The sequence below is a fragment of the Phyllostomus discolor genome, chromosome 10 (genome assembly GCF_004126475.2).
Source record: "Phyllostomus discolor isolate MPI-MPIP mPhyDis1 chromosome 10, mPhyDis1.pri.v3, whole genome shotgun sequence".
Lineage (NCBI taxonomy): Eukaryota > Metazoa > Chordata > Mammalia > Chiroptera > Phyllostomidae > Phyllostomus > Phyllostomus discolor.
Window position 1 is genome coordinate 53,138,249 of NC_040912.2, and position 144,179 is coordinate 53,282,427.

Here is a 144,179-nt window from a genome sequence, read left to right on the forward strand (position 1 = left end):
GGCTGGTTACAAATAATTGAAGAGTAACTTGGAAATGACAGTGAAGAGATGGCAAGCATAGAAAGTTCTCTCAAAAATTTTCTTTAATGAAAGGAAGGAAATCTGAGGTAGAAACTAGATGGAGGAAGAATATGTATGAGGAAGATGTTTTAAACGAATGAGCACGGTAATGGAAAAGAACCAGTACTATGAGAGACTGAAGACACAACAGATAGAGAAAAAATTAATGTAGCAAGGTTCTCAAGTAGATAGGAAGAATTAAGAACGAAAATATAGACTGAATGATGGCCTTGTCTTGTGAAAAGAATGGATAGGTATGGTTCAAAAGTTGTAGGTTTGATCATAATAACATGCACTACCTCATATAATTTTTAATTCTTATAATAAAATATATGGTATAATATTTTAAAAGTCAGAGAGTTACACAATTTGTGCAAGTGTCCTGCTTAATAATACTATTTCCTGTGGCTCCCAAGAATTAAACCCCCTAGATTTATGGAATCTAGTCAGACATTCCTTATTTTGTAAGGTGCCTGGTACAAAGCCTGAAATCTGGTAAATATCCAATATTAATTTAATTCCTTTTCTTAGTTGACTCTGGACTCAAATAGCTGCTTCACCGATGAGGGCATCTAATTCTTCCTTCTGGTCTAACCCACTCTACTTAACCAGATTCCTCCTGACTTTATAAATACCTTCTGTCTGATCTATCCCTAAGTCTACCCTTGATACAATGATAGAATTATTCATTTTAATGAAGTATTTTAAAGACTAAATTAGTATTCAGCATGAAGATATGAAGGTATTCAGTGTGTGTGTACACCCACAGAGAAGAATACAAAAGTCACTAGAAATTGATGCTGGGTATATGAAAAAAATAATGCAACCTATACAATTGAACAAAAATTAAAATGGGTATCAATTTTCATAGTGACAGATACTGACCAAAGACATATTTTCAGACTTTGTCAAAATATACTAAAGAGCCCTTAAAAATATTGAACTGGGCTCTTCCTTTACCAATGATGAAAATACATAATTTTATTCATAGTTAGCAAGAATAAAAACTTGTTCAAGGTTGAAAGACTATAAAGAAACTTGTACAAGTAGGAAAATTAAATAGAATCAAACATATCTACTACCTCATTCAAGAGGCATATTTAATTTGGAAGATAAATACAAATGGCTTCTAAAACATACTTGATTACATAAACAGTAAGAATCAATTTTGGAGCTAGTGCAGTGACAAAATAATGTAAAATACATCATCCCATGCATATAAACTATAATTACATCCTAAAGGATATAAAAATACTACACTGTAAATCCAAACAGCTGCAAATCCAAAAATTTATTCAATAAGTATATTATCAACATTTCTCTTAATATATCAAAAAAGATTAAAAGAAACAATATAGAAATATTTTCAGCTATACAAATTCAGGGATTCCATGACTAAAAATGGTAGAGGATTCCACCATTATTTACATACAATTTTTTCTACATAGAAAATGTTTATATCTAATACAACTTTACCTAATTTAACTCCAGGCAAAGTGAATGCTGTAATTAGACAATGAAGGCTTTACTGGTTCACACTTATATGTAGTTGCCATGTGCCAGATACTGTTCTAAGCACTCTACAGATGTTAACTCACTTTATCTTAAAACCATGTAATAGAATATGGTTTTAAAATAGTAATAAAAAATAATCCTGACTGGTGTGGCTCAGTGGGTTGGGTGTCCTCCCGCAAACCAAAAGGTCACCAGTTAGATTCCTGTTCGATGCACATGCCTGGGTTGCAGTACAGGTTTCCAGTTGGGGACTTGCAATAGGTAACCAGTCATCGTTTTCTCTCCCTCTCTTTCTCCCTCTCTTCCCCTCTCTCTAAAACTACATAAATAAAATCTTAAAAATAAAATTGTTATTTTCCTCTCCACCTTCCCATCCCACCCATCATAGGTAGTCAGGTAAAGAACAGCAAACATCCAGTGAAAGAGCTCTAACTTTGACTCATAAGATTTCAGTTAATTTCTGGCTCTATTTAGAGTTCTCCATAACCTTGGACAAGTTACTGAAACCAAACTTGAATTCAAAGGAGGGTGTTATAAGTACAGATGCCTTAGGCTTCACCCAAGACATCTAACTGAAAGTTTAGAATAGGACTTGAGAATCTGAATTTCCTTGAGAGCTATACAGGTGATTCTAAAAAGAAGCAACACTTGGGAACCATTATTTTAGTAGTCTCATCTTCTAATCACCTGACAGAATTATAGAAATATGTGGTCCACAAGAGTAGACATGAAGGGGAGCATTATAGACATAAATGGTCAAATCTCCACTTTTCTCTCAGTTTCATGTAATCTTACATTCCAAAAAATTTTAATGTATAAAAGAAACTGTATTAATTCTCATTCTCCAGAGCATTTGAGATCTTGCTGCCCATCAACTGTTGTCAGTTTAGCTCAAATAAAATCTTCTTTTCAATCAAATAAAATTTTTCTACATGTCTGGATGTTTCTTACATAGATAAGATATTAGGCTAAACCACACAAGACTACATGTTTTATATTGTATATCTGATTAAACAATGATGAGAATACAGAAGTTTAACAGGAATGTTCACTTTCATGTTTCAGATAACTTCTCATTATTCATAAAAGAGACATGAGTAATGCTTTTAACATAAAATTTCAGTTTGAGAACTGTAATAAACTAATTGTGAGTTCTAAAATATGATTGTAAAAGCATACCTACCTTATACTTCTCCCAAAAGCATATATTACCTCTAAATAGCAGTGAACATAAGAATTGTAGTTACTAAAATTTTACTTTTTATTCAATCTATCTTTTTTAATACATAAGGTTTGTTCATAAATAAAAATTAAACTCACAAGTCAAGAAATCTAAGCATATTTTAAAACAGGACTCTTTGTTTCATTATCTTTGAGTTGCCCAGGTAACAAATTTAGGAATGCTCATTAGTTCTACTGGAAATTGGTGCTAAATATTAATATGTACTTACAATTATGCCTATTCATCCAAGCACCTAGAAAGAGCTTTTAAAGCATTAATTTGTTATTTCTTACAATGTCTCTGAGAGGCAGGCTGGTAGAAAGTTATTCTCTATCTTAGTAACAAAGAAACTAGGTCAGAGAGGTTAAGTGGCTTTGCTAGAGTTATACAATGAACAAAACAAAAAAGGAACTCACAATCCTTGTTCTCATTTCTATTTCAGTACATTATCCATTAAATGGTTAATATACCTAAATGTATTTTTACTCTAGGAAAATTGAGAATGCACTTGAATAATCTATGAACTAAAAGTGAGAGTCCCCTTTTTTGTGTGTTCAAAATGCTGCTCTATAAGAATAAAGAATAAGAACTAGTAATTTTTTTACACTGTAGCTATTATTTGCAGGGTTTTTACTATTTGTGGTTTCTGAAGCCTCTGTTCAAAGTGATCCATTCTATTTCTGACTGCTTTAAGCCAGGTTAGCACAGCTGTGACAACCAAGACACAACCGAAACAGGCTAATGAATTTCAAGTTGTCTTTCATTGTGTTCCCATTGCTCATTCTTGAAGTCATCCTCCTTCTAGTTCTTCATTCAGCAGTTATTTGCACAACTTGCCATTCTGAATCCTTTATCTGTGGCCAGCTTTACTAAGCTAATGTCAATGAGCAAACTTAAAAAACTTTTTATTAAAATAACATATCATTTTATGAGTTTATGCTGCTATCCTAGTTAACATTGCCATATTCAGTTCCCTGTAAGCCTAATCTTTATGATCCTTAGACCATTAAGCATTTGAGTATTATTAGTCTATGGATGGGCATAAATCACCACATGGGGATTTTTTTTCAATGGTTACAATTTTAGCAATTTTTCCAAGAAAATGTAGGGAGAAAGGAGAAGTGATTCTGAAACTGTGCTCAATAGAGACTGCCCTTTGCCTGGATGTGGTACTACAAAACTGGGGTTTTCCTAAATTCAGCCTAGATTCTCTCAGAGCTCTAGATCCATGTAGCAACTGCAGTGTGACCACACCGCTGGTACTCAAACTCACCAGGTCCAAATTGGCACTCATTTACTGCACCCCATCTCCCATCCCATCCCCACTGTTTGTTGTCTCATTTGGTACAACCTACCTTTATCCTTCCCAAAAAGCTAAATGGCATCATTTCCAGTCTCCTCTCACCCAGCACCTGACCCCCCGCAATCAATTATCAAAATCAGTCGATTTAGCCTCCTGAATATTTTAGGAATTCATCTTTGCATGATTACTGTCACTTACATAATGGTCTTTTCATCTTTTATTCCTGTAATGGCCTCCTATCTACAAGCACTCCTCCCAAATAACCTGTCCCCCCACCCATAGCTTGTACAAGTATAGAGGGTGATTACAGCCTGTACGAATCGAGGGTCATTACTCTATTCGTTGCCTTACTGTGGAAGAGTTCTCATGATTTGCCTTCTACTTTTCCAGCCTCAATGTTTTTAGAAACTCAGGCTTGAACATTTAAGTCCTGTAATTACCACTCTTGATTTCCTAACACATTATTTATCCCTGTGCTGCATGACCTGTTAGGATCGTATTTGCTATCCATTGCTTATTTGTGTGCAGGGAAACCCCTATTTACCTTTAAAATCTAACACACAGTAAAGTTATGTGTTCTTGCTCCGTATACTTCCAATTAAAATTTTGTTTTCATGTCTGTCTACCCACTGAATGGGTAATACCAAGCACGGAGTTGGTACTCAAATGTGGGGCAGGGTGTAGTCAAGAGCTAAGGCTCTGTAGCTGCTAACAAATGTTAGGCAAATGATCTATTGCGAACCTGTGTAATGATTTAAACAAAGCAACTGATTTTGTGGAACTACTTCTAACTCAGGCTACCAAATCACGGGATAGGGCCGCAGGATGAACTCGGGGCCACACTACACCTGCAGTGTCTTAAGAGGCTCCAGTCCCTTCATAATAGGCTCTGGACCTTCCAAGGAGGCGACTAGTCACAGCAGTTCGATGTGAGGTCCGAGGCAACCACCGAGACCCTCTAGCCTGAGCAGGCGACTGACCCATCTCCTAGAATTCTGCCAGCGACGAGGCACGCCGAAGGCTCCACTCCAGAAAACCGCGGCCGCAGAAGGCAGCAGCCTCCACCTTAGGTCGCCCCCAGGAGAAGGAGCTGCTCCCTAGAAGCAAGATGGCGTCCTTGGGTCTCCCTCCTTTCCCCAAGAACCCCGTTTTAGTCCCCAGAAGAGAGACAAGGACGTTGCGGCGCCGACGACGAGGTCTGGGGAAACTCCACGAGGCCGTAGTCACTACCGGGTTCCTGGGACGTGATTTCCTCTAAGATTGGGACCTAACGTTAGGACCGCCCGAACAAAAAACAGAGACAGCCAGCAACCTACAAAAGGTAGACGCTGGATAGCCCCACCCTCCCTACCTTTGTTCTTCAGCTGGGGTCCCCCAGACTCAGAGCTACGCCCCAAAACAGGAAGTCCCTCCCCCGCCGGCCTGCCCCGCTCTCCAGCGCCCCGGAAGTGCTCTACGGTTGCTGCTGCAGAGCAGCCCCGAGGAGGGTGGAACTCCTGTGAGCGGGGCGTACCGAGTTCGCCTCCTCCCCATCTTCCTCCTCCTCCCCTTCCCAGGCTCCGCCGCAACCCGTCGGATTCCTCTCTGTATCTCCCGGCGAGGAGCCTTCCGGTCAGGGGCTGTGGACTCATCGCTCAAGCCAGCTAGCGCGGGTTTCCGGTGCCCGCGGGGCGGTGGACTCGTGTGCGGTGCAGGTGAGCGATGGAGGGCTGGGGTGGGGGGCCGCTCGAGGCCCACCTGCTGGGCTTGCTAGGGGGATTTCACGCCCCACGTTCTGCCCGGGGACGAGCCTGGGATGGAATCCGGGCGCCGTGCTCGCTGCTGGGAGGGCGAATGCATCTCCGAGGGCAGGCGACTGAGGCGAGGTTCCCCGCACCCGGCACTCCTTCCAAGTTGGCCCCGTCGGCTAGTCACCCCATCTCTGGCCCTACTCTCGGGAGACCCCTCCTGGGCGGTGCCCGCGACCCCGCTGCCGAAGTCCCAGCGCCTCATTCCGCCCCTTTCCCCTCCTTCCTTCTCTTTCGACTATTTGGCTGTTGTACAGCAGTTGCTTTTCAGAGGCATCTCCATCAGGGTTTTGTGTCAGTTAAAGGAATAGCTTTTTCAGACTGAAGTCGTTAGATTTTCCGCACTGAACTGGGCTTCTTGCACAAGTTTGACACATATTCGGGTAATCCAGCCCCTAAAACCAGCTCCCGAAGAGGAGAATATAGGTATTTTGACTGAGGGGCGTTTTCTCTGTAGTCCGTTCCTAAAGGTTTTCCAGAAGTGGAAGGTGTGATTTGTATGCATTAGTCTGGTATATGTGTGTAAGTGGGCGGCGGCGATCTCGCAGTATTGTTTTAAGGTTTAAGGAGAATTAAGGAGTTAACTGGCCTTTGCTTTGGAAACCAGAATGTCCAGGCTTGTGGGAGCTCATCCAGGTATCATGGAAGTTGTGTGAGAACTCCAGTGCCACGCCCTACGTGTCGCGCCGAAAAACACCTAATTTACAAAGTGTGTTTGGTGGTGGTGGCGGGGAACCTTTATAAAATAGGTGTTATAAGTTAATTCCTGTTCTGAAAGTAAATCACAACTTTAATCATGTTCCAAAAATTGGGTAACAAATTTCTTTAGTGAACTCACAGAAGGCATTCATTCATTTTAGCTTAGGTTTATTCATCTATTTAATCTTATTAGTTTATGTTTTTCTATCTTTATTAATACTGTTACTGTAAAATAACTCTGACTCTAAAACATTATTTTTAGACTTTGAATTTCTTCAGTGCAGAAGCCATGTCTTACTCATCTGTGTTTTGAGGTAATGTGGCCTAGAACATAGAAGTTATTCATTACTTTCTTTTTTAAAAAAAATTATTTGTTGCTTTTTAGAGAGAGAAAGGTGAGGGGAGAGAAACATCGGTTTGTTGTTCCACTTTTTTATGGATTCATTGATTGCTTCTTGTATGTGCCCTGACCAAAGATGGACCCCGTGACCTTCCTGTATTGGGATGACCCTCTTAACCAACTGAGCTACTGGGGCTAGGGCCATTCATTCATTTCTTCATTGAATGAGTGAAAGTGTAGGTGAGCTCACAGTTGCCTTCCAGGAGTCATTTTATTGGGCTAGAGTTTTTTTGTTTGTATTTTTATTCCAGTTTCCTGACACATGCAGACTTTGTTTTTTAGCATGGTCAAAGAACATTTTAAGAAGAATTCTTTGCTGTCCTTGCAAAACTCTCATTCCCTGAGAGGTTAAAATTATATTTGGGGCATTGTGTCTGCGTATTATAATAATTTGTATAGTGTTAAAGGTTTACTACTTGAACATGTTTGTTCAAGGTTATCAAGTAGTGATTTAACTGGTGATAGTAGGTTTAAGTTTGGGTTGAGTTACCACTGTTTAGAAAATGAGGTGAATCACCAAAGTGCTTGTGGTGGCTCATTTTCCCCATGGATACGTGAAATCCTATGGCATCCGATATGACCTTGGCGTAATTTACCAATAGCTATGTTCATATTTCTTTTCAGAGACCCAGATGCTGTTCTCTAGAGTGTCTGCTGAGTGTGCAGTCATCTGTATTGTCTATTTTGAAGCAATTCTTCATACAACACTTTCTTCACAGGACCTTCAGGGGAAAAGGGCTAATTATAGGAAAATCTTGTCTACCATTTGTTGGGGAGGACAATTTTTATCTATAGATAGTTGGGTTATTTTCACTTCAGGGAGATCCAGATAGAGAAGTGCTGATACCTTCTTTCCTTTACAAATATTTGGTGGTGGTCTGCGCTGGTTTTCCAAGCTTAGCTTCTACAGAAGGTAAATAAATGTACCAGAATCATTTCTTGTGTATGTATATTCAGTGTAATATGTACTGGTAGTCTTTACTAGTGAGGTGGCAAGGAAAACCACTTTAAAAATACTAGAAAAAGAGGCTGTTAATGAGAAAAATGATTGATTTTACAGAAGTAAAATATGGTTTCCACTCTTTTACAAAATGTTTTAATTCTTAGACATCTAAGGAGAGGAAAGCCTGCAATTTCTTACCTCATTGACATTACCACTATAGAGAGGTCAGATTTCTCTTTTTGAATTCATCAACCCTCCTGATAACAACAGTCTTTATACATTGCCTGCCTAGCCCTTTGATAAAAGCTTTGCTTATATTATTTCTAATCTCAATAATGCCTCTGTAAGAGAGGTATTCCTACACTTTACAAAGTGAAATTATTTGCAGGTGTCTAGGCAGCTAGTGTGGAACAGAGTCTGGATTTGAAAGTAAAGATTCTGAGTTTGTTATTACAGTTAATCCTAAAAGGCTGAGGAAAATGAGATTCTGATCTCAGCACTTGGTCCTGTGGGGGCTGGGGTTGCTAGTAACTTTAGCCAGGTGGTGGCCCAAGGCAGCAGCCACTTTTCTGTTTATCTCCATTGTGCCTATAAACACAACTTTCTATGTGTGTGGTGATGAAAAAAGTGGTTGGGCATTGTTCGTATAAATATTGTGGGAAAAGAGTATTAGGAACTCAACTCCGGTGTTTGATCACTGCTTTTTACCTCTGAAGTATCAGTATTTGAGATTTGACAGGACTTTTGAAAACCTACTTGTAGTAACCTTTCCTGAAGGGGTATTGGTTTATCTGTCACTAACTGAGATGGGAGAGAGGTTATGGGGAATTGGGAAGAACGATAAAAGAAGCTAAGGTGTACTGGGTCTGTTTTTACCATTTCATACCATATATCATTTTCTCTTTGGGTTTAATATGGAGGCTGAAAGAGTAAGATTCTTGTAAGGTCTAATTGCTATTTGGTGCTGGAAAAATTCTCTTCACTCTTTCTAAACCTGTGCAGTTTTTGATTGATTTGATTTATTGATTTTAGAGAGAGACGAAGAAAGAGAGAGAAACATCAATTATTGTTCTACTTATGTATTCATTGCTTGTTTCTTGTATGTGCCCTGTCTGGGAATCAAACCCTCAGCCTTGATGTATCAAAAAACACTTTTGAATGGGCTTAGTTCAGACAGATGTGTTCTACTCTTGTTCTTTTCCTTTAACTACATAGCTCTATGTAAAAAACAACTCATTATCAAGCCCTCAGTAGTAACAGTTATCCTGTGTTTTCTTTTTAGCTCTAAGACACTTTATTGCACTCATTAGGATTTCTTTGTAATATAGAAAAAAAGTGAAATTAAAGCTCTGAGTTTTTAAAAGACTTGAGAGTAAATTTTACAAGAGAATTTGTACTTTTGATTTAAATGTACATGGAGGTGAGGACTTAATTCTTCAATGTCCAGAAGGTAGTCTGTATAAGCCAAAAAAGCAAATTTCCATAAAATACTATAATACTATTCTTTAAAAATTTTTTATTGTATTTTTTATTTATTCCCATTATGACCTCTTTGACCTCTACCCTTCCCCCACAATCACCACACTGTTGTATATGTCTATATTCCTGCACCTCCCAACCTGACCCCCCAGAGCTATATCAGTCTGCTATCTATGAGTCTCTATTTTGCTTGTTCAGTTTGTTCATTAGATTCCACATATGAATGAAGTCGTATGATATTTGTCTTTCTGACTGGCTTATTTCACTTAGCATAATGTTCTCCTGGTCTGTCTACACTGTGGCAAAAGGAAAAATTTTCTTTTCTTTTTTTTTTGTGACTGAGTAGTAGTCCATTGTGTAATTTACCATAGTTATATCCACTTATCTACTAGCAGACACTTGGACTGCTTCCAAATCTTGGCTATTGTAGTAACACTGCACTGAACACAGGGGTGCTTATATACTTTAGAATTAGTGTTTCAGGTTTCTTTGAATAAATTCCCAGAAGTGGAGTCACTGTGTCATAAAGCAGTTCCATTTTTAATTTTTTGAGGTAACTCCATACTACTTTCTACAGTGTCTGCACCAATTTGTATTCCCACCAACAGTGCAAAAGGGTTCCATTTTCTCCACATCCTCCCCAGCACTTGCTGTTTATTGATAATAGCCATTCTGACAGGTGTGAGGTGATATTTAATTGTGGTTTTCATTTGCATTTCTCTGAGGATTAGTGACATTGAGCATATTTTCATATGTCTATTAACTATCTGTATGTCCTCTTCGCAGAGTGTCCATTCAGGTCCTTTGCCCATTTTTAATTGGATTTTTGTGTGTGTGTGTGTGTGTGTTGAGTTTTATAAGTTTTTTTATAAATTTTGAATATTAACCCCTTACAGATATATCAGTGAATATGTTCTCCCATTCAGTGGGTTGTCTTTGATTTTGTTGATGGTTTCCTTTGCTGTGCAAAACCTTTTTAGTTTGATGTAGTCTCTTTTATTTTTTCTTTTGTTAACCTTGTCTGAGGTGGTAAATCAGAAAAAAAATATTGCTATGAGCAGTGTCCAAGATTTTGCTGCCTATGTTTTCTTCTAGGATATTTATGGTTTCAAGTCTAATATTTCAGTTTATTCATTTTGAATTTCTTTTGTGTGATGTCTAAGGTCATTTTTCTGGACTTAGATAATTTTCCCAATACTGTCTTTAACCCATTGTATGTATTTGCTTCCTCTGTCAAATATTAAAATTGACTGTAAAGGTGTGGGTTTATTTCTGCGCTCTCTATTCTGTTCCATTGATCTTTGTGTCTGTTTTTATATAATACTATTCTCAAAGGCTTTCACAGCTAGAGTCCTATATGAGATACAGTAGGTATAACCCTCGACACACATAATCTCTTTGAAATGTGGGACCTAGTTTCATTGCTAAATTCACTTACTGAAGCCAAATATCAGGGTTTGACAGTATCACCTTGAAGAATAAAACAGCAAGATTATGAAATGATTTCTCCCAACTGCATTGTGAAGGTGAGGCAAAGATCCCAGATTTTCACAAAAACCATGATTGTGGTTATCTAAACCACAAGGTCTCTTGCTTCTCTGTTCTTAAGCAGTTGAGTAGCTAGCACAGTAATGCATTGAAATAGAGCTTTCCACACCACGGAGTGATTGCAAATGCTTTGGTTCAGCTGCTCTGTCTAGATCTACACGGGATTACTGCAGCAACCTTTTAGCCTCTGTTTGCTCCCTGCTACCATCTCCTCCCCTTCTATTCTCCACACTTGGTTAGAGCGGTCATCATACTGCCCTGCTTAAAACCTTTTGCAGCTCCTTCTTGCCCATTAATAAAATAAAATCCAAACTCCTTTTATCTTTACTTACTTACCTTTTTTTTCTTTAAGTTCTCCAGCATTTATTTTTGGGGGAAAGGAATGGATTTTGAGGAGGAAGTACATGGAGCAAGTACATGGAGCAGAGAGGTACGGAATAGAAAACAAATACAAATGTAAGCTGTTTTGCTAATTGTTTTATAACCACAACAAATGAGTACAGAGAATGCCCTGTACAAATTAACGCAATGAAGGTTCAAGATCAAGGTGTTCCTTTAGGCAAGACTGAAGATTTCAGTCTCTGGTATTTGGAATTTAGGCTGCAATCCTTGTTTTTGGGTGGATCACTGAGGGTGTGGTACCGCCCACTTTCAAACCAGATTTGAACAGAAGAATGACCACTTGACCCAGGTAGAAGTAGATGAAGTGTTTGGATTCATGTCACGTAACTGCCGAAGTTCCTCCCCACAATTCAGTGCCAGGTGGGTTTATACTTCTTGTCAAACTCCTTATTAATATGGGCCACAATATCCTTCTCTATGTTGTATTTCTCCAATATAACATAGGAGAAGCTTTCTCCTAAGTAGCACATTCCACGGAGTCCTGTTGCATTTCCTCCAGCATATCGACATTTTTATTCACCACCTTTAGGTCGCACATGGTTTCGGTCACACACGGTTACAGTGCAGCAGATGCTGGCCGACTGCAACAGTTTTCTGGGGGAGGGGCTGGTGAAGTTCACACCTAGAGGGAGAAGCCATTGCTACTAAAGCTGTGGCACATCTCTATCCTTACTTTCATATAGAGAACCTTCAAAACCTGTTCCTTCCTTAACCTCATAGCCTCATCTTTTTTTCTCCTTCCAGGATATTAGTTCCCATAATACCAAGCTTCTGGAATCTACTATTTTTCTCAGTCCCCCATTTCCTCTTCCTGTAATTATAGCCACTTCTTCCCCTAGTCTAGTATACTCTTACTGGTACTTCAGAACACAAGTTAAGTTATATGTCTCCAAAAAGTGTATCTTGATTATATTCTTTCTCTTAACATTCTTCTGCAGAAAGAAACAAAACAAATGAAAAGCAACTCTCAAGACTGGGCTAGTTGCTCTTCTTATGTGCTACCATAAAGTATATTACAGCTCTTAGTATATTATGGACAGTGTCTTCATGTGCCTATTGTAAATTTTGTTAACCACAATCCACTGTAACCTTATAACTACATACACATACACTCTTAAAAAAATCTTCACAGGCCTTTATCAAAACTCAGACTTTCTCAGTTTGTGGCAGCCTTGTTATGTCAGCTGTTTTTTCACAGCATCCCTAGGTCAAAAGAAACACATAACAGTTTAATTTCTTAAGTAGTTAGGTCCAAACAACTTAATATGTATTTATGCCCTAATAATTTTGAAGCTACTTGAAAAAACTGATAAATTAAATAACTTTCATTTAAACTGCAGAGTACTCCATTGTATGTATTGTGGTTTATTCAACCATTCTTCTATGCTTGGACATTTAAGTATTTTTCTATATTTTTCTATTACAGATGATGTTATAATGAATAACTTTGCATACCATGTGTGTTTTTGTATTGTTGGAGATATATCTTCAAGATAAATGCATGTATGAGATTTATTAGACATTGCCAAATTCCTCTCCATATGCAGTTACTTGTACTATTTTGAATTCTAGCAGTAGGGTATAGGAGTGTCACAGTCTTGGTGCTCTCCTTCCCAGGAGCACGCCCCACCTTTCCTTTCCCTTCCCACACTTTGGCCTTCCTCTCTCCTATGCTCCAGGGGCCGTTCTTTGCCTCTGTGATTTGTTTCCTTAGCCCATTTCTTCTGTGGCTCACTTTTACTACCTCTGTAACTTTCTAAATAAACTTACTTATAATTTGAGTTCCTGGCTTTGAATTTTTGTTTGTTTTTTGTTTGTTTTTTGCCAAACTCAAGAACTGAGGTCCATAATACATCATCTGCATATTGTATTGTGCTCATCACCCACGTTTTCTCCTTCCAGCACCATTTATCCCCCCATACCCTATATTTTTTGTATTATAGAAGAACAAAAAAGGAAAAAAATAAAAAGAAAATAAGAAAGCAAAGGGGGGGGAAGTGCCACAGTCTGACCAACAGAGTATGTTGCCATGCTCTTATTTCTGCCACTCTCATGAGTGAGAAATGGTGTCCTGGTGTAGTTGAAATTTGTATTCCTCTTGGTACCAGTGAATTGAACTTTTTGTGTGTGTTTAAGGACCATTTCTTAACATTTTAAAATTGTGTGTTTCATATTGTCTATTTTCTAAATAATTTTTGGTCTTTATTTCCTCATATTTTTTAAGTTCTTTATATTTAAGAATATTAGCCATCTAATTTTGACATATGTTGCAAATATTTTGCCCACTCGTCCTTTGGCATTGCTTACAGTGGATTGTTTTTGTTTTTGCTATGCAAAAGTTTGTTTTTAAGTAGCCAAATATATTCATGTTAAATTTATCACATCTGGATTTTTAGTTATAATTAGAAAGCCTTTCCCTACCAGGTTATAGAGGAATTCATCTATGCTTTCTTCTAGTGCTAATAGAGTTTCATTTTTTTCACAGTTCTCTGATCCATTTGGAGTATATTTTGGTATGTGGTGTGAGAATGCATCTAATTTTATCTTTTTTCATATGATTATCCAGTTGTCCAATGCCATTTCTTTAAAAAACAAAAAAACCCTTTCCCCCTTAGTCATATAAAAGATTTCTATATGTAGTTCAGTGTATTTTATTCTGTTGGATTGTCTGGCTATTCATGTACCAGTTACCACACTCTTAATCATAGAGGCTTTATAGTATGATTTACTATCTGGTAGGACTAATCTGCCATTTTAGCTCCTTTTCTTCAGTGTTTTTACTGCTAATCTTGCATATTTTATCTTTTCATATGAACTTTAGCATCAGTTTGTCTAAGTCTGTTAAAAAGCTCATTTTTATTGGAACCACATCAAACTTATGATTTAACTTAGAACTGATATATGGATGGTGTTGAGACAACTTAGAGTAAGTGATGTCTTTTCATTTTCTTAAATCTTCATATAAGTTTTGAACACTTAGGTTTATTCATAAGAATTTTATTATTTGTTGTACTATTACAGAGTTTTCTAACCATTCTATCTTTTAACTGGTTATTATTCATATATATCAATATTAGCTAATTTCTGGAGATTTACTGCTACCTTGCTGAATCCTTATTCTTTGAGTTACTTAAATCATTGCTTCTCTTAGATCTAGATATACTGTAAGGTCACCTGTAGATAGAAATTTTATCCTTTTCTTTTCCAATACTTATGACTCTCATTGTTTATCTTATCTAATTGCATTGATTAATATCTCCAGAACAATGCGAAATAGCAGTATTACATGTTTTCAATAGATATGTTGATTGCTTTATTATATTTTCTCTGTGGATATACAAAGATGTATAATTGTATGTTAATTTAGCTAGGGATGTGCCTTTCTTAGACTGCAGTCCTTCATTATCTATATTAAGAGATGCTTAATGAGATGGATGTGGTAAGAGGCAGGAAAGGCTTAGTTCTTTGGTGGGCAGCAACAAAGTACAAGCAAGGTTAGAACTGCTCCATGGTTTCCCAGTTTATGCAGCCAGTCCTGAATTTTGTTCCTGTTTCTCCACACATCTTTTTTATTATAACAGTCCCAGTGGTAATGATTTCTGTTTTTTATCTGCTGGTGTACTGTGTCTAAGCTGTACTATGTGTTTGAAGTAATGCTTCATCTTAGCATATCCTGGGTTTTTCTTAGACATTTTAGTTCAAGGTTCACTTCTAAGAATTCTTTCTTTCTTTGTTTCATAAATACACTTTACTAATTATTCGCATGTTTAAGTTCTCACACTACATTTTTTTCAAGCTGGTGGACACTGACAAATTGTTTCTCCCACAGAACTATAACCACACATTCCCAGTTGAACTAACATTAATAAATATCACCATTTTATCAATTATATAATAAAACAAATTATCAAGTATACAAATCTTAAGTTACACAGCTTAAAAGGCATATAAAATACTAGATTTCTGCTCAGTTCATTGGCAGAACCCTCCTCCTCCTCCATCTTCTTCCTTCTTTCCTCCTCTCCTCTTTCCTTTTTTGGAAGAGAAGGTGAGAAGGGAAATAAAACCACACTTGAAAACAAAAATAAGTTGGTAAACAATTCAGAGTGTATGAAAAGAAATATAGGAATTTCAGAATTTTTATGATTAAGAATTGTTTTAGCTACAACAAAGCATCTCTACCTTTACCTTTAAAAAATATTTACTAAAGAGCATACTCTGGTGTTCCACACAAGACAAAGGCAGCATTTTACTAAAAGTACTTAATAGCCCCCTCATTCTTTCCTCAGGCTCTCTCTAAAGAATGTATTTTTTATTTTGAAAATTATGAATGTTTCTTTATATTTGAACTTCCAAGTGAACCTTTCTTTTGAATCTGACGATTTCTGTTTACACTGGTTTGTCTGATGAGTTTCAAGCTGTTAAAACTTTAAATTGTTAAAAGCATGTATTACATATTGTGGCATAGCAAGTAGTAAGACAAAACACCTGTTCGCCTGTTAGTGTAAGTGAAGGGAAATTATAATGAACACTGACAATGTTTTGAAGAATTGTTAGTGCGTTATTGACTACAAAATGAGGAACTCCAATTATGGATGGACAAGAGTAACCAAAATGATGCTAGGTTCAATACAGTGTTTCTATTCTTACTCTTACCAGCAAGGTATAAGAAACGAAATTTTAAAAAATTGAAACCTAGCACTTTTGTGTACATGATGTCAGTTGTTCTTTATATCAGCCAAGAGACATAAGTGGGATGAGTGCTCTTTATTGACCGTCATATCCATACCTATACCCATACCCATACCTATATCCATATCCATACCCATAACTTAAGATTTCAGCACCTTCATCTTGAACATGCCCATAACTTAAGATTTCAGCACAAACTCATAACTATGTTGCTTTGTCTTAAATTATTTCAAAAAGTATTTGTTAGCAATAGCGTTTTCACAAAACTTCAGTTTGCTAAGTTTCTGCATAATTATTTTTAGTTCCTATTTGTTCCCTCTGTTATTTTCTCTATGTTATCATATAGACCAGCGATTAAGGTCTTCAAACATCAATTATGTACCTTTTTCTGAAATGCACAGAGAATTGCTTTGGTTGTTCCTTTTCCATTTGGTTATGTTTTAAAATAAGAGTTCACTCCCTACCCCCAACACTGAATTTTGAAACATTTCAATCCTACAAAAAACTTTGAGTTGTATATTAAATGCCTTTATTCACCAATTACCAATAATTGTTTTGCCACATTTGCTTTGTCTAAGTATAAATGCTGTATTTTCCTAAGTTATTTGAAAGAAGGTTGGAGACATGAGAATTTATCTTTGTGTAATTCAGCTTGCATCTTCAAAAATTAATGGCATACTCCTGTATAACCATAATACTATTATAACACCTAAGAAAATGCCTAGGAGTGGATTGCTTCATTGGGTGGTTTGTTTGTATATTCTTTAAAATTTTTTATTTTATTTTATTTTTTCTTTTTCAATTTTTTGTTTTGTTTCTTTAATTTTTTGCCTTTTAATTTATTTTTAATTGCTTATTTATTTGGATGGTATATTTATGTTTAACCTTTTAAGAAAGTGCCAGACTGAACTGGAGAGCATTATGCTAAGTGAAATGAGCCAGGCAATGAAAGACAAATACCATATGATCTCACCTATAAGTGGAACCTAATCAACAAAACAAACAAGCAAGCAAAAATACAACCAGAGATGTTGAAATAAAGAACAAACTGACAGTAACCAGCGGGGAGCCGGCGGGGATAATGGGGGAAAGAAGAGGAAGGATCTTCAAGGAACATGTATGAAGGACCTGTGGACAAAGCCAAGGGGGGATAGGATTGAGGGTAGGAGGTGGAGTTCAATGGAGTGGGGGAGAGTGATGGGGGGGGAATGGAGACAACTGTACTTGAACAACAATAAAAAAAAGAAAGTGCCAAACTGTTTTCCAAAGTGCACATTTTGGATTCCCAGCAGTGATGTTTGAAGGTTCCAGTTTCTCTGCATCTCTACCAACAGTTGTATCATCATTGTCATCGTCATTGTAATTCTGGTGAGTATAAAATGGTATCTCATTGTGGTTTTAATTTTCATTACCTTAATGACTGATGGTGTTTGAGCATCTTTTCATGTGCTTATTAGCCATTCACATATTTTCTTTAGCAAAATGTCTACTTAAATCTTTTGCCTATTTTTTAAAAACTGGGTTTTCTCCTCATTATTGAGTCAAAAGAGTTCTTTGTGTGTTCTGGATACAAGTTCTTTGCAGAGTGCTATGCATTTTATTATGATGATGTTAACCATGAACCATGCTTAATTTTTCTAATTTGCCATGGTTCTTTTTGTGGGGTTTGGAATAATAGCTAAATTTCTGTTCTTAATTCTTCCAAATGCCTAGCACTGAAGCAGACTCAATAGTTTATGGCAGTGGTAGTCACCTTCCTCTTTATTCTGCAATTAAGCAGTGAGAAACTATTCCTTTCTCAACCACAAGAAGCAAATAGAAATATATTGTAGGTATTAGGACCCTTTAACAGTTGCAAAAGCCAGAAATCCAATTTTGCCTACCTTAAGCAAAACAAAATTTTGCTATTTTTTCTTTCCCTTCCTCGGCTCTGCTACTTTCTTCTGACAGATTCTTCATGTAGTAGTCATCTTCGTCTCCAGATTTCAGTTCTTCTCCAAACAGCAGGAAGAGCCAGCCAATCTTCTTCATTAGCCCTACCAGAAGAGCCCAAGAAATGGAGTATTCTGGGTGCTCTGAGTCTCTTGCTCTGCTTTTGAGTAAGGTGGAACAACTTGATTTATAGTCCTGTTATAATGCAGTATGGAGCCCGGCTAGTGTGGCTCAGTTGGTGGGCGTCATCCTGCAAACAGAAGGGTCACTGGTTCGATTCCTGGTCAGGGCACCTGGCTGGGTTGCAGGTCAGTTTCAGTTCCCAACTGGGACATGTACACAAGGCAGCTAATCGATGGTTCTCTCTCATATCCATGTTTCTCTCCATTTTTTTCTCCCTTGCTTCTCCTCTTTCTAAAATAAATAATAATAATAAAGAGAGGAGGTTCCCTATAGAGGAAGAGGTACTATCCAGACAGATACTATGTCCACTTCTTTAGGAATATTGTGCTAGGGGTGTTGTGTCTTTTTTTGTCCACTTTTATGAGAGTAAACCAAAAGTAATTAATAGAAGGTTAATATAGGGTGGAGCAAAAGTAGGTTTACAGTTGTTTATATGGAAAAGAATGCCATAACAAAAAATAATACAAGAATAAACTGTTTTTGCATACTTACAACTGTAAACCTACTCTTGGAAAAATCATGTTTGTTACCTGATAATTTGTTACATAATTATCAAATTATCATTGTTAATGTAGTTTGTCAGCCCTTTACCTCTATGGGAGGTGGGAAGAGGTATATAGAATGCTTTAGGTTAAACCAAAGATCACATGAGTTTGCTTAAATAAGAAAAAGTGCTACTAGTAAAGGCTAATTTTCATTTCTCTTGAACATTCCTTTATTTCTCTGAATGGGGGTATACCAACTGTCTTGACTTCCTACATTCCTGCAGATTGCTGAAATCAATTTTTTTTTATAATTAGTTTCCTTCCTCTCTTCTTTCATTTACTTGGACTTTTAAACTCTGTCAGTGTCCATATTTTATATGATTCATCTTTGAAATGATTTTTTAAAGTAAGGATAGTTCCCAGTTCGTTTTTATAACGTTGGGTATATGATGTGTATGCTGATGGTAATGACACTGTTGCTGTAATTGTAATTTTCCTGCTCAAAAGAGCAATAATTTTTATAACCTGAAGTGTTCCTTATCCAAACTCTTAATAGACAGATATAGCTGATATATAAATATTGTCATGAAATTGAACCAGTAACTTTGGATACCTTGTGGCATTTGAGTTGCTTCCATACTCTTTCAGTACTCTTAAGCATTTATTTTCAGTGAGAAAATTATATGTGAAAATAAAAATTCTGGTTTTGGATTATGTATATAAAATGCATCATCTCTCATGTAGTTAGAATGGTCCTTAAAAGGTCATCTAGTATATTCTTCCACCCTTTACAAAAATCTCAAAATTACCCAACCACTAGCCATTGCTTAAACACTTGTAATGATTTTATGTAAATTTGCATCGTTTTTTTTGATATCTTAATTTAAAAGTCTATCCTTGTTTTAAACTGAAGTCTCTTGTCCTTTGACTTCTCTTTGTTCCCAATTTGCTCTCTGGAGAAACACTTAGTATATGAACATATTTTTGAGTATTTGTCAAATGATGCATTCACTGACAAAATTTAGAGTAGTCATTTTATCTACATCTTTTTTCTTTTTTTAATTTTATTTTAATCATTGTTCAAATACAGTTTTCTCCCTTTTACCCCCAATCCAGCCCCCCTCCCAAAACTCCCACTTCCCTCCCATTAACACCCTCCCCCTAGTTTTTGTCCATGAGTCCTTTAAGTTTTTTCCCATGAACCCTTCCCAATGTCCCCTGAAATTCCCTCCACTCTTCCCTGTGGTCACTGTCAGCCTGTCCTCTATTTCAGTGTCTTTGGTTATGTTTTGCTTGTTTCTTTGTTTTATTATTTAGGTTCCTGTTAAAGGTGAGATCATATGGTATTTGTCATTCACTGCCTGACTTGTTTCCCTTAGCATGATGTTTTCCAGCTCCATCCACGCTGTTGCAAAGGGTAGGAGCTCCTTCTTTCTTTCTCCTGCGTAGAATTCCATTGTGTAAATGTACCATAGTTTTTTGATCCATTCATTTACTGATGGGCATCTTGGTTGCTTCCAGCATCTAGCTATTGTAAATTGTGCTGCTATGAACATTGTGATGCATAGGTTTTTTTGGATTGGTGTTTTAGTATTCTTAGGATAGAGTCCCAGCAGTGGAATCTCAGGGCCAAAAGGCAGATCCATTTTTAGTTTTCTGAGGAAGTTCCATACTGCTTTCCATAGTGGTTGTACCAGTCTGCAGTCCCACCAACATTGCACTAGGGAACCCTTTTCTCCACAGCCTCTCCAACACATGTTGTTTGTTGCATTGTTTATGATGGCCATTCTGACTGGTGTGAAGTGGTATCTCATTGTGATTTTAATTTACATCTCTCTGATAGCTAGCGATATTGAACATCATTTCATGTGTCTTTGGATTTTCTGTATGTCCTCCTTGGAGAAGTGTCTGTTCAAGTCCTTTGCCCATTTTTTAACTGGGTTACTTGTCTTCTTAGAGTGTAGTCATGTAAATTCTTTATATATTTTGGAGATTAAACCCTTCTATGAGGTATCATTGGCAAATATGTTTTCCCATATTTTTTCTTTACTGTTTTCTTTAGCTGTGCAGAAGCTTTTAATTTTAATGAGGTCCCGTTTGTTTATTCTTTCCTTTATGTCCCTTGCTCTAGGAGACAAGTCAGTAAAAAAGTTTCTGTGTGAAATATCTGAGATTTTCCTACCTACGTTCTCCTCTAGGACTTTAATGGTGTCACGTTTTATATTTAAGTCTTTATCCACCTTGAATTTATTTTTGTATGTGGTGTAAGTTGGTGTTCAAGTTTCATTTTTTTGCACGTGGCTGTCCAGTTCTCCCAACACCATTTGTTGAAGAGGCTATTTTTACCCCATTTTATGTTGCTGCCTCCTTTGTAAAGTATTAATTGACCATAGAGACTTGGGTTTATTTCTGGGCTCTCTATTCTGTTCCATTGGTTCCATCTGTTCCATGTGCCTGTTTTTATGCCAGTACCAGGCTGTTTTGATTACAGTGGCCTTGTAGTATAGTTTAGTGTCGGGTATTGTGATCCCTCCTACTTTACTCTTCTTTCTCAAAATTGCAGCAGCTATTCGGGGTCGTTTATGATTCCATATAAATTTTTGAAGTGTTTGTTTTGTGTCTGTGAAATATGCCGTTGGTACTCTAATAGGTATTGCATTGAATGTGTAAATTGCTTTGGGTAGTGTGGACATTTTGATGATATTAATTCTGTCAATCCATGAACACGGTGTATGTTTCCATTTGTTTGTGTCTTCCTTGATTTCTTTCCTGAGTGTTATGTAGTTTTCTAAATACAGGTCTTTTACCTCTTTGGTTAGGTTTATTCCTAGATATTTTATTTTTCTTCTTGCTATTTCAAATGGGATTTTTTCTTTGATCTCTGCTTCTGCTGTTTCATTGTTGGACTACAGAAATGCCTTTGATTTCTGGATATTGACTTTGTATCCAGTTGTACTGCTGAATTCATTTATTAGGTCAAGCAGTTTTTTGGTGGAGTCTATAGGATCTTCTATGTGTACTATCATGTCATCTGCAAACAGTGACAGTTTTGTTTCCTCCTTTCTGATTTGGATGCCTTTTACTTGTTTTTCTTGTCTGATCGCTGTGGCTAAAACTTTCAGTACTATATTGAATAGAAGTGGTGAAAGTGGACAGCCTTGTCTTGTTCCTGATCTTAGTGGAAAAGATTTTAATTTTTGCCCATTGAGAATGATGTTGGCTGGAGGTCTCTCATATATGGCCTTTATTATGTTGAGGAATGCTCCCTCTATTCCCACTTTGCTGAGTGTTTTTATCATGAATGGGTCTGTACCTTATCAAATGCTTTTTCTGCATCAATTGATATAATCATGTGGTTTTTGTCTTTGCTTTTGTTTATGTGATGATTTACATTTACTGATTTGCGAATATTGAACCATCCTTGCATCCCTGGGATAAATCCCACTTGGTCATGGTGTATGATCTTTTTAATATATTGTTGGACGAGGTTTGCCAGTATTTTGTCCAGGATTTTAGTGTCAATGTTCATCAGTGATATTGGCCTGTAGTTTTCTTTCTTTGTTGTGTCTTTATCTGGTTTTGGAATTAGGATGATGTTGGCCTCATAAAAAGAGTTTGGGAGACTCCCATCTTTTTGGATGTTTTGGAATAGTCTGTGAAGGATAGGGGTTAGCCCTTCCTTAAATACTTTGTAGGATTCTCCTGTGAAACCATCCGGACCTGGGCTTTTGTGTGTTGGGAGCTTTTTGATTACTGCTTCAATTTCTTTTGCAGTTACTGGTCTGTTCAGGCTTTCTGTTTCTTTTTCATTGAGTTTTGGAAGATTATATCTTTCTAGAAATTTGTCCATTTCACCTAGGTTTTCAAATTTCTTGGCATACAGCTCTTTGTAGTAATTTCTTACAATCCTTTGTATTTCTGTGGTATCTGTTGTAATCTCGCCTCTTTCATTTCTGATTGTGTTTGTTTGGGTCTTCTCTCTTTTTTTCTTGATGAGTCTGCTTAAAGGCCTGTTGATTTTGTTTATCTTTTCAAAGAACCAGCTCTTGGATTCATTGATCCTTAGAATTGTGCTTTTAGTCTCTATGTCATTTAATTCTGCTCTGATCTTGGTTATTTTCTTCCTTCTGCTTGCATTGGGCTGTCTTTGTTTTTGTTCCTCGAGTTCTTGTAGACGTAGGGTTAGGTTGTTTGTTTGGAATGTTTCTAACTTTTCTAGGTGGGCCTGTATTGCTATGAACTTCCCTCTCAGGACTGCCTTGGCTGTGTCCCATAAGTTTTGGGTTGTTGTGAGTTCGTTTTCATTTGTTTCCAGAAACCTTTTGATTTCTTCCCTAATTTCATTCTTGACCCATTCATTGTTTAATAGCATGCTATTTAATCTCCATGATTTTGAGCCTTTTGGGTTTTTTTCCTTGGGGTTGGTTTCTAACTTCAGTCCCTTGCGGTCCGAGAAAATGCTTGGTATGATTTCAGTTTTCTTGAAATTCTTGAGGCTTGTTTGGTGTCCTATCATGTGGTCTTTCTTTGAAAATGTTCCATGTACATTTGAAAAGAATGTATATTTAGCTTCTTTTGGATGGAGGGCTCTGTATATATCAGTAAAGTCCATTTCATCAAGGGTATTGTTCAATGCCACAATATCTTTGTTGATATTTTTGTTTGGAAGATCTGTCCATTTTTGATAGAGGGGTGTTAAAATCCCCCACTATAATTGTGTTCCTGTCCATATCTTTCTTGAAGTCCTCTAAGATTTTCTTGATGTATTTGGGTGCTCCTATGTTGGGTGCATATATATTTACAATATTTATATCTTCCTGGTGGATTCTTCCCTTGAGTATTATGAAGTGACCTTCTGGGCCTCTCTTTATGGACCTTTTTTGGAAGTCTATTTTGTCTGATATGAGTATTGCTACCCCGGCTTTTTTTTCCTGTCCATTTGCTTGGAAGATTTGTTTCCAGCCCTTCCTTTCAGCCTGTGGAGGTCTTCTAACCGGAGGTGGGTCTCTTGTAGGCAGCATGCCTGTGGGTCATTTTTTCTTATCCTTTTAGCTATTCTATGTCTTTTGATTGGAGCATTTAATCCATTTATGTTTAAGTTTATTATTGATAGGTACTTATTCATTGCCTTTATGTACGTGTGTTCCTCTCTCTTCCTCTCTTTTCCTTCCCTTCCTTAAAGCACTCCCTATAGAATCTCTTGCAGAGCTGGTTTGGTGGAGGTGTATTCTTTTAGACTTCGTTTGTCTGGGAAGCTTCTTATTTGGCCTTCTATCTTGATTGAGAGCCTTGCTGGATAAAGTAGCCTTGGTTGCAGACCTCTGGTTCTGATTACTTGGAGTATTTCTTGCTGTTCTCTTCTGGCTTGGAGTGTTTCCATTAAGAAGTCAGCTGTTAGCCTTATTGGGGCTCCCTTGTATGTTACTACCTGTTTTTCCCTTGCTGCCTTTAAGATTCTCTCTTTGTCTTGAAATTTTGCCATTTTAATTATGATGTGCCTTGGGGTGGGCCTCTGTGGGTTCCTCTTGATTGGGACTCTCTGTGTTTCCTGGATTTGTGTGACTTGTTCTCTCATCAAATTAGGGAAGTTTTCCTTCATAAGTTTTTCAACTAGGTTTTCGATCCCTTGCTCTTCTTCTTCTCCTTCTGGTATCCCTGTTGTACGGATATTATTATGTTTCATATTGTCTTGCATTTCTCTTAATCCCTCTTTATTCTTTCTGAGCCTCTTTTCCTTTTCTTGCTCTTTCTGGATGTTGTTTTCTGCTTTGTCCTCTAGCTCGCTAATCCGATCTTCTGCTTCATTGATCCTGCTTTTCATTCCTTCTACTGTGTTCTTCAGTTTAGAAATTGTATTCTTCATTTCCTCTTCGCCTTTGTTGAGAGTTTCTATTTCCTTTTTCATGTTTATATAGTTTGCAGTGAGATTGTTGTTGCTTCCCTCTAATTTCTGATAGCTCATTGTGAGTTCATTGAACTTCCTGATAATCATTGTTTTGAACTCACTATCTGATAGTTGAGTTGCCTCTATTCCATTTAGCTATTTTCCTGAGGCTTCCTCTTTTCCCTTCAGTTGGGGATTTTTCCTTTGTTTTCTCATTGTTCATTGGTTTCTTGTTAGCCTCTGTGTCTTAAATTGATCTGTTCTGGTTCCCTGCAATTATGGTGTGAACTTCTGTGGTAGAGTACTTGTGAGATTTAGTGGTGCAATCTCCTTTGTGTAACCTGGTGTTCACAGCTTCTCCCTACTCTTTTTTTGTGATCCTTTGGAGGAGTAAGTCGAAATGGTTTAAGACAGCAAGACAGTGTACTATGATATTTACATTAGCAGCCAGTGGAGAAGAGATGGGTTATCCTTTGGCTCCTTATAGTGTTAACCGTGATCCTTCACCCCACTATCCACATTTTAGAAAGGATGGAAAGAAGGTAAGACTGTTATTGGGGAGGAGAGGATTGTTAGTTGGATCTAGAAAGCTGTGAGGTTGTGGGAGGTCAGATTCTAAGGTAGGGTTGGATTAAAGATTAGTATACAGAGTAGTGTGTAAAAGAATAGAGAGAACCCCCACAATAGTATAGTTCAGGAAATTGCAAAGTGGGCTGAGATCCGGTAGGGCTATTGAGTAGTATTTACAATTGTATGGACTAGGTCTTATTAACAGTAATAGTAAAGTGAGAGTCTTGTGGCAGAATCGATGAGATCTAGATAACAAGAATAAAGAGTATATAACCTTGAGAGGTGTATTAATGGAACACAGATGAAGGATAGTAAATTATCAACACACTGTGACTGAGATACCAGGGGGAACCTATCAAATGACAGTATAACCAGCCAAGCAAAGAAGATTATACAAAAAGAAAAAGAATACCAAAATATTATTAAAATAAAAAATGTCAGAAAGGTGAGAAAAAGATAATACAAATTTACAGTAACTTCCAAGATTTAAAAAAAAAAAAGAAAGAAAAGCAGAAGATGGAGTGCAGGAGAGATAAATTTGGAGTGGAAAGAATATTAGGGTGAATGGAAGAGAAACATAAAGGATTGAGAGATATAAAAATAATAAAAATTGAAAAGTAAAATGTCACTTAAAACACAAGATAAAATCAGTCACCCAACAACAGCCACAAAAACCAAACCAAACCAAACAAAACCAAACAAAACAAAATAAAAAAACCTCTTGTTGGTTTCTAACTGGCCAGACCAGTTTTTGTGATCTTGCTGGCTTCAGCTGGCTGAAGGACCTTTGAAATGCTTCTCTCTCTTCCCAGCCAGATCTCAGCAAGTCTCTTAGGTACCCTGGGTGCTCCCGAGCACACTCGCTCTCCCGAGCTCACTGCCACATTTCTTCCAGACTCTGGGGTCCCTGCAGGGATCCAGCTCTATGATCTCAGGAGGCACCCACGACATTTTGAGATTCACTGTGTCCTCCTTGGGAGTCGTAGAAGGGCGTGCCACTCCACCAAACTTTAGAGTTTCAGTCTCTAGGAACGCCCTAAGCGCCGCGACCCTTCCAGGTTCACAGCACAAGAGTCAGGATTCCCAATGGGGCGCGCACTTCCCCAGTTCATCACTGCATGCTCCGGAAACCTGGGAACGCCCGCTCCCTTTCCTGGATTGGGGTTACGATGTCTAGGTTTTCAGCCGATCCACACTCCCACCAGACTAGGGGTGCGGGCGCATTTTCTGGCTGCCCCTTGTCGGCTGGCTGGAAATTTTTGAGTTTCATGCTGTAGGAATGCGCTGCGTCCCTTCCGGGATCACAGAGCGAGAATCAGGCTTCCCAATGGGGTGTGCGCTTCCACAGTTCAGAACTGCAGGCTCCAGAAACCTGAGAACGCTGCACCCTTTCCCGGCTCTGAGTTTTCCACCGATTCACACGCCCACTGGGCTAGGGGTGCGGGCGCTCTTCCAGGCCGCCTCTGGTCATGCTGGCTGGAGGCCCTCACTTCTCCTGGGACTCTGGGTGGGTGTTCACAGTCCCTGGGTGATTTTTTTCCTGGTCCAACTGGGCTCTCTGTGTCTTCAAGCAACAAGTTCTCCCCTGGAGTTGCCCCCGTATTCGGGGGAGGGAACAGGGACTCCCCTCTCCCGGGAGCCCTGAGGCAGACCCGGGAGCACCAGGCCTTGGGACTGCACACCCCTGGTCCCCATGCTGATCCCTGGGTCCCTTTTGTCCTGAAGCAGTCTCCTTACCGTCTGGTTTTTCAATGATCGCAATAAGTTTTGATGTCCTGCGTTCAAAAGTGATTCGGTAATCTAGTTCACTTGCTCTGTTTCTCCACCGATCCACGAGTTTTCCTTCCTCTTCACAGAAGTCAAGAAACATGCAGCCTAGAGTAAAGCCTCCATCTTGGAGTCTCTACATGTTTTTTCAAGTAATTGAAGATGACAGATAACTTCCTTGATGGCTTCCCAAAATGTCTGCCTGTTAGTTATTTCCTTACCATCCTGATTACAGCCTTTTAAATTAATACAGTAACATTCACTTCTTTGTAGGTCAAATTTTACAATTTAAAATATGAAACAAATGTAGAGAAGAGGAAATTACTAGAATCTGTAGATTTTCTTCTGTGGCCAGGTGTTAAACTAAGCAATTTCAGACTCATCATTTCTATTTAATCATTCAAACACAACCTTATGAGGTAAATTAGGAAAGTTGAGGCTACAGCATTAAGAATTACGAAGTAAGATTTTAAAACATACAAAGAAGGAAAAACAACATACTGTATTTTGCCATGTCTAATGTGTACTTTTTTGCCCAAGCTTTTGAGGGAAAAATAAGTGTGCATATTATCTGAAATATATCTGTCTGTTTTTATATTTTGTAATTATTTGTCACATAAAATTTCTTGTACCATAATATATTAAAAAATAAATGCTAAAATTTCTTTATAATACAAAACCAAGTATCTAAATATAACTAAATAATTGAAATTAAAAACTAAAACAAAAGTTTTTTATTTCCCCTGAAAGTTTGCGCCAAAAATGTGGGTACATGACGTGGATCCCAGCTCCTGGGGTCCCCAGCATTATGGATGAGATGTGACAAATTCACATGGACTACGAGACCTGTGGAGGAAAAGGGATGGCAAGGCTTCTCTCAAGAGGAGAAAAGCCTTCAAGCGCCTCAAGCCTTGCCTTGACAGGCTTTTATTGGGTTTGCACAGGAATACAGGGTATATGTAAAGCTCATCAGTCATTGTCAGGCAGAAATAATTAAACAATAGATAAAATTTAGAGAACTCTGAGGGCTTATTCTGAGTCAAGGTCAGATACTTAAAGGGCCGTAAAACTTTGGGGAAAAAACTTCCCACTTGGACACTTATCATTTAAATTGAGGGTATTAGCAAAGTAGGTTTCATGAGATTTTATGCATTCTTTCTTAGGCCTGATAGCCTTAGGGAACCTGCCCTTTCCAGCACAGGGCCTCACTCACCTCCAGCATTGTTTCAAGCTTAACGCATTGTTTCAGGCTTAAATCAGGCAGGGGAAATAAGGCAGCCAAGAGATTGGAGACTTCTTGCAGACAGAATGAGGACTCCGGCTATGTCAAAGCCAAGAGGCGAAGGTCCATCAACCACTTTTTCTATAGTTCCCCAAGTCCTTCCTTGAGGGCCCCTTCATGACCGTGCCTGTCTTAGGTCATCCCTCTTTTGAGGAATCTTACCTGTTATTGGCTAAGTCATCTGCCTCTGGGCCAAGCAGGGTGAAGAGAAAGGGGGCAAAGGTGGTGCCCATACAAGAAAGATAAGCTTTGTCTCCTAAGTGGCGTATGGTCCCAAGGTCCTTTACTTAGCCTTAGCCATGGGGGAGTACAGCTTCTGAAACCAGGCAGGGTAGTTCCCAACAGGTACATATTATACTTGGCAAAACATGGGACCTTGAAGCATCTGAAGTAGAAAGACAAGGTCCTAGCACTAAAAGCTACTATGCATCCCATGCTCAAGAAAATAATTAGGCCATCATTCAGAACCTACTTAACTTTTATATCTATTACAATATGCCTTTTAGCTTGCTTCCAAACAATTTTTAGGGGTAAAGGGGTGATGCTCCTGAAGGCAGCACATAGGTAGCTGTAATCAGTGACAGACAACTATGAAAGGAAGGGAAGAGGCAGAAAGACTATAAAATGACAATAGGAGAACTAAGAGTTCCATATTCTGGGGCTATTGAATCCAAGAAAACTGCCGTGAACTCATAATATCCTCTAGGAATAGATTAATTATTGATCATTATAATTCTGGTTTATCAAATTTTTAAAAAATTATTTAGTAAAGTTGAGGAATTTGTGAGACATAAAATTTTGAACTCAAAATCTTTGTGTAATACAATTCAAAAATTAAAACATGGTCTTACCCAAATGTTGTTTCTGATGGCTCAGTTGCTTGTTTTTCCTTGAGTATTGTCTCTTTGGAATATTATTAAGATTATTTTTTAGTGTGTGTATGTTAAGTATTAAGTATAATAAGATACCTGTTGAATAGTGGGTACTCATTCACTGATTATTGATTTGGAAAGGTAATCTATGAATTTATCATCTATAATTTCTTGTAACCATGGCTAAATTTTCAAGGCTTTCCCATCTTGGATGTATTAAGGTTTATCACAATTTGACTTTCCTTTTATGTCTTAGCACATTCTGGTCCATTCTCTCTGTTGTGAATTGATTAGTATTTAGAGAAAATATTAGGCTAAGTAAGACATAGTTTATATTTTCCTGCAATAATGTATGTGAGTAATTTTTAAATTTCCTAGTTAACAGTTGCTTTCTTTTAGGAAGTAGAAAACTAAGACTGTATTATTCCAGAAATAATTTGTTTCATCATCTCATTTTCTTCCAAATCCCCGCAGTAAATTTCGTAGCTCCTTTGCTGTAAGTAGTCAAGTAGATATGGTCCTTAATTCTTATAAGTTTAAACTGTATGTAATTTTATTGTGTATTTAAATCGTTGATACAAATACTTAGTTTTTTGTTTTTTTGTGGGTTTTTTTTATTCAATTAAAAAAATTAAAATGTGCAGTGTCAGAATATTTATGGGGTCTTCTTTTTATTGTTCATAACCTTGAAGAAATCCTTGAGAGCATTGCCACCATTAAGGACTGTAGGATAGTAAGCTGTCTGTATTTTTAGTGAAATTCTAGTAACTTCATATAAAAAACAGTTTCAGTGTTCAGTGTACAATGTGTGTCACCATTTGACAGATTTGTGCAAAAGGTTAAAAACCCAGTTTCTGCTTATAAGTTACTTTGTGCTGTTTCCTGACATTGATAGATTAAGAAATATGATACAGGAAGAATTTTCAATAACATTCTGAAACCCTAAAAAGTTAGGTTCTCTTTGGTTCCATATATTGAGACTATAATTGTAACATTGTTTGAGTTTAGAATTCAAGGCTCATTTTTTCAACTTAATGTCAGTATAACATTGTTAAATACATGAAAATGCTTAGGCACATTTTCCTTGTGTAGTTTATTTTTATAGTATTAGTCAATAAATGTATGTTTTAAGTGTGTGTCACAGTATGGAGGTTCCATAGCTGCGCTCAGAAAAAAATTTTTTCTGTTAAAGGCAGCCATATGAAAGTAATTTTGAGATCAGACTTTTTACTAATGTGTTTTCTCCATCCCCAAAGTGGAGCATAATGGCAGTAGTGGTTTTGTAAATGAAACGAGAAAGGAAAAAATAATGGTAATTGAGGTATTCTTTTAAAGATTTTATTTATTTTTAGAGGGGGGGAATAGAAGGACAAAGAGAGGGAGAGATATATCAATGTGTGGTTACCTCTGATGCACCCTCTACTGGGGACCTGGCCTGCAACCTAGGCATGTGCCCTGAGTGGGAATCGAACTGGTGACCATTGGGTTCATAGCCCGTGCTTGATCAGCTGAGCTACACGGGCATGGGCTATTGAGGTATTTTTTAACCTTTAGAAATTATATGGCTTGTCAGGACTTCCAGCCAAGATGGAGGCATAAGTAGACACACTGTGCCTCCTTGCACAACCAAAAGAAGGACAACAACAATTTCAAAACAAAAAACAACCAGAACTGACAGAAAATCTAACTGTATGGAAGTCCAGCAACCAAGGAGCTAAAGAAGACACATTCATCCAGACCAGTAGGAGGGGCGGAGTTGGACAGCAGGGGCGGAGAGGACGCACTGCAAGACAGCAGCTTTCAGACCCAGCCAGGCAGCAGATTGTGTAAGGGGGCGTGGGGCACAAGGTGGCTGGATGACCAGGTGGTCCCACATTCTCGAGCAAATAAACTGGGTAGCAGGACACAACGTACAACCCAAAGTTGCAGTGTAGGTAAATAAAGCGTCAAATCACTGATTGAAAACACCTGTGGGGGTCCAGGAGCCAGGGAAAAACTCCCAGCATCACAGGAGAGTTCATTGGAGAGACCCACAGGATCTCAGGATGTACATAAACCCAGCCACACAGGAATCAGCACCAGAAGGACCCAGTTTGCTTGCGGGAAGCATGGGGCGGGGCACGGTGACTGAAATCTGGCAAAGAGTGGAGCAAGCACCATTGTTCCCTCTCAGACCTCTCCCCCACATACAGCACCACAAACCAGTGACATGGGTTACCCCGCCCCAGAGAACACCTGAGGCTCTGCCCCTCATACATAACGGGCGCATCAAGACAAAAAAAAAAAAAGGCCCAAATGAAAGAACAGATCAAAGCTCCAGAAAAAATACAACTAAGTGACGAAGAGGTTGCCAACCTCTCAGATGCACAGTTCAAAGCACTGCTGATCAGGATGCTCACAGAATTGGTTGAATTTGGTCACAAATTAGATGAAAAAATGAAGGCTACGCTAAGTGAAATGAAGGAAAACGTACAGGGAACCAATAGCGATGGGAAGGACACTGGGACTCAAGTCAATGCAGTGGACCAGAAGGAGGAAAGAAACAGCCAACCAGAAAAGAATGAAGAAATAAGAATTCAAAAAAATGAGGAGAGGCTTAGGAACCTCCAGGACAACTTGAAATGTTCCAACATCCGAATTATAGGGGTACCAGAAGGAGAAGAGGAAGAGCAACAAGTGGAAAAGTTATCTGAACAAGTAATAAAGGAGAACTTCCCCATTCTGGCAAAGAAATAGACTTCCGGGAAGTCTAGGAAGCTCAGAGTCTCCCAAAGAAATTGGACCCAAGGAGGAACACACCAAGGCACATCATACTTACATTACCCAAGATTAAAATGAAGGAGAGAATCCTAGCAGCAGCAAGAGAAAAGGAGACAGTTACCTACAAAGGAGTTCCCATCAGACTGTCAGCTGACTTCTCAAAAGAGACCTTGCAGGCAAGAAGGGGCTGGAAAGAAGTATTCCAAGTCATGAAAGGCAAGGACATACATCCAAGATTGCTCTATCCAGCAAAGCTTTCATTTAGAATGGAAGGGCAGATAAAGTGCTTCTCAGATAAGGCCAAGTTAAAGGAGTTCATCATCACCCAGCCCTTATTATATGAAATGTTAAAGGGACATATCTAAGAAAAAGAAGATAAAAAACATGTAAAATGACAGCAAACTCAAGTATTAACAACCACACCTAAAACAAAAACAAAAGCAAACTAAGCAAACAACTAGAACAGGAACAGAACCACAGAAATGGAGATCACATGGAGGGTTAGCAACAGGGGAGTGGGAGGAGGAAAGGGGGAAAAGCTACACAGAGTAAGTAGCATAGATGGTAGGGAGAAAATAGACAGGGGAAGGGCAAGAATAGTATAGGAAATGTAGAAGCCAAAGAACTTATATTTGACACATGGACATGAATTGAAGGGGGGAATGTGGGTGGGAGGGGAATGGAGGTGGGAGGAATGGGACAACTGTAATAGAATAATCAATAAAATATAATTTAAAAGACAAAAAGTAAAAATAAATAAAACCTCTTAAAAAAAAAGTCTGCTGACTCCTACTCTATTGACTATCAGGATGTTATAAAGCCTCAGTTGCTCTGGCCAACATGGGTCAGCTGGTCAGAGTATCATCCCGTAAACCAAAATGTCACAGGTTCAATTCTCAGTAAGGGCACATACCAGAGGCAAACCATTTGATGCCTCTCTCTCACATGATATTTATCTCCTTCCTCTCTCTCTCTAAAAGCAATGTAAAAAATGTCCTCAGGTGGGGATTAAAAAAAGAAAAAAGACATTATAAAGCTACAATAATTTAGGCAGTGTGGTATTAGTCAACGGGAAAGACCATTCACTAATGGAGTTGGCAGGCTTTTACTATTATACATGTAAATGTGTAAAATGCGCCCACTTTGAAAGATAATCTTGCCAAAACACCAACTTGAAAATTACTTTCGAACCTGTTTAAATCTACTGTGTGACTGGATTTTCAAAACATTTTATTAAAAGCACACTCATAAAAAAGGAACACTTTTTGATGAATCTGAAAAAAAGACTGACAGGGAAAATGAAAAGAAGTAAGATAAATTTCATTTAAAAATCTGTCCTAATTGTTAGATAAAATTGAAACTGAGCACTGTCACTAAAGCATAACCAGTAGCTAATTCTCCCATTTTGATCTATATATCTTTATGAGACATCTATTTCAACTATGACTGTTTTCAACTAAAACAGATGGAACCTAAAACCAAGGCCTTTGAATCTGTATCACAAAGGAGTTAACCTCCACTACAATGAACACTCTATATAAGCAGGAATTTTTGTATATTTTACAGTGTACTATATCCCTAGCTTCTGGAACAAGACGTAGGTAATTGTTACATTTATTTTTAATTTTCCCAACCTTACTGAGATATAACTGACAGAAATTGTATATATTTAATGTGCACAACATGATGATTTAGCACACTAATTATCTGTTGTATGAATGAGCCAAGACTTTCAAAAGTTAGAATAAAGTACATTTAATTACACTGTTCATTAGTTAGTACAAACAAAATATTTTTACACTATTAATAATAAAATTTTATAATTTTATTTACTTTAATCCCCAGTGAAGGATATGGTTATTGATTTTAGAGAGAGAGAAAAGGGAAGAGGGAGAGGAGGGAGAGAGAAACATCAACTGTTTATCTCCCTTGTGTACCCCAACTGGGGATTGAACCTGCAACTTAGCTATGTGTCCTCACTGGGAATTAAACCTGCAACCTTTTGGTACATGGGATGACGCTCCAACCAATTGAGCCACTTGGCCAGGGCAAAATTTTAAAATAGCTTATAAACCCCCTCATTATTTTCTAATTTATATTCTGTGGTTTATACTGTATACATGTGTATGATTTAAAATTCAATACACTCATGGCAGTTTCTAGAATCCTGAACTGATGGGCACATGATTAAAAACAGTTAACTCCTCTGCAGCAAAGGTACTTAAAGTGTATGAAGTTCATGAGAAAGAAAAAACAAATTTGATAGTATATATTGAAATGAAAAGAGAAATGTGACAATAATTTTGTTTAATTTCTAAATGGGCTTGTTTTCTGCCTTTTTAAAATTCCATTTTCCTAGTAATTCGTTTTTACTATATTTTACAGAAGCATCAGGTGCTAAGTATAGACATTTTTAAAAACAGTCCTTCACCAGAGATAATTTCACAAGCACTGATATAAAGAACAGTCAAAAGGCAACAGTGATCAGAATGCTTCCTAATTTTTTTCAATAGCTCACTGAGGGCCTGAGTAAGGGACTTTATGATGTGCCTACAGCTCTCCCTACCCTGAAAAGAGTCTTATCAGGCTCTTTTCTCTCTCCTCCATACCCTTCAGGAATGTCACTATAATCACTGCATGAATTTTAGTCCTGGTCCAGAATACTCAACATCCAGCTCAACCGTATCCATCTCATTAACCCATGGGTGTCAAACTTATTTTCACTGGGGGCCACATCAGTCTTGCGGTTGCCTTCAAAGACCCCAATATAATTTTAGGACTGTATAAATGTAACTATTCCTTAACTAGGGGCAAGGAGCTCGGTGCTGCCAGGGTAGAAATAAGGTGATGGGCCAGATAAAACAAAGTGGAGGGCTGGATCCAAGCCTTGTGTTTCCCATCTGTGCTTTAACCAAACTCCTATTTGTTTTCCTTGTGTTCACTTCCTAGAAAGCTTTCTCTGTTCTTTAAGCCTAAGTTATGTCCTGTTGCCCATATGTATCTAGCACAGTGAATGCCTGGCACACAGTATGTGCTTATTCATTCAACGAACAATTTATTAAGCAAGAGTTATACTCATCTCACCACATCATATAGTCCCCCCAAACTGTTATAACCTCCTATTCAAAACTTTATACTCTACTAATAAATGGATGTCCATCAGCTTCAAAATTAAAGAGCAAGCAAAACAAGCTATAATTTCCTTTTTATATACCATTTTCTTTTTCAAATATATTTATTGACTATGCTATTACAGTTGTCCCATTTCCCCTTCACTCCCCTCCACCCTGCACACCCGCTGCCACCCACATTCCCCCCTTCAATTCATGTCCATGTGTCAAATATAAGTTCTTTGGCTTCTACATTTCCTATACTATTCTTGCCCTTCCCCTGTCTATTTTCTCCCTACCATCTATGCTACTTACTCTGTGTAGCTTTTCCCCCTTTCCTCCTCCCACTCCCCTGTTGCTAACCCTCCATGTGATCTCCATTTCTGTGGTTCTGTTCCTGTTCTAGTTGTTTGCTTAGTTTGCTTTTGTTTTTGTTTTAGGTGTGGTTGTTAATACTTGAGTTTGCTGTCATTTTACATGTTTTTTATCTTCTTTTTCTTAGATATGTCCCTTTAACATTTCATATAATAAGGGCTGGGTGATGATGAACTCCTTTAACTTGGCCTTATCTGAGAAGCACTTTATCTGCCCTTCCATTCTAAATGAAAGCTTTGCTGGATAGAGCAATCTTGGATGTATGTCCTTGCCTTTCATGACTTGGAATACTTCTTTCCAGCCCCTTCTTGCCTGCAAGGTCTCTTTTGAGAAGTCAGCTGACAGTCTGATGGGAACTCCTTTGTAGGTAACTGTCTCCTTTTCTCTTGCTGCTGCTAGGATTCTCTCCTTCATTTTAATCTTGGGTAATGTAAGTATGATGTGCCTTGGTGTGTTCCTCCTTGGGTCCAATTTCTTTGGGAGACTCTGAGCTTCCTAGACTTCCCGGAAGTCTATTTCTTTGCCAGAATGGGGAAGTTCTCCTTTATTACTTGTTCAGATAACTTTTCCACTTGTTGCTCTTCCTCTTCTCCTTCTGGTACCCCTATAATTCGGATGTTGGAACATTTCAAGTTGTCCTGGAGGTTCCTAAGCCTCTCCTCATTTTTTTGAATTCTTATTTCTTCATTCTTTTCTGGTTGGCTGTTTCTTTCCTCCTTCTGGTCCACTGCATTGACTTGAGTCCCAGTGTCCTTCCCATCGCTATTGGTTCCCTGTACGTTTTCCTTCATTTCACTTAGCGTAGCCTTCATTTTTTCATCTAATTTGTGACCAAATTCAACCAATTCTGTGAGCATCCTGATCAGCAGTGCTTTGAACTGTGCATCTGAGAGGTTGGCAACCTCTTCGTCACTTAGTTGTATTTTTTCTGGAGCTTTGATCTGTTCTTTCATTTGGGCCTTTTTTTTTTTTTTTTTTTTGTCTTGATGCGCCCGTTATGTATGAGGGGCAGAGCCTCAGGTGTTCTCTGGAGCGGGGTAACCCATGTCACTGGTTTGTGGTGCTGTATGTGGGGGAGAGGTCTGAGAGGGAACAATGGTGCTTGCTCCACTCTTTGCCAGATTTCAGTCACCGTGCCCCCCCCATGCTTCCCGCAAGCAAACTGGGTCCTTCTGGTGCTGATTCCTGTGTGGCTGGGTTTATGTACATCCTGAGATCCTGTGGGTCTCTCCAATGAACTCTCCTGTGAGGCTGGTAGTCTCTCTTGGCACCTCAGTCCCCACAGGTGTCTTCAATTGGTAGTTTGAGGCTTTATGTCCCCTCTCTGGAGCACTGGTTTGTGTGGTCTGTCTCGTTCCCCAGTTTTGCCTGGTTTATATGCACACAAACGTGGGACCGCCTGGTCCTGTAGCTGCCTTGAACGCTGCACCCCCCACAGTCCACCACCTTGCTGGGTCTGCATGGTGGCACCTCGTGTCCGTGGTCTGCCGGCCATCACCTGAGTGCCCAGGTCTGTCAGATGCTGCCTTGCGCGTGCCTGGTGTCTGCAAACCACCACTTTTTTGCTGCAATCCCTCTCCTCCCTGCCGCCGACTCCACCTCTCGTACCTCTCTGTATTAATGTGTCTATTTTAACTCCTTGGTTGTCGGACTTCCATACTGTTCAATTTTCTGTCAGGTCTGGTTGTTATTTTGTTCCTAAATGGTTGTCCTTATTTTGATTGTGCGAGGAGGCACAGTGTGTCTGCCTATGCCTCCGTCTTGGCCGGAAGTCTTATTTATTCATTTTTAGAGAGAGGGGAAGGAAGGGAGAGAAACAGTGATGTGCAGAGAAACATCCCTCTGGTGGTTGCCTTTCAGACATGCCCGCAGGAATTGAACTGCTAGGCCTTCAGTTCACAGATTAGGGCTCAACCCATTGAGTCTTACCAGCCAGGGCAGCAAACTTTTTTTTTTTAAGGGCCAAATATTGGATATTAAATGTTGTAGGTTTTGCAAGGCAGATGCTCTCTGTTATAACTAAGTATTCACCTCAGCTGTTTTAAATAGAAAGCAGCTGTAGACAACACATAATCAGATGGAGTGGTTATGTCCCAATAAAACTTTATTCACAGAATGAGGAATTTTGCTATGAACATAAAACTGTTCTAAAAAAATAAAGTATTAAAAAAGAAATGTAGACAGAAGGAACAGCATAACTTTGTATTGTTCCTGCCAAATATTCATAATCTGAATATAATCATCAGACAAAAATCCTTTGAAGAGACAGTCTACAAAATAATTAACTGGTAATTTTTCAGAATTGTCACATTTTTGAAAGTCAAAGTATGGGGCATTCTTCCAGACTGAGTAAGATAAAAAGATGCTATAACTAAGTACAACACATTTTTCTAACCCAGTGTAGAATCTTGGATAAGCTCTGAGGATTCTGTGGTAGGAATGTATTAATGTTTATTTCCTAATGATGATAGCAGTAGATTGTCTGTTTGTTGAAAATAAACACAAAATTGTTCAGGTGAGATGGAGCATCATATCAGTAATGTACTCCCAAATGTCTAAGGGAAGAAAGGTTTTTGTATTATACTGGTAATTTTTCTGTAAACTTGAGAGTTTTTCAACAATTTTTTTAAATGTGTATTATAAAAAATTAAATCAACTTAAAGGAAAAAAAACAGGCAACCTAGTTTGCAATCCTCTGCAGTACTTTGATGCTGTTCTTCAGAATCATTTTGGATGTTCTTGGCATTAGCATTTTTGTACAAATTTTTAAATTAGCTTCTTAATTTTTATTTAAAAAATGCTGGGATTTTTATTGTAACTGCGTTGAATCTATAGGTAAAGTCAATAGGGAGGATTAACGTTGGAGTTAATGGTGTTCCAACCCATAACCATGACCTATAGTATTGTTTAAGTAGTCTTTAAAATTTCTCTGCATTATTTTACAGTTTTTTATGTAAAATCACCATCCTCCAAAATGCCCATCAACGATTCACTCCCTGCGTTGGCTTCCTTACACATTGAATAGGGCCAACCAAATGATATTGTATGACTTCTAAGACTAAGTCTTCCAGAAGGAAGGAAAAAAACAACCAAGCAGGAAAGAAGGAAGAAATAAGAATTCAAAAAAAGGAGAAGCTTAGGAACCTCCAGGACATCTTTAAACGTTCCAGCATCCGAATTATAGGGGTACCAGAAGGAGAAGAGGAAAAGCAACAGATTGAGCACGTATTTGAACAAATAATAAAGGAGAACTTCCCCATTCTGGCAAAGGAAATAGACTTCCAGGAAATCCAGGAAGCTCAGAGAGTCCCAAAGAAGTTGGACCCAAGAAGAAACACACCAAGGCACATCATAATTACATTAGCCAAGGTAAAAATGAAAGGAGAATCCTAGAAGCAGCAAGAGAAAAGGAGACAGTTACCTACAAAGGAGTTCCCATCAGACTGTCAGCTGACTTCTCAAAAGAGACCTTACAGGCAAGAAGTGGCTGGAAAGAAATATACCAAGTCATAAAAGACAAGGACCTATATCCCAGATTGCTCTATCCAGCAAAGTTCTCATTTAGAATGGAAGGGAAGATAAAGTGCTTCTCAGATAAGGTCAATTTAAAGGAGTTCATCATCACCAAGCCCTTATTTTATGAAATGTTAAAAGGACTTACCTAAGAAAAAAAGATAAAGAAGAAGCATGTATAGTAAAAGGACAGCAGACTCACAATTATTAACAACCACACCTAAAGCAAAACCAGAAGAAACTAAGCAAACAACTAGAACAGGAACAGAACCACAGAAATGGAGATCACATGGAGGGTTAGCAACAGGGGAGTGGGAGGAGGAGAGAGGGGTGGAAAGGTACAGAGAATAAGTAGCATAGAATGTAAGTTGAAAATAGATAGGGGGAAAGTAAGAATAGTATGGGAAATGTAGAAGCTAAAGAACTTATAAGTATGACACATGGACATGACTAAAGGGGGGCATATGGGTGGGAGAGGGTGTACAGGGTGGGGGTAGTGAAGAGGGGAAAATGGGACAACTGTAATAGCATAATCAATAAAATATATTTTAAAAAATAAACTATGTATTGCTGTTCAGAAAAATGATTAAGGTAGTAAATATGTATATTTTACCACAAAAGGGTGGAACCAAAAAATTACATAAAATTTAAAAAATATATTAAAAAATATGTACATGACTGTATTCATTATCGACTGCTGCATAACCAATTACCCTAAAACTTAGTGGTTTAAAAATAACATTTATTTTAATTTGAGGAGGTTAGCCAGAAGGCTCTAATTCAGGGACTCTCATGAGGGTTCAGCCAAGAGAAGCTGACATGCCATGGCTGGTGGGGCTCAGTGGACTGAGTGCTGGTGTGTGAACCAAAGGGTTGCCAGTTCGATTCCCAGTCAGGGCACATGCCTGGGTTGCAGGGCATGCAAGAGGAAAGCACACATTGATGTTTTTTTACACACTGGTGGCAGACTGCAGCTATCTGAAGGCATAAACAGAATTGGAGGATCTGCTTCCAAGATGGCTCACTAACAATGGCTATTGTGGCAGGAGGCCTCCAATGACAGCTAGCTTCCTCCAGAGTGTGCCGCAACCCACGCCTGCTCCTCCTCTCTGCCCCTCCTACTGGTCTGGATGAACGGGTCTACTTCAACTTCTTGGCTGTCCGACTTCTATTCAGATAAATTCTCTATCAGTTCTGGGTGTTATTCTGCCTCGAAATTGTTGTTGTTCTAATCTTGGTTGTGTGTGGAGGTCTTGCTGCAAGTCTCCCCATAGTTTATTTTTCATAGTGGACTTTTTTAAAGTATTTTTTAAAATTTTTAATGTATTTTTAATCATTGTTTTATTGTTGTTCGAATACAGTTGTCTCCATTTTCCTGCCACCACTTTCCCCCGTGCAACCCACACCCACTTCCCACCTTCAGTCCTACCCCTCTTTGGCTTTGTCCATGGGTCCATTATACATGTTCTTTGACAGTATTTCCCCTTCTTTCCCCATTATCTCCCTTCCCCTCCCCTCTGGTTATGGTTACTGTCAGTTTGTTCTTTCTTTTCTTTTAAAATTTTTTTTTATGGTTGTTCAAGTACAGTTGTCTCCATTTTCCCCTCACCACTCCCTCCCACCCTAGCCATCTTTGAGTGTACAATTTAGTAGGATTAAATAAATTCACATTTTTGTGCAACCATCACCACTGCTCATCCCTATAACTCTTCATCGTAAAACTGAAACTTTATATTTATTAAATAATAACTCCCCAGTTTCCCCTCACCTTAGTCCCTGGTAAGCGCTATTCTACTTTGTCTTTGTAATTTCATCCACTCTTAAGTATTTCAAATAAATGGAATCATATAATATAGTGTGTGTGTGTGTGTGTGTGTGTGTGACTGGTTTATTTCACTCAACATAATGGCCTCAAGGTCCATCTGTGTTGTAGCATATTGCATAATTTCCTTGTTTTTAAAGCTGAATAATATTTCATTATATGTATATACCAGTTTTGCTTATCCATTCACCTGTCTACAGACACTTTGGTTGCTTCTGTGCTTTAACTATTGTGAATAATGTTGCTAAGAACATGGATATACAAGTATCTCTTCAAGACCCTGCTTTTAATTCTTTTAGATATGTACCTAGCAATAGAATTGCTAGATTATATGGTAATTCTTTTTTAATTTTTTGAGGAACCACCATACTGCCTCCCACAGTGGGTGTACCATTTTACATTTCTACCAAGAGTGCACAAGTGTTCCAATATCTCTGCATCCTCACCTATACTTTTCCATTTTCTGTTTTTGATTTTTGATAGTGGGCATCCAAACAGATGTCAGGTGGTATCTCATAGTTTTGATTTGCATTTCCCTAATTAGTAACCTTAAATATCTTTTCATGTGCTCATTGACTATTCATTCATTTCTTTTCTTTGAAGAAATGTTTATTCAAGTCCTTTGCCCATTTTAAATCATGTTTGTCTTTTTGTTGATTCTTAGGCGTGTTCTCTGTATATTCTGGGTATTATTACCTTATATATTATTTGTAAATATTTTCTCCCATTATGTGTTTCATTTTTACACTGTTGGTAGCCTCTTTTGATGCGCAACATTTTCTAATTTTCATTAAGTTCAATTTCTCCATTTTTTCTTTTCTTACCTGTGTCTTCAGTGTCAGATCCAAGAAATCATTGACAAATCCAATGTCATGAAACTTTTGTCCTATGTTTTCTTTTAAGAGTTTTATTCTTTTAGGTCTCACATTTAGGTTCTTGATCTACTAATTACCTTTTATTTTAAAAATATAAGTTAGGACCTTATTTCCAGCAATTTTGCTAAGTTTACTTGTTACTACTGATTATTTGGTTCTTTTAGAATGTTGCCCATGAATAATCTGTTTCATCTTTTCTTATCCCATCTTTTGCCTTTTATTTCTTGCTCTTGCACATTGCACCAACTGGAATCTCCATGACATTATTAACTGGAAATGATGGTAGTGAACAATCTTGTCCTATCCCTTACTTCATGGGGAAAGTATTTACTATTTTACCTGTAAAGATTTTGTAAATATTATTTATCAGTTTAAAGAGGTTTCCTCAATTTCTAGTTTGCTAAGAATTTTCAGTGAGTGAATATTGAATTCTATCAGATGCATTTTGTTTTGCATCAGTTGAGATGACGTTTCTCCCTTTTTGTGAATTATATTGATTTGTGAATGTGTAAACCAACCTAGTATTCTTGAATAAATCGAGGTGGTTCACAGTGTGTTAACTTTTTCATGTCATTTGGGTTTGGTCTGGTGATATTTTAATGTTTTTACATCTGCATTCATGAGAAGTTGGCTTGTACTCTTTATTCTTGTTCTTTTCAGGTTTTCATGCCAAGATGGTATTGGTGTCATAAAATGAGTAGGGATATGATTCCTTCTCTTTTCTGTATTTTAAAGGTCTTATTTTTATAAATTGAACCATATTAATGACATTTTGAACCATATTATAACATTTTGTGCATTTCCAGTTTCATTTTTGTTACGAAAGCTGTGAATTTTGCAGAGGATATATTTCATATGTGGCACTGCCTCTACATCCTTATCCTAGAAACCTTCTTTTCTTCATTAGACTATCCCCATTAGTGATATATTTACATAGTTTTTCCATGTACTGCATTGTTTTTATAAAAGAAATAATTTACTTTTGAAGAGTATCTTCTCTGGTGCCTCTTTCTTTTTCATAAATAAAAAGTAGTTTTTGTATATAATATTATTGTAGAATCCAGAACATATTTTAGCTGACACATTATAAACATTTGTACTTTTATCTACGTGTATAAGAACCTATTCTTGTTACCTAAAACCTTGTGGTTTTTAGCAGTATTTGTTGATAACGTAATGCATTTTAATATATCTTTTATTTTCTACATGTTATGTTAGCCATTTTTTAACAATTTTATTCTTTTTTTAAAGATTTTATTTATTTTTTTTTAGAGAGAGAAGGGAGGGAGATAGAGAGAAACATCAATGTGCGGTTGCTAAGGGTTATAGCCTGCAACCCACGCATGTACCCTGGCTGGGAATCGAACCTGCGTCACTTTGGTTCGCAGCCCGAGCTCAATCCACTGAGCTACGCCAGCCAGGGCTCTATTTTAGCCATTTTTAACATAGCAAGAAGAATAAGTATTAATGGAGCGTGATGTGTATCTCATTATTAAGAGTCCTTAATGGATGCTTGCAAGCACTTATTAAGTTCAGACAAATACAAACTTTTGATTCAGTATTGTATTACTTTAAAGATGACTAAGCCCTGGCCAGGTAGCTCAGTTGGTTAGAGTGTCATCCTACCATGCCAGTGTTGCAAGTTCAATATCTGGTCAGGGCACGCACAAGAAGCGACCAATGAATGCATAAAGATGTGGAACAAATCGATGTTTCTCTGTCTCTGTCCCCCTCTGTCCTTTTTTTCTCTCTAAAATCAATAAATAAAAAAAAATAAAGATAACTAAAAAATGTGGAGGTTTTCTTGTTCTGGATACTTAGTTTTAATACCATAAAAATTCTGATTATTTCCTACTACAGTTCCATAGTCCTTTATCTAAAACCTTCCAGGTCTGATGTGTCTTAGGATTCAGAATTCTTAGAATTTAAGAAAGATAATTTCATGCTTATACTAAATATTACATAATTCGGTGCAGTACCCTTTAACAAAATACCATTTCTGTGATAAAAATGTGTGACTATACTATATGGGATAACTAAATAATACAAATACAAGGTCTGTCCAGAAAGTATTCAGCCATGTAATATGAAAAAAAATACATTTATTGAATAAGATAAAATAAACATTGTACATAGGACAATGACTCCTCAGTCCCCTTCAAAGTAGGCACCTTGGGGTCTCACACAGTTCTCCCAGTGTCATTAGCAACTGCAGTATGATGTTTCTTCTGCTCTGGTAGCAGAAGCCACAGAACAGATTTTGCCATGAAACGTGTCATGCCAAGATCCTGCATCAGAATCTTGGACACAGTAATTTTTGGAATCCCCAGATCAGCTTCTAGTTCTCACACTGTCAGTCACTGATCTTTGTTGATCGCAGCCAATGCATGTTCAACATTCTCAGGTGTTCTACTTGTTACAGGCCTTCTAGAACATCAGTCACTTTGAACAGATTCTTGACCATCTTTGAAGTGTTTGTGCCACACTTTTATTTGCACGACACTCATTGCATCATCCTTGAAGGATTTCCGAATCATCTGACTAGTTTCTGTGGAGGAATGTTCAAGCTGAGGGCAAAATTTGATGCAGATTCATTGCTCTACTCGCTCAATCCTTTTGAATAAAATGGCCACACAGTTCACATGCTCACTCAAATAGCATCTACTGCCCCCACTGACTAGTACAGTGAAGTCATCATTGCTAATGCATGAGCATTACAGCTCACTCTCCCTGACTGCCAGGTTATATCGATGTTACTCAAACCATTCTTCTTACATTAATAATGGCTGGACTTTTTCTGGACAGCCCTCATAGTCTTTCATCTATTCAGGTCAGGTTTGCCTTAAATTGGTTTGCACCAGGCCAATTTGGAAAAAAACTTCAATTTTCAGATCTATTTATATTTTAATATTGTAGTTAACTATTGGGTAACACATTAAGGAACAACAATGAGGTTTATCATTTACAATATAGGTTAGTATGGCTGGTCTCAATGTCCCTCTTCTTTTATAAAAGAATTCCCAAGTGTTGGCAGGACATGCATGCAACTGCTGCCTAGAATAAAGACTACATATCCCAATTTTTCTTACAGGTAACTGTGCCAGGTGACTAATTTCTGGCCAGTGAAATCAAGTAGTAATGATGTGTAAAACTTTCAGGGAGGGCTCTTAAAGTAAAAGTACGGTTGCATGCCTTAAACTTACTTTGTAATGGTTGTTGAAGTTCATATTGTATTGCTTTGTAATGACTATTGAAATTCATATTGTACCATGTGGACAGATAACCACTGAAAAACTGGAAGGATGCTGGTTGCTAGATAATTTTGGAGCCACAATATTAGCTCTGGATTGCCTATCTCCATACACTTATATTATCGCAGAAATTAATTTCTGTATTTTAGCTGTTACTTTTGGGTTTTCTGTCATTAGCAGCCAGACCTAAACCTAACAAATACAGAATTACTCATAGATCCGTAAAGCCGTATTACAAGTAGTCTTCCATTTCAGCTTGGCCTACTTTGCAGATCTGATTACTTTGTGATTGTTTTCTTCAATGACACTGATGAAAAACTTATACTAGGAGTGAAATAAGTTAAAGCTCTGCCATTGTCTTCTTGCTTACCTGCCCTTGATTTAATCTGTTCAGTTTGTGATTTCTTAAATTCTCCATTTTGTAAAGGTGTTTTGGGTGAAACTTAGGTAATTATTTATAAATCACCTACCTAGATATTGTAAATGAAAATACACTAATATCCTGAAAGTAGATGAACAATTAGTGGAGCACTTTTTCCACCCCTCGTAACGCTCACTGTCTTCCCTCTTGAACTCCACATTTGACAGACACCCAGTGAGGATGTCAGTCTCGATCCATACATTGCCTTTTAATAAAGCTTAATTTATTTCATTGTTTAAGATTAGAAACATGTAAATACAAGTTCTAATATTTTCCCGTATCGGTGGCTTATTTTATATTCATCCTGGGGTGCATATATAAGCCTGCTCTCAAGATCCCTGTTACAGGAAATGTATCGGAAGTAGTCAAGTTTTTAGGCTGGGATCATATGACTGTTGGAATAATTCAGGCTGATATGATGATGTCCTAAATTGAGTTGGGGTTTGAGAAAGAAGCTAGATTTTAAATACTAAGGAGGTGGGATATATAGGATGTTAAGTGATGAATTGTACAAGAAAAGTTAAGGAAGAGGCATCAGGAATAACCAAAGTTTTCAGCCTGTGTACTTGAGCCTCAGTGGGTGATGATGCCATTCATGGAAATGGGGAATGTAGAAGGAACATGCTGTTCAAATCATTTTGAGTTTGAGTATCTTGTGAATATCCAAGATACAATCAGTAGTAGTTGGAAAGAGATGGACTCTATTCACATCTCCACTCAACTGATAATTAATATTGAAAATACATTATCCCTTGTATAGTCTTATGAGCTTGCGTTTTTATCTATCTGATACCTGTCTTATAGGGTCATTTAGAACATGGTAAGCATTCATCTATAAATTTTAGCTTCCTTTAAAAATAATCAGTAATATATTTTCATTTATATTATGAAATGTAACTGAGTTTATGAACAGGTTCTTTCTAGTAGGACATCTGCACAGCCTCTGCCATCATGGGGCTTATTCTGTGAATTCTGTAACTGTCCTTCATATTGATGAGTGATTCAGCTATGAAGATGATTTTTGGAAATACACTAGAGGTAAAGCCCAGCTAGTTGCCTCTCTGATCAGAAGATCACTTTGGTATCTGTGGCTATCCCAGATATGTTGTGTCCTTGTAACCAAAACTTTTGGTGTATGGTACATTGGAAATGATGTAGGATGTAGGTTTGGAGTTTCATAGACCTGTATTTCAGTTCTAGCTCAGCCATTTACTTATTAGCTATGTGATCTTGGACATGTTTAACTGTGTGATCTTGGACACATTATATAACTTTGGGGGGCTCATTTACATGGTCTATTACAAAAATGTAAACAAAGAATGGAAATTCCTACCTACCTTCCAGTGTTATTGTTGAATACTGGAAGTAACTTTTTAAATATCTAACATAAAGCCTTGAACATTTTAAGCCCTTATATCAGTGTTTGTTTCACTTCTGTGTCACCAAATCATCAGCTGGTATGACCTATAAAACAGGACATTTTTTCCAGGAAGTCAGACTTGTACTTTCCTGTCACCATAATCTTTTTAAAGACTGTGGTCAGATTCCTCTGTGTTTGGGGAGCATCTATCATCTCATAAGCTTCTAAAGTCATATGCAAAATTTTGGAAGTTCGTAGATTTTATAGGGTTCCAAGTTTCTTGGTTCAGTTCTTATTTTACAGATGTGAAAATCATGCTCATTAAAGGTTAGTAAGTCAGAAAAACTAAAGTCTTTAGAGGCTAGTATGTGGTAGAATCTAGGACTACTTACATTCTAGTCTTCTTTCTGCTATAAGTCAGGGAAGTTGATTATGTTTAAAAAACACTGTGAAATGGGAAATGAAAAAAGTTAATATACAGTTTGTTTTGCCAATAAGTTTCCCATCAACTTAGAAAATACTTTTTTTGTTCTTTTTCACTGTTAACTCATTCATTCAACAAATATTTCTTAAGGACTCACTATGAGACAGGCACTATCTAAGATATAAGAGATATAACAGTAAACAGAAAAATTTCTCCCCTTGTATCATATTATGGATACTGGTTTTTTTTTTTTTCTTTCTTTTGTTCTTTCTTCTTTTCTTGGAATATAGCAGTAATACTGTTGCTGAAATGAATGACTTTCTTTTTCTGAAATGTAATCATTGATGCTTGAATGATAAAATTTTAGTACTATAAATAAGCTTTAGTAATTAATGTGAGATTTAACAGAAATAGAGTGGACTATTAAGTGTGCCTAAATAGAATTTTGCAGTAACTGGATTTTTGGTTTTGCCCTACTTAATGCACATTAATTCAGAACTTGTATTCTGTTATGCATTTAATAGTCTTTTGGAGTGACCAACAATTTTGATGTTTGCACTAAGATTTTATCTGGTATGCAAGGGAGATAAAAAGAGGTTCATTAGTACACATATAACTAATTTATTTGAAATATATCTTAAAGAGATATTCTAGTTTTTTCAAATGTCTTAATATATTTTATTGATTATACTATTAAAGTTGTCCCATTTCCCCCCTTCATTCCCCTCCCCCTGCATACTACCTCCCACCCACATTCCCCCAGTTTAGTTCATGTCCATGTGTCATAAGTTCTTTAGTTTCTACATTTCCTATACTATTCTTGCCCTCCCCGTCTATTTTCTCCCTACCATCTATGCTACTTACTCTCTGTAGCTTTTCCCCCCTCTTTCCTCCTCCCACTCCCCTATTGCTAACCCTCTATGTGATCTCCATTTCTGTGGTTCTGTTCCTGTTCTAGTTGTTTGCTTAGTTTCTTTTGGTTTTGCTTTAGGTGTGGTTGTTAATAATTGTGAGTTTGCTGTCCTTTTACTGTTCATATTTTTTATCTTCTTTTTCTTAGATAAGTCCCTTTAACATTTCATATAATAAGGGCTTGGTGATGATGAACTCCTTTAACTTGACCTTATCTGGGAAGCACTTTGTCTGCCCTTCCACTCTAAATGAAAGCTTTGCTGGATAGAGCAGTCTTGGATGTATGTCCTTGTCTTTCATGACTTGGAATACTTCTTTCCAGCCCCTTCTTGCCTGTAAGGTCTCTTTTGAGAAGTCAGCTGACAGTCTGATGGGAACTCCCTTGTAGGTAACTGTCTCCTTTTCTCTTGCTGCCGCCAGGATTCTCTCCTTCATTTTAATCTTGGGTAATATAAGTATATATGCCTTGGTGTGTTCCTCCTTGGATCCAACTTCTTTGGGACTCTCTGAGCTTCCTGGGCTTCCTGGAAGTCTATTTCCTTTGCCAGATTGGGAAAGTTCTCTTTTATTATTTGTTCAAATAACTTTCCACTTGTTGCTCTTCCTCTTCTCCTTCTGGTACCCCTATAATTCAGATGTTGGAACGTTTAAAGTTGTCCTGGAAGTTCCTAAGCCTCTCCTCATTTTTTTGAATTCTTATTTCTTCATTCTTTTCTGGTTGGTTGTTTCTTCCTTCTGGTCCACTCCATTGATTTGAGACCTATTTTTCTTTCCATCACTATTGGTTCCCTGCACATTTTTCTTCCTTTCACTTAGTGTAGCCTTTATTTTTTCCTTTAATTTGCCACCAAAATCAACGAGTTCTGTGAGCATCCTGATCAGCAGTGCTTTGAACTGTGCATCTGATAGGTTGGCTATCTCATGGTTGCTTAAAAGTATTGGCTTTGGGGCTTTGATTTGTTCTTCCGTTTGAGCTTTTTTGGCGGGGGGTGGGGGGGTGGTGTCTGGTCGTACCTTTTACGTATGATGGGCAGAGCCTTAGGTGTTCACCAGGGCAGGGCAACCCAGTCTTGGGTTGTGACGCTCTATGTGGGGCCGGGTCAGAGAGGGAACAATGGTGCTTGCTCTGCTCTCTGTCAGATTTCAGTCCCCTCCGCCACTTCCCACAAGCAAATTGGGCCCTTCTGGTGCTGGTTCCCGGGTGGTGGGCTTGTATACATTCTAGGACCCTGTGGTTCTCTCCAATAAACTCTCCTGTGAGGCTGGGAGTCTCTCCCAGCACCTCAACCTACACAAGTGTTTTCAATCAGTGCTTGTTAGGCTTTATTTCCTGGCACTGGGGCCCTGGGTTGCATGGTCTGTCTGGCTACCCGTTTTCACCTGGTTTATCTGCATATGAATGTGTAACTACAGACAGCCAGCTGCCTTGCATGCCTTACTGGGTCTGTTTGTTGCCTCCCCGAGCCCACACCCTGCACCCGGGGTCTGCCACTGGGGTCTGCTAGCCGCCACCTGTGCCCTACGCCCCCTGGTCTGCCAGCTACAGTTTTTTCCTGCCCCGACCCTCCTCCGCAGGCCACTGACTCTGCCCCTCTTACCGGTCTGGATGAATGGTTGTCAGGACTTACATACAGTTCAAATTTCTGTCTGTTCTGGTTGTTATTTTTGTTGTCCTTAATTTTGGTGGTGCGAAGAGGTACAGTGTGTCCACCAATGGCTCCATCTTGGCCGGAAGTCTTCAAATGCCTTTTTAAAACTAATCACAGATGATTAGCAAAAATGCAGAGTATCATACCTTTCCTCTTGGGTGTCATCTACATAAACAGTTTTGTACAATGAGAAACACTAATTTGTACCCTCCTACGAAGGCATGTCTGTGGTTCCCTGTCTTTGGACAGGTAAGAATTGGAAGCAAAGAAATGTGGATGTGGAGAAGTCTAGGGTCAGCTTGTTCGCCAAAGGCTCAAGATCAACCATCCCGCATAGAGGAAAAAAAAAAAAAGAAATACTAATTTGTTTAACATTCCATGTTAATATACTATCATGTCCAGCTTCATTGCATGTAATGTAAACCTGATGGATTAATCAGGTCATGTATCTGTAGAGTGTTTTTTATTCAGTAAAGTTTTATTCAATAAAGGCATGTTTTAATTTAGTGTTAAAAAAAAAAGCAATTTCTGCCCTGATGAATCTTACATTTTACAGAGAGGAGTACTAAAGGAGGTGAGGGAGTGAGCCTTATTTTAATCTTCTAGTAGAAGGAGTGAGAAATAATTTAGGACTTTAGATCATTGTAAGGCTTTTATTCCCAGTAATATGGGAAGTCTTCTGTATATTTTGAGGGTAGAGCTTACAAATTTGCCAACAGATCAGATGTTGTCTGCGAGAGAGTAGTCAAGAATGACTCCAGGGTTTTGTCCTGGGCAACTTGAAGAATGGATTTGCCGTTTACTGATAAAGGGAAAGCTGAGGGTCAGGTTGAGGTAAGGTGAAATTTGGAGTTGAGTTTTGGGCAATTTACATTTTAGTCAGCTAAGTTTGAAGTACTTGTTAGACCAGTTGAAGTTGAATAGGCTGAGTATGAGGCTGGTGTTCAGGAGAAAGATGAAATCTGGGCGTATTAATTTTGGTGTCATCCCATGTAGAAGTGTACTGAGAGAGATATAAAGGGAATGAATATAGATAGAAAAAAGAGGTCCAAGCAAAATCCTGAAGGATACCAACATTTAGAATGAGAGAAAGATGGAAAAGAAGCAGCCATAGAGATTTGAGAAAAACCAAGTTATTGTGGTATTCTGGAAATCAAATGAAGTATTTTAAGAAAGAGGGAGGGGTTGTCTTGGTCAGCTGCTGATAACTGAAGTAAAATGAAGATTGAGAATTGATTACTGGATTTAGCAGTGTGGGATCATTGAGGACCTTAACAAAAAGCCTGGTAAGAGTATGCTTAGAAGAGAACAGAAGCAAAATTAGACACTGTAAGTTCCAGAAATGGAAGCACAGTTCAAAATATTTGTTTTGTTTTTTAAGATAGAAGAAATAACAAGTTTGTATTTAGTAGAGATGATGGTGCGTGGGGGATTTCCAGAGCAGTATCTTTTGAATCAGCTAGAGGGAATGGGATCTACTCTGTTGGTGGAAGCATTGCTCTTACTAGATCTTGATCAGTTTCATTTATAGCAATGGCTGGCAAACCACATTTCCAGATCCCAATTCAACCTACTGCCTGTTTTTGGAACACTACCACTCATATTTATTTAGATATTGTCTGTGGCTGCTTTCAAACTACAGCAACAGAAATGAGTAGTTGCCTTCAACTCTGAGAGAAGCCTAAAATATTAACTCTCTCTTTACAGAGGGAGTTTGCCAATTCTTGATTTACAGTAACTAAAAGAGGAAATGGGGTGACATATGAGTAGGAGATGGGGGAAGAAGTAAAAGGCAAATCTAGGGAACTGAACATTTTGAAAAGGTATTCAGATACCATTTGTGGTTTGGGTCAGATAAAGAAAACTGAACCTGGTATTTAGAGTGAAATGAGTTACAGCCTAGGTGCTTTTTCCAAAGGTAGATTCTTCAAAAAGTCCTAATCTCCAAAGCTGTAGACTAACCACATAGTCAGTTGTTGATATGTTACATAGTACCCCAATTTTAGCAGCTTAGAACAACAAACATTTGTTGTTACAGTTTCTGTGGATCAAGAATTGCAAGCAGCTTAGCTGTATGGTGTCCACTTAGTCTCCTATGAAGCTGCAGTCATCTGATTGCACCTGACTGCCATCATCTGAGACTTGGCTAGAAGGATCGGCTTCCTATCTTCCATGTTTCTTGGCAGGAGCCCTCAATTTCTTGCCACATGGGCTTCTATCATAGGACCAACTACTCACATTGTTTCCCTTGTAGAGACTGAGAGTGAGAGTGCCCAGCACAGGAGCTTCAGTCTTTTGTAACCTCGTCCTGGAAGTGACATGCCTCTATTTCTCCTGTGTTATTAATACATTGGTCACACAGATCAAAGCTGGTACAGTACAGGAAGAGACTACAGAAGGGTGTGGATACGAGAAAGGTTGGGCTTTTGGGGAACCATCTTGGAGGCTGGCTACTATAGACCTGCTACAAAATTCTGTGTATTACCTTGTGTACTTTCAGCTTTGCCATCTGACCAATATTTTCATAATTGGCCGACAGCAGCCATTTGTGACAGTCTGATTTTATTAAAGCCCAACCACAACCGCTGTTTTAAGTATTTTTTTCCTGGTTACATAATTAATATTCATGGTAGAAAACTGGAATACCTATAAGCAAAAAGCCCTAGAAATTAAACATTTTTATGTTCCTCTTTAGATTATTTACTCTTACTGAAATTTTATTTTGCTGTCTCATGTTTTTCCTGTTTGTACTAATGCATATCTGTTTGAGAAGTTCATACATAAATACTGTTTGTAAACTGCTTTCACATATTTTCTGTGCATTTTTCACTGCCATTGAGTACTTGATGTATTTTTTTTAAGATTTTATTTATTTATTTTTAGAGAGGGGGTAATAGAGGGAGAAAGAGGGGGAAGGAAACATCAATGTGTGGTTGCCTCTCCTGCAACCCCCCACAGGGGACCTGGCCTGCAACCCAGGCTTATGCCCTGACTGGGAATTGAACCGGTTGGTGACCCTTTGGTTCACAGGCCAGCACTCAATCCTCTGAGCCACACCAGCCAGGGGATGCATTTTTAAATAACTGTTTTATAATTCCATTGTATGGCCATCTGTAATTTAATCCTTTTTTATTATGAATAATGTTATCAGAAATATTTTCTGGTGTTAATATTGATATTGATATTGATGTTAATATTGATATTAATTCTTTATGCAGAACCATAATTGTGTTAGCCTTTAAAAAATATTATTTCTTACTAATAACTCACATACAGGTTCAGCAAAAGCAGTAACTGGTAAATATAAGCTTTGTAACATTTATATTTGTTTTCAACTAAGACTGTGTTGAGGGTTCATAGACTTTATTAGGTTCTCAAAGGAGACTGGGATATTCATGTCCTCAGTTAATTTGCAAATATAGTTCAGCTACTTATAAACATATCTTACATAAATGTACTGTGTTGGATAGAAGAACATAGCACATCCAATGTACTTGAAACTCTTAAGCCTCAAAATACACATATAAGAACCAAAAAAAAAGTTTTGCAGAGATTTGCCACTCACAATAGTGATTTTAGTAAATGACCTTATTACCAGAAGATCGAGCTTCTAGTCAAATGTTATATAACATTGACATAGTTGTATTTGCTGAGAAAATTGTGTGAAGTATTAAATATTAACTTAACTTAGCAGAATTCTCTGACAATTCTATTTAATTTTTTCAGGAGCTTTTTAAAAACATTAGTCTCATAAAAGCAAACTTAGCTTCTGAGACCAGTGTGTTCAGTTTGTCCATAATACATAATACATTGTAATTCCAGGTAATACAACATAGCATTATCAGATGTGAGAGCAGCCTGTTTCATTTGCTGGCTCTACTTTCCCTGCCCATCTCCTCAATCAACAGTTCTTAACTGTGATTCTTATTCTTCCTGGGGGAGTGTCTCAGAATTCTACCCAGACTGATTACCTGTTTCCAAAGTTATTTTCTAGAGATGAATTTTTTTTTCAAATGCATGTCTATACTAGTTATTTGCTAGATACTATGCTATGTGCTGGGTTACAGAACTGAAAAAAGTTCTTTGCTGTTGAACAGCTCCCAATAATTAGCATAGTGAGAAATACTGATAGATGTTTTACTAGAATGCCCTGGAACCACCAAGGAGTTGGCCACTCAGACCTGGAATGTAGTTAGAAGGCTGAAAATGCTACACAGAAGAGGTTCTGTTTAAATAGTTTTCTAATCCTTATGTATACATACATTCACATCACCAAAAGTGAATTGAAAATGCTTTGATCAAATTGTGTGGATCAAGAACTTCTTTCACCATGGATTTAAAATGATACTAAGTATGCATTAAACTTCTAATCTTAGAAATAGCTATAATGTATAATTATAGAGTAAGAATAAATGTAAATTTAATCAGCTCAGTCTGTTTGAGTTTTTTGATGGGAGCTTACAGACAGGTCATTCCATTTTTTACCATAATAAGTAATCAGAAAGAATCTGCCAGAAAGAACCTTTCTAATCAGAAAGATTTCAGCCCAAATCCATCTCTTTCTCTTTTTCTCCAGTTATTTTAGTTTTAAATTCTAAAAATTTTCTCCCAGTCTATGACATGCCAGTCCCTACATGGGCCATTAATCTTTCTTGATACTGTTGTTCAGCTACCTACAAATCCACGCTACTTTTTATCATTTAAGCCAGTCTTCCTTAAATTGTCCACGGGTATTTCATCATTAGAAATTCAAAAATGCATTGGGATCAAGGTATATAATGTTTCAGGGGAGAAGAACAAAAAAGGAAATGAGAGTGTTACAGAACACACAACAAGGGGGGCCTGGGATGATATGCTATTATTGAAAGAAGGCCCCGGGTCCGTTATGTCCGCCGCCAGAGGAAAGACGTCTCTCAATGCCAGAGATTTGTGAAAAGGAAAGGAAAGGTTTATTTAATGCTATATACAAACTTAAAGTAGTGACCTAATGTCTTCACCAAAATCCCAAAGTCCCTTAAAACACCCACAAACACACAGTCCTTCCTTCCTTCCCCCTTTGCCTAGTCCAGAGTACCGTATCTCAGGGAAGGAAATAGAAGTCCATGGCTTAGGTAGTCCTCTGGTTCTTCTCAGTTAGTACTCCCTCTCGACTGGGAGACCTCCCTGGGTTCCCGGCACCCTCGGCTGAGTCACCGGGATCTCTGCCAAAACCAGGTGGTGGTTCCCCCTTCTAAAGCTGTGGGGGCCCCACTCTGCCAGGCCGCGTGGTTCTCTCCTCAGGGCTGCAGGAGTCTACACTCCGTCAAGTCCGCGTGCTTCTCCTTCTCCTCTCAGGGCCAAGGGAGTCTTCACTCTGCCAAAGCTGTGGGGTTCTCTCTTGCAGGGCTACGCATGGCTGTCCCCCTCCAATGGCTGCTGTGTCTCGGTTTAAATCCCGGCGCCAATCTTCCTCTGAAGCCCCATTTCCGGCCCCTCTCACAATTGGCTACAGCTGCCAGATTCTGGGCAGGTATGGCCCTGTGGTGTGGAGCCAATCATCTCCAGGCTCTTCTGGATCTTATTACAGATCCCTATTTGAGGCTCCCCTCTTGGCTGCACCCTGTTACACTCTCACAATTGGCTACAGCTGCCAGATTCCAGGCAGGTGTGGCCCTGTGGCGTGGAGCCAATTATCTCCAGGCTCTTCTGGATCTTATTACAGATCCCTATTTGAGGCTACCCTCTTGGCTGCACCCTGTTACAAGAGGAAGACAGTATTAAGGAATTCAAATTTTAACCTGAGCTCAATACAGAGTCTTTAAAGAATTTTAAATAAGCCATGTCAAAGAAATTTTACTTCTTATTGTAATTTTACTTCTTATTTACTTCGTATTGCAATAGGTTACACTTACATAAATGACAGCAACATTAATAATGGGCTTTGTGTAAGTTCCCTTGGTATTTTAGTTAGTATATAGTTTTGGGGAGTATCAAGGTCAAAACCCCTATTCTGATATCTTAAATTTGTTCACATGCTTTGTACATTATATTTGCATCCTGTCAACTGAAATGTAACTAGCAATTCAAAGTTCAGAACTACCTGAATTTTCTTGCTTTTATTTCTTGGGTTTATGAGAATGACAATTCTATTTAGGCCCAGGAATTTAGTTTCCTGGAATTAAATACAGGCCTTATCTATTCATGCTTTCTGTTTCTTAATACGAAATTTTGTACAATAGCATATAAGAGCTTTAATATTTTATCTTCTCTTCAATCTTTTAAAGTCAAGGTGCACTAATTTGGGATCAGATGATTCTCAGTGAGGCCACTACTGATCCTTGAGGACAGGAAGAACCCAAAAAGGAAGAAAGGTGACTTATGAGAAAGCCAACTATCTGGCAACCATGCTTTGTTATTAAAGAGAGTCTATTGCAACAAGTCCTCTTTGTTGTCATAAAGTGCTTGTCACTGTGAAACTAAGACTGTGTTTGTGTGTGTGTGTGTTTAATATTTTATTTATTAGTTTTTAGAGAGGGAAGGGAGGGAGATAGAGAGAGAAACATCAATGTGCGGTTGCTGGGGGTCATGGCCTGCAACCCAGGCATGTACCCTGACTGGGAATCGAACCTGCGACACTGGTTCGCAGCCTGCGCTCAATCCACTGAGCTATGCCAGCCAGGGCTAAGACTGTGTTTTTGAATTCCTGGCATAACATGACAGTACTAGATCTCATTTGAGGCCAGTCCCTCAGAAGGTTAGTTAAACTCAGTCCTCCAGTGTGATGTATTGGTGAATGTGAAATCCTATTAAGTGGTACCAGTTACTAAGTAAAACAGACATGCTCAGCCCATCCCTTGAACTTAACCCCAGACTTAGGGGTAGAGTGAAAGAATGACGTGACAGTAAGGGATATTGGCTTCAAAAGTCATTTGCAAAAGTCATTTGCAAGTACACAGTTGTGTCGCATCTAATCCAACTATACTGTCACAGATGCACAGAATCTGCTGGACATACCATCTTGGGTCAGTTCCAGTTTTAACTCTCACAACTTTCTGTGGAATTTCTTGCAAGTGACTTAACTCTTCTCAACCCCTCCTTACTTATTCATACAAAAATGCAAGAATTGTATTAAGACTACCTTCTGTGGTTTTTTAGTTGCATCATATTTACTTGACTTAAAAAAATACCTTTCTGTGGAACTTCTAATTAAAAATGAAAGTAGCTTGTTAAAATCGTAAATTACATGTAAAATTGGAAGGAATAGACTAGTATACTTAAGGCTATTGTATTAGATGAGGTCCCCAGGAAAATCACACATTCCATAGTGTCACAGGTGGGCACAGATAATCAGGTTCTTAGTGATCGAGGACAAAGAATTGAACCAAACACACAAAGTTTATAGCATAAAAAAAGAGGGAAGATTTATTAAATGATAGTACACTCCACAGGACATGGGAGTGGGCCAACTCTGAGCAGAGAAGGAACACATGGGCTGGAGGGATTCTATTCTTATAGGGCAGAAGCTCCCTGGCTAGTCTTTGGGGGGCTCTTCCTGCTCAGGCACAAGGAGTTGGATTTCAGAGTTACTGCACATGTGTGGTTTCCCGTGATCTCACTCGATTGGCTACTGGAGAGAGGAGTCCCACAATGGGGTAGTGCGCAGGGGTAGTACACAGGCACATTCCATGATTCAGAGTTATCCCAGAAAACAGAAACAAGCGGTCTTAGGGAATCTTTGTCATATATGGATGTTCTTTACCTCAGCCCTGCGGGGCCTCTGGAGTTTCCTTCCTGACTATCTCCTGCCTCAATAGGGCCTGGACCTTACAAATACCAATATTATCTCTTTGTGAAATTGTCCTCTATATTAGTAGAAGTCTATATAAGCCTCAAATGATAATGAGATGCTATAACTTTGCTTCTGACCACTAGTTGAATTTAGGTGCACATGTTTAATGTTTTAATTTTAAATGTTGGAAAACGTTGGAGGTTTGTGCATGGGCCTGCTGCCCAGCCTATGATACTTGACCATTCTTGATGAGCCATGACTGTACCAAATAAGCAAGCCGCTGGAAAGGCAGAGCACTTTCTTGCTCACCCTCTCCCACTCCCCCTCACCCCCACCTCCTCCTCCCTTCTCTGACTTAGAGTAGTAGGACATACATTCTAGTCCATATTTTTAGCTGTAGTCATGTTGGAAATAACTGAGGAGGGGTGTCCCTTCCTTGACCTTATAGAAACTTGCTGTATGTGGGATTGTTTTAAATTAATGTTCTCCGGTGTTTCCTCCTGCCGTAGTCAATCCATCTATAACCCCAGTGGTCTTCATCTCATACATAACAATATTTTGATCTATGGTACCATCCCTGACTCAGCTCCTCCCCTTTCTCAACTTCCCTGTCTATCCCCCTCACCTCCCTATACAAAGTCCAGGGTATTTTTGCCTAGTGCTATCAAACTTTGATCAGCAGGTATAAAGAATTTAATGCCTGATACAAAGTAGTACATTCAGTAAATGTTAGTTGTTTTTAATTCTTGGCCACTTTCTATTAGATGAACCATACGAAATTGCTGTTTTTTACATATTTAAAAAAAACCCTCATGTTGTCAACTTCATATGGTTCAACTTTATGGATATAGAATGATGGTTCTTAACAAGGATGCAAATTAGAATTATGTAGGCAGCTTTTTACAAAGTATATGCATACACTCATCCTAGCCTGGTGAATCAGGATCTTCATGAATGGGCCCTGGGTAAGTACATTTTATAAAGGCTCCCCAGATGATTCTAATTCATACTCCTGCTTAGGAACACCTGTGAGGAAAGTGTCCCTTCCAGTTTCTTTCAATGTAAAAGTTCTTTTCCAGAAACAAGTGTGTTCTTGATACAGTCAGTAGGCAGTTCATAAACTGAAACTTCAGTTTTATGACTCCACAAATTACTATCATTTTTAACTTTAAAACATGCTCAAATCTCAAGATTTATCATTACTTCATTCAGAACAGGGAAATCTAGACTACTACAAGATATTTTCATGATTTTAAGAGAATTTTAAAGTCATTTTTCTTCTAGTTTGTAACTTAACATTATCTCATATAACTAAAACTTAGGATTTTATACTTTAAATACACTTTGCTTTTTCATGAAAAAGAGATAGTAGTAAGCAGACCACAGTTCAGGATTAATTTAACATTAACTTACAATGCAGATTACGTACATGATTTATAATTTTAATGTAGCCAAGAAAAAATGGAGGGAGTTTCTTTTAACAGTAGCTGTCTCCCTTCCCTGATGGTAATTTGTGTGTTATGCTCTTATTATTAACTAGTTTTGAAATCTGGGTAAGTGGGCTGTAGATAAGCTCATAATTATGCACAAAATTTTTCTCTTAGTTCCATGGCAACTGTAAACAAGAATATTAAAACCCAGAAAAGAACCCTTGGCTGGTGTGGCTCAGTGGATTGAGTGCCAGCCTGTGAACCAAAGGATCGCTGGGTTGGATTTCTAGTCAGGGCATATTCCTGGGATGCGGGCCAGGTCCCCGGTAGGGGGCGCACAAAAGGCAACCACACATTGATGTTTCTCTTCCCTCTTTCCTCATTCCCCTTTCTCTAAAAATAAATAAATAAATCTTTTTTAAAAATCCAGAAAAGAGAATTCTGAATTTTTTTCTATCTCCCACTATTATGTTTACTCTAATTTGAATTTTCTTTTTTTTAGCTTTTAAATCTAATTTGCATTACTTAAAAATGAAGGTATGTATACTTTTTTAAAATACAGAGAATGTTAGTGTACAAAAATGATTCAAATTTGTGAAGCAATACATGGATGCACTAACAGTGGGCAGCCTTGGGTGTTTCACTCAGAAAAATATTTTATCAGCAAGGAATATTGAATTTTATCTGTCAACTGATGGTCATTGATGCCAATTCAGTGCTAATGGGAATCCCCAATTTGGAATGCAATGAAGAAGGAACCTTTTTCAGTGTAAAATGGCTCAATTGTGATACAGCATAGCCTTGCAAATAACAAGACTGTGGGCAGCTCAGCAGTTACACAGCAGAGTAATGAGGTGGCCTAGGGACTAGGCAGCTCAGCTCCGCTCTGGTCTGCTCCAGCAGACAACTTTAGTGTTCCAGCCCCAGCCAGGGAAACAGTCTTCAATTTTTTGTTGAAAGGGAAAATTCACTCCCAGAGCCAGTCAGGAGCTGACTTAAATGACAGAAGTCCTTGTTCCTGGCCCCTGATTGGTCCATCCTTATGCAAATGAGAACTCCAAATCCTTGAAGTTTGGTTGGTCCAAAGGCACAGTTCTGATTGGTCAGAATGGAACTGCTCTAATTGGTTAGTAAAGATGTTTATTGTTTCGATTCCCAGCCAGGGCACATGCTTGGGTTGCAGGCCATAACCCCCAGCAACCACACATTGATGTTTCTCTCTTTCTCTCTATCTCCCTCCCTAAAAATAAATAAATAAAATCTTTAAAAAAAGAAAAAAGATGTTTGTTGTGGAGGGAATATAAATGTTCTTCTCCAGTTAGAGAGGAAGGCCTTGGTCCTCTTAGTTGAAACAGCATTCCAGAAACTCCTCTATAAAGACTGGCACAGATGGCAGAAACACAGTGCAGGAAGATAGTACAGGCTTCTTCCCGAAGTGCAGGAAGAAGTCCCTGTTTAGAAATGGCTGTTAGGCTCTTTTTTTTCTTTTTATTTTTAACCTAGTTAAGCCACCAGGATTCCTTCTTAGTAGGTATCTTCCTTCTCAGAGCCCACATGTCAAATGCTGCCTTTTGTGTTGATTACATGGCTTTTGTCATTGGGGCTATGTATGTGATTATATTATTACATTCTTAAGCTATTATTTCTGAGATAAAACACATAACTAATGGGTTACTTCTGTTACTAAGATAAAATTCAGTTGTTTATGTTTTATGAAATTACTATGTGAATAAATGCAATTGTAATATGGCCTTTTGGTGGGTATGATTATTGCTCTTTTGGTACCACTGACTTTTGCCCAAATAAAATGATTGGGCTAGCTATTCTGTGCTACCCATGAGAATGACCTTTTTATGTTTTAAAAAAAATTGCCTCAGCAGAGGGATTGAGCAAAAAGGAAAAAGGACCCATGGACATGGTCAACAGGGTGGTGATTGCTGGAAGGAGGATGGTATAAGAGGACTAAATGATAATGGGAAAAAATACAATAGAGATTAAATTTTAAAAAATAGTAAAATTGCCTCTAAAACTGTGTGTCCCCAAGCTTTGTAGAAGGGTCATTCTTATCAGTTTTTCCCATAATGATAGTAAAGTTTACATGGTGAATACTTAGGATCTAGATTTTTTTGAAATCCTGGCTCCAGACCAACAATATGATTCGGAGCATTTTTTTTAAAAGCTCTGTATGGCTCAATTTTCTCATCTCTAAAATGTGGATCGTAGTTATACGTGTAAAGTCCTTTGAGGGTCTTGTGAGATAAACAAGTAGTTGAAAAAATGTGTGACAGAGCAAACACTCAATAAATGAAAGCATTATTTTTCTCCAGTATTACTGTCCTGTGTCCAGGTATTGTGATTTTCTTAATCTCTTTTTTCCTTTTTTCTGCTTTTCTTGGAATTTTTCCTGCAGCTTCTTGAACCATTTGATTGGTTGAATGTCTTGTGTAAGATAGTAAAAGATAAAAATTCAAAATAATAACACTGAGTGATAGGGACATGGGGTGACTTTTTCTCCTCTTTACTCTACAAATTAGTCATATATATGATGAGTACATGGTACTTCTATAATCATGAAAAATCATTGTGGGAAGGAAGGACTTGAATCCCATGCCTGTGTGAATTGTATGTGGTGGGGGGAAGGGGCTGAGAACAGTATCAAAGATGGTAAGATTAGGAGTTCTCAGTGGCATTCAAGATAGCCCTTGGAAATGAACCTGTGGTATACAAACTTGCAGTGAATTTAATTGATAATGTTCAAGTTGTATAATTATATATATTCTTACGTTATTAGAGGAAGCTTTTAATTTAAAAAGTGATGTTTCTACCCTGGCCAGGTTGCTTAGTTGGTTGGAGCATCATTCTGTACCCCCAAAAGTTTGCAGGTTTGATACCTGGTCAGGGCATAGACCTAGGTTGTGGACTTAATTAATCCCCAAGCAGGTGTATATAGGAGGCAACTGATCAATGTTTGTCTCTCACATCGATGTTTCTCTCTCTCCCTTCCTCTCTCTAAAATCAATAAACATATCCTTGGGTGAGTATTAAAAAATTTTTTTACATGATGTTTTTTATATATTTTGTTGTGCCATACTTACAATAAGCATCTTTTTATAACGCATATTGAGTCGGGAAACTGATTTATTCTTAAAACTGGTACTGAACAATTGTATTCTTTAAAACTCAGGCTAATTTTAATTAGACATCTTTATTTGAGATTCTCATAGTTTACAAATTTGAAATATTTGGGGATTCCAAATCAGTTCAACTTAGGATTTTAACTCTTTTATAGTGAAAGCTAATAGTCTAAATTCATGTATCAAACTCATCTGTGCATCCAACTGCCTGTGAAATGACAAAGGGAAGAAATTTACAGACAGAAATTTGTAAATCCATAACAGCAGTGAGAATGAGAGCAGATGGAGTGGCCACCAGCAAAAGGAGAGACTTTACAGACTCCAAAAGACAAAACAGACGGCTTTGATGGATGGACGGGGGAGGGGGAAACCACTGCCGAACATACCCAAGAGGGAAGGCAGCAAGTGGAATGTGTTCTTCCCTATCAAGTCCTGAAGCTCAAGTCATTACAAACAGCAGAATAAATAATTAAAATAGGATATAGTAAGATATAGCTGGATAGCCTACCCACACACCCAACCCATAACGAAGATTGCAACATTGGTTCCCTTGTTAATTTTGGAAATCTGCTTTCAAAAAACTCTTCTTAAGCTCTCAACCTGAGAACTACAATGAAAGAGTTAGTGGCCCCCAGGGTACACTCTCGTTGTTTTGGTAATTGGAGAAAGATTTAACCTATCAACCTATTCTTTGCCCATGAACCCTGAAGTGAACATGTCTCTTAACATGCCAATGAACACAATCTGTTGCCTCTCCTGATCTGGTATAGGAAGCAGATCTACCCAACAACAGAGGAAACCTGCTACAAGTGGACTGGGAAAATGTGCTTGGAGAGGAAAGGCTGACCAGTCTCTCAGAGGAGAAGGGTGTTTTAGCCTCTCTCAATGGGCTTTTATTGAGTTTAGCTTGCATAGGTATGCATATCAAAGAAAGGAGATAATGGTTTATATATAATATTTCTGGGATCATGGAGGTCCTTTCAAGTCAAGGTCAGGTAGACGGGGTGATGCCAACCAGCTGTAAAACTTTGGGAAACAAACTTATTTTTGTGCTTGGACCCTTAACATTTAAATCAAGGACATTCTTAGCAAAGCAGGTTGCACAGGACTTTATGCATTCTTTCTTAGGCCTGATCGCCCCCATCCGTGAACTGCCAGTTCTGGCACAGGGCTGCACCCCACTTTGGCATTGTTTTAGGCCTGAATCAGAAGGGGAGAGCTAGGCAGCCAGGAGATTAGGGGACTTTTTTAGATAGAAGGAGGACTCAGGCTATAATAAAGCCGAGGGGTGAGGAGTTTTTGTTCCTTCTCCTCAATCCCTTAAATCTTTCCATGATGGCCCCTTTGCGACTGTGCCTGTCTTACTTTGTTCCTTTCTTAAAGAATCTTACCCATCACTGACTACCCAGTCATTCTCCAAGGGCCAAGCAGGGTGAAGTAAAGAGGGCGGAGGCTGCACTGTTGCCGGGAGGATAAGTTTTGTCTCCTTAGTGGCATATGGTCCCAAGATCCCCTAGCCATGCAGCCTTTTTGCCTGTTGGTGGGGTAACAGCTTCTGAAACCAGGCAGAACAGTTCCCAACAGGAAAGCAAGAGGAAAGAAAGCCTAGCCGATGGTGACCTGAAATTATACAACATACTGTTGCCAAATTAGTGTTGTAAATGTTTTGAATTAACAGTTCACAAAATAAATAAATGCATGGAAAAAAGTTTATCCTCTTCAGGTAATCAAATAAAAAATTGTATTTTTAAAAAAGAATACCCATTGCTAATTGGAGTACTGTGAGCAGTTGTATGGTACTTTTAAAAAGCAGTTGGACAGTGTACCTAATAAACCTTAAACAATTCATTCATTTTTATTTCTTGGAATCTACCTAACGGAAATAGGAAGTCATCCATTATAATATTGAATAATTACAAACAGCTCTACTTTCTACATCCATTATAATATTGAATAATTCTAAACAGTTACTTTCTTACAGGATTGGGTAAATAATTTAACTTATGTATGGGCTGAAATATTAGCCATTTAAAAGTACAGTGATGAAGTCAACAACATAGAAAAGCAATTATCACTTAAATATGACTCAACTGAGTCTACAAGTACCATGATGCTACTTGCAGATCCCTGCAGTTAAATATATGACCTTGTTCAGTTGAAGGACATGCAGAAGGACTTTTTTTTTGATAGCCCAGGAATCAGGAGCTGCTCTGGTTGTACTCTTGTGTGAACTGGCTTAAAGACTATGAGTGGGGTCATAGTTAATTGTTTCTTGGTATATTTTTTTCTTGGTTCTCTCCACTGGTTAAGTAAGAAATTTTGTAAATGAATTTCTTTTGGTTCTTCCGATTGTCTTTATCTCTGATTAACTTTTAAAAAGTATTTGAAATTATTTGCCACTTCAGGTTTTTTTTCAGGTGTATAATCTCTATGCCATGTCTTGTGTAAAATGACGTATGCTTCTTTCTTTAAACATTTTCTAATTTATAATTATAATCAACATACAATACTGTATTAGTTTCAGGTATACAATACAGTGATCAGATATCTATTTAATGTATGAAGTGATCACTAAGGCAAGTCTAGCACCTATCTGACACCACATATAGCCATTACAAGGTTATTAACTATATTCCCTGTGCTATATGCCCCACATACCCATAATTTTTGTAACTGCCAATTTGTACTTTTTAATCCCTTCCACTTTTTTACCCAGCTCCCCAACCCCATTGCTATCTGACAACCATCAAAATGTTCTCTGTATCTTTGAGTTTGTTTCTGTTTTGCTTGTTCAATTATTTTGTTCTTTAGGTCCCATATATATGTGAAATCATATGATTTAAAAAAAAAGAAAAGGAGAGCAATTATCACTTAAATGGAAAAGAATGCAGAAGGCAAACTTGTGTATTAAAACTTTAATAACCCTCTTCTTCCCACATCTCTGTACTTGATTGTAAGATCCTTGATGTCAGTGATCCTGAGTTGTTCATCCACGTACCCACCCACCACACCCTCCCAATGCCTAGCACACTATCTGACTTTCAGTGAATACATGTTGACTCAGAAAATGGGCATAGGAAAAAGAGACACAGAGAAAATCCAAAAGCAAACCAAAAGATTAGAGAAACTACTATACAAAGAGAGGGCTAACTTACTAACGATACAGTGATCCCTCACCTATCGTGGGAGTTACATTCCAGAGAACCCCCTCAATAGGTGAAAATCTACGAAGTAGTGGTGTTATATTTATTTTATTATTTATATCTATTTTAAGGCTTTATAAACCCTTCCTACACTCCTATAAACCTTTCCTACTCTCTTATTAACCTTTCCCACACTCTTATAAATACTTCATATACTCTTAAACACCTTCTACACTCTTAAACCTACGTAATTTTAACAACATATAAAATTCTATATGGGTACTCACCAGTGAAGTATACTACAACTTGAATGATGAAGATCATGAATTATGTAGCTGTGCAGTACTGATGGTGATGAAAGTGATGACTATGAGATGAATGTACTGCACAGCCAAGAAGAGCATTACAGGCCTTATGAAAGCACCACTTCATCAGGAATTTCATCAAGTGGTGCAGTATCTTCACCCTGGGCCATAACTTCTTAGGTGTAACTGATCTCTTGTCTGAGTCATGAACATAGTTATGGGGAGTTGCTGGCACTGCTTTTTATCCACAGAGGCAGTTTCTCCATTCAGAGCAATGCTCTTGAGTCCAAAGCATCTCTGAAATTTCTCAAACCAGCCCTTGCTGGCACTGAATGGGTTTGGTCTGGTGGGAGAAGCACTTGATCATCCTGTTTCTGCATCATTGTCCTCGTCTTCATCCTCATCACCATTGTGAATGTCAGTGCTTTCCACAAAACTATCATAAAGTTTCTTGGCCTTCGTCCGGATGGTGTTGGTATCCAACAAGGTGTTCTTCCTGTAGTCATTTATGCACAGGGCCAATGCAGACTCCATCCTCACAACGGTCTTAATGCAGGGAGTGACCACTCTCTTTGCAGTCTTGTTAAAAGTCATTGTTGCCGTAGACCTGATATTCTTCTTGTCTTTCTTTATGTAGTGAACAGTAGATTCATTGATCCCATAAGGGCGGCCTACAGCCATGTAACTTTTACCTTCCTTTAACATTTTGAGAAGTTCTACCTTTTCTTTGATGGTAAGCATATTCCTCTGGGGCTTGGGTTCACTGCCAGAAGCATTAAAAGGCGCAGACCATTTGGGTGGCATTGTAGGGCTTGAAATGAATTCAGACTTTTATGAAAATTTCACAAAAACACAACACCACATGGCAACACTACATGCAGCGATCAGACATCAATGTGAAGTGGGCAAGGAGAGATGCTGAAATGTATGGACACAGTTCGGGAGAGGAAACAGACCAGTGTTACAGTCACTGAGCAGGTCAGCACCCAGGATCCAGAACACAGTGCCATGGTTGGTTGCCTTCCATTACATCAGCCAATAGTGTGCCGTGTACAGTCTCACGTTGGCAAACTTGCACAAGCAGTAGTGGCGTGCTTCATTTCCATTGTGTACAGTATGGTATTCATCCACTGATGAAATATTGTATTTTATTTCAATTTAATATTCTTTTAATATGTTTGAATTAACATTTTTTATATTTTAAATGTTTAGGCAAAAATAATTAAAATCATAAATATTATATAAATACCTATATACCACAAAATCCCACAATAGAGCAAAAACTCTGATACAGAATTAGATATATATTTTTTAAAACCCTCAATACAGTGAAGCCGCAATAAGTGAACCGCGATATAGCAAGGGTTGACTGTACATGCATTGAAAAGTGGGATTTAACAGATTCCTTCATGTATACATAGATCTTTTTAAAAATTTCATTTGCTAATGACTTTATTGTTAAATTTTTTGTCAATATTTTAATATATGGGTTAAGCTTTATTCAGTTGAATAATTTCTAAGCTGGATTATTCAAGCATGGTTAATTAAATTTTTTGGTTGCATTTTTTAAATTAGCAAAGGTTTCACAGATTATCAAGTTCATAAATATTAATAGGAAAAACTAACAGTGTATATATGCATTATTTATAGCTCATATGCCGTAGAACCAAAAGCAAAATATAAATTATACTTTTTTATTAGATATATTAAGCATCCAGGCTTTGAGTATTTCTTTACCCAATTTTGTAGCTGGTAAATTCAGTAAATGGCTGTTTATGTATTTAATTTCCAGATAGGTAATACATTCACATGGTTTAAAATTCAAGATACTGCTATGTCTCCTTCCAGGGTTAGCTTAGGAATAGAGGAAGCAAAATGTATATCCTTTACAATTAAGAATTATTAAATATTTTTCTAAACTATATAATCTTATTTTAAAAGCACATTTAGGGGTTCAAAGACAAATGTTAAAATAGCTGTAAATAATAGTTTATTGTTCATTTCCATCTTTCAGGTTCTGTCCTGTTACTGTATATTTCTCAACATTGCTGGAATTAAGTCATAATGTGGTACCAAAACCACTGGGGCTGGGGCTAAGAAAGCTGCTTATGTTCAGGCTATATTGTACTCAAATTTTTAAAAAACATTTTGGTTTATTAAAAGATCAGTATTCATTTCCATCATTTCCTTGCACCAGTTCTTTTCACTACCCACATCCCCTAATACAAGCTGCTTCATCCTCTCCTTTTCCTTTCCTTTCCAAAGAAAGTTGGGTAATTTGCTTGAATTTTCTCTTTCCTTCCTTCACACCTCACATCTATCTTCAGGTTTGGTTGACTATTTTTCCATACCATTTCTTGACTTCGTCCATATCTTCTCCTTAATCCAAACTCAAGTCATAGTTGCCCTGGAGCCTTCTGATTGTTCTCCCTGCCATCTGAGTCATAGTCTCTCATTTAAAAATTGGAGGTTCTCCATTCTTCTGAGGATAAAAATCTAAATTCCTTGCATGTAAATTTCTGTTTCTGGCCCTTTTTGCTTCTTAGCTTTATCTCTCACCATTATCCCAGGTTCACCTGGTCTGCTTATATTTTATCTTTCAAGTCTCAGCCATCACGTCCTCCAGTGTTCTAGAAAATTTTTGTTTTAACTGTGTTGAGGGCTTTACCTTTCTGATGTTGGTAATAATTTTGCACTGACTGGAGGCTGAATATATTGCACAAAAAGATAGGGCATTCTAAAAAGATGCCTGAATGTTTATATTACCCATACTTACTATGTGTATTTGAACATCTTACATCTGCTATTTTATTGATTTTAACATTATGTTTACAAACATACTGAGACGCAAGCAGATAAAGTAATTTGAGCCTTTGTGATTTTATGAGTCCATGCTTTGATGTCTGACAGCATGTCTGGCAAGTCTTATAAATTTTATTATGCAGATAAGGCAAATGTTAAGGCACCAGTAAACTACTGTACCTTGAACACAGAATATTACCTTCCTTAGTTCATCCTTCATTATAATTTTGTGTCCTCCTTATTCAGTGTGGTTCAGATAATTAGAAAATACTAAGTTGTTCCATTTCAAAAGTGAAACATTGCCTTGGGGACTTTCTAACTTTTGAGTGTTGTTCCTATAGAGCTGATTGCATACTTTATTTTTTTGGGGGGGGGGGTGTAAGTATACTTTATTGGTTATGTTATTACAGTTTTAGCAATTTTTTTCCTTTATCCCCCCTGCCCTACACCCCTCCAACCCTCCAGTATTTCCCCCACTTAGTGCATGTCCATGGTTTGTACATATAACTTCTTTTTTTTAATATATTTTATTGATTATGCTATTACAGTTGTCCCATTTCCCCCTTCACTCCCCTCCACCCTGTACCCCCTCTCCCACCCACATTCCCTCCCCTTTAGTTCATGTCCATGTGTCATACTTACGAGTTCTTTAGCTTCTACATTTCCCATACTATTCTTGCCCTCCCCCTATCTATTTTCAACCTACATTCTATGCTACTTATTCTCTATACCTTTTCCCCCTCTCTCCTCCTCCCACCCCCCTACTGCTAGCCCTCCATTTCTGTGGTTCTGTTCCTGTTCTAGTTGTTTACTTAGTTTCTTTTCGTTTTGCTTTAGGTGTGGTTGTTAATAATTGTAAGTTTGCTGTCCTTTTACTATACGTCTTTTCTTTATCTTCTTTTCTTAGATAAGTCCCTTTAGCATTTCATAAAATAAGGGCTTGGTGCTGATGAACTCCTTTAACTTGACCTTATCTGAGAAGCACTTTATCTGCCCTTCCATTCTAAATGAGAGCTTTGCTGGATAGAGCAATCTGGGATGTAGGTCCTTATCTTTCATGACTTGGAATATTTCTTTCCAGCCCCTTCTTGCCTGTAAGGTCTCTTTTGAGAAATCAGCTGACAGTCTCATGGGAACTCCTTTGTAGGTTACTGTCCCCTTATCTCTTGCTGCTTCTAGGATTCTCTCCTTCGTTTTTACCTTGGCTAATGTAATTATGATGTGCCTTGGTGTGTTTCTTCTTGGGTCCAACTTCTTTGGGGCTCTCTGAGCTTCTTGGATTTCTTGGAAGACTGTTCCCTTTGCCAGATTGGGGAAGTTCTCCTTTATTATTTGTTCAAATAACTTTTCCACTTGTTGGTCCTCCCCTTCTGGTACCCCTATAATTTGGATATTGGAACGTTTAAAGGTGTCCTCGATGGTCTTAAGCTTTTCTTCGATTTTTTGAATTCTTATTTCATCATGCTTTCCTGCTTGGTTGATTCTATCTTCCTTCTGGTCCACTGTATTGTTTTGAGACTCAGATTCCTTCCTTTCACTATTGGCTCTCCTCCGCGTATCTTCCTGCATCTCTTTTATGGTAACCTGCATCCTTTTATCTAAATTGCGCCCAAAGTCAACCAATTCCATGAGCTTTCTGATCACCAGTGTTTTGAACTGCACATTTGATAGATTGGCTATTTCTTAGTCGCTCAAAAGGATGAGTCCTGGGGGACTGATCTGTTCTGCTGGAAACATGTCTTATGTCTTTCCCTGTCTCTCCTATTAGTATTTTTTTTTTTTCCTTTTCCGGTCTGGTCGCTCTTGTGATGGTGGGGGGTGGAGCCTTAGGTGTTCACCAGGGCTGGGCACCCCAGTCGCCAGATTGTGACGTTATATGTGGGGGCAGCAGCAGGGATGAGAGGGAACGATGGCGGCAGTTCTGTTCTCCTGGTCTCAGATACTTCCTTGCTTGGGATCCTGGGCCGCGAGCTCTGCCCTGGTCCACAATCACTGCCCCACTGGTTCCCCCAGCCTCAGCTTGCATACTTAGGGATCACTGCTGCGTTCTTACACCCCAGATGGCTGTCACGCCGATTTTGCGCCAAATTTCCCCCCGACCTCCACACGCCGCCTACCCTCGCCAGCCCTGTGCCCTCCCAGCTTGTCTGTCCCCTACCAGCCTGGATGTACGGGTCTACTTCAACTTCTTGGCTGTCCAACTTCCATTCAGATGAACCCTCTGACAGTTCTGAGTGAAATTATGCCTGTAAATTATTGTTTTTCTATTCTTGGTTGTGTGAGGAGGTACGGTGCGTCCACCTATTCCTCCATCTTGCCGGAAGTCTGATTGCATACTTTAAAATGGTGGAAAGTGCTCAATATCTTGATTGTGGTAGTGATTACATGACTGTGTACATTTATCCAAATTCATGAAAAGGATGCTTTCATTGTATGTAGATGAACCTGCCTTTAAAGAAAAAGTCAAAGCCAGTTTTCAACATCAGAAATTCTTTTTTTTTATTTTATTTTAATTATTGTTCAAGTGCAGTTTTCTGCCCTCCACTCACACTCCAGCCCGCCCACCCATCCCTCCCCAAGAAATTCTCTTAATAAGTATTAAAGGTAAAGGAGACTCAGGTGATAGAACAGATGACTTCTAGGTCTTTTAACTGTTTTATTATTATTGTGAAGAAAGTTTTGTATACAATAATTAATATTATTTATATTGTTATCAGAGTTTTGTGCCTTTGCCAGCATACAGTCTTGTCCCAAGGGCTGGATATATCTTTATTTATTTGAATCACTCTTAATGTTACCTAATGTCATTATCTTCATGTATATCAAGTAGTTTGTGTTAATTTTATGTTCAGTTATGTACTCTTTATTATATTTACTTTATATATTGACTATATTTCATATATAACATATTGATTGTAATGTATTATATTGATTAACCTTTGAAATCTCTTGCTTATAGCAATTTTCCAGTTGATTCCTTTGGCCTAAGTATTAAGTTATATTATCAGATTATAATGCTCATTTACCACTTTTTTCTAATGTCATCAGATACTACTTCTAGCACAATGCTAAGTAAGAGTGATGACAGTGGGCATTCTTATCTTATCCCTGACATTAATGGAAATGCTTTTATTTTATTATTAAGTATGATGATATTTTTATGGTTTTGGTTTTAAGATAGTCAGTTTCTGTATGTATTAAGTGAATGTCAATAAATTTCTACCTTTCTGAAGGTTTTTATAAGCAGTGGACTTTGAATTTTATCAAATACCATTCCAGATCCTGTAGAAATAATCATGATTTCCCTATTAAAACAGAATTATATTGACTTCCTAAAATATAAAGCCACTCCTGTATATCTAATTCAATGTAGCTGGTCACTTTGGTTTTATTTAGAATTTTTTGCACCATATTCACATGATAGGTCAATCAGCTTACTTTTCTTTAGTCTCTCTTTGTTAGAACTTCTAGCTCTCTGAAGAGAATTTGGAAGCTTTCTCTATGCTCTGGAACATTAAGTAGTATTGATAATACCAGTTCTGTAAATGTCTGGACAAATATATCAGTGATATTACGTGTGCCTGGTAATAAACCTAAATAGTTCTAAATCCTTTTCAAAACAGAGTTGTATACAGTATACAAAACAGTATATCATTTTCTTAGTAAAGTATATTTTAGCTCTTCTAAAATTATTCATTTTATACTTGATTCTTGAAGTACTCAGAATTTACTCAGCCATAAATTCTTGGTGTTTTTAAATTGAGAAGATATTCTTAATACAGATAAGGAGTATCATGTGTGAGTTGTTTATATGAAGTACTTTACATTTTGAAAGTGAGTCACCAGTTTGGCCTCTACCTACTTGTGAGTAGTAATAGTTTGTAATGATTTGATAGGGACTAAACTTATAGTTAGCATAAACCTTTAATGAACTGCTCAAATTGGATGGTAGGGAATTTCTTTATTTAATCTTTTTATTAGCAAGAAATCTGTCAGTAAGAACTTTCACCAGCTAATATTTTTCTTAGACTAAAAGCTTAAAAGTGTCTTTTTTAAAAAATTTTATTTATTTATTTTTAGAGAAAGGGGAAGCGAGAGAAACATCAATGTGTGGTTGCCTCTCACGTGGCCCCCACCGGGGACATGGCCTGCAACCCAGGCATGTGCTCTGACTAGGAATCAAACCAGTAACCCTTTGTTTTGCAGCCTACACTCAATCCACTGAGCTACACCAGCCAGGGCTAAAAGTAAGTGTCTTTATTATGAAAGTCTAAAACAGATAATGAACTCTGGAAATACAAAGGTCGTTCGGTTTTTTGTTTTTGGTGGGCAAGGGAATATTTGATATCATCCTTGGTAGGTATTTATCAAGTATTAGAGAACTAGATTGATCATTTGTTAGAAATATTTTTTTTAAGATTTTATTTATTAATTTTTTAGAGAGGGAGAGAAACATCAACATGCGGTTGCCTCTCGCAAACCCCCTACCAGGAACTTGGCCTGCAACCCAGGCTTGTGCCCCAGACCAGGAATCGAACTGGCGACCTTTGATTTGTAGGCCAGCACTCAACCACTGAACCACGCCAGCCAGGGCTGTTAGAAAATTTCTTAAAGTTTCAAATAGAGAGCTTAGTGTCTGCATTGAAAATTTGTGGTCTGAAGTGCCTTGACTCACTTTCTATTTCTGGTGGGCTGAATAATGGCCTAACAGGACACCCACGTCTGAATCCCCAGAATCTGTAAATGTTACCTTCTTTGGTATAAGGGACTTTGCAGATGTGATTGAGATGAGATGATTATTTTGTATTATCTGTGTGGGCCTTAAATGTAATCACAAATGGCCTTAAAAGGAGATAGAAGAGAAGACTATATGACCACAGAGTCAGAGATTGTAGCAATACAGCCAAGGGCTAAGGAAAGTCAGCCTGTAGAGGTAGAAAAGGCAAAGAACAGATTCTCCCACAGAGCTTCTAGAAGGAACTCGTCCTACTGACACCTTGAGTTAGCCCCTTAAGATTCATTTTGGACCTCTAGCACCCAGAACTATAAGACAATACACTTGTTTTCTTTTAAACCACTACAAGTTTGTGGTAACTTTTTACACCAACCACAGGAAACTAATACATTATGGATACCCATTAACTAAACATATGAGAGCAGGGACCTAGGTCTGTAGAATTCAGCTCCACATCTGCAACAACACTGCCTTACATAGTAAGGTAGGTACTCAGTATATTTGTTGATGAAGGAAGGAAGGAGGGAGAAAGGAAAAATCAGGTAATTCAAAATCTAAATGAACATTGTGAGCATGGTGTAGGTGTTCAGTTTCTGGATGAAGCAGAGAAAAACAGTAAGTTTAAAAAGTTGAAGCTCACCCATAACCAAATAAATTCTGTAGTAGTATTCTAGGATACCACTTTTAAAAATTGGACAGTAAAATGTAAAAAATAATCATTGAGGAACCAAATAAACCAAATACTTTGAAATTCAAGAACACCTATGTCATTACTTGAAGCAGTAAAATACAAATGCATGCACAAATGGAGAAGTCATATTTTAATTAAAATTCAGGTTCAGTCCCTCAGGAGAGTTGTGGCCAAGGTAGAGGCATAGGTAGAAACCCTTCGCTTCCTCACACAACCAAGAGGAGGATAACAACCAATCTAAAATTAATAAACAACCAGAAGTGCCAGAAAATCAAGCTGCATGGAACTCCAACAACCAAGGAATTAAAGAAACAGTCAACCAGAACAACCAGACTAATAAGAACCTGAGGCGAGGCAGCAGACCAAGCAGGCAGGGCCAAATGAGAGAAACCGCAACGAGATGGTGGACCTGGCGAGTGGGGCTGGATGAACTGGAAAAGAGACTCAGAGCTGACTATGGACTACAGTGGTGGGAGAAACTCCCAGTCTCATATAAGAATTCACTAGAAAGTAGGTTAGAGCCAAGCAGGCAAGCTGCATTGTTCCCTCTCTGGGCCCTTCCCCACAGGCAGTGCCCACAGCACAGCAAGGAGGGTTGCTCTGCCCTGGTGAATACCTAAGGCCCTCCCCCCTTACAACTTAATAGGTGCACTGAGACAAAGAAATATGGCCCAAAAGAAAGAACAGAGCAAAACCTCAGAAAGAGAACTAAGTGATGAGGAGATAGCCAACCTATCTGATAGAGAATTGAAAGCCCTGGTAATCAAAATGCTTGTGGAACTAATTGAGCTTGGTTGAAAAATGAAAAAGCAAATGAAAGATACCCAAAATGAAATAAAGCAAAATATTCAGGGAGCCAACAGTGACAGGAAGGAAACCAGGACTCAAATCAACAATTTGGAACAAAAGGAAGAAATAAATATCCAACCAGAACAGAATGAAGAAACAAGAACTCAGAAAAGTGAAAGTCTTACAGATCTCTGGGACAACCTGAAACATTCCAATATCCGAATTATAGGGGAACAACAAAAGGAGAACAACAACAAGAAATTGAAAACTTATTTGAACAAATAATGAAGGAAAATTTCCCAAATCTGCTGAGGGAAATAGACTTCTAGGAAGTCTAGGAAGCTCAGAGAGTCCCAAAGAAGCTGGACCCAAGGAGGAACACACCAAGGCATATTATACTTACATTACCCAAGATTAAGGATAAGGAGAAGATCTTAAAAGCAGCAAGAGAAAAGGAGACAATTACCTACAAAGGAGTTCCCATAAGACTAGCAGCTGATTTCTCAAAAGAACCCTGGCAGGCAAGAAAGGGCTGCAAAGTATTCAAAATCCTGAAAGGTAAGGACCTACATCCAAGGTTACTCTATCCAGCAAAACTTTCATTTAGAATGGAAGGGTAGCTAAAGTGCTTCCCAGATAAGGTCAAGTTAAAGGAGTTCATCATCACCAAGCCCTTATTATATGAAATGTTAAAGAGACTTATCTAAGAAAAGGGAGGATCAAAACTATGAACAGTAAAATGACAACAAATGCACAACTATCAGCAAATGAACTCAATAGAAAAGAAAAACAGTAAAAACAAAAACTAAGGAAACACCTAGAACAGGAACAGAATCCGAGAAATGGACATCATATGGAAGGATTTCAGTGGGGAGGGTGAAGGTAGGAATGGGGGGAAAAGGTACAAGGAAGAAAAAGCATAATTGGTAGGCAGAAAATAGATGGGGAGAGTTTAAGAATGGTATAGGAAACAAAGGACTCAAAGAACTTATATTTGCAACCCATGGATATGAACTAAGAGGGTGGGATGCTGAAGGGTTGAGTGGTACAGGGTGGAGGGCAGATAAAAGGGGGGAGATTGGGGAAACTGTAATAGCATAATCAATACAATACACTTAAAAAGTAAAACTAAAATAAAATTCAGGTACAATACTTTAATTTATAGTTTATATATGGTACCCAAGAAGGTAGTTAATTGCACTTTTTGTCAAGTGAATGCAAGAAATAAATAGGCTTGCATTATTGGTTTGTTTTATGACTAATTTTATCTTTAAAGTGAATTATATGTTCATGTGATACAAAAATCAAAATGTTATAAAGCAAAAAGCCTCTTCCATACCTATTTAACAGTGACTTATATTCTGTCCTCACAGGAACCTTGTGTTAACATTTTTTTATATTCTTTCAGATATATAAACAAGTAAATTCTTCTTTTTGAAAATAATTTTAGAGCATGGGGGAGAGAGAAACATTGATTTGTTGTTGCACTTATTTATGCATTCATTGGTTGTTTCTTATATGTGCCCTGACCAGGGAACAAAGCCACAACCCTGGCATATTAGAACGACACTCTATCCAACTGAGCTACCCAGCCAGGGCCAACAAGTAAATTCTTAAGTAACCCTTTTTTCTCATCTTTGTGTGTAATTCATAACATACAAGGTACATTGTTCAATATCTCAGGGTTTTGGGTTTGTTTTTTTTTCCTACTTTAAACTGCCTCCAAATATGTTTGAGCTGCCTCCAAATAAGTGCATAAAGGTTGTCCTGCCATGTATCTACCTTGCACTTCTACTGCAATGAATGAATGTACCTGTTTTTCTACACCAGGTATTGACAAACTTTTTCTGTAAACGTTTAGATTTGTGATCCCCTACATTCTGTTTCACATTCTTTTTGGTTTTGTTTACAACCCTTGAAAAGCATAAAACCATTCTAAAAAAGCCTGCCAAGGGGACTGTAGCTTGCTGAACCTTACAAACATTATCAATATGAGGGATAGAATAGTGGTGTCATGATATAATTTTATTTGTATTTCTCTTATCAGCAAGGCTGAGCATATTTGAAGCCATTTGTATTTCCTCTTCTGTACCTATTCATATTTTTTGCACATTTCCTTGTAATTGGTGATCTTCTTTACAGTAAATTTTTGTGTAGGAAAATTACCTCTTACCTTTGAAGTGAATTGGAAGTATTTCCTTCAGCTTTAACTTTTTACTTTGCTAATTAAAGATTTTGCTAAGTAAAAATTTTTTGAGTTGTAAAATTTATCAAAGTTACATGATTTTTTTATTTTACATTTTTTATGTAACTTCTATGCCTTTCCATTCTTTTGTATTGGTGTGAGGAGACTAGATATTTTAGGTGATTGTCATATAAACATCTCTTAATAACAATTTAAAAAGCAACCAAACAAAAAACCTTGTCTATCCATGGCACCATTCATCTTCAGAGTTAAAGTCCATTTTTATGCCTCCTGTTTTCCCTTCAACCCACCCCATTCAGGCTATAGTTCCTACCTCATGGGTGAAATGACTCTTCTCAAGGTTGCTAACAGTCTCCATCTTGCCAAATCTAGTAATTATTTCTCTGTTCATCCCTTATCTCATCATAGTTCATCTCATTCTCAGCAGGATTTGACAGTTAACTTCTATGACTATATAATCAATAGATTTCCTCCTTCATGGCCACTACTCCTCCTGGACCAGACTGTTGGGTTGTCTCTGGTATCTGTCCTCTGCTGCCTTCTCTTACCCATCTTCAACATATCCTCAAGGACCTCATTCAGTTTTTGTGACTTTAAATACCATCTGTAAACTGACATTCAAATTTTTGTCTCCATCTCTTCCTTGACCCTTATACTCCAGACTGGAACATTCATTTTCCTGTGCAGTAACTCCAACTGGGTATCTAATATACAAGTAGAACTTAGGATTTCTTTCCCTCATCTTTCTCCATCTTAGGAAATAGTACCACCACACATTGAGATATTTTTAGAAGTTACTCTTGTTTTTCCCCATCTAGCCAGTCAGGTCCTGCCTACTGTTGTCTCCAAAAGTATCCCAAACATCATAGTGGTTAGGAGAGCCAGGCTGCCGCAGTTTGAAACCTGGCTCAGCCTTGAGCAAGTCATCTTCTGTGACCCAGATTCCTCATCTTTTAAATAAAGTTGAAATAGTACACATCTCATAGGCTTGTTCACACATGAAAGGTGGTGCCCAACTATATTAATATGCATAGGGTGCTCAGAACAGTGCCTAACAATTAATGAAGACTTAGTAAAAGTTTGCTGTGGCCATCCCAAAATAGGCAGTATTGGTACTTATACCAGTACTTGTTAGTAGTGCCATTTCTGCTGCTGCTGATGCTTCTGCTTCTGCTGCTTCTGCCACTGGTGCCACCGCCCCTGCCCAAGCGTGTGTCTTGCGTGGACTATGGGATAGCCTTCTGTGCTTTCAATTCTTGCAGTTCTAGCATCCATCCATATACCAACTATGGCAATCATTTTAAAATATAAATGAAATTATGTCACGATTCTGCTTAAAAACTCTCCAGAGGCTTTTCATTATAATGGTAATAAAACTATAACATCTTTCCACAGCCTTCAAGGCTTTTTATGATTTGGCGCCTCCTATCTCTCAGTCTCACCTCCTTTTATTCCCAAGGCTCCATCTACTCTGGCCTTCTGGTCCCTAGAACATGTCAAATCCTCTGCCATATTAGTTCTTTGCATTTGTTAGTCCCTGTGTCTGGAATGTTTTTTCTCTCAGAATTGATTTCTTCATAAAACTCAGACCTTAGCTTGATACTGTCTCCCCAAAGGGGTAATCCTTGATCTTCCTAGTTATCCTCCCCCCACTTTTTATCCTAGTGCCTCCTTACTTGTTTTGTTGCACTTAGCATGAAAAATGGAATTTTCTTATTTTTGCATTTGTCTGAAGTTCCACGTAGGTAGGGCTTTGGCTTGTTTACCATCAAAGCAACATCTAGAGTAGGGGTTGGGAGCTAAACTGCAGAATGCCAAGTTTTTAAAATGAGAGGAGTATATTTTTAGAAGGAGCTTCTTTTTCTGAATAGCCTGTTGGAAATAAGGGATGTGCAACTCATAATTATTAGGGAATAGTTACACTTTGGAAAAATGTCTTTGGGACCCTCTGCCTTTTCTAAGTCACAGACTATATTTTAAATTGTTCTGTAAAGAAAGGTGTTTCAACCCAGTTTGTGTAACTGCTATGTTTTGCTTTAAAAATGTGCACACACACAACTTTAGCGTATTAACTGATGTGGTAACACCCTGAGCTCATGTAGTTCTCACTTTTAAAAATATAACTAGTTGTTTAGCCATGAAATGATTACAGCTTCCAAGTAAGCATCATGATAGTGAGAGAGAAGTCATTTCCTGATTTATGTAGGCTCACCAGCAACAGCATGCTCCATAAACATGCTTAGGCTTGGTATTTTTCAGACATTTAATTATCTGAAGTATACTATTTTTACTGTATCTAAGCAGTTATATCATTCTGAATATATTGATCATGTCTTTGATATCCAGGGAAAAGAGGGGTTCAATTCCTGGTTTTTTTTAGTTGAATTGAACTTCTAGCTTCCAATTGTGAATCCTTTACCATACAGTTCACAGTTCAAGATGCTTCTGCTAAAATGATTATGGTATAATGATAAGAACAGTATAAAAATTGCATGTCTAGTGTGATCTCAGTTATGCTCTATATGTGTTAAAAGCAGCCTCTAAGGATGTTAACATATTCATGTTGTTAAATGAATAGCAAGATTGTTTAGGTCTATTTTATTAATACTTTTCTGTATTGGGCAGTTAGGCATATGAAAATGATTTCTAGGTGCAGCCTGAAGGAGTGCCCAGGTCTTAATGTCCTGTGCAGACAGTGTAGAGACACAGACCCCAGGCAGACTGTCCTTGCTCAGACTTGTGATTGAATCTTTGGTAGCAAGAGCTACTTTGCATCAGTACAGCCTAAAGCACTCCCCAAGGTTAAATCAGACTTCCAACATCTGTGTATTTGTTCATTCAACACATGAACTGCATGGCTGATTCTGCTGAGCCGTGTTAGTTAAACTGTAAAATGTAAAGTGTAAAATGAGTCAAAAATACATGGCTTCTGCCCTCTGGTTACTTCTAGTATATTGGAGAAGAAGACCCACATTAAAACAACTAATGACTGAAGCAGTTTCAACTTGATGGTTATGGAAAACTATCAGACGCAATAAGGAGAGCAAAGGGCAGGGGAGAGCCTAACTTAGGTGGAGTTTTGGATAAGGCTGAGACCCCAAAACTGAGAGGAGTTAGAATAAGAATTTGCCAACTGGAAGAAACTGCATAACAAGGCCTAGAGATGGAGAAGAGCATATGAAGAACTAAGGGAGACCAGCGTGTGTCTGATGCAGCCAAGCTGGGAGAGATTGGCACAAGATAGGGAGGTAGGCAGGATGGAGTGTTGTCCTGTGAGCTGCAACTTGGAAAAGCTATATCTGTGGCCAAAATAAGTCAAAAGAGATAGATACTGAGAAGAAAGGTACAGTCTTCTGGATCTTCTAATAACAAAAGATCTCTTTGCTTGGGCTTCCACAGATTCAGTGTTTGTTGTGATTTCATGGCCTCCATTTCTAAGGCCTAGCACCATTGCCAGTGGTAACTGGGTGCCATTAATGTACCTCACCACTATAGCTTCTGGAAGAACCTGGCCTTTCAACACTGAGCACATACATGTAGTAAACAAATGATGCATGTTCCAAGGAAAGGGAGGGTACATGAGATCCAGGACATTTGTTTATTGGCCATTCACCCCAAAGTATATGGATGTTCCAGAGATAGGATATTTGAGAATTGAGATGGTGTGGGATTCTATTGATAATTCTACCACCAAGTTGTTGGAATGCAGTTTCTTCTTTTCCAAACTGGAAGTAAGTAAGCCCTTCAATTGACCATCTTTTTGTTGTTGTTCAGTTTCTTACTGGAATTAGAAACATCTCTATATTGCCAATAGAGGTTAATATGAAAACAAAGTGATCAAAATTTAACCAGTTTTCATAATCTGTGTGATTATATTCTCATATAGCTCTATTATCATCAATGTGGTTGTATTGGGAAATTTCCACTTTTGGTCACAGCTTGTTGTTGAAAACTATTATAAGAGAAATGCTTTTGAATTACATGTTTGCTTTATTGCCATGGTGTTCTCTAATGTGATTCTCCCCTTAAATGAGCATACTTCATTTGCCATGTTTAAAATCACCACAGGATGAAAACTAGTATCTTGAAGCATATGAACATCATAAATGTACCAAGCATTACTTATTCTCTCATTTCTTTTAGATTCTTCTTAATCGTTTGGTGAGAACTCTGTGATATAAGATGGCCGCAAATAAGCCCAAGGGTCAGAATTCTTTGGCCTTACACAAAGTCATCATGGTGGGCAGTGGTGGTGTTGGCAAGTCTGCTCTAACTCTACAGTTCATGTATGATGAGGTATGTGCTGATTTTATAATGGATATCAAAATTTTGGGCTTTCAGAGAGTATTTCTCTACCTTAGTTTTGATGTTATTTTGGATAAATTCCTTGAATGGTTGAAAGCTATTAATCATTTTTTATTTTTAAATTTAGAGCCACATTTACACACAACTTGATATAACCTGTAACTCAAGGTCTATAAAAACCTAATACTTCAAAAACAAAATGAAACTGGAAACACTACCTATTTTTTAGCAATCTAACCTTGGCTTATTTGTTTTTAGTGTTTCCATGGCAATTCTCACCTTGAATTAATAGAACTAGTGGATATAGAACCTAATTGAAACTTGAGGTTAACAACATACATACAGTGTCCTTTAATAACTTAAGTGGAACTGTTCTTTATTGTGTATTTGGCATGGCACTACATTCACCATTAAACAGGTAAAGGCTTTATCTCTAAAATCTAATTGCTAGACAGGTTAACAGATGTGTGTGCATGCATTTATTTATATCCAACCTTATCAACCCAGATTCTTTTCCTTGAAGACTCTTATCAAGTCCAAATGATTTAAGAGTTGGTAATCTAATGTAAGCATTTATCCTTAATTCTTCCTCACAGTAGAAGCAAGGTTTTGCCATTACTCTTTCTTACCTCATCCTCGTAATAGTCCTCTATGATAGGTAGTGGTGTCCCCCTTTTACAGATGAGGAAACAAACCCTCAGAAAGCTTATCCAGCCTGTTTAAACCTGGTCTCTTGAAAAAAATCTTGGAGATTTTTACCACCCAGTGTTTCCTTTTGTTGCTTCCTTCTATAACATTTTTTTCATACACACAGAATTCTCAAATCCATGAGTTGTCTCACTTGGTGACTATAATAAAAAATGTGGACAGAGGGAAAAATGAAATAGTGCTTTAAATGAAATTACTAATATATCTGTTCAGTTCTGTTGTCCATACTATTCATTTACATATTGTAGCTACCCTTTCATTGTTTTAAATCAAAGTGTACAAACTATTTACTTTTGTCAAATGGTTAGAATGGTGGTTTCTTTTTTAAAAATTAAGGATTATAGGACATTTTTCCACAAAGTACTTTTTGTAGCATCTTAGCTAACAGTATCTTTTCCTTTTTAAAATTATTGCCATCTTTTTAAAAATGTATAGTTTATTTTTCCATTATAGTTGATACACAATATTATATTAGTTTCACATGTACACCATAGTGATTAGACATTTAAATAACTTATAGAGTGATCACCCTGGTAAGTCTGGTACCCATTTGACACCATACATAGTTGTTAAAATATTATTGACTATATTCCCTATGCTGTACTTTGTCTCCGTGTGACTATTTCTATAACTGGCAATTTGTACTTCTTAATCCCTTTTATATTTGTACCCATTCCACAAACCCCCCTCCAATCTAGAGACCATCAGTTTGTTCTCTGTATATCTGTGAGTTTGTATCTGTGTTGTTTGTTCATTTATTTTGTTTTTTAGATTCCACATATAAGTAAACTCATATGGTATTTGTCTTTCCCTGACTTATTTCACTTAGCATACTACCCTCTAGGTCTATCCATATTGTCCCAAATGGCAGAATTTCATTCTCTTTTATGGCTGAGTCATATTCCTTTGTATATATGTACCATATCTTTATCCATTCATCTATCAGTAGACATCTAGGTTGCTTCCATATCTTGGCTGTTGTAAATAATGCTGCAGTGAACATAGGGTACATATGTTTATTGCAATTTGTGGTTAATATTTCTTCAGATAAATACCCAGAAGTGGAATTGCTGGAATATATGGTAGTTCTATTTTTAATTTTTTGAGGTACCACCTCCTTACTGTTTTCCACAGTGGCTGCCCCAATTTAGAATCCTACCAGTAGTGCCTGAGAGTTCTCTTTTCTGTACATTCTTGTCAACCCTTGTTCATTGATTTATTGATTCATTCTAACAGGTGTGAGGTGATATTTCCTTGTGGTTTTAATTTGCATTTCTTGATGATTGGTAACACTGAACATGTTTTCTTATGTGTATTGGCCTTCTCTCTGTATGTCCTCTTTGGAGAAATGTCTATTTAGGTCCCCTGCCCATTTTTAAATTGGATGTTTGGGGTTTTTTGGTGTTAAGTTTTATGTGTTTTTTATGAATTTTGGGTGTTAACCGATTATTGGGTATATCATTGGCAAATATCTTCTCCCATTCGCCAAGTTGTCTTTGCATTTTGTTGGTTTCTTGCACTGTGCAAAAACTCTAGTTTGACACAATTGCAGTTGTTTTTGTTTCCCTTGCTTGAGGAGACATGCCCCCCCCCAAAAAATATTGCTAAGACTGGTGTCAAAGAGTTTACTGTATATGTTTTCTTCTAAGAATGTTATGATTTCAGGTTTCATATTTCAGTGTTTAATTCACCTGAGGGTTTTTTGTATGTGGTTTTAAAAAGTGGTATAGTTTCAGGTTTTTGCATGCATTTGTCCAGTTTTCCCAACACCATTTATTGAATACACTCTTTACTACATGAAATAATCTTGCCTGTTTTCTCATCTATTAGCTGACCATAGAGGCATGGGCTTATTTCTAGACTCTGTTCTGTTCCATTGATCTATGTGTCTGTTTTTATGTCAGTACCATGTTGTTTTGATTACTATAGCCTTATAGTATAGTCTGATAACAGGTAGTGTGATACCTCCAACTTTGTTCTTCTTTCTCTATTTCTTTGGCTATACAGGCTCTTTGGAGAATACTTACAAATTTTAGGATTATTCTAGTTCTGTGAAAAAATGCCATTGATATTTTGATAGCATTTACTATAGCATATGTACATTGCTTTAGATAGTATGGATACTCTAACAATGTTAACTCTCTCCCTATCCATGAGTGTGGTATATCCTTTCATTAGTATTCTACTATTTTACTGAATTTATTTATCAGTCCAGTAGTTTTTTTGGTTGACTCACATTCTTTTTTTTTTTTAAGATTTTATTTATTTATTTTTAGAGAGGGAAAGGAGGGAGAAAGAGAGAGAGAGAGAAACATCAATGTGTGGTTGCTGGGGGGTCATGGCCTGCAACCCAGGCATGTACCCTGACTGGGAATCGAACCTGTGACACTTTGGTTCGCAGCCTGCGCTCAATCCACTGAGCTATGCCAGCCAGGCCTCGACTCACATTCTTTATCTATAGTATCATGCCATCTGCCAATAATGACAGTTTTACTTTTTACTTTCCAATTTGGATGTCTTCCCTCCCCCCAACCCCCAATCTGATTGCTGTGGCTAGGACTCCCAATACTATGTTGAAAAAAAGTGGTGAAAGTGAACATTATTGTTTTGTTCCTGGTCTTAAAGAAAAAGCTTTCAACTTTTCTAATTGAGTGTGATGATAGCTGTGGGTTTGTCATGTATGACCTTGATTATGTGGAGATCTGTTCCCACTATCCCCACTTTGCTGAGAATTTTTATGACGAATGGATGTTGGATTCTGTCAGATGCTTTTTTTTTTGCATCTACTGATATGAGCATATGATTTTTAACCTTCATTTTATTTATGTGGTGTTCTATCTGTCCTATTAATTGACCTGTTAATATTAAACCAGCCCTGCATCTGGGAATAAATTCCACTTGATCATAGTGTATGACCTTTAATGTATTATTAAATTCAGCTTGCTAAAATATTGTTGAGGATTTTCCTCTGTGTTCATCAGGGATATTGGCCTGTAATTTTCTTTTTTTCTTTTTCTTTTGTTTTTAATAGTGATTTTGTTGGTTTTGTTATCAGGGTAATGCTGACCTTGTAAAATGAGTTTGGGAGCCTTCCCTCTTCAGTTTTTTTGGAATAGGTTGAAAAAGATAGGTGTTAATTCTTCTTTGAATGTTTGGTTACAATAATTTGGTCCAAGACTTTTGCTTGTCAGGAGGTTTATGATTACTGACTTGATTTCATTAGTAGTTATGGGGCTGTTCAGATTTTCTGTTTCTTCCTCATCAGTTAGTTTTTGGAGGATTGTATGTTTCTAGGGATTTACATTTCTTCCAGTTTGTCCAGTTCATAGTATTTCCTTACATTCTTTTGGATTTCTGTGGTGTCAGTTGTTAGTTCTCCTTTTATTTCTGATTTTGATTTTTTCAGTCTTTGTGATGACTCTGGCTAAAGGTTTATCAGTTTTGTTCAAGTTTTCAGAGAACCAGTTTGTGCTTTCATTGAGCTTTTAAATTTTTTTACACTCTTTAAATTTTTTTCTGCTATGATTTTATTATTTCCTTTCTTCTACTCAGTTTGGGCTTTATTTCTTTTTCTACTTCCTTTAGGTTTAAGGGTAGGTTGTTTATTTGAAATATTTCATGCTTCCTTTTTAAAAAAATTTTATTGATTGATTTTAGAGAGAGAGAGAAGGGAGAGAGAGAAACATCGATTTCTTGTTCCACTATTTCACACATTCATTGGTTGATTCTTGTGTGTGCCCTAACAGGGAATCCAACCCACAACCTTAGCATATGGGCACAATGCTCCAACCAACCAAGCGACCTGGCCAGGGCTTTCTTGCTTTCTTGAGGTAGTCCTGTATTGCTGTAATTTACCCTCTACAACTGCTTTGGCTGTACCCCATAGATTTGGGGTTGTTGTTTATTTATTTTCATTTGTTTCAATGTATCTTTTGATTTCTTCCTTGCTCTTATTATTGACTTATTCATTATTTAGTCTCCACCTGTCTGAGTGTTTTTCAATTTTTTTCTTATAATTGATTTCTAATTTCATACTACTGTGGTCAGAGAAGATGCTTGATATGATTTCTATCTTAAACTTGAGACTTGTTTTGTCATCTGACATACGATCTGTTCTACAAAATATTCTATATGTACTTGAATGTATATTCTGCCTTGTTTGGGTGAGATGCTCCAAAAATATCAATTAAATCCCTATGGGCTAATGTGTCACTTATGGCCACTGTTTCCTTGTTGATTCTGTACATGGATGTTCAACCCATTGTTGTCAATGGGGTGTTAAAGTTCCCTACTGTTACTATCTTACTGTTGCTCTCTCCCTTTATGTGTGTCAGTGTTTGCTTTATATATTTGCATGCTCCTATATTAGTTAAATAGATGTTTTGACAAGAGTTCTGTCCTCTTTTTGGATTGATCCCTTTATCATTAGGAAACACTATTCTTTGTCTCATTTTATAGCCTTTTGTCTGAAAGTCTATTTTTTCTTATATAAATATTGCTACTCCAGCTTTTTTTTTTTTTTTGGCTGTCATTTGCATGAAATATCTTTTCCATCCTTTTACTTTAGTCTACATGTGTCTTTTAATCTGAAGTGGGTCTTTTGTAGGCAGCATGTGTTGGGTCTTAGCCACCCTATGTCTTTTGATTAGAGCATTTAATCTACTTACATTTAAAGTAATTATTAATATTTTTAGTTATTGCCATTTAGTATTCATATCTTTGATCTTTTTTTTTCTTTTAAAATAAGTTCCTTTAACATGTCTTGTAATCCTGACTTGTGTTGGTGAACCCCTTTTTCTTTTTCTTTTTTTACAAAGGGTGGAGGTTTCTTAAAAAAAAAAAATTATTTATTAAAGAGAGGAACAGGGAGAGAGAAGGAGAAGAAAAACATCAGTGTGTATTGGTTGCCTCTCTCACACTCCCAACCAGTGATCCTTCAGTTTGCAGGTGGCATTCAATCTACTGAGCCACAGCAGCCAGGGCATCTGGCTTTGTCGACATTTTGTCGGCTTTGATTCTAAATGACAGCCTTGCTAGGTAGAGTAATCTTGGTTATAGGTCCTTGCTTTTTATCACTTTGAATATTTTGTGCCAATCCCTTGTGGCCTGCAAAGGTTCTGTTGAGAAATCAAATGAAAGTCTTATGGGAGCTCCCCTGTAGGTAACTGTCTTTCTCTTGCAGCTTTTAAGATTCTCTCTTAGTCTTTAACATTTGGTATTTTAATTATGATGTGGCTTGGTATGGCCTTTGCAGGTTCATCTTGTTTTGGATTCTCTGTGCTTCTTGGACTTGTATGTTTTATTTCCCTCACCAGGTTAGGGAAGTTTTCAATCATTATTTCTTTGAATAGGTTTCCAATTCTTTGTTCTCTCTCTTCCCCTTCTGGAACCCATAATGCGAATGTTGTTATGCTTGATGTTGTCCTGGAGGTCATTTAAACTATTCTTTTTTATTATTACTCTTTTTACTTTTTGCTGTTGTAATTGGATGTTCTCTTCTACCTTGTCTTCCACATTGCTGATTCCACCCTCTGCTTCATCTAACCTCCTGTTGACTCCCTCTAATACATTCCTCATTTCATGTATTGTATTCTTCATTTCTGACTGGTTCTTTCTCTTTTATGGTTTCTGTTTTTTTGTATAAGTTCTCTCTGAGTTCATCTACTGTTCCCCTAGGTTTATTGAGCATTCTTATAACCAGTGTTTTGCACTCTGTATCTGGTAGATTGTCTCCGTTTTATTTAGTTCCTTTTCTGGTATTCTGTCCTGTTCTTTCATCTGGGAAATTTTTTTGTCTCTTTGGCTATCTTTGTATGTTTGTGTCTGTTTACTAGGTAGATCTTGCCATGTCTCCTGGTCTTGATAGCATGACCTTCTATGTGGAAGTTGTTCTATGAGGCTAGTGGTTCAGTCCCTCTGGTTACCTGTGCCTGATGCTTCAGGAATGTCCCCTGTGTGGATTATGTGTGCCCACCTGCTGTAGTTGGGGCTCACTGATGCACATCAGTGGGTGGGGTTGACCCTCAGGCTGACAGGCTGTGAGGGTACCTATGACTACAGCTGTCATGCTATTGTGTCTTGACTGACCCTTGGAGCGGGAGTCACTCTAGTGGGTCACTGGTGTCTGCTGAGTCCTGCCTTTGGGTTTGTCATTTGCAGAGCTGGTAGGGTGATGGTGTAGTATGGTCTGACACTGGTCACTGGGTATGTTGGGTCTGAAGCCTTCTAGAAAGCGCTCTGGTGCACAGCCAAGGTCAGCTGCTTCTTGGGTCATGCTTGTAGCCTCCAGGTAGAAGCTTCAAAATGATCTGCATTTGGTGGCTTCTGGTACTAGACTTAAAGGTGCTTGGGAGAGGCCCCACTATCTACTGAGGCTGGATGGTACTTGTTCCAGTCATGGGACCCTTTCGTGGTCACCATAGTGCAAGTTGAGGCCAGATACCACTTGTGCCAGCTTTGTGGCTGCTTAATTGAAATTCTGTTCCAGGCCAACACTGCTTATGCCAGGCTTGGGGCCTTCTGTAGAGACACAACAATGTAAGTTGAGACTGGTAACCACTTTTGCTGGGCTTGGGGCTACTTATAAGAGCTACATTACATGCCGAGGTCAGCGGCTGCTTCTTTGGGGTTTCTGATTCTTTGAGACATTTTGCAAAAGTTCAAAGCAGTAGCCAAGGCAAGGTGCTTGTCTGGAGGAGCCACTAGAAGAGGCTGGGCCTAGGCAAGTCAGTTGGGTGGGGTGGGGTCTTAGGGAATCACTAGGGTGCAGTGAATGGTGTTACCCAGGTTAAAGGAGAGCACAGATTTGGCTCCCACCTATGCCTGGCCAGCTAGGTTGAAGGAGACATTCAACAAAAACCAGTGGCTTCTGTCATTGGAGACAGTTGCCCTGACCACTCCCTCTCCAGCACTCTTCTGAAGTTAACCAATTTGGTTCCTCCCTGGATATTGCTGGAGGTTTTTGAGTTGCTGTCCCTGCACTGGAGCTCAGAGCAACTGTTTGTGAGCAAGTGAGTCTGTGTGCAGGCCTCTTAAGAGACTCACCCACCTCAGTCTCCAGCAGTTTCCTATTCTCAAACATAATAACTACTAGTTTTCACTGCCAGATGTTATACAGACTCTTCTTCCAGATACTGGTGCCCTGGTCAGGGGAGCCTGGTGTGAGGCTGGGTCCACTTGCTCCTAAGAGGAACCTCCACAGCCAAGATATCCCTCCTAATACTTAATCACCATACTTATTTTACATTTTTGCCTCTCCTACCAGTCTGGACATGGGTTCTTTACATCCTTACTTTTAGGATTTGTGTGTAGCTGGCTTCAGGTGGCTCTCAAGTGGTTGTTCTATAATTTAGTTGTAATTTTGGTACGGTAGTGGGAGGAGGCAATCCCAGAGTTTACCTACTCTGCCATCTTGGCTGGAACCAAGCTACTCGTCTTTCAAACTAATCCTAAACCTATCTCCTTGACAATAAGGAGGTCAAAAATAAAAATATTATTTCTGACATTTGATGAATGGTAAAGCCTTCATTTAATATTCATAAGTATTTGATATTTATTAAATATTTATTTAAATATGGACATTAGTTGATAAATATTTATAAAACATTAACATGTAAATATAGTAGAATATTCTGTAGCTTTTACAGTTACAAATACAGTGTTCATTTTCTAAAAATAATTTTTTTTTAGATTTTATTTATTAGAGCGAGAGGAAGGGAAGGAGAAAGGGAGAGAAACATCAATATGTGGTTGCCTCTTGTGCAGACCCCCTCTGGGGACCTGGCCTGCAACCCAGGCATATGCCTTAACTGGAAATCAAACCGGCAACCCTTAGGTTCGCAGGCCAGCACTCAATCCACTGAGCCACACCAGCCAAGGCTAAAAATAATTATTTATTGAATGTCTGTTATGTACCAGGCCACTACTGTAGGCTTTGGAGATATGATGATGATGAGTCCCCTAGTCAGGGTCCTGGGGTTACATTCTAGCAGGAGGATATAGACAGCAAATAAGAAATATTAAAAAATGAAATATTTATAGTAACTAATAAAAAACCCACAAAAGTGTGTTCATATATATACCCACACTAACAATAGTGCACTGATCAGAATATCAAGGTGAGATTTATGAAGTTGAAAGTAGAAATAGGAATGTAAATTTGTTTAATTATACTATTCTCAAACTTTTGATGTTTTTCAAATCTCAAAATTTAAGATTTAATGGTACAATACTTTTAGTGTTTACCTAAATATAGACTGACTTTCAAGTTATTTTCACAATTCTTGCATGAAAATTGATATTTAGAGTCACAGAAAGGGATTCTTACACATTTAATAAAATATAAGCATGCCTCATTATATTGTATTGTTTTACTGCACTTCATGTGTTTTATGTTTTTTACAAATTAAAGACAAGACCCCTCCACCAGAAAAAGATTGTGACTTTCTTTATTGTGGTGGTCTAGAACCACATCTGCAGTATCACCAAGGTTTGCCTGTATTTGTGAAATAGTTTTTGCAGGTAGTGTTTTAAGGGAAAGAAAAGGCACACATTTCAAGCTGTAAACAGTGTAGAGGTAGTAGATCAGCCCCCACTTTTTGCAAATGAGGAAGCTGCCAAATTGTCTAAAATGAAAATTTAAATGGGAAGGATTGAACAAAAAGAGCAAGCAAGTGAGAAAAAAAGGACTCATGGACATGGACATCAGTGTGGTGATTGCTAGGGGCAGGGCTAGGAGAGGTAGAGGAGTGTATAAGGAGATAAATGGTGGTGGACGGAGACTTGGGGGGTAAATACACAATACAGTGTATAGATGAAGTGTGCTGGACTTGTGCACTTGAAACTTCTATAATTTTGTTAATCAGTGTGACCCCAATAAATTCAATAAAAAGGAAAAGAAAATTTAAATTAATGTTGTTTTTACTATTGGGGAAAACTGAATGAAGGGTACAGGACTTCTCTGTACTATTTTGGCAACTTCATATCATTCTACATTTCAAAATAAGAAGTTTTGAAAAGTAAAGATAATTTTTACATGAATATGCTTTTCATCTTTTCTAGTTTGTGGAGGACTATGAGCCTACCAAAGCAGACAGCTACCGGAAAAAGGTAGTGCTGGATGGGGAGGAAGTACAGATTGATATCTTGGATACAGCTGGGCAGGAGGACTATGCTGCAATCAGAGACAACTACTTCCGGAGTGGAGAAGGTTTCCTCTGTGTGTTCTCTATTACAGAAATGGAATCCTTTGCAGCCACAGCTGACTTCAGGTATGTCAGGGAGTAATGTTGTTGTTCTGACTTATTATTGCATAACAGTTTCTTCCCAGAAACAAGTGGACAACCAGAGGTTCTTACTTGGTAGTGTTTCACTCTGTGTCTAATTGTGGTTATTCCCTCTTAATATCAGTGTGTGTCTGTATCCACTATGTACTTATACTCAGATGCTATCCCAGTGCCCAGTGTATTAAGTTAGAGTTTGTGGCAGCCTTGCTACCCAAAGTTTCTTTATGCATTATGGAAGTATTTCTCTTTGGAGTATAATACTGTTACTGCCATAATAGTTGATACTTGGATCCTATAATGGACCTCTGATCCTGATTTTAAATCTCTCTTCATTCGTTACTATTTTCTCAGCACATGTGTAATGCTCAGTGGGCACATTGCCATCTTCCTCACAATATAGTCCTGATAGCATGAACTGAAATTTTTAATAGAAATGATAATACCATAGCTTGGCACACTAGGTTGTGTTGTATACTTCTCTTATATATCTTTCTTACTGTTTGCTTAATCAAAATGTGTCATCAATTTAATTTGATTGGGGGGGATTAGATAGGAGAGAGATTATCTTTATGCCTAAAAGAAACATGACATAAATAAGTTCCTGAGCAGTCTTGTAAATACTACCTGCATAATCAAAAGTATTCTTTAATTATGTCTTTATTCTTGTATTAAGCACCTGCTGTGGTATAGGGGCACAAAATAATAATGAAATGTATGCATCCTGTTTTTAAGGTTCACTCAGCTTAGTTAAATTAAATAAGGCATGAAACCAAGAGCAAATTAGTCAAAAGTAGGAGACATGAAAAGTTACTATTACAGGAGATCCAGGAGGGTAGAGAAACTGACAGGCCTTCATGAAATAGGCGAGCCTGAAGGATAAGAAGGATTTCCACATATGAGGAAAGAAGTCATTTCAGGTGGTTGAGCAAAAAACTAAACCTGGGCTTATACAAGGTATTCCTTTTTGTGTACACTTGAAGATGTCAAGAACTCAAAGGGTTCTAAGAGAACATTCTTACAAAAAATATCATTGAGAACCTTAAAAAATATAGATTTATTTGTAAAATTAAGTTTGTTTCTGTAAGGAACAGTTTTGTATGTGATAAAGTGCAAAAGGTAGCAGATTCTGGTAACTTGTAATTTTAGGAGACAAACTGAAAGTTATATAAATGGCAATGCTTTATTTATTCAGCAAATGTTTAAGTGCTTATTATGTCATAGAAGGTCCTATTTCAGGTAATGGAATAAATTGTATCACCATAGTCACCAAAGCCAAAGTGGTATTTCAAGGAAATAAGGTATTTTTATGCCAAGAGAAAGAATTTTGGGCTATTGCCATTACAGTGAATCATTCATTACCCTTCTATTGTACCTCCAGTGCATTGTCTTTCCCATAAATAACAATTCTTAATAACTGACCAGTGATTATCTGAAGGGGATTTTTGAGACTGTCAGCAGTACACGTGGTCTAACCTGCAAAGTACACCGCAAATGTTAGCTCCTTTATTTAATCTTCCTGGTCCTCCCACCACCAAGACAGAATCCATTGTTTCTTCGTCTCTGTACGTGATCGTCTTTCCCCGCTCCAGTAGCACACTTACCACTCTTATACTGAGTTTGATTTATATGTGTTTTTCCTGACTTAGTAAAAAGTCTTGATTACAGAACCCATTTCTTTCCTTTTTTTTTTTTTAAAGATTTTATGTATTTATTTTTAGAGAAGAAGGGAAAGAGAAAGAGAGGGAGAGAAACTTCAGTGTGTGGTTGCCTCTCACACATCCTTTGCTGGGGACCTGGCCTGCAACCCAGGCATGTGCCCTGACTGGGAATCGAACTGTGACCCTTTGGTTTGAATTCCTGCGCTCATTCCACTGGGCTACACCAGCCAGGCAAAACCCATTTCTTATCCATCTCAGTGTTTCTAGTACACATATTTGGCACAATTGCTATCATATAACGTATAATGCTTAGTAAACATTGCTAACATTGGTAGAAATGTTAGAAGACTTTCTTACTTTTTTTGATTCTCACTTATGTCAAAGATGAAGAAGCTGGACCACTTTGTAAAGTTACTTTCCTATTCTAAAATTCCATAACAGCATCTCTAACTCAATTTGAATGGAATAACACATTAAGCAAATGTGTATGAATGTTCTAGACACAGCATTACCTTTCTTTGACATCCAGGAAAATAGCTAATAAAACCCCAACTTACTAACTTTTTTTCCCAATTTATTAGCTTTAAAGAATATTGTGTTCTCACCTCAGAACCCAGTAGGTCCAAGTTTCCTGTGGCCACGTTTGTGATAGCATTAATCACGCTGTAATTTCAGTAAGAGTTCTCCTGAAGTACCTGACTCATGCTAGCTTAGTAGGTAGTTATTAAGAAATAAATTAATGACTATATATAATATGACCAGAAGTGCTAAAGTCACAAAGAGTAAATCTTACATTCCTGGTGGTTAGTGTGACTTAGTGATCAGTCAGGTATTATTAATAACTCAGTTTAGGCAGTTGGTCACAAAAGAAACTGTAAGAAAGTAGTAGCAAATGTGTTACCAGCACTGGGAAAAATTGTGTTTGGCCAAAATCCTTTTCACAAATACATCATAAATTTAATAGCAATAATGGTGAGTGTCAACACACTTTTTGCAAGAAATCATATGAGTGGTAGGAAATACAGTACTCTGTAGAACTGTACAGCTTAGCCTATGTCACCCAAATATGATGCGCCATTAACATTTTTTCTTTCTAAAAGGATATTTAAGGTCAGTACAAATCAGTGAAGGATGGAGTGGCTATAGGTGTGGTCCATATTTTACTATTAGAAAAATGACATTACCTAATACAGTGCTTACCATGTACCATATGCTTTCCCATTATTAGTATAGGTGAGGTGGATCTGTGAGGTATTTCACAGATTCTAAGACACATATTTCTTGCTTTTTGTCATCTGCTTAACTCAGGGCTGTCTCATATATAGTATGACATCTTAAGTTATAATTGGAAGCAGTTTTTCTTAGTGGTGCATAAAATACATAATGCTTAAAGTCAGTGACTTCTTAAATGTGAAAATTTTAAAAAGTATTATCCAAATTTATAAATGAAGCACATAAAGGTTTAACGACTTGCTGCTGGTCATGCATTTAGGGATGGCAAAGCAGTTAAATTAAGCCCGAGAGGTCTGCCTCCATAATCTTGATTTTAACAACTCTGCAGTGCTGGCTCCCATTAAACGAGTGGTTGGTCTTCTGTAACACCACACAGCCTTTCTATTTCATGCTGTTAAAATGGAATATGGCAAGTTTCCTTTTTAATATACAGCCCTTTTCACTACCGTGTATTTTTTAATGTATTAAACATTTTTATGTAGGGCATTGTTTTTAAACTATATAATTAAAGTATTCTATGCAATCATAATATCACTAGTTACTTTGTTGATATAATTCTCAGTTGAAAAAACAAATTGAAAACATTTTTTCAAAAAGGTAAAATTTTCTTTATATGATCAACTTTCTTCTTTCACCTCTCTTTTACCTCATCTTCTCCCACAGGTTTGCTCTGATGACTATAAATATATAAAAAGGTTTCCCTCTGCCCATTTGTAACTTTGCCATGCAGGGGAAATGTCCTGTAATGTGGAGACCCTTACCATAATGCCCAGTTGGATACCTTGGTGTTCATTCCATATCAGAGGTAGGGGTCTCTTGTGAAATGGTTTTTGGGAACTAAACCTTCTTGAAAAGGGTTTGTTTCCTTAGGTATTCCATTATGGGGAGACCCCATAATATTTAGTGTAGAAGTTGTATATGTGCTCTGGAGTTAGATTTCTCAGATTCAAATCTTAGTTTTACTTAACTGTGACTCTGAGCAAGTTACATAATTTCTCTGTGCCTCATTTTTCTTATCTGTAGTAGGATGACAGACAATACTAACTAGTACTAATTTCATGGGTTTAGGGTAAGGATTAAATGAGATGACGGGTGTAAATCTTAAAACATTTAAGGCACCTGTTACATTGTGAGTACTCAAAATTGTTAGCAGCAGTGGAGGAGGTAGTGGTGGTTTTCAGTAGCTGCTAAGAGGCACAAAATACACTAATTTGAAAATAAGCCCTGATGAAGATTTATACTCAGTCTCAAACACCATGGTAAGATTCCTGTGAAGTCAGGCATACTTTGCTGATCTGCCATTCTAATAATCCATTTAATTTTCTCAGTCTAAAGTATTTCTGTCTCTGTAGTTTTCAACATCTCTTAATTTCTAAGGAGAGGCATCTGTAAAATAGTAAACCTAAATCTTACAAATTTATTTTGTTTGTTGATTTGACAAGAAAACATCGTTATCTAGTGCATTAATAATAATCAGAACAGCTAACATTTGTTGAATATTTACTGTGTGCTAGGCACAATTCTAAGCAGTTTGTTTAATCCTCACAGCAGTTGTATAAAGAAGGTATTGTAGTTACATTTTACAGATCAGGAAACAGGCAAAAAGGACTTTGCTCCGAATCACATGACTAAAAAGGGTGGAGCCATGAGATCTTTAAAATTGGTGACACATTCACAGCATTACACTTATCTACATGCAAAATCTATAGTCAAGAGCTGACTTCCAGATATTTTCGGCATGTGTGGGGCTTTAAAGACATTTAGTTGGCTCTTTGATATGATGTAGTAAGAATGGCACTCTCTCCATTTGTTTCCTCCTAAAAATCCCATGGCCCCAGCTTAATCATGAGAAAACATCAGACAGATCCCAAATGAGATATTTTTCTACAAATTACCTGACCAGCACTCCTCAAAACTGTCAAGGCCATCAAAAACAAGAAAAGACTGAGAACTGCTGTAGCTAAATGGAATCTGAGGAGATAGGATGACTAAGTAACATGTATCCTAGACAGGATTCTGAAAAGCGTTTTAGGGGGAAGTTGCATTTGATACTTTTATTTTGCACCTCATCTGCCACATTTTATACTGTCTTCCTTGGGGTATTTTTTCTTCAGTGAAGTGAATGTGTAACTCATATGATTAATAAGGAAGAAGTGCTGTCCATTTCCTACTATGGGATAAATGAGCTGATTGTTATTATATAGAAACAAATAAGTGCCAAAAACCAGATGGTATTTATTTAGTTATTTTAACATGCAGAGATAATGTTAATGTTTCCTTATCATTTTCTCTTATCCAGGGAGCAGATTTTAAGAGTAAAAGAAGATGAGAATGTTCCATTTCTGCTGGTTGGTAACAAATCAGATTTAGAAGATAAAAGGCAGGTTTCTGTAGAAGAGGCAAAAACCAGAGCTGATCAGTGGAATGTTAACTATGTGGAAACATCTGCTAAAACACGTGCTAATGTTGACAAGGTAAATGTGGCTCACCTTACTATCACGTTAAAAATAGGCTGATTTGCTTTAACTAGGCTGGCTCCATTTGGTTGAGAGATTCTGGGACTTTCAAGTAACAATTTAATATGTGTTGATTTTTATCAGCCCTGAATGCTTGAGTGCACTCGTTAGGAATTTCTTACTTCACTTTGTCCCTTGGTTTCACAAAAGGCATTACAACATGAGACACTTGTAGCAAAAATCTACTTTTGTTTAAGTGCTGATAGAATTCCTGACCTGAATTCTTGCTTATTTTCTTTCCTCCTTATCTTGATTGGCTGAATGATTTAGAAGGAAGGACTTGTGCAAGTCCTCAGAGCTGACACCTCCCCAGCCCCATATTAAAGTGAAGATGCTTCCCAAGATGAAGGAGCCTAGATTAAAAGATTTTTAAATCTCTGTACAACTCCACTCCCCACCCTCAACCTCAGTTTTTCCCTGAGTGGAAAAGGAAACCATCTACCCTCTTTCCTTAGGTTCCCACTTTGTTCAGATTGGCCTTTCCTGGGGACCAGGAGAGGAACAGCATTACCTCATTCCCAGGAGCCTTCCCAGGGGCATTTCATCCTGCTGCTAGAGACTATCTTCAGTATTTAGGGAAGTACTGCCTGTTGGGCTGAGGCAGCACAGGTGCTTAGAGACCTAGGAGGGTTGGGTTTCTTTATCAGTCTCCAGCTGTCTAGGCCCCAACTGAGTGTCTACAAAGCTTGGTAAACCTATTCCTAGGTCTTGCCCCACAGATTTTGACTCATCTGGTCTGGAGTGGGACCTGAGAATTTGCGTGCTTCTTATCTCACTTGTTATCTTCACAGACTGTGGGCCTGTGAAGCTTGCTGACTAACAGCACTGTTCTAGGTGGCCTCAAGTTTTAGTGAACTCACGTGCTTGTGCTTATAGACTCACAGCCCTGATCCAGAAGTCATTAGTTAAAAATATTAGACATTCTTTTGTTTATTTACTGAAGGTCTTAAAACTGTCATTGCTATCCTAAACTGATGAAATTGTTTTGACATATTAGACTAGATGGATTTAATTAATATGTTAGAACATTTCACCCCAAAGCAACTAAACAAACAGTCTAAGTGCACAAAAAACACTTTGTAGGATAGACCACATGCTAGGCCACAAAACAAGTCCCAGCTAAGTCAAGAAGATCGAGATTATATCAAGCATTCTCTCCCACCACAATGGTATGGATCTAGAATTCAATTACAAGAAGAAAACTAAAAAACACACAAACATGTGGAGGCTAATTAACATGCTATTAGACAATGAATGGATCAACAACAAGGTCAAGGGACAAATCAAAAATACCTTGAGACAAATGAAAATGAAAACACAACAACCCAAAATCTGTGGGACATAGCCAGAGCATTTCTGAGAGGGAATATTTCTAGTCACATCATTAGATTGCTATGGTCCAAGATATCTGTACAAAATAAATGTTACAAAATTTCTACTTAGTATGCCAGTTTTCTCTAAAGTTATGGCAGATATTTTTTAAAGTATTAATGAAAATATGTTTTAAGGTTGTATGTTTGGGGTTTTGAAAGGCAACATTGAACATCATCATAACATTAGCATGTATAATATCCTCGTATACTTTGTTTCCTCCTAACTGATGTCTTGAGCAGGTTGTAGAACAGACTATAAACCATACTGGAACTAAAGGGAGTAGGGAGGACAGGAGAACAGTAACTGTCCAAGCTATGAAACTGTCCTTCTAGCAGTCCTTGCAGTGTCATCTGCTAGTACCAGAGGCCCTTGGAAGGGTATGGTGGTGAGCATTATCAGAGCCCTTATGGGACAGTAAGAAGAAAACAACCCAGTGGAAGAATGGTCAAAACCATTAAACAAGTGTGTCACGAAATAGAAATGCAAATTACTTTTACACTTGAAAAGAGTCTTGCTTAGTTTGTCTTATAAAAAAGGAAGTACAATTTTAAAATATGACTTTTTTTTACTTGTCACATTGGAAAAAAGCAATGGGTTGCTAATACACTGTTGGATAGAGTATAGAAAAATAGAAACACTTGCATTTGTGGAAAGGCAATTTGGCTGTCCTCTATCAGAATTATGACCTTAACAATGAGTTCTAAAATTTTATTATACAGAAAATTTCTGTAAAATTTTATTATACAGAAAATTTGCACATAAATGTATGCTCATTGGTAGTCATTGAAGCATTATCTGTAGAAGCAAAAGATGATATATCTAGTTTCGTATAATGGACTGAGTTAAATTACGTTGTGTCCTTATAATTAGGTACTATACAACTCTTTAAAAGAAGTAAAGGTAGACCTAAATATGCTGATATGAAAAAATCTTTAACATAAAGTAATGAAAAAAGCAAAGTGCAGAACAGTGTCTATAGTTTGCTGCCATCTGTGTTTTTAAATACTCACTCATCACACATACATACATATGTATGTGTTAGGGGGATATGTAAGAATCTAGTACCTGTGGTTGCCAGAGAATTGTCACATGTATATGCTTTTTTCACTGTAAATACCCTTTTGAACTTCTGTGTTTGATTTTTTGCCATATGTACATATTACTTTTTAAAAGAGAAAAGTTAAAGGTATAAGTCTATTTTACTTATAAATGGCTGTGTAATAAAATACACTCCAAAAACTTGATGAGTGAGACAGTTTATTATGCTTACATAGTCTGTGGGCCATGAATTTGGACAGGACACAATGGGTATGGCTTGTCTCAGCTCCACAGTGTTTGGTGCCTCAGCTGAAAAGCTTCAAGTCTGGGAGCTGGAAGTTTCTAAACTTTGGTTTTAAAAGCTTGTTCACTCATGTCTGGCTTAGCTAGTAGATGCTGGCTGTTGTGCAGGATTACTTCTGTTCCTCTCCATGTGATCTTTTTGTGTGTGTTTTTAGGCTTTCTCAACAACAGGGTAGCAAAGTGCCTGCCAAGGGCAACTGTCACAAGTGAATAAGAGCCAGGCAGAAAACACATCACCTTTTATGACCTACCTTCATTTCCACCTCATTCCACTGGTAGGGGTAGTCACAGATTTCCACCCAGGTTCAGGAAGAAGGGGAATAGACTCCACCTCTTGTTGGAGAGTGGAGGGATTCAGGAAAAGCTCACAGAAAGTATTGTTGTGGCCAGTTTTAGAAAATACAATCTTCAGGTCACCTCTCCAAAGCAGAATTACGTTAGATGAGGCTACTTTTAAACTGAGGTAGAAGTTTGTACTGAAAACCATAATTTTATGTACTGCTACAATCTGAAGAGTAGCTATCAGATAAAGCACTTCGGTGGCTAATTAAAAATAACCTGCTGCTACTATTCAGTTTCTAGAATTAGGTTATGGTTTTTTGGTTTTGTTTTGGTTTTTTTTTTGCCAAGGAAGTAATGTTACAAGGGCTAGTATTCATTATTGCTTACGAGAACCAGGCACTAATGGCAAGAGCTAACCATTTTATCTTAAAGCCTATGAGGTATAAATACTGTTCTCATGCTCACTTTTTGGATGAGGAGATTGAAGTGTGGAGAGAGTACCTGCCTGACTCAAGTTCACAGGGCTCGGAGTGGCCAACTCTGGTGCCCATGTTTTTTCCTCACTATTTTACTCAGAATAGTGAATTGGTATATCCTATATTGTATGTCATCCACTACTATAAGCCTGATGACAGATTTTCTGGGGTAGTGTCAATATTGTTGTCTCCTTCGATTAAATAGGAAGGTATCATGTTTTGCTGCAGAAAGCAGATAGATATTAGCTCCCTACAAGATGCCCATCCTCACCTAAATTCCAAGTAGACAATTAGGTAGATGCTTCAAAGAGGCAGATTTTAAATCCACCCTGTGAAAAGTTCATTTTTTTGTTTGCTTTTTTTAACTGTACATTTACACATGCTTACAGTGTAAAGAATAATTCATAATATGGAGGGAAAAGTGAGTCACTCTTCACCCAGATTCCACTCCCCTCCCCTCCCTGTAGGTAACCACTGCTAATATGTATATCTTCCCAGACAGTTGCCTGCATTTATAGGTAGGCATACAGAATCTAAGGGAGAGTTTGTGTTTGCTTGTTTTTCTCCTATATAAATAGTATTTTCACAGTATGTAGTATATAAATGTATAGTGTATTTATATAGTATTTCTGTGTATGTAGATTGACAGTTTCTGTGGTTTGCTTTTGAAATTGTACAACAAAAAGTTGTAGTTTGTTCCATGTGACTCCATATAGATGCACCATGGTCTTTTTAAAATGTGCAAAGTGTTCCGTAATTAGGCTTTTTCATAATTCAAATGTAATCCATTGAGTTTTATCTTTGGAACTGTCATCATTTGTAGTGCTCTTTAAAGTATTATCTTAGAAATTATAATGGAAAGATCAGGTTATATTATGTGAACAAAAAATTTCCCAATTTTCTCACTATACTTAGAAGAGTAGACTTCAGTTTTATTGTTTCCTCTCTCCATATTCCTCAAACAAGAGCTCTTAAGTATTTATTCTTATATTATGTCCAAAGTTTACTGCTGTGATTTCGAGAAGTACCAAGCTTACCCTTTTTTCTTCTCTCTAGGTATTTTTTGATTTAATGAGGGAAATTCGAGCCAGAAAGATGGAAGATAGCAAAGAAAAAAATGGAAAAAAGAAGAGGAAAAGTTTAGCCAAGAGAATCAGAGAAAGATGCTGCATTTTATAATCAAAGCCTAAACTCCTTTCTTATCTTGACCATACTAATAAACATAATTTATAAGCATTGCCATTGAAGGCTCAGTTGACTGAAATTACTTTAACATTTTGGAAATTGTGTATCACTAAAAGCATGAATTGGAACTGCACTGAAAGTCAGATTCACTCAAAACAGAAATTAATGTGGCTTCCCCAAGAAGCAAAGTTCAACTTACTCATAATTGCCTACATTATCACAGTTCTGAATGTAATATATGAGCTTGTGTTTTGAGGGCAGTCTTTCTTAAATTGTTCAAGGGGGTGTGCTGGGAAAGGAGAATGGGAGGAAAGGCTTTTTTATATCATTTTAAAATGTCTTGGTCTTCTACTGCCTTGAAAATGACAATTGTGAACATGATAGTTGTTAAACTATATCACTTTTTTAACCATTATTATGCAAAATATAAAAGAAAAGTTATTGGCATGATTATTGCATATAGTTAAATTGAGAGTAATTTATCTGTGAACTTGCATTAATTGCCTGATGATTAACTTAGAAAAATGGTGTAAACTTGCACATGAAAATTTTGGAATATGCCTTAATTTAGGAACTAAAAAATACCCAGTTACTGGCACATGGGCCCATTGCCCCATGTGTCCTGGTGAGAGAATATACCTAGTAAGGAGTGAGTACAACTTTCATACAGAAGATTCTTGAGAAATAACTGTCTGCTAGGAATCTGTCCAAATTTCAAATGTGTGCCATACTCTGGTTCTTCAAAGTAAGATTCCAGAGCTACTGATTACTTTTAATTAACTACAAACAGTGCTTTAAAAGGAAGGGCCAGCATATACTTGTAAGATAATTTTAGACTATAAGGTTTCAACACCAGTTTTGTTTTCTTTAAGATGCTAGTCCCTGGAATCCCTTTCTGCAAGTGATAAGCATGTGTTAAGTTTTTTATTTTTTGGAGCAGGGACAGGAAAAACATCAACAGTGCTAATGCATTTTTGCACTAGAATACTTTGGGAAAGTATTCATGCTTGCCACCTGTTAATTTTTGAATTCATTTCGTACTCATGAGATTAGTTTGGCTATATGGAAATTATTAGGAGTATTTGTAATCTGTGTTCATAATATACCTTCAAGTTAACATCAAGCAATCAAACACGCGTATAGTGCAGAAAATATGTTCAGTGTACACAGGCCAAACATTAGGCCTGTGTCACCATTGTGTGGTGCACTCATTAGAAGAATTCTAGCACGCTATTTTGGAACATAATTTCAATGAGAAATCTACCACTGACAGAGTTTTGTTTTCTTCTTGTGAATGGAACTAAGTTGATTCAGAGTTTTTCTGTCTTTTTTTTTTTTTTCAGTCCTAATTTCAATAAGTCAAAGATGTGTTCAGGCATTGCAGGTCACAGATGTGTATGTAAAGTAAACAAAAACAGGCTTTTTAGAACCTCAACTCTTTAGATATTACACCTGGCTTGTCATGTTAAATATTTGTCCTTAACTACACCATGTGCAGAATTAAAGTACCAATGTAACACTGGCTCCACAGGCCCAGCGCTCTCCATGTGTACTTATTGTGGTCTTATTTAACCAGGGGTCCTAACCACTAACATTGTTCCTTTTCTTTGAGACCTTTCTCCTCTTCTGGGTACTGAGGTGCTATGAAGCCAACTAACAAAGACACATGACATGTCTTAGGCTGATGCCACTACCCAATTGCTTTATTTGCGATTTGAGCCATTATAAAGACCAATAAACTTCCTTTTTAAAAAAATGTTGGTGGTGTTATTTGATGTTTACAATATGACATGTAAAATTCAGATTTATCAACTGAGGTATCATTACGAGGTATTTAAAAACAACTAAATCTTTGAGCAATCAGTTTAGGTACTTCTTTTATATACCACTAGATTCCCTAAATAAGAGTATTGTCATTGCTCAGGTTTAGATGGAAGAGTCCCATGTGTGTAGTTCCATCGAGATATTCTTTTGCTGTCATGAAAGTCACAGATGTGTACATTACTTTTATAATACTACTAAACTCTAGAATGAATAGAGTGACAGCTTTTATTTTCTAATCAGAATGATCCCCAGAGACTACCTAATTTCCAAATTGGGATAGGAGTTACCACCCTGTTACCATTTCACCAAGCTTCAAGCCATTCTCTTTCTCATATTCAGGGTCTAGTGAGAAATAGTGTCCTGTGAACTATCAAATAGCCTATGTGTTAGAAACAATTGGTCCAATATTGAGCACAGCCTTTCAAAAGTCAGTTCATTTTAATTTCTTATAAGCAGTGCCACAAGAAGCACATTTAAGTTATAATTGCCGTAATTTTAACCTCATACTGTATGGACTCATTTTTAACACCAATAAGAAGTATACTGTTAAATGTGTACTATTAAATGAAGTTCTCTCAAACTAATTCAAAATGTCATGTCTCAAAAGTTTGTGACAAGGATACAAAACTTAAAATTTCGCAACCTTGTATTACTACCTTAAAAGTAAATCTAAAGACATTTAACAAAAGTTCCTGTGAACTTTGTTCAAAGTAATAATCCTTTTTATTTAACCCAGTATTAGAAATCTCCTTTTAGCAAATTACTTTGGAAGTCAGGGGTGGCGGTCCATAGACGCCTTCATTCCTGCCTTTAGTTTTCACTACATTCTTAGGTACTGCCTACTGTGAACACTGCTGTGAATCAAACAGGTCAGGCGAAGGACAAATGAGTTAGGGGCCCCATGCATCAGGAGAGGAAATGAAGATAGGTTTCCTTACTCTGGGCTAGGCCCCCTCTTCTGATTTTCAACCCTAATGGCAGCAAGCACATAGTGCATCCAATATCAAGATGCCATGTCTATATACATTTAAGTTTAATATTAATATTTTGAAGGTGCTATCTAACCCCTATTTTGCAGTTGGGAGGCAAAGAACAGTCAAATAACTTGCCCAAGCCACGAAGCTAATAATGATTAACTGGAATTGGAAGTAGAGTATTCTGGCTCCCAAGTCCATGCTCTTTCACTGCACAGTGAAGGAGAAGCAGAGTGGAGACTAGAATTATTCAGTAGCCTGTATTAAGGTGGGATATGCCCAAGGCTGTGGCCACTTAATGGTTGTCTTTGGAAAGTTTGCAAGGTCACTATGTATGGAAAAGAGGCCTCTTGTGCTTGTAGCCTGGTTGCTAATAAAGCGAGTGCTTTTTCTATGACATCAGCAAAGAGTCTGTTCCTTCTGACAGGTCTGAAGCTTTCGTCCCATTTTTTTAACTGCAAAATAATTACCTATTCCCATTCCTTTACTCCAGCAACCATACATGCATCTGTGGTGGACAACTGCATATAGATGGATGGCAGGTGAATGACAAGGGAGGTTTGGTCATCTGTATTCTTGGTCTTTACTGAAACTCCATTTCTGCGCATAAAGAGGAAGTGGGGAAGCCAAAAAGTCTTGTTGAGGGAAAGGAGCAGATATAACTGAACTTTTCCTGGGCTTCTGCTGAAAGGAAGTGCCTATATGGAAGTGTAAGGAATTCCAGGCTGAACCTCTGAGAGTTAAATCACATGCCAACTCTGCTTGTTTATAGTTTAAACTTTATAACGGATGCCACAGTTCTCACATAACACTTTTAATAGCAATTACATTTATTGGCACAAGTACTTAATATTTGTGGGCCCCCCTGAACTATAAGTTCATTGTGTTAGCTACAGTGTCTGCTTTTACAAATCATGTCTCCTGGGTAGCACAGGCCCTAGTACACATATTAATGCTCAACAAGTGTTTGTTGGGGTGAATAGGGTTGGTGCAGAGATTAAAAAATAAGTAATACCTTCAGACCAGAAAGAAGAAAGGTTCTGTGAATAATGTGAAACAACATAAGAAGTGCTATCAAAGTGTGAAAAAAGTCCTAAGAGATTAAAAAGTGGTGAGTCACTGAGTCACATTCGTGGAGCAGTGTTATCTATTTAACTTTTGCTGTGAAAAAATTTAGTTACAAGAGTCGAGACAATAGTGTAATAGATCCCCCATGCACTTCTCACCCAATTTCAATATGTACCAACATTTTGCCAGTTGTTTTCATCGTTTTCCCCAATTTTTTCCCAGAGTATTTTAAAGTAACCCCAAGAAATTATATCACTTCACCCATAAATACTGTGTTTGAGTCAGGATCCAAATGTAGTCTATATATTGTTATTTTATTACATGTTCAAGTCTTTTATAAGTTTTTGTGTTGGAATAATTTTAAGTTTACAGAAAAGTTGCAAAGATTATACAAAGAGTCCCTGTGTATCTTCCAATTACTACTAATGTAGTAACGTTGATATAACCAGGGTACACTTGTCACGACTAATAAATGAACATTGGTACAATACAACTAGTTAACATACTTTATTAGATTTCACCAGTTTTCTCAGAAACTTAGTCTTCATATCTCCCTAGGGTCCTCTGGTAAAGATGAACTGAAAGCATGTGTCCTATGACACAGAAGACAGTAAGTGTTTGTTCCACACACCTTACCCTCACCAACAACATGTCTAAACCCCACTCCTGGTCAAGGCCTACCTCAGATATTCCTCCTCTCTGCAGTTGATGTACAACTGGGATGCAAAATGGCAGGAGTTACATTCAAGAGATTTGTGTTTGACGGCCAAGGTATGGGGAAACACACATCTTGGAGGGCAACTTGACAGGATCTATTAAAATATAAAAAGTATATACCTTAATCACAAAATTCCATTTTTCTGTATCTCTAAAGAAACAGTTGCCCATGTTTCCAGAATCATGTACAAGGTGTGGTTCATCATAGCACTTTACTGGAGGAACACTAGGAACTACCTAGATGTCTAAGAACAGAGTAATGACTAAAAAAATGCCATAGTTACGCAATGCACTGATTACTATACAGCAGTTTAAAGGAACAGACTAGAGACGTGTATCAGCCTACAGCAGCAATTTTCAACTGTGGCACCACAAGAATTTTTAAAACATGTGCTACCTGACTATTTAGTCAGGGACACTGACCTCTTTTTCCTTAGATTGTCAAAAAAAAAAAAAAAATGACAACAGCCAACAAAACAATAGTCATTCAGTGTGAATGAATCAAAATTATACCTATATTTTTTGTCAGACTTGCAAAAAATATATTTTTGCTGTGCTGCAGAATTTTAGCAATTAGTTTATGTGTCCCATGAGAAGATTGAAAATCACCAGCATAGAGATCTCTGAAATATTCTTGAGTCAAATGCATTTTACACATGATACAAACAATATAACCTTTTTTAAAACACATTTACAAAATGACACCATAGATATTTTATGAGTTTTTATATCTTGAGGAAAGTATTTTTAAATATCTAGATAGATATACCTCAAATACATAAAAATGTTTACCGCTGGGATGATGGTGAAATAGGAAAGAATTTGCAGCTTTAAACCACCACTTTTAATATACATGATTTTTGACAAAGGGGTGAAGGCAATATGATAGAGGAAAGACAGTCTTTTCAAAAAATAATACTGAAACAACTGGACATTCACATGCAAAAAAAATCTAGGTATATACCTTTACAATAATTAATTAATGAACCATAGACTAAACACAAAATGCAAAACTCTAAACCTCCTAGAAGATTTAGAAGATTACATAGGAGAACCATAGATGACTTTGGTTTGGTGATGAAATTTTAGCTATGACACAAGCCACAATCTGTGAAAAAAGGAATTGATAAACTGGACTACATTAAAATTTTAAAATTTAGCTCTATGAAAGACACTGTCAAGAGAATGAGAAGACAAACCATATACTGGGAGAAAATGTTTTCAAAAGACATTGTCTAAAGAAAAGCCATTGCACAAAATATGCAAAGAACTCTTAAAGCTCAATGATGAGACAGCAACTCAATTTAAAAAAGCCTACGACTTTAACAGACACTTCACCAAAGAAGATATACAGATGGCAAATAAGCATATGAAAGATACTCCCCATCGTATGTCATCAAGGAAATTCAAATTAAAACAATGAGGAGATATTGCTACACAGCTATTAGAGTGGTCAAAATACATAATACTGACAACACCAAGTGCTAGTGAGAATGTGGAGCAAAAAAAGAACTCTCATTTATTGCTGATAGGAATAAAAAATGAAACAGTCACTTTTCTTACAAAACTAAATTATGCCCTTACCATACGATCCAGCAGTAACGCTCCTTGTATTTGCATAAAAGAGCTGAAAACATATGTTTATACAAAAACCTACATATGGATGTTTATAGCAGCTTTATTCATAATTGCCAAAACCTGGAAGCAACCACAATGTCTTCCAGTAAGTGAATGTATAAATGAACTGTGGTGTACCCAGACAATGGAATATTATTTAGCACTAAGAAGTGAGTTATCAAGCCACAAAAGGACATGAAGAAAACTTAAATGCATACTAAGTGAAAGAACCAATCTAAAAAAGCTACATACTGTATAATTCCAACTATCTGACATTTTGGAAAAAGTAAAACTACAGAGACAGTGAAAGGATCAGTGGTTGCCTGGGGTTAGAGGAGGGAGGAATGAATAGGCAGAGCACAGAGGACTCGAAGGGCAGTGAAACTACTCTGTATGCCAATCTAGTGGTGGATGCATGTCATAAATTTGTCCAAACCCACAGAATGTGCAACACTGAGAGGGAACCCTAAATGTTAACTGTGCACTCTGAGTGATAATAATAGTGTTGGTTTATCAATTGTAATATGTGTACAATTCTGGTGGGGAATATTCATAATGGAGAAGGGGCAGGGAGTATATGGAAAATCTCTGTAATTTTCCCTCAGTTTTGCAGCAAACCTAAAACTGCTCTAAAAGGTAAACTTCTTTTAAATGTGGGGTGTGGGAAACTTTTTTTTGCAGAGGACATGATTTGTATATTTAAAAAATCCTAGGGAATCCATTAAAAACTATTAGAATTAATAAGCAAGTACAGAAAGGCTACAGAGTACAATATCAATATACAAAAATCAGTTGTATTTCTATACAGTAGCAATAAACAATCTGAAAATGAAATTAAGAAAAATAATTCCATATACAATAGTGAGAAAAGAATGAAATACTTAGGAATAAATTTAACAAAAGAAGTGTAAAACTCATAGTCTAAAACCTTTTAAAATGTTGAAAAAAGAATGACCTAAATAGACATCATATGCTCATGGATTGGAAGATTTAATACTGCTAAAATTAGGAGACAATAGGTACTCCCCCAAATTATCAATATATTCAACATAATCTTTATCAAGATCCCTAATGATTTTTTTGCAGAAATTTACTAACTGATCCTAAAATGCATATAGAAATTCAAGAGATTCTCAATGGCCAAAACAATCTTGAAAAAGAACAATGTTCTGATTTCAAAATGTACTACAAGGCTAGACTAATCAAGACTATGAGGTACTATCATAAGAACAGACGAATAGATCAATGGAATAGAATTAAGAGTCCAGAAACAAATTCTTAACACTTACAGTTGACAGGTTTTGGACAAGGTACTACAACAACTCAAAATGGTGCTGTGACAACTGGATATCCACATACAATCAAATTAAATTGGATACCTTCTTCATACCATATACAAAAATTAACTCAAAATGAATTACTGACTTAAATGTAAAAGCTAAAACTACAAAACTCTTAAAAGAAAATATAGAAATAAACCTTTAGTACCTGAGATTAGGCAAAGAACAAAAGAGAAAAACAGATTAATTGGACTTCATCAAAATTAAAAACATTTGTGCTTCAAAAGAATGCAATCAAGAAAATACAAAGGCAACACACAGAATGGGAGAAAATATTTGGAAATCACACATCTGATGAGACTTGTATCTAGATTATATGAAAAACCTTTTACAGCTCAATAATAAAAAGACAAATAACCCAATTTCAAAATGGGCAAAGAATTAAAATAGACATTTTTCTAAAGAAGATATGCGAATGTTCAATAAGCACATAAAATGATGCTCAACATCTTTAGACATTAGGGAAATACAAATCAAAACCAACTGATCCTATTCCACACCTACTGGGATGGCTATAGTAAAAAAGATAGATAATAACAAGTCTTGGTAAGGATGTGGCGAAATTAGAATCCTCATACATGGCTGGTGAGTCTGTAAAATAGACTTTGGAAAACAGTCTGGCAGCTCCTGAAAATGCTGAACAGTGTTATCATATGATCCAGGAATTCTGCTTTTAGATACAGAACCCTATTTGGGTTCTATACCCTCGTTCCACTGTGTGTGTGTGAGGTTCCCCCCACACCACCTGGCAATGCTCTATGACACCAGCTGGGTGTCCTACAATTCAACTCAGTTCTAACACTATCTACCAAGAGACAGCATCAGATTCCACAGGCTGAGGGTTCATTCCCACAAGAATGCTCTCCATTTCAGAGGCTGATCACAAGCCCAGGTTGTGACCTGTGCTTCTACCCAACTGGCTACAAAAGTGGAGGTTCCAGTGACCTCCCTCCAACTCAGAATGCCAATAGTTAGTCCAGGTCAAGCTGGCAGACCCCTACTATATATAGTTCCTAGGCCTGACAGGGTGATCTGAAATGTGGAGTGCCTGGAACGGTCAAGCTGCTCTTAGGCCTCCAGGTGACCCAATTTTATTTATCTTCCAAGTCTGGCTTGTTAAATTCAGTTCAGCTTTGAATAGGCAAACTCAGCCCCAGCCAGCCCTGGTACAAACCACGAAGCTGAAGTGGGTGCACAGAGGCTCTTTCCAGGCCAGTCTTCGATAAGAAACAAAGCAACTTCCAGCTCCAGAGGCCATTTGAAGACAAAGACTGACTTTTACTCACTTTTGAATTTCCTGTGCCTAGTGCCTTTTCCAGCATAGAACATACAGCTAGTGAATAAGGACTTAAAGATCACTCTTTACAGTTGTTCCTGAAAACACTTCCCCCCATTATCCCCTCCTACCTCCCCTCTGGTTACTGTCAGATTGTCCTTAATTTCAATGTCTCTGGTTATATTTTGCTTGCTTGTTTCTTTTATTGATTAGATTCCACTTGAAGGTGAGATCATTAAAAAAAGTTAATAAATAAATTACACACTCACACACTTATGTTTTTTAAAAAAGATCACTTAATCCCTGTGGGTCTCAACTCTGGCTGCATTTTTTAAAATACATTTTTAAAGATTTTATTTATTTGTTTATGTTTTTTAGACAGAGGGGAAGGGAAAGAGAAAAGAGAGGGAGAGAAACATCAATGTGTGGTTGCCTCTCGTGTGCCCCCTACTGGGGACCTGGCCTGCAACCCCGGCATACTCCCTAACAGGGAATCGAACTGGCAACCCTTTGGTCCACAACCCATGCTCAATCCACTAAGCTACACCAGCCAGGGGTCTGGCTGCATTTTAAAGCTTTTAAAAAATTGTTAGATCCAGTTGCCTACCAGAGCAGTTACATCATCTTTTTGTTTTTGTTTGTTTGTCTGTTTGTTTGTTTGTTTGTTTTCCTATTTTATGGTATCCTCAATGTCATTCTTACATCTGGCTCATTGATGACTTTCTGTGGGATATTTCTTATGACGACCCTCAGTACAGGGTGGCAGCTATCATTCTTAAGGAGAATTCAGTTAAACATTATGTTAACTGGATATCCAGCTTTAGATTTATTGTATCTACTTTAATACATGCACATAGTAAACATAAGCCAAAAACATCAAAAGCTCTATACTGAGAGGAGAAAAAAGACTCATTCCCACCCCGGCTCCCCAGAGGCCACCATTTCTACCAGCTTGTTTTCTCCTGGATACATTTTGTCTCTGCAGCAATCCACAGGTATGTGCTTATCTAGAAATGCATTTTGGAAGACAGCTTTGCTTTGTCTTTGGAAGACCTCCTATGCTTTGATGTGTTGGTAAATGGTTCTGGGTAGAAAATTAATTTAGGGTATATTGCAGTCTATCTACCTCACGGTACATATCAGCATATTAAATATTCTGAGTGTTTCTCAAACCTATTTGAACACAGAACTCTTCTTCTGGGGGAAATTCTTAAGGACCTTTTACAGCATTGGCATTTTCTGACACTACATCTTGGTGAGTGCTCATTCCTGGTATTTGTGGTCCCTTGTGACATTTCCCCTATTCGTGCATCAGCTACAGCAACCTGGGCTCACAGTCACAAAGAAAGGACATGCAAGCAACACAAAAAATCTGTTCTGGATTTCTGACTTCCAAACTATGTTTTTGAGACAACAAAAAGAAAGATAAGTGCTTTGAATCTCAAAAGTCAAAGTCCCAGAGGACTGAGGGCAGGCAGATTATGGCAGAAGTCATAGATTTGGATATATGTAAAAGAATAATTATTTTCTTACCCTAGGAGAAATTAAAACCCTCTGAATCAAAGAATGGAGAGATAAGTTAGAAGTGAAGAGAGAGATTCGGTGCCAGTGACTGTCCCTGAGAAAGGGTATGCAGGATAGAATCCTCAAGTTAGTCTGAAGATTTAAAAGCAAAAGGACCTGTGCTCACTTCCCCTTGGTAACTCCAAGGAGAAACCAAATCTCACAAAGAAGCCCCAAGTCCAGGACAGCATGAAGTGTAGTATTTAGAACTGGGTTCTGCTACAAGGGATAGAGACCCCACAGTAAGGAATTTTATATACTTGGCAATTTATTTCTCTCTTAAGTAAAAGTCCAGGTTGGCTGTCCAGGGCTGGGAATATACTCCACACTGTGTTACACTCAGGCTCCTCTAACTTGTTTGGCTTTAACATCAGAATCCAAGTTCTAGGCAGCAGGATAGAGGAAGAGACACAGAGAGAGATCAAAGGAAGCCCCCCTAAGAAAGGTCTATGGGAGCTCTTGCATAGTTCCATCACATTCATTTAACCAGAAGTTAGTCAAGTCACCTGGGATTATGAGTCAAATTATGTCCCTAAAAAGATACGTCGAAGTCCTAATCCCCATACTTGTGAATGTGACCTCATTTGAGAATAAGATCTTTGAAGATGTAATCAGTCCAAGATGAGGTCATTAAGGATAGTATCTCATCCAATATGACTAGTATCCTTGTAAGAAGAGGAGACACAGACACTGAGAGACACACAGGGAGAAGACAGCCATATGACAAGAGAGGCAGAGATTGGAGTGTTACCTTTATAAGCCAATGAACTCAAGGATTGTTGACAAATTTCAAAAGCTAGAAGAGGCAAGAGAAGATTCCTCCCCAAGAGCCTTCAAAGAGAGAATGGTTCTGCAACACCTTGCTTTTGGACTTCTAGTCTCCAAGACTCTAGGATAATAAATTTCTTTTAAATAATACATATTTTATTGATTATGCTATTACAATTGTCCCATTTTCCCATCTTTATTCCCCTCCACCCTGCATACCGCCTCCCACCAGCATTCCCCCTCTTTAGTTCATGTCCATGGATCATTCCTATAAGTACTTAGGCTTCTCCATTTCCTATACTATTCTTAACCTCCCCCTGTCTATTTTGTACCTACAATTTATGCTACTTATTCTCTGTAGCTTTGCTCCCTCTCTCCCCTCCAACTCCCCCACTCCATGTGATATCCATTTCTGTGGTTCTCTTCCTGTTCTACTTGTTTTTTTAGTTTGTTTTTGTTTTTGTTTTTAGGTTCAGTTGTTAATAGCTGTGAGTTTGTTGTGATTTTACTGTTCATAGTTTTTTATCTTTTTCTTAGATAAGTCCCTTTAAACATTTCAGATAATAAGAACTTGGTGATGATGAACTCCTTTAACTTGACCTTATCTGGGAAGCACTTTAGCTGTCCTTCCATTCTAAATGAAAGCTTTGCTGGATAGAGTAACCTTGGATGTAGGCCCTTGCCTTTCATGACTTGCAATACTTCTTTCCAGCCCCTCTTGCCTGCAAGGTTTCTTTTGAGAAATCACCTGATAGTCTGATGGGAACTCTTTGGCAGGCAACTGTCTCCTTTCCTCTTGCTGCTTTTAAGATTCTCTCCTTATCTTTAATTTTTCGTAATGTAATTATGATGTGCCTTGGTGTGTGCTTCCTTGAATCCAAGTTCTTTGGGATTCTCTGAGCTTCCTGGACTTCCTGGAAATCTATTTCCTTTGCTAGATTGGGGAAGGTCTCCTTCATTAGCTTTTCAAATAACTTTTCAATGTCTTGCTCTTCCTCTTCTCCTTCTGGCACCACTATGATTTGTATGTTGGAACATCTAAAGTTGTCCTGGAGGTTCCTAAGCCTCTCATTTTTTTTGAATTCTTGTTTCTTCATTCTGTTCTGGTTGAATATTTCTTTCTTCCTTCTGCTCCAAACCATTGATGTGAGTCCCAGTCTCCTTCCCGTCTGTTCTCTGTACATTTTCCTTTATTTCACTTTCCATAGCTTTCATTTTTTCCTCTAATTTGGGACCATATTCAACCAATTCTGTGAGCGTCCTGATTATCAGTGTTTTGAACTCTGCATCTGATAGGTTGGCTATCTCTTTGTTGGCTGGTTGTATATTTTCTAGAGCTTTTATCTGTGCTTTCATTTGGGCCATTTTTTTTTGTCTCCATGTGCCTATTATGTAAAAGGGGCGGAGCCTTAGGTGTTCACAAGGGCAGGGCAACCACATTGCTGCATTGTGATGCTGTATATGGGGGAGGGGTCTGAGAGGGAACAATGCTGCTTACTCTGCTTTCTGCTGGTTTCCAGTCACATCCCCCTCTATCCACAAGCAAATTGGGCTCTTCTAGTGATGATTCCCAGTGGGTGGGTTTGTGTACATTCTAGGACTCTGTGGGTCTCTCCAGTGAACCCTCCTGTTAGGCTGGGAGTTCCTCTTGCTGGTACCTCAACCCCCATGGGTGTTTTCAGTCAAAGGCTTTGAGGCTTTATTTCCCCACACTGGAACACTGGGCTGCTTGGTCTGTCTTGCTTCCCAGTTGTTCCTCCTGATTTATCTGTACATGAATGTAGGACCACCAAGTCCACAAGCCACCGCCTCACTGGATCCGCCAGCCGCCACCTTTCTGTGAGTCCTCTCCCCCAAGACTGTTGTCTCCACCCCTTTCTACTGGTCTGGATAAATGTTTCTTCTTTAACTCCTTGGTTGTCAGACTTCCATACAGTTCAATTTTCTGTCAGTTCTGGTTGTTTTTTGTTTTGAAATTTATTGTTGTAGGACAATAAATTTCTGTTGTTTTAAGCCACCCAATTTGTGGGACAGAGTGGCCATTTTTGAGCGATTAAATTTTTTAAGTGGGATAATGACATGAGGAAGTTGTAATCTGAGAAGACTGCCTACCCAGGATGCCATCACAACACTTAGTAGCAGTATAGAAGCCAGTGGGACCAGATCGTGAAGGACCTTAAATGGTAGTCTTAGGAGTCTTCTGAGGGTAAATATGCCCATAATGAGATGTCCTCATTTGCTATCTAAGGCCCTTGAGTCAAGCTTGTGCCTAGAAGGAAGGCCAACAGATCTTTCTATCCTCATTCAGTCCATGTATTATATAAATGAGCCAAAGATGGCCTTCATAGGTTGTTGATTTCTTCACTGTGGGCTAAGTAAGACCCATTAGCTCAAAAGACCCATTAGCTGCCAGTGTGCAACTCAAATTTTTATACATCCATTTACTTCAAAAATTGGCCCTCCAAAACAGATTTTTAGCCATTTAGAGCTTTCCTGCTTTGTATACCCTGTGAAAAGTGGCTTACCCAAGTCTGCCAACCATAAATAAGATAGAGCCTAGTAGTTATAAGACCCCAAGCTGCCCTTCAACCCAGACACTCCTCACTGTTCTGCTGAGAAACTAACTGGTCCCAGAGATGTAAACCCCTCTCCAAGGCCCCTATCCCCTGGAAACCCCCTTACCCTTCTCCTCTTCTAGATGGTGCCAGTGCTCTGATATTCTCATGCTATGGAGGACTTCCTTTCCTATCAAACTTGTTCAAGCACAACCTTGTTAAAGCTTGCATGCTTCCAACTCTTGTGGGCATACCTTTTCTTCGACCAGCCCCCAGATCCCTCAAACCTCAACACCATGTCCCTGTCCATGCCCCACTTGCTCTTTCCTGGGACTGCAGCTCGGATAAGGGCTAAGGAGCCTCCCCAAACCCAGCTCTGTTCTTCTGGGTGAATCCTTTGATCCATCTGAGACAACAGAAGAGGGGACATGCTGAGAAGAGGGGGTGGGATGGATAACTCACAGGAGCCTAAGGAGACAGCCCTAAGGCCTCAACTTCTAGCACTGGGAAGGGGCAGTTTTGGGGAAATGGTCAGGGTATTATAAAGAAAAGATATCCTCTTAGTGAAATCAGCCAGATAGAGAAAGACAAATACTGCATGGTAACACTTATATATGGCATCTTTTAAAAACAAAATCAAACTCATAGAAACAGAGTAGCAATGTGGTTGCCAGGGGCTACAGGTGGGGGAAATATGAAAAAGTTGATAAAGGGGTACAAACTTATAAGGTGAATAAGAGGATCTAATGTAAAACTGAGGTGGCTAAGCACACCTCAGTTGGCTGAATAGACTCCTCTGTTTTCCAGGGTGGTATTTCCCTCCTCAGGCAGCTGCCTGAGGCCCACTCCTCCTTCCCTGGGCAAAATCAGCATAGCCTCTCCAACAAGTCTCCCCTTCCACCCTGCCCCGCCCAGTGGCCACCACTCCTAGAGCACACCACTGTGCCAGCTTTCAAACAGGATTCAAGAGGTGGAGCAGGTGGGGGCAGGAGAGGAGGGAATTTGGAGAGGTTGCAAGAGAAACAGATACTCAAGAAAGGAAGCTGTGCCTTTCTACTACATCCCGCCATCGCTTAGCTCCCCACCCACGCCCACCCAGCTACTGTCCACGCCACTGAACTCCCACTGTCTTAGTGGTCAATATATACCCCTGGCAAGGGCAGGAGGAAGAGCTGTGACCCCCTGGAGATCAGGGAAGCAGTTTCCATGGTGACTGCTCTAGGAGAGGGGATCCCCAGGCAGAGGCGACTACCAGGCAGTGCTTGGAAACTAGTAACTGGAGGCTCCTTGCTGCCCACTCTCCTACGGAGGTTCTGCAAGCAAGGTGCCCAGCCCTGGTCGGGTCTACAGTCCGGTGGTCTCTCTAGCATTGTTGGCATCAGGACCTGGGATTAGTCTCTCCTTCTCTGGGCATGTTTTTCTTGTGCAAAACTGAAGAAAAGAGACTGTCAGTGATGGTCAGCAAGCAGCTTCTGCTTCAAAGAGAGGCTCTTCACAAGAAGCTTAGGTTCTAGACCAGCATTGCCTCTGGTCTCATCTGTAAAATGGTGATATTGAGACTTGGAACCAAGAGTGGGAGGACAGGGACATTAGAGCTCCTGTAGGCCTGTGGTTCCAAGCCTTGAGGGATTGGAGATGAAGGGACCTGCCACAGATCCCACAGTTAGGAAGTGGCTAGGTCAGAACTTAAATCATTTCTAGCATCTAATCAGTATAATCAACAAAGCACTGAATGATATTTAGAGCCTGGTTTCCTCATTTCTGGCCTGAGGCCTGAGAACTGCTCTTTAGTAAAGTGTTCCTAGAATTATATGAAATCACAGAAAAGTTGCTAATAACATAGCACTTAATAAATGGTCATTATAATGTCTTGAATTAATTTTTGGTAAAGAAAGTGAGTCTTATTAAATATTCAGGTTCCCCATTATTATTCTGTTAACTGTTAGTCTGGCTTCCCTTGCCTTTCCTCCTCACCTACCCTCTCCCACTTATTTGATTACCAGGGACTCAGCTTGCTTCCTTGTCATCCTAGTCACCTTTTTACAGGGACAGGGGACCTGACCCTGAGTGGGTCTGCCTAGGACCAGCTGGTAGTGTGTGGGCCCTTGACTTTCTGTAAGAAAGACTTCACAACATGAGTCCAGGTAACATTTTTATTAAAGCTGGGGACAGTAAAACAAGGAAGGGCTTGGCATAGAAGAAGCAACAGGAGAGCCTAGGCTGAGCTGCCTTAGCTCACTGGGAAGTTAGAGAAAAGGGGGCTTTGAGGACACAGTCAGGGGACTGGCTTGGGACAAGCTTCAAGCTGCCCATTACCTAAGAGTTTAGGAGATGTGGGCCTGTGGGAAAAGAAGTCAGGTGGGGTGGGGTTGGGGGAGGGAAAGAGAATGGCACTGGCTGTTCCCCAGAGGGAGAGCCACAAGCTGGGTCCTTTGTCTTGAGAGTTTTCTCTTTCTTATAGTTGGGAATCTTAAGGTAGATCTCTAGGGAGGGTTCAGTAGACTATTCATCATTTCTTCAGGTCTGCCATTTTGGGGCATGGTCTTCACTGATGGGTTTGTGACAGGGCAAGGGGTCTATAGTCCTTGCAGTTGGTTCTGGTGTCCTCCACCTGGTTTGCTGCTTTTCTGGGCCTGGTGCTGAAATGCAACTGAGGCTTAGACGTTATCTCCAGGGAGGAGACATTTTGTGTCTGGCTGTAATTGCTCAGCCAGTTTGTTCAGCTGTTTCAGTTTCTCTATTACATTTGCCAAGGAATTTTCTTAGCTTCTTACTATTATGTCTCAACCTCACTCTTGCCTCATTGAGGTCTATACCCCAACTGGCTGTAGAATAGGACCCTGTATCCTAGGCTCCTTCTGTCTGCACTATCCCCAAAGACAAGGCCACAGAACTTTGCCACAATTAAGGGTTTTGTCATTTTTACTATAGGAACACAGTTGAATGTAAGAAAAATAAGGAACTAGGGGCAATTACAAAGCTTAAGGAAATGATGCTAAGATGCAATGTGACTCTTCTGTCAGGCATTTAAATATTGTCATTCTTTTGGGTACTGGTCTAAGCTCACTTCTCACCTCAAGTGCCATCTCTGCAGATAGTTTCAAAATCTCTGTGGCTAGTTCAGATCTTTTCTGACCTGTGAACTCAACCATATTGTATAATGTCCTCATTCTTTCATTCAAAAAAAGGGGTCTTTCCACTTCTCTGAGTGGGTCTCAGAGGGAACAAAGCAGTTAAAGACAAGTCACCACTTCTAATCTAACAGCCTGGAGGGTGGTGGACAAGCCTGCCCACTTCTTCCAACAGGAATGGGAGGAATGTTCTGTGAGAGAACTGAGACCCCAAATACACATTTTACTTGTTTGTGTGAAGCTTTGAGACCCACTAGACGATATGTTCCCCACTTCAGGAAAGAACTGAAAGTGGACCCCAGAGCAGTAAGGCCTTGCTCCAAGAAGACTCCATGTGGGTGGGCTACAGAAATCTTTCAATACTGTCTCTCCTCCTTTCTCACTTCTCTACTTAATTTAGGCCTTCTAGGACCCCAGATGCACAACATTTTTTATGAAAGATACACAGCTTAACCTCTTCACGCTCATCTCTTACGCCTCCCTTTCTTCCCAAAATGTACCTTGAAGTTTTTGCACATGCTGTTCCTTCCATCTAGAACACACCCTGCTCCTCTTTCCAACCCAGCCACCTACAACTTTACCAGGTAATTTGCTACTCATCCTCTGATATCAGCTTTGATGTCACTTCTTCTAGGAAGCCATCCTGAAACTCAAAATTGGTTAAATATTCTTTACAGATGCATATCAAAGGGTATAGGAATGAAACTGACACACTGTCTAGGATTGTAGAGAGAAAGAAGAAAGAAAGAAAGAAAGAAAGAAAGAAAGAAAGAAAGAAAGAAAGAAAGAAAGAGGAAAGAAGGTTATCAGTGTGACATTTTGATACTTATTGGAAGAAAATTGTTATAAGAGAATTTATTATACTATTATATCTACATTTCCATGTGTTTGAAATTTTACCAATTAAAGAAAAAATGAAATGCATTTATACACATACACAAAATCTTGTGCAGGAGTGACAAGGCCAAACAAACCCAGACACTTCCACTTTTGCCCCTGGCCAATGTCCCGTTCTTTGTCTTACAAGTGATTAGCTAAGATTAGAACAGTTTGTCCCCTCGAAATCAGCTGGACACAGAAATAAACATTTCCTGTTTAGCTGACTGAGACTTTTCCTCATTGCAAAACAATCCCATCAGTCCTGGCTGGGTAGCTAAGTTGGTTGGAGTGTTATCTGTACACTAAAAGGCTTCAGGTTCAATCCCTGATCAGGGCATGTGCAGGAGGCAATGATCTATATTCCTCTTTCACACCAGTGTCTGTCTGTCTGTCTCTCTTTCTCTCTCGAAAAACAATAAAAACAGCCTTGACAGGTTGCCTCAGTTGGATGGGCATCATCCTGTAAACCAAAGGGTCACTGGTTTGGTTCCCAGTCAGGGCACATGCCTGGGTTATGATTGGGCATGTGTGAGAGGCACCCAGTCAATTAGTGTTTCTGTCACACATCAATGTGTCTCTCCCCTCTTTCCCTCCCTTCCCTTCACTCTAAAAATAAATAAATAAAATCTTTAAAATCAATAAAAATATATCATTGGGTGAAGATAAAAAAAAACTATATTTAAAAAAATCCCAACACTAAATCCCCCATACCTGTGACTTGTGTACTCCCTATAAATGACTAAGGCAAAACCACGCTACCTAGACTTTCTGATCTTCAGATTCAGGGGCTCTTCCTAATCCAAGGCATGGAATAAAATCAGTTTACTTACTTGTCTGAATTTTGTCTTTGACAGGAGTCCTTTATATGGTTTCCATAGAATTCCTCTCCACCATAGATATCATGCTGAACTGTAATTGTCTGTCTGTTTGTCTGTCTATGTATCTGTCTTCCCCAGTATCAAGCATAATACCTAGCATAAAGTAGATGCTCAATAAGTATTTATTAAATTTTTTAAAATAGTCTATCTGTGACTCTTCTTTCTGGTAATGATGACCTGGCAGTCAGCATTATCTTATATTCAGACCCTCCTCCTCTGAAGGAATAAAATATACCATATGTTTATTACAAAATGCTTATCTTTCTGTTCTCACAACATAACAGGTGTGCCAGACAAAGAAATATGACCCAAGTGAAAGAACTGATCAAAGCTCCAAAACTAGAACTGAGTGATAAAGTCACAGCAAACCTATCAGATGCAGAGTTCAAAACACTGGTAATCAGGATGCTCACAGAAATGGTTGAGTATGGTCACACAACAGAGGAAAAAGTGAAGGCTATAAAAAGTGGCATAGAGAAAAATGTACAGGGAACCAACAGTGATGGGAAGGAAACTAGGACTCAAATCAACGATTTGGAGCAGAAGGAAGAAAGAAACATTCAACCAGAACAGAATGGAGAAACAAGAATTCAAAAAAAACGAGGAGAGGCTTAGGAACCTCCAGGACAACTTTAAATGTTCCAACGTCCAAATCATAGTGGTGCCAGAAGGAGAAGAGGAAGAGCAAGACATTGGAAAGTTATTTGAAAAGCTAATGAAGGAGACCTTCCCCAATCTGGCAAGGGAAATAGACTTCCAGGAAGTCCAGGAAGTCCAGGAAGCCCAGAGAGTCCCAACCAAGTTGGATCCAAGGAAGCACACACCAAGGCACATCATAATTACATTACTGAAGATTAAAGATAAGGAGAGAATCTTAAAAGCAGCAAGAGAAAAGGAGACAGTTGCTTACAAAGGAGTTCCCATCAGACTATCAGCTGATTTCTTAAAAGAGACCTTGCAGGCAAGAAGGGGCTGGAAAGAAATATTGCAAGTCATGAAAGGCAAGGGCCTACATCCAAGGTTACTCTATCCAGCAAAGTTATCATTTAGAATGGAAGGGCAACTGAAGTGCTTCCCAGATAAGGTCAAGTTAAAGGAGTTCATCATCACCAAGTCCTTATTATCTGAAATGTTAAAGGGACTTATCTAAGAAAAAGAAGTAAATGACAACAAACTCATAACTATCAACAACCAAACCTAAAAAAAAATAAACTAAGCAAACAAGTAGCATAGAAACATAATCACAGAGATGGACACCATATGTAGGGTTATCAGTGGGGCTAGGGTGGGGGAGAATAGGGGAAATGACACAGGGAATAAGAAGCATAAATTGCAGGTACAAAATAGACAGGGGGAGGTTAAGAATAGTATAGGAAATTGAGAAGCCAAAGAATTTATATGTACAACCCATGGACACAAACTAAGCAGGGTGGAGAATGCTGGTGGGAGGGGTGGTACAGGGTGGAGGGGAGTAAAGGGAGAAAAAACGGGACAACTGTAATAACATAATCAATAAAATATATTTTTAAATTCATCTTTTAAGATTTAGCCATCCTTACTTGTATATTTCCAAATGTAGTTTGCCTCAGTTTATTATCAATTGAGCCCCAGGGAGGCTAAGTGATTTCCTAAATTCCCACAGTTCATTAATCACCTAAAAATATGCATTAATTCTCTTCTACATGTAACCCTCTATGCTGGGTAGGAGCCAGACTGGAACCTTTGACCCCAGATTCTTTGTCTTCTGCTGCTTCCTCTCTAATATACTACTATTTCAATATACTACTATTTCAATATACTACTATTTCATTTCACAGCCTCAAATCACCTGCCTCTGAATATCAGACATAATTGGCCTTTTTCACTGTGTTGACTAATAGTGAAAAGCAATCATTGTGGTTTTGTTGGTGCCTCAGCACCAGTAAAGGCAGTGGCACCAAACTGTACTAGTAGCCATTTCATTCTTCATCTCCATTCACTGGTAACTTTAAAAAGCCAGTGTCATTTAAGAACATTCCTTTTGTTTATTCCATTTGATTTTTCTGATTTTTGAAGAGTGTATGCTGGGTACTTAATAGTCCCAATAAGACGCAGCTCCGGAGGGTCCCAGAACACTTTCTATGGTACAGTTTGTCAACAGCCAATTCCACTTACCGGGCCCTTCAGCCCACAAGGGGATGGAGTGATAATGAACATCAGCTTTCACCTAACTTAATACCTTCAGGGGACATATCTAAACCCTTCTCCCCACTCCTTGGCTCTGGCCAAAGAGCATTCTTTTTTTTTTTTTTTAATTTTTAGAGAGAGGAAGGGAGAGAGAGGGGAAATGAGGAAGAGAGAGAGAAACATCAATGTGTGGTTGCCTCTCATGCTCCCTCTGCTGGGGGCCTGGCTCGCAACCCAGGCATAGGCCCTGACTGGGAATCAAACCAGCAACCCTTTGGTTCTCAGGCCAGTACTCAGTCCACTGAGCCACATCAGCCAGGGTGCAAAAGCATTCTTGATAAAGCTGTAAAATATCATTAATTTGATCAGATCTTGATCTTTGCATATACATCTTTTTAACATTCTGTGTATGAAATAATTACCCATAGAGCACTTTCACTGCTTACTGAAGTACAATGGTTGTCTAAGGAAGGCACTTGAGCCATTGTTTGAGTTGCAAACTGAATTAGTTACATTTTTCATGGAACACCATTTTTACTTTTTGCAACAATTTTACTAAATTTATTCTTACTTGAGTATTTGGCAGGTGTTTTCTCAAAAATGAATGAAGTATGCATGTCACTTTAAAGAAAACCATTGTTAACATTTGTTGCCAATGATAAAATTTGAGCTTTCAGGTGAAAATTAGAATTTTGGAAAACTTGAACCCACCACTATAGTGGGTGGGACTGGAGTGAGGGTTTTCTCATGTAGACCAGATTTTATGTGGTCCGAATTTTTTGTTGGCACAAAGGGAAGGAACTTGTGAGCTTTCTTATTTCCTTCCCAGATATAAGGCAAGAAGAAAAGATGAGTAGAGTTGAAAGTTGTCAGCATTCAAATACCAGAAATGCAGTCAAGCTCACTATTAAAATTCACCCCTCATATTTGGTTGGTGACTGAAATGTGCCATGTTTTGTATAATTGAATTTGAATTTATAACAAATAAGCCATTACCCTGCTCTATGAAACCTGTAGCCTGAGACAGGTGAGGGAGTTCTGTTGAATGCCTTCTTTAAGAGCTCAGCATGGTGTATTATGCAAAGTGAAATGCGTGCCTTGGTTACTGTCAATAATGTTTGAAACTGAAAAGAAGATAAGAAGTGTGTTGGTGAGCCCTCACATTGTGGTTTCATTATGTGCAAAAGTATGTGTGACCTTGGTTTATATTTTAGGTATCTGTGAGGCAACAGATTCCCAGAGTTCTTTTCCCATAAGTAAACAACCTTGGATAAGGAATTGTTGCCACCATTGTTTGGACCCAAGTATCTGTAAAAATGTGCAGATAGGGTTGATTGTTGGCCAAAGGCCAGTGCAAAGTGCACTCACTGAAGCGTAGTTAATTGTGCTGATCCTTGTGTCCCATCTCAATTAGCGATGTCCCAGTGCAGGGATGAAAGGAGCAGATCTCCAGCAAGCACCAGCATGTGTAATGTTGGCAATGCTGTCTGCAGAGTGTGAAAACTTCCATTCTGTTCACTCCATCAATGCTCAGGTACTCCCCAGGTAGCCAAAGGGTCTGAAGACGGTAGTATCTGGCAAAAGCTGAGACACATGACCCAGCACTGCTTTTAAAAGGTCCTCAATCTCATTTTCTAGGCCCTAAACACCAGTTATTGAAACTTCCAACTTCCGTTGGTTATATCTATAATAGGCATGGTAGGACACAGCAAAGGCAGCACGGAGCAAGACTGTTCAAAGAATAAGCTCTCCATCAGGCAGCAGTACAGCAAAGAGCACTCTGATGCCTGTTACCAAGCAGCACAAAATACATGCTTGGTAACAGGCAGCAGAGCCAGTTAGCAAGCCAAAGCAAGAGAAGAAAGACCCTTGGTGGTAGTCACCTCCTAGACATCCTGCTCATTGCTGGCTTCATCCTGCCTCCTTGGGGTGACCAGAACAGTTATTATTATGAAAAGTAATAAATGAGTATATTTTTATATTCTCAGTTTTAATTTCTAGGTATTCAAGTAATACCAATAGGTATATCCCACATAAACAAAAATTTTGGGGGTCCTCTATATATTTTAAGGGTATGAAAGATCCTGAAACCAAAGAGTTTAAGAATCACCAGCATATATATTTATAAAAGTTTTTTAAAAAGCCTCACAAACCGCGCCCTGGCTGGCATAGCTCAGTGGATTGAGCGCGGGCTGGGAACCAAAGTGTCCCAGGTTCGATTCCCAGCCAGGGTACATGCCTGGGTTGCAGGCCATAACCCCCAGCAACCGCACATTGATGTGTGTGTCTGTCTGTCTGTCTGTCTCTCTCTCTCTCTCTCTCTCTCCCCTTCCCTCCCTCCCTTCCCTCTCTAAAAATAAATAAATAAAATCTTTAAAAAAAAAAAAAAGCTTCACAAACCAATAGTTATCCTTAAATCATGTGATACACCCTGATGTCTTTCTTCTCTATCCTATTTTATTTCATCCTTTAAAAAGTGCTGGTCATGCCAAGTGTTTCATTAACTATAACTTAAAAACACTGAAGTAAAGCATGAGGATAATAAATATAATTTTGGGGGGAAACTTTTTATTTAAAGTAAACATAATTGTTAGAGAGAGGTGTCTAAGGTCACATTGTACCTTAGGATCATATTCTCACTTATAAGCAGAGTTGAGTTTAGTATGAAATTAATGAAGCTGAAGCTTTAAGACCCTTCCCTTGCACAGGCTTCTTCTAGGGTCCTATACCTATTTTTTATGGGTAATTTGAGATTCTTTAATTAATTAATTAATTAATTTTTATTGTTGCTTAAATACAGTTATCTCCATTTTCCTGCCACCGCTTTCCCCTGCACCACCCACCTCCACCTCCTACCCTCCATCCTTCTCTCCTTTGGCTTTGTCCATGGGTCCTTTATACATGTTCCTAGACCACTCTTTCCTTTCTTTCTCCTGTTATCTCCCTCCCTCCTCTCCTCTGCTTACCGTCAGTTTGTTCTATATTTCAATGTCTCTGGTTATATTTTTCTTGCTTATCTGTTTTGTTGATTAGGTTCCACTTATAGGTGAGATCATATGTTATTTGTCTTTCACTGGCTGGATTAAATCACTTAATATAATGCTCTCCAGTTTCATCCAAGCTCTCGTGAAGGGTAGGGGCTCCTTCTTTCTGCGGCGTACCATTCCATTGTATAGATGTACCACCATTCTTTTTTTTTTAATTGTTCAAGTACAGTTTTCTTTCACTCCCATCCTAGCCCGCACCCAGCCCTCCCCACCTCCTTCCAATTTCCACTCCTCCCTAGTTTTTCTCCATGGGTCCTTTATACTTGTTCCTGTAAACCCTTCCCCTTTTTCCCTGAAATTTCTTCTCCTCTTCCCTCTGGTCACTGTCAGCCTGTTCTCCATTTCAGTATCTTTGGTTATGTTTTGCTTGTTTGTTTGTTTTATTGTTTAGGTTCCTGTTAAAGGTAAGATCATATGGTATTTGTCTTTCACTGCCTGGTTTATTTCACTTAGCATAATGCTTTCCAGTTCCATCCATGCTGTCACAAAGGGTAGGAGCTCCTTCTGTCTTTCTTCTGCATAGAATTCCATTGTTGTAAATGTACCATTGTTTTTTGATCCATTCATTTACTGATGGGTACCTAGCTTGCTTCCAACACTTGGCTATTGTAAATTGTGCTGCTATGAACATTGGGGTGTCTAGGTTCTTTTGGATTGGTGTTTCAGGATTCTTAGGATATAATCCTAGCAGTGGAATTGCTGGGTCAAAAGGCAGATCCATTTTTAGTTTTCTTAGAAAATTCCATACTCTTTTCCATAGTGGTGGTAACAGTCTGCAATCCCACAAACAGTGCACTAGGGTCCCGTTTTCTCCACAACCACTCCAACACTTGTTTTTTGTTACTTTGTTTTTGATGGCCATTCTGACTGGTGTGAAGTGGTATCTCGTAGTTTTAATTTGCATCTCTCTGATAGGTAGCGATACTGAGCATCCTTTCATGTGTCTCTGGATCCTCTGTATGTCCTCCTTGGAGAAGTGTCTGTTCAAGTCCTTTGCCCATTTTTCAATTGGGTTGCTTGTCTTCTTAGAGTGGAGTCATGTAAGTTCTTTATATATTTTGGAGATTAAACTCTTGTCTGAGGTATCATTGGCAAATTTGTTTTCCCATAAAACAAATTTGGGAATTTTTTTTTATTTAAATTTTTTTTATATTTTTTACACTTTTTTAAAAGTTGGTTCTCTTTTCATTTTAATACTGTTTTCTTTAGCAATACAGAAGCTTTTTGTTTTGATAAGATCCCATTTGTTTATTTTTTTCCTTTATGTCCCTTGCTCTAGGGGACATATCAGTAAAAATGTTGCTGCATGAAATATCTGATATTTTCCTGCCTATGTTCTCCACTAGGACTTTCATGGTGTCACAGTTTATATATAAATCTTTTATCCACCTTGAATTTATTTTCGTGTATGGTGTAAGATGGTGCTTGAGTTTCATATTTTTTCATGTAGCTGTCCAGTTCTCCCAGCACCATTTGTTGAAGAGGCTGTTGTTACTCCATTTTATGTTGCTTCCCCCTTTGTCAAATATTAATTGACCACAGAGACTTGGGTTCATTTCTGGGCTCTCTGTTCTGTTCCATTGGTCTATGTGCCTGTTTTTGTGCCAGTACCAGGCTGTTTTGATTACAGTGGCCTTGTAATACAGTTTGGTATCAGGCATTGTAATCCTGCCTACTTTGCTCTTCTTTCTCAAAATTGCAGCAGCTATTCAGGGTCATTTATGGTTCCATATAAATTTTTGCAGTGTTTGTTCTATGTCTGTGAAATATGCCATTGGTACTTTAATAGGTATTGCATAGAATCTCTAAATTGCTCTGAGTAGTATGGACATTTTGATTATGTTAATTCTCCCAATCTATGAACACGGTATATGTTTCCATTTGTTTGTGTCTTCCTTGATTTCTTTCTCTAGTGTTGTGCAGTTTTCTCCATACAGTTCTTTTACCTCTTTGGGTAGGTTTATTCCTAGGTATTTTATTTTTCGTTTTCCTATATCGAATGGGATTTTTTTCTTGATTTCTGCTTCTGCTGTTTCATTGTTGGTATACTAAAATGCATTTGATTTCTGGATAATGACTTTGTATCCTGCTGTTTTGCCAAATTCATTTATTAAGTCGAACAGTTTTTTGGTGGCGTCTATAGGATTTTCTATGTACACTATCATGTCATCTGCAAACAGTGACAGTTTTGTTTCCTCCTTTCCGATTTGGATGCCTTTTATTTCTTTTTCTTGTCTGATCACTGTGGCTAAAACTTCCAGTACTATGTTGAATAGAAGTGGTGAAAGTGGACAACCTTGTCTTGTTCCTGATCTTAGTGGAAAAGATTTTAATTTTTGCCCATTGAGAATGATGTTGGCTGTAGGTCTCTCATATGTGGCCTTCATTGTGTTGAGGAATGCTTCCTCTATTCCCACTCTGCTGAGTGTTTTTATCATGAATGGGTGCTGTACCTTATCAAATGCTTTTTCTGCGTCTATTGATATGATCATATGATATTTGTCTTTGCTTTTGTTTATGTGATGATTTACATTTACTGATTTGCAAATATTGAACCCTTCTTGCATCCCTGGGATGAATCCCCACTTGGTCATGGTGTATAATCTTTTTAATATATTGTTGGATGCGGTTTGCCAGTATTTTGTTGAGGATTTTAGTGTCTATGTTCATCAGTGATACTGGCCTGAAGTTTTCTTTCTTTGTTGTGTCTTTATCTGGTTTTGGAATTAGGATGATGCTGGCGTCATAAAAAGAGTTTGGGAGTCTTCCATCATTTTGGATTTTTTGGAATAGTCTGTGAAGGATAGGGGTTAGCTCTTCCTTAAATACTTTGTAGGATTCTCCTGTGAAACCATCTGGACCTGGGCTTTTGTGTGTTGGGAGTTTTTTGATTACTGCTTCAATTTCATCTGCTGTTATTGGTCTGTTCAGGCTTTCTGCTTCTTTTTCATTGAGTTTTGGAAGATTATATTTTTCTAGAAATTTCTCCATTTCACTTAGGTTTTCAAATTTCTTGGCATACAGTTCTTTGTAGTAATTTCTTACAATCCTTTGTATTTCTGTAGTGTCAGTTGTAACTCTCCTCTTTCATTTCTGATTGTGTTTATTTGGTTCCTCTCTCTTTTGTTCTTGATGAGTCTGCTTAAAGGCTTGTCGATTTTGTTTATCTTTTCAAAGAACCAGCTCCTGGATTCATTGATCCTTAGAATTGTGCTTTTAGTCTCTATGTCATTTAATTCTGCTTTGATCTTGGTTATTTCCTTCCTTCTACTTGCTCTGGGCTGTCTTCGTTGTTGTTCCTCAAGTTCTGGTAGGCTTAGGGTTAGGTTGTTTGTTTGAAATGTTTCTATCTTTTTTAGGTAGGCCTGTATCTCTATGAACTTCCCTCTCAGGACTGCCTTTACTGTGTCCCATAAGTTTTGGGTTGTTGTGAGTTCATTTTCATTTGTTTCCAGAAACGTTGTGATTTCTTCCCTAATTTCCTTCTTGACCCATTCATTGTTTAATGACCTGCTGTTCAATCTCCATGATTTTGAGCGTTTTGGGTTTTTTCCATTGGGGTTGGTTCCTAGTTTCAGTCCCTTGTGGTCAGAGAAAGTGTTTGGTATGATTTCAATTTTCTTGAAATTGTTGAGGCTTGTTTTGTGTCCTATCATGTGGTCTCTCTTTGAAAATGTTCCATATGCATTTGAAAAGAATGAGTATTTAGCTTCTTTGGGATCAAGGGTTCTATATATATCAGTTAACTCCATTTCATCTAGGGCACTGTTCAATGCCACATTATCTTTGTTGATATTTTGTTTGGAAGATCTGGCCATTTTTGACAATGAAGTGTTAAAATCCCCTACCATAATTGTGTTTCTGTCAATATCTTTTCTTGAAGTCCTCTAGGATTTTCTTTATGTATTTAGGTGCTCCTATGTTGGGTGCATATATATTTACAATGTTTATGACTTCTTGGTGGATTCTTCCCTTGAATATTATGTAGTGACCTTCAGTGTCTCTCTTTATGGCCCTTTTTTTTGAAGTCTATTTTGTCCAATATGAGTATTGCTACCCCGGCTTTTTTTCGCTGTCCGTTTGCTTGGAAAATTTGTTTCCAGCCCTTCACTTTCAGTCTGTGGAGGTCTTTTGTCCAGAGGTGGGTCTCTTGTAGGCAGCATATGTGTGGGTCATGCTTCTTATCCATTCAGCTATTCTATGTTTTTTGATTGGAGCATTTAATCCATTTACGGTTAAAGTTGTTATTGATAGGTACTTATTCATTGCCATTTTTGTAACTGTGTTCCTCTCTCTCTTTTCCTTCCTTTCCTTAAAGCAATCCCTTTAGCATCTCTTTCAGAGCTGGTTTGGTGGAGGTGTATTCTTTTAGACTTCTTTTGTCTGGAAAGCTTCTTATTTGGCCTTCAATCTTGATTGAGAGCCTTGCTGGGTAACGTAGCCTTGGTTGCAGGCCTCTGGTTCTCATTACCTGGAATATTTCTTGCTGTTCTCTTCTGGCTTGGAGTGTTTCCATTGAGAAGTCAGCTGTTAGCCTTATTGGGGCTCCCTTGTATGTTACTTCCTGTTTCTCTCTTGCTGCCTTTAATATTCTCTCTTTGTCTTGAAATTTTGCCATTTTAATTATGATATGTCTTGAGGTGGGCCTCTTTGGGTTCCTCTTGATTGGGACTCTCTGTGTTTCCTGCATTTGTGTGACTTTTTCTTTCATCAGATTAGGGAAGTTTTCCATCATTACTTTTTCAAATAGGTTTTTATCCCTTGCTCTTCTTCTCCTTCCGGTATCCCTATTATACGGATATTATTACGTTTCATATTGTCTTGCATTTCTCTTAATCCCTCTTCATTCTTTCTGAGCCTCTTTTCCTTTTCTTGCTCTTTCTGGATGTTTTTTTCTACTTTGTCATCTAGCTCGCTGATCCAATCTTCTGCTTCATTGATCCTGCTTTTTAATCCTTCTGCTATGTTCTTAAGTTCAGAAATTGTATTCTTCATTTCCTCTTGGCCCTTGTTGATAGTTTCTATTTCCTTTTTCACGTTCATATAGTTTGCAGTGAGTTCATTGTAGTTTCCCTGTAGTTTCTGGTAATTCATTGTGAGTTCATTGAGCTTCCTGATAACCATTGCTTTGAACTCAATATCTGATAGTTGAATTGCCTCTATTTCATTTAGCATCCTTTATGAGGTTTCCTCCTTTTCTTTCATTTGGGGATTGTTTCTTTGTCCTCCCATTGTTTGTGAGACTCTTCTTGTTAGCCTCACAAACAATGGGAGGCTAACAAGAAGCTTTTTAAATTGATCTGCTCTAGCTCCCTGAGTTTATGGTGTGAACTTCTGAATGTACCACCATTCTTTGATCCACTCATTTACTGCTGGCCACCAAGGTTGCTTCTAGCACTTGGCTATTGTAAATTGTGCTGCTATGAACATTGGGGTGCATAGGTTCTTTTGAAGTAGTGTTTCAGCATTCTTAGGGTATAATCCCAGCACTGGAATTGCTCAGTAAAAACACAGTCCATTTTTAGTTTTTTGACAAAATTCCATACCATTTTTGACAGTGGCTGCACCTGTCCACATTCCCACCAACATGTACTAGGGTTCCCTTTTCTCCACAACCTCACCAGCACTTGTTTTTTGTTGATTTGCTTATGCTGGCCATTCTGACTGGTGGGGGGTGCTATCTCATTGTGGCTTTAATTCCATCTCTCCGATAGGTAGTGATGCTGAAGCATCCTTTCAAATGCCTCTGGGCCCTCTGTATGTTCTTCTTAGAGAAGTGTCTGTTCAGGCCCTTTGCCCACTTTTTAATTGGATTGTTTGTCTTCCTGGAATGGACTCCTGTGAGTTGTTTATATATTTTGGAGATCAAACCCTTGTCCGAGGTGTCATTGGCAAATATGTTTTCCCATACATTTGGTTCCCTTTTCATTTTGCTAATGTTTCCTTTAGCCATGAAAAAGCTTTTTATTTTGATGAAGTCCCATTTGTTTACTCTTTCCTTTATGTCCCTTGCCATAGTAGACATATCAGTGAAAATATTGCTGAGTGGAATATCTGGGATTTTCCTTCCTATGTTCTCCTGTATGGTATCCCAACTTTTATGGTATCATGACTTATATTCAAGTCTTTTATCCATCTTGAGTTCATTTTTGTGTATGGTGTAAGTTGGTGGTTGAGTTTCATTTTTTTGCATGCAGCTGTCCAGATCCCCAACACATTTGGTTGAAGAGGCTATTTTTACTCCATTGTATGCTTCTGTCCCCTTTGTCAAATATTAATTGACCATAGAGTTGGGTATATTTCTGGGCTTTGTATTCTGTTCTTTTGGTCTATGTATCTGTTCTTATGCCAGTACCAGACTGTTTTGATTACTATGGCCTTGTAATATATTTTGATGTTAGGTATGGTGAACCCTGCTACTTTCTTCTCGTTTCTAAAAATTGCTGAGGCTATTTGAGGTCATGTAAATTTTTAAAATATTAATTCTATATCTGTGAAATACGTCATTGGTATTTTGGTAAGGATTGCATTGAATCTATAGAGTGCTTTGGGTAATATGGACATTTTAATGATGTTAATTCTTCCAATCCATGAACACAATAAATGCTTCCATTTTTTGTGTCTTTCTTAATTTCTTTCTTCAATATTGTGTAGTTTTCAGAGTACTGCCTGTTGATGTTCAGAAACATCAATGTGTGGTTGCTTCCCATGTGCCCTACTGGGGACATGGATGACAACCCAAGCATGTGCCATGACTGGGAATTGAACTGGTGATGCTTTTGTTTGCAGGCCAGTACTCAGTACACTGAGCAACACCAGCCAGTGTTGGCCTTTGTTTTGAAGTCTATTTTGTCTGACATAAGTATGCTACCCCTGCATTTTTTCCATCTATTTTCTTGGAACACTTTTTTCCAACCTTTCACTTTCAGTCTGTGTAGGTCTTTTGTTTGAGGTGGGACTCTTGTAGACAATATATATGCAGGTCATGTTTTCTTATCCATTCAGCTATCTTACGTCTTTTGATTGGAGCATTTAATCCACTTACATTTAAGGTTATTGTTAATAGGTACTTACTCATTGTCATTTTTTCCTTTTGTACCTGTGTTTCTCACTCTTTCACTCTTTACCTTCATCTTGTTAGATAAGATAGTTCCTTTAGCATGTCTTGCAGTGCTGTGTTGGTAGAAGTGTATTCTTTTAATCTTCTTTTGTTTGGCAAACTCCTTATTTCACCTTTCATTTTAAATGGCAGCCTTGTTCAGTAGAATAGTCTGGATTGCAGGCCTTTGCTTTTCATTACTTGGAATATTTCTTGCCATTCCCTTGTTGCTTGTAGTGTTTCGGTTGAGAAATCAGCTGCTAGTCTTATCATAGCTACCTTGTGGGTTACTACCTGTTTCTCCCTTGTTGCTTTTAAGATTCTCTCTTTGTCTTTAAAATTTGGCATTTTCATTATAATGTGTCTTGGGGTAGGCCTCTTTAAGTTCGTCTTGATTGGGACCCTCTATGCTTCCTGAACTTTCATGGCTTTTCCCCTCTCCAGGTTAGGGAAGTTTTCTGTTATTATTTTTTCAAACAGGGTTTCTATCCCTTGCTCCTTTTCTTATCTTTCTGGTATTCCTATGATGTGAATATTGTTACATTTCGTGTTGTCCTGAAGTTCCATTAAACCATCCTCATACTTTTTTACTCTATTTTCATTTTGTTGCTCTACCTGAGTATTTCTTTCTACCTTGTCTTCCAGCTTGCTGATTTGGTCCTCTGATTCATTCATCCTGTGTTTAATTCCTTCCAGTATTTTTTATTTCAGATATTGTATTCTTCATTTCTTCCTCATTCTTGTTTATAGTTTCTATTCCCTTTTCCACACTGTTATAATTTCTATTCAGTTCCTTGTAGTTGTCACTGAGTTCCTTGAGCATCCTTATAACCATTTTTTTAAAATTCTATGTTTGGTAGATTGTTTGTCTCAATTTCATTTAGGTCTTTTACTGGGAATTCTTCCATTCCTTTGCTTTAAGGTTCTTTGTTTGTCTCCCCATTTTAGGTGATTCTTTTTGTTTGTTTCTGCATCTCAGGATGCTCTGGTTTTTCTGCCTGAGTTTGTGGGGTGAACTTCTGTGGTAGGAGTTTTGTGGGACTCGGTGGTGTGGTCTCTTTGATCTTCTTGTCTGGATGCTCCAGAGTTGCACTTTCTTCTGTTTGTGTGGGCTTTTTTGTTGTACTTGGGCTTTACTTGTTGATGGCTTCTTTGTTGGTATATTCTCCTCTCTGGTGGGCTTACTGGTAGTTACAACTCCCACCTTGTCCTTTATGCTGTTGTATGGGTTTGGTTAACAAAGCAGCATTAACAGACAAGCAAACCTATGCCAGCCAAAACAACCCCCTTTCCAGATCAGCAATCTCAAACAATTGCTCAACCCAATTGAGCAAAGATTAGTAAAGATGAAGAGGGATTATGCATATTATTAGATATGACAAAGGGAATATGAGATGACTAAAAGGGGAAATGTTATTGAGTGGGAAGAGGGAGGAGAATTGATAAGAGTAGGGATAGAACTGACACAAAGAAAGGGAGGTAACAAATTTGAAATGCAAGTAAAACATGGAAGGGCAATGGGAACAATGGGGTAAGAAAAGGGAAGAGTATACTCTGAGGTTTGAATTAAAATTAAAAATGTATTGGACCAACAGAAGCAAAATTGTAGAAAAATCACAGCAGGGGCAATAGCGGCAACAGCTGAGTGAAGTTTAATAAAGGTGGAATGGGAAAAAACTGTTGTACAAAAGCAAAAAGTGAGTATGAGATGTCTACAATAAAGAAAAATGATTTTGAGAGGATGGGGGTAGCAAACTATAAGAGTAAGGCATGAAGCCCTGGCTGAGAGAAGGGAAAAATGGAATAAAATTCCTCACTCAGCTGATCAGGGACAGGAGGGAGGCAAAATGGAGTAAGACAGAGGGAGAGTATTCTATGGGATTTAAAGAACAAATAGTGAACAAACTGCAGTTCTTTTGGAGAAGTACAGCAATACCCATGATATTTTGCCCAACCAGTCATTGTTTATAAAAGGTAAAAAGGAAATAAGACTCTTATAAGAGGGGGAAAATGATGTGAGTTGATTTAAGAGAGAAGAGCAGTTATGCAAGGTTAGATGCAGGAGAAATAGTGGGAGTAAGGGATAGGAATATGACCTACTGTGAGAGAAAATAAAGTTTACAACAATAGTAATAAAGCTCAGGAGGATGGCCAAATGGATTAAGACCATGGGAGGGTGCTGTGTGGGATTTGGAATAACAATATTATGAAAAAATATATAACCTGAATAAAAAGTAAAAGACCAAAAGTAGTAAGTTATTTGAAATACGAGTGAAGTGAAAGAAGAAAAATTAAAATGCTATATGAAAGGGAGCAAAAAAAACCCCCCAAAACTTAAAAAAGTAAGAGAAATTACAAAATCACACAAGTTTGATGAAGAGCAAGGTGAACTTTGCCTCAGCTGTTTGTGTTCACCTTCTGACTTCTTTTTGGATCCATCTCTGGTTTTCTCTCAGCTGCAGGTGGGTCATCCAGCTTCTGACAACACTACCTGTATTTCCTTCCCCTGCCTCTAGAGGGAGCTTTTGTTACAAAGGAGAGGATAAGGTCTCTGTCTCACCTTGGGAAGCACTGTTCAGTCTTCTGGGAAAATTGTGGGTGCATTCCTTCTGCCCCAATACCTCCCGTCTTAGTCTGTCCTTAGTCTGTTTATTTCCAATAATGTACAGTTTCTGCTTAAATTGCTATTCATTTCACAGGGTCAAGGGACAATCTGTGTAAGAGTGTCAGCTCTCTCCTGCTTGGCATAGTCTACAGCTCTGTGTGAGAGCCAAGTCTGAGCAGTCCTCTGAATCCCCCTTGTACTTTTTCTTAACTTCCTGTTTTGATGGCCTCAGTGTAATAGAACCCTAGGACCCAGTGTATTTTGTGGCCCTGTAGGGAGCTCAAAATGGGCCATTTTAGCCACACCTAATTCTAAACCATTTTTTTCCCCCAAATCACATAAACTGGAATGTTTTAAAATAAAAGTTGTGCCTTCCCAGTTAGAAAACATGGTGGTACTATGAGAACATAGCTGCTGATGGCATTAGGTACCTTTAAAGAAACCCACGTGAGTTTCTATCAAAGAAAAGAGAGTTGAATCTAAGAACACATGTGGACTGGGACCAGAGGACTATCCAGAACAATTCTGTACCTTTATCCCTTAATGCTCACATGCTCTCTCACTCATGGCCTCTCTGCTTCTTTCTTGTCAGTCTGTCCACTCTGTCCTTCCTTTACAAGTGTGCTTTTACATATCCTCACCTTAGCTATAGTCCACAGAGAGCCCTTAGCTCTCACAGCTAGATGACTCTGTTTCGCCAGGCCACATCTTAGGTTGCTGGCCAGCCTGAAATAATCACCCTTGGATCAAGTGCACAGTAAGCCACAGCTGGGTGCACAAGAGGAGGATTATGATATACAATCCTTAGCCTGTCAGGCCACACAATCTGTAGACAAGGCCTTAGCTCTTACACAGGATTGGACAACAGCAAGCTCAGCTGGCAGAAGTTACTCTGATCATTCAAACTTTGAGTTTTTGCTCCATATTCTTAATTAGATTCTAGTTCAATATTAACTTGAATTTTTAAATTTTATTTAATCATTGTTCAAATACAGTTTTCTCCCTTTTACTCCCAGTCCAGCCCCCCAACCCTCCCCACTTCCTCCCATTACCACCCTCCCCCTAGTTTTTGTCCATGAGTCCTTTAAGTTGTTCCTGTGAACCCTTCCCAATATCTCCTGAAATTCCCATTACTCTCCCCTGTGGTCACTGTCAGCCTGTCCTCTATTTCAGTGTCTTTGGTTATATTTTGCTTGCTTGTTTATTTTGTTGTTTAGGTTCCTCTTAAAGTTGAGATCATGTGGTATTTGTCTTTCACTGCCTGGCTTGTTTCACTTAGCATAATGTTTTCCAACTCCATCCAAGCTGTTGCAAAGGGTAGGAGCTCCTTCTTTCTTTCTGCTGCATAGAATTCCATTGTGTAAATGTACCATAGTTTCTGATCCATTCATTTACTGATGGGCATCTTGGTTGCTTCCAGCATCTAGCTATTGTAAATTGTGCTGCTATGAACATTGGGATGCATAGGTTCTTTTGGATTGGTGTTTAGTGTTCTTAGGATAGAGTCCCAGCAGTGGAATCACAGGGTCAAAAGGCAGATCCACTTTTAGTTTTCTGAGGAAGTTCCAACTGATTTCCATAGTGCTTGTACCAGTCTGCAGTCCCACCAACAGTGCACTAGGGACCCCCTTTTCTCCACAACCTCTCCAACACTTGTTGTTTGTTGCTTTGTTTATGATGGCCATTCTGACTGGTGTGAAGTGGTATATCATTGTGGTTTTAATTTGCATCTCTCTGATAGCTCACGATATTGAATATTGTTTCATGTGTCTTTGGATTTTCTGTATGTCCTCCTTGGAGAAGTGTCTGTTCAAGTCCTTTGCCCACGTTTTAATTGGATTCCTTGTCTCCTTAGAGTGCAGTCTTATAAGTTCTTTATATATTTTGGAGATTAAACCCTTGTCTGAGATATCATGGGCAAATATGTTTTCCCATACAGTTGGTTCTCTTTTAATTTTGATACTGTTTTCTTTAACAGTGCAGAAGCTTTTTATTTGATGAAGGTCCCATTTGTTTATTCTTTCCTTTATGTCCCTTGCTCTAGGGGACAAGTCAGTAAAAGTTTCTGTGTGAAATATCTGAGATTTTCCTACCTACGTTCTCCTCTAGGACTTTAATGGTGTCACGCTTTATATTTAAGTCTTTTATCCACCTTGAATTTATTTTTGTATATAATGTAAGTTGGTGCTCAAGTTTCATTTTTTTGCATGTAGCTGTCTAGCTCTCCCAACGCCGTTTGTTTGAAGAGGTTATTTTACTCCATTTCATGTTGCTTCCTCCTTTGTCAAATATTAACTGACCATAGAGACTTGGGTTTATATTTGGGCTCTCTGTTCTGTTCCATTGGTCTATGTGCCTGTTTTTATGCCAGTACCAGGCTGTTTTGTTTACAGTGGCCTTGTAGTATAGTTTAGTGTCAGGCATTGTAATCCTGCCTACTTTGCTCTTCTTTCTCAAAATTGCAGCAGCTATTTGGAGTCGTTTATGATTCCATATATATTTTTGAAGTGTTTGTTCTGTGTCTGTGAAATATGCCATTGGTACTTTAATAGGAATTGCATTGAATGTGTAAATTGCTTTGGGTAGTATGGACATTTTGATGATATTAATTCTTCCAATCCTTGAACACGGTATATGTTTCCATTTGTTTGTGTCTTCCTTGATTTCTTTCCTGAGTGTTATGTAGTTTTCTAAATACAGGTCTTTTACCTCTTTGGTTAGGTTTATTCCTAGATATTTTATTTTTCTTTTTGCTATTTCAAATGGGATTTTTTCTTTGATCTCTGCTTCTGCTGTTTCATTGTTGGAGTACAGAAATGCCTTTGATTTCTGGATATTGACTTTGTATCCCGTTGTTTTGCCGAATTCATTTATTAGGTCAAGCAGCTTTTGGTGGAGTCTACAGGATTTCTATGTATACTATCATGTCATCTGCAAACAGTGACAGTTTGTTTCCTCCTTTCCGATTTGGATGCCTTTTATTTGTTTTTCTTGTCTGATTGCTGTGGCTAAAACTTCCGGTACTATATTGAATAGAAGTGGTGAAAGTGGACAGCCTTGTCTTGTTCCTGATCTTAGTGGAAAAGATTTTAATTTTTGCCCATTGAGAATGATGTTGGCTGGAGGTCTCTCATATATGGCCTTTATTATGTTGAGGAATGCTCCCTCTATTCCCACTTTGCCGAGTGTTTTTATCATGAATGGGTCTGTACCTTATCAAATGCTTTTTCTGCATCAATTGATATGATCGTGTGGGTTTTGTCTTTGCTTTTGTTTATGTGATGTTTTACATTTACTGATTTGTGAATATTGAACCAGTCTTGCATCCCTGGGATGAATCCCACTTGGTCATGGTGTATGATCTTTTAATATATTGTTGGATGCGGTTTGCCAGTATTTTGTCGAGGATTTTAGCGTCAATGTTCATCAGTGATATTGGCCTGAAGTTTTCTTTCTTTGTTGTGTCTTTATCTGGTTTTGGAATTAGGATGATGTTGGCCTCATAAAAAGAGTTTGGGAGACTCCCATCTTATTGGATTATTTGGAATAGTCTGTGAAGGATAGGGGCTAGCACTTCCTTAAATGCTTTGTAGGATTCTCCTGTGAAACCATCTGGTCCAGGGCTTTTGTGTGTTGGGAGTTTTTTGATTACTGCTTCAATTTCTTTTGCTGTTATTGGTCTGTTCAGGCTTTCTGCTTCTTTTTCATTGAGTTTTGGAAGATTATGTTTCTCTAGAAATTTGTCCATTTCACGTAGGTTTTCAAATTTCTTGGCATACAGTTCTTTGTATAATTTCTTACAATCCTTTGTATTTCTGTGGTATCTGTTGTAATATCTCCTCTTTCATTTCTGATTGTGTTTATTGGGTCTTCTCTTTTACTGATGAGTCTGCTTAAAGGCTTGTCGATTTTGTTTATCTTTTCGAAGAACCAGCTCTTGGATTCATTGATCCTTAGAATTGTGCTTTTAGTTTCTATGTCATTTAATTCTGCTCTGATCTTGGTTATTTCCTTCCTTCTGCTTGCTCTGGGCTGTCTTTGTTGTTGTTCCTCGAGTTCTTGTTTCCAGAAACTTTTTGATTTCTTCCCTAATTTCATTCTTGACCCATTCATTGTTTAATAGTAAGCTATTTAATCTCCATGATTTTGAGTGTTTTGGGTTTTTTTCCTTGTGGTTGGTTTCTAGCTTCAGTCCCTTGTGGTCCGAGAAAATGCTTGGTATGATTTCAACTTTCTTGAAATTCTTGAGGCTTGTTTGGTGTCCTATCATGTGGTCTATCTTTGAAAATGTTCCATGTACATTTGAAAAGAATATATATTTAGCTTCTTTTGGGTTGGGGGCTCTGTATATACCAGTAAAGTCCATTTCATCAAGGGTATTGTTCAATGCTACAGTATCTTTGTTGATATTTTGTTTGGAAGATCTGTCCACTTTTGACAGTGGCGTGTTAAAATCTCTCACTATAATTGTGTTGCTGTCCATATCTTTCTTGAAGTCCTCTAAGATTTTCTTGATGTATTTGGGTGCTCCTATGTTGGGTGCATATATATTTACAATATTTATGTCTTCTTGGTGGATTCTTCCCTTGGGTATTATGAAGTTCTGGGTCTCTCTTTATGGACCTTATTTGGAAGTCTATTTGTCTGATATGAGTATTGCTACCCCGGCTTTTTTTTCTTGTCTGTTTGCTTGGAGTATTTGTTTCCAGCCCTTCACTTTCAGCCTGTGCAGGTCTTTTGTCCTGAGATGGGTCTCTTGTAGGCAGCATATGTGTGGGTCATTTTTTCTTATCCATTCAGCTATTCTATGTCTTTTGATTGGAGCATTTAATCTATTTACTTTTAAGGTTATTTTCAACAGGTACTTATTCATTGTCTTTTATGTACATGTGTTCCTCTCTCTCTCTCTGTCTCTCTCTGTCTCTCTCTGTCTCTCTCTCTCTCTCTCTCTCTCTTTTCCTTCCCTTCCTTAAAGCAGTCCCTTTAGAATCTCTTTCAGAGCTGGTTTGGTGGAGGTGTATTCTTTTAGACTTCTTTTGTCTGGGAAGCTTCTTATTTGGTCTTCTATCTTGATTAAGAGCCTTGCTGGATAAAGTAGCCTTGGTTGCAGGCCTCTGGTTCTCATTACCTGGAGTATTTCTTGCCATTCTCTTCTGGCTTGAAGTGTTTCTATTGAGAAGTCAGCTGTTAGACTTATTGGGGCTCCCTTTTATGTTAAGATTCCCTTGCTGCCTTTAAGATTCTTTCTTTGTCTTGAAATTTTGCCATTTTAATTATAATGTGTCTTGAGGTAGGCCTCTTTGGGTTCCTCTTGATTGGGACTCTCTGTGTTTCCTGCATTTGTGTGACTTTTTCTCTCATCAAATTAGGGAAGTTCTCCTTCATTATTTTTTTGACTAGGTTTTCGATCCCTTGTTCTTCTTTTTCTTCTGGTATCTCTATTATACGGATATTATTACGTTTCATATTGTCTTGCATTTCTCTTAATCCCTCTTCATTTTTTCTGAGCCTCTTTTCCTTTTCTTGCTCTTTCTGGATGTTGTTTTCTACTTTGTCCTCTAGCTCACTAATCTGATCTTCTGCTTCATTGATCCTGCTTTTCATTCCTTCTACTGTGTTCTTCAGTTCAGAAATTGTATTCTTCATTTCCTCTTGGCGTTTGTTGAGAATTTCTATTTCCTTTTTCAGGTTTATATAGTTTGCAGTGAGATTGATGTAGTTTCCCTCTAATATTTGATAGCTCATTGTGAGTTCATTGAACTTCCTGATAATCATTGTTTTTAAGTCACTATCTGATTGTTGAATTGCCTCTATTTCATTTAGCATTTTTCCTCAGGCTTCCTGGTTTCCCTTCAATTGGGGGTTGTTTCTTTGTTTTCTCATTGTTCATGGGTTTCTTCCTGTTAGCCTCTGTTTCTTAAATTGATCTGTTCTGGTTCCCTGCAATTATGGTGTGAACTTTTGTGGTAGAATACTTGTGGGATTTAGTGGTGCAATCTCCATCGTGTATCCTGGTGTTCCCAGCTTCCCCCTACTCTTTTTTTGTGATCAGTTGGAGGAGTAAGGTGAAATGGTTTAAGACAGCAAGACAGTGTACTATGATATTTACATTAGCAGCCAGTAGAGAAGAGATGGTTATCCTTTGGCTCCTTATAGTGTTAACCATGATGCTCCACCCCACTATCCACATTTTAGAAAGGATGGAAAGAAGGTATGACTCTTATTGGGGATGAGAGGATTGATAGTTGGATCTAGGAAGCTGTGAGGCTGTGGGAGGTCAGATTCTAAGGTAAGGTTGGATTAAAGATTAGTATATAGGAGTAGTGTGTAAAAGAATAGAGCGAACCCCCACAATAGTATAGTTCAGGAAATTGCAAAGTGAGCTAAGATCAGGTAGGGGTATTGAGTAGTATTTACAATTGTATGGACTAGGTCTTATTAACAGTAATAGTAAAGTGACAGTTTGTGGCAGAATCAATGAGATGTAGATAACAAGAATAAAGAGTATAGAACCTTGAGAGGTGTATTAATGGAACTCAGATGAAGGATAGTAAATTATCAACCACACTGTGACTGAGATACCAAGGGGAACCTATCAATGACAGTATAACTAGCCAAGCAAAGAAGATTATACAAAAAGAAGAAGAATACCAAAATATTATTAAAATAAAAAATGTCAGAAAGGTGAGAAAAAGATAATACAAATTTACAGTAACTTGCAAGATAAAAAAAGGAAAAAAAGCAGAAGATGAAGTGCAGGAGAGATAAATTTGGATTGGAAAGAATATTATTAGGATGAATGGAAGAGAAACAAGGGATTGCGAGATATAAAAATAGTAAGAATTGAAAAATAAAATGTCACTTAAAACACAAGATAAATCAATCATCCAACAACAGCCACAAAAACCAAACCAAACCAAACAAAACAAAACAAAATAAAAAAACCTCTTGTTGGTTTCTAACTGGCCAGACCAGTTTTTGTGATCTTGCTGGCTTCAGCTGGCTAAAGGACCTTTGAAATGCTTCTCTCTCTTCCCAGCCAGATCTCAGCAAGTCTCTCAGGAACCCTGGATGCTCTGGAGCACACTCGCTCTCCAGAGCTCACTACCACGTTCTTCCAGACTCCGGGGTCCCTGCAGGGTTCCAGCTCTATGATCTCAGGAGGCAACCGCGATGTTTTGGGATTCACTGCGCCCTCCCTGGGAGTCGTAAAAGGGCACGCCCCTCCACCGAACTTTTGAGATTCGGGTTATAGGAAGGCACTAAGCGCCCATCCCTTCCAGGATCACAGCGTGTGAGTCAAGATTCCCGATGGGGCGCACACTTCCCCAGATCAGAACTGCTGGCTTCCGAGACCTGAAAGCACCCGAGTCCTTCCCGGCTCTGGATTTTCCACTGATCCACACTCCCACCGGGCTAGGGGTGTGGGCGCTCTTCCAGGCTGCCCCTGGTCATGCCGGCTGGAGGCCCTCACTTCTCCCAGGTCTGGGTGGGTGTTCATAGTCCCTGGGTGATTTTTTCCCCAGTCCAACTGGCCAATCTGTGCCTTCAAGCAACAAGTTCTCCCCTGGAGTTGCTCAACCCCCATATTCAGGGGAGAGAGCAGCGACTCCCCTCTCTCGGGAAACCTGAGGCAGACCCGGGAGCACTGGGCCTGGGGACTGTACACCCCTAGTCCCCGAGCTGATCCCTAGGTCCCTTTTGTCCTGAAGCAGTCTCCTTACTGTCTGGTTTTTCAATGATCGCAATAATTTTTGATATCCTGCTTTCAAAAGTGATTGGGTAACCTAGTCCACTTGCTCTGTTTCTCCACCGAACCACGAGTTTCCCTCCTCTTCACAGAAGCCAAGAAACACGCTCCCTAGAGTAAAGCCACCATCTTCCCTCTCCAATAACTTGAATATTTTTGAAGTACGCCTTTAAGGTATGAGTATGTGTGTGTTTGTATGTGTTTATCTTACTTTCATTGTTTAATTTGGAACAAAAAGAATAAGTTTTATTTTTGGCATTTTCTGTTTAAGAAAAAAACATGTTTCTTTTGCAGCATTTGATTTTTCCAATTGTCTGCCATCCAGATTTCTTGCTAATCACTGGAAATTTGGTTCAAATGAATGGTTTCAAAGGACAATGTGCTTGCAACTCAGTTCTGCCTGCTACTCTAAAAGAATGGTTTAGACAAAAGAATCAATAAAATGTGTAAACAGAAAGCTTAATTATGATATCCTTAGCTGTTAGAGAATTTAGTTTAGTTTGGGCCTGTAATTTGTGAGAAAGACACACAAACTCACTGTGTGAGTCGGTTTCAAAATGTCTCCAAATTTCTTTGTCTTTCTGGTGAAACTCTAGTATTCTCTCTGAATGCTCAGTATGCTGTGTGCCACTCCATGTTATTGCTTCATTTTTTAAAAATTATTCCCCCCCTTAGTTCATGTCCATGTGTCATAAGTTCTTTGGCTTCTACATTTCCCATACTATTCTTGCCCTCCCCCTATTTTCTACCTATGATCTATGCTACTTATTCTTCATACCATTTCCCCCTCTCTCCTCCTCCCACTCCCCTGCAGCTAACCCTCCATGTGATCTCCATTTCTGTGGTTCTGTTCCTGTTTTAGTTGTTTGCTTAGTTTGCTTTTGTTTTAGGTGTGGTTGTTAATAACTGTGAGTTTGCTGTCATTTTACTGTACATGTTTTTTATCTTCTTTCTTAGATAAGTCCCTTTAACATTTCACATAATAAGGGCTTGGTGATGATGAACTCCTTTAGCTTGACCTTATCTGAGAAGCACTTTAGTTGGCCTTCCATTCTAAATGAGAGCTTTGCTGGATAGAGCAATCTTGGATGTAGGTTCTTGCCTTTCATGACTTGGAATACTTCTTTCCAGCCCCTTCTTGCCTCCAAGGTCTCTTTTGAGAAATCAGCTGATAGTCTTATGGGAACTCCTTTGTAAGCAACTGTCTCCTTTCCTCTTGCTGCTTTTAAGATTCTCTCCTTATCTTTAATCTTCAGTAATGTAATTATGATGTGCTTTGGTGTGTTCCTCCTTGAGCCCAACTTCTTTGGGACTCTCTGGGCTTCTTGGACTTCCTAGAAGTCTATTTCCTTTGCCAAATTGGGGAAGTTCTCCTTTATTATTTGTTCATATAAGTTTTCCACTTATTGCTCTTCCTCTTCTCTTCTGGTACCTCTAAAATTGGGATGCTGGAATGTTTCAAGATGTCCTGGAGGTTCCTAAGCCTCTCCTCAGTTTTTTTGAATTCTTGTTTCTTCATTCTTTTCTGTTTGATTGATTCTTTCTTCCTTCTGGTCCACTCCATTGATGTGAGACCCAGTTTTCTTTCCATCACTATTGGTTCCCTGTGCATTTTTCTCCATTTCACTTAGTATAGCCTTCATTTTTTCATCTAATTTTCATCTTACCAGTTCTGTGAGCATCCTGATCACCAGAGCTTTGAACTGTGCATCTGATAGGTCAGCTATCTCTTGGTTGCTTAAAAGTATTGGCCTTGGGGCTTTGATTTGTTCTTCCTCTTGAACCTTTTTTTTTTTTTTGGTCTGGTCATGCCTGTTATGTATGAAGGGCAGAGTCTTAGGTGTTCACCAGGGTGGGGCAACCCAGTCTCTGGGTTGTGACACTATATGTGGGGGCAGGGTCAGAGAGGGAATAATAGTGCTTGCTCCACTCTCTGTCAGATATCAATTCCCTCTGCTGTTTCCCACAGCAAATTGGGCCCTTCTGGTTCCTGAGTGGGTGGGCTTGTGTACGTTTTAGGACTCTGTGCGTCTCTCCAACAAACTCTCCTGTGAGGCTGG

General features: G+C 38.2%; 1 protein-coding gene, 1 non-coding gene and 1 pseudogene across 2 annotated transcripts; 2 read left to right on the forward strand and 1 right to left on the reverse strand.

Annotated features, from left to right (window-relative positions):
* The first annotated feature begins 5,551 nt into the window (after positions 1-5,551).
* On the forward strand, positions 5,552-102,618 carry RALA (RAS like proto-oncogene A). Its single transcript, XM_028525635.2, has 5 exons — positions 5,552-5,794; positions 80,644-80,796; positions 90,574-90,782; positions 95,988-96,162; positions 100,734-102,618. Exons 2-5 carry the CDS (start codon positions 80,683-80,685, stop codon positions 100,854-100,856), a joined length of 621 nt encoding a protein of 206 aa, XP_028381436.1. The 5' UTR covers positions 5,552-5,794; positions 80,644-80,682; the 3' UTR covers positions 100,857-102,618.
* Positions 11,418-11,911, reverse strand: LOC114507977 (annotated as a pseudogene).
* Positions 49,704-49,834, forward strand: LOC114508267. Its single transcript, XR_003685513.1, has one exon. It is a non-coding gene; the product is annotated as a small nucleolar RNA SNORA38 (small nucleolar RNA).
* Positions 102,619-144,179: the final 41,561 nt, after the last annotated feature.

What these genes read in the sequence shown, in the direction of transcription:
- RALA (XM_028525635.2), top strand. Translation starts at nt 80,683, where the DNA reads ATGGCCGCAAATAAGCCCAAGGGTCAGAATTCTTTGGCCTTACACAAA. An exon ending in TACAGTTCATGTATGATGAG is followed by an intron (nt 80,797 to 90,573) that starts GTATGTGCTGAT and finishes CATCTTTTCTAG; the next exon opens with TTTGTGGAGGACTATGAGCC. An exon ending in CACGTGCTAATGTTGACAAG is followed by an intron (nt 96,163 to 100,733) that starts GTAAATGTGGCT and finishes TCTTCTCTCTAG; the next exon opens with GTATTTTTTGATTTAATGAG.